The sequence below is a fragment of the Loxodonta africana genome, chromosome 7, assembly GCF_030014295.1.
Source record: "Loxodonta africana isolate mLoxAfr1 chromosome 7, mLoxAfr1.hap2, whole genome shotgun sequence".
NCBI classification, from domain to species: Eukaryota; Metazoa; Chordata; class Mammalia; order Proboscidea; family Elephantidae; genus Loxodonta; species Loxodonta africana.
The window spans coordinates 49,928,243-50,072,421 of NC_087348.1; the positions used below are offsets into that span (position 1 = coordinate 49,928,243).

Sequence of the window (144,179 nt, forward strand, 5' to 3'; positions counted from 1 at the left end):
TACTTGAAGTCCTAGCCAGGGCAATTAGGCTAGACAAAGAAATAAAGGGTATCCAGATTGGCAAGGAGGAAGTAAAGCTATCATTATTTGCAGATGACATGATCGTATACATGGAAAACCCTAAGGAATCCTCCAGAAAACTACTGAAACTAATAGAAGAGTTTGGAAGAGTCTCAGGTTATAAAATAAACATACAAAAATCACTTGGATTCCTCTACATCAACAAAAAGAACACCGAAGAGGAAATAACCAAATCAATACCATTCACAGTAGCCCCCAAGAAGATAAAATACTTAGGAATAAATCTTACCAAGGATGTAAAAGACCTATACAAAGAAAACTATAAAACTCTGCTACAAGAAATTCAAAAGGACATACTTAAGTGGAAAAACATACCCTGCTCATGGATAGGAAGACTTAACATAGTAAAAATGTCTATTCTACCAAAAGCCATCTATACATATAATGCACTTCCAATCCAAATACCAATGTCATATTTTAAGGGCATAGAGAAACAAATCACTAATTTCACATGGAAGGGAAAGAACCCCCGGATGAGCAAAGCATTACTGAAAAAGAAGAAGAAATTGGGAGGCCTCACTCTACCTGATTTCAGAACCTATTATACAGCCACAGTAGTCAAAACAGCCTGGTACTGGTATAACAACAGGCACATAGACCAATGGAACAGAATTGAGAACTCAGATATAAATCCATCCACGTATGAGCAGCTGATATTTGACAAAGGACCAGTGTCAGTCAATTGGGGAAATGATAGTCTTTTTAACAAATGGTGCTGGCATAACTGGATATCCATTTGCAAAAGAATGAAACAGGACCCATACTTCACACCATGCACAAAAACTAACTCCAAGTGGATCAAAGACCTAAACATAAAGACTAAAACAATAAAGATCATGGAAGAAAAATAGGGACAACCCTAGGAGCCCTAATACAAGGCATAAACAGAATACAAAACATTACCAAAAATGATGAAGAGAAACCAGATAACTGGGAGCTCCTAAAAATCAAACACCTATGCTCATCTAAAGACTTCACCAAAAGAGTAAAAAGACCACCTACAGACTGGGAAAGAATTTTCAGCTATGACATCTCAGACCAGTGCCTGATCTCTAAAATCTACATGATTCTGTCAAAACTCAACCACAAAAAGACAAACAACCCAATCAAGAAGTGGGCAGAGGATATGAACACACATTTCACTAAAGAAGATATTCAGGCAGCCAACAGATACATGAGAAAATGCTCCCGATCATTAGCCATTAGAGAAATGCAAATTAAAACTACGATGAGATTCCATCTCACACCAACTAGACTGGCATTAGTCCAAAAAACACAAAATAATAAATGTTGGAGAGGCTGCGGAGAGATTGGAACTCTCATACACTGCTGGTGGGATTGTAAAATGGTACAACCACTTTGGAAATCCATCTGGCGTTATCTTAAACAGTTAGAAATAGAACTACCATACAACCCAGAAATCCCACTCCTCGGAATATACCCTAGAGATACAAGAACCTTCACACAAACAGATATATGCACACCCATGTTTACTGCAGCTCTGTTTACAATAGCAAAAAGCTGGAAGCAACCAAGATGTCCGTCAACGGATGAATGGTTAAATAAATTGTGGTATATTCACACAATGGAATACTACGCATCGATAAAGAACAGTGACGAATCTCTGAAACATTTCATAACATGGAGGAACCTGGAAGGCATTATGCTGAGCGAAATGAGTCAGAGGCAAAAGGACAAACATTGTATAAGACCACTATTATAAGATCTTGAGAAATAGAAAAAACGGAGAACACATACTTTTGTGGTTACAAAGCGGGGAGGGAGGGAGGGAGGGAGAGGGTTTTATATTGATCAATCAGTAGATAAGAACTGCTTTGGGTGAAGGGAAAGACAACACTCAATACAAGGAAGGTCAGCCTAATTGGACTGGACTAAAAGCAAAGAGGTTTCTGGGATAAAATGAAAGCTTCAAAGGTCAGCGGAGCAGGGGCTGGGGGCTGGGGAACTTGGTTTGAGGGGACTTCTAAGTCAATGGGCAATATAATTCTATTATGAAAACATTCTGCATCCCACTTTGAATTGTGGCGCCTGGGGTCCTAAATGCCAACAAGCGGCCATCTAAGATACATCAATTGGTCTCAACCCACCTGGAGCAAAGGCAAAGGAAAAACACCAAGGTCACACGACAACTAAGAACTCAAGAGACAGAAAGGGCCACATGAACCAGAGACCTACATTATCCTGAGACCAGAAGAACTAGTTGGTACCCGGCCACAATCGATGTCTGCCCTGTCAGGGAGCACAACAGACAACTCCTGAGGGAGCAGGAGACCAATGGGATACAGACCCCAAATTCTCATAAAAAGACCATACGTAATGGTATGACTGCGACTAGAGGAATCCCAGAGACAATGCTCCCCAGAACTTCTGATGCCACAGGACAGGAACCATCCCCGAAGACAACTCATCAGGCATGAAAAGGACTGGTCAGTGGGGGGGAGAGAGATGCTGATGAAGAGTGAGCTAATTAAATCAGGTGGACACTGGAGAGTGTGTAGGCAACTCTTGACTGGACGGGGGATGGGAAGATAGAGAGAAAGGGAAGATGGTAAAATTGGCACAAAATGAGAGACTGAAAGGGCTGACTCAATAGGGAGAGAGCAAGTGGGAGAAGGGAGTAAGATGAATGTAAACCTACATGTGACAGACTGATTGGAATGGTAAATGTTCACTTGAAGCTTAATAAAAATTAATTAAAAAAAAATGGTTCAATTAAAAAATTACTTACAGATAATGTGGCAAACGGTCACCAATTGGTCAATCTAGGTGAAGGCTACATGTGCACACTGAATTCTTTTTTTGTAATTTGTAATAGGTTAAAAATAAGTCTAAAAACCTACATAATAATAAAAAAGGGAAGGAAATCACCAACTAGATAGTAGACAAGTGTTAACTTTGTGAAGGGAAAGACGACACACAGTACCAGAAGTTAGCAAAACTTGACCAAGGCAAAGCCATGGAAACTTCCTAGACACATTCAAACACCTTGAACGACCGAGTTACTGGGGCTGAGGGCTGGGACCACTGTCTTGGGGGACATCTAGGTGAACTGGCATAACACAGTTCATGAAGAAAACGTTCTACATTCCACTTTGGTGAGTAGCGTCTGGGGTCTTAAAAGCTCGTGAGTGGACATCTAAGATACATCTATTGGCCCCACCCCATCCAGAGCAGAGGAGAATGAAGAGAACCAAAAACACAAGGAAAATATTAGTCCAAAGGACTAACGGACCACATGAAACACAGTGTCCACCAGCCTAAACCCAGAACAACTAGATGATATCACCAACGGCTCTGATAGAGATCACAACAGAGGGTTCCAGACGGAGCGGGAAAAAAATGTAGACCAAAATTAAAATTCACAAAAAAAGACCAGACTTACTAGTCTGACAGAGACTGGAGGGACCCCCGAGACTATAGACCCCAGACACCCTGCTAACTCAGAACTGAAGCCACTCCTAAAGTTCACCTTTCAGCCCAAGATTAGACAGGGCTATAAAACCAACAATAACACATGTGAGGAATGTGTTTCTTAGTTCAATCAAGTATAGCAGACCAAATGGGTAATAGCTGCCCAAAAGCAAAGACGAGAAAGTAGGAATGGACAGGAAAACTGGATGAATGGACACAGAGAACGCAGGGTGAAAAGGGGAAGGGAGAGAGTGCTGTCCCATTGTGGGGACTGCAACCAATGTCACAAAACAATATGTGTATAAATTATTTAATGAGAAACTAATTTACACAGTAAACTTTCACTTAAAGCACAATAAAATTTTAAAACACTGGTCAGAGTAAGTGTAAAAAATTCTAAGCGATAAGAAAAAAACAGGAAACAAACTATCGTTAAGCCGATTAATTTCAAGACTGGCATTTTGGCATTCAGTATGTTTCTCAAGTTTGTGAAATGTGCAAACCACTATATTATAAACTAAATTAAAAAATATCTGGATCTAAAATAAATTACATATATATTATTAACTATTTAAAAACATATTTTTATGAGTTTTAATATATGTTTTTCTGCCTTTCCCAAGCATATTGTAATCATCTTATTTTTCTACTTAAAAGAACCATACTTCTAATTAGGTCTAAGTGTTCATTCTCAAGATAAAATGTCATTAAAATAAAAGGCTGACATAAAAATTAACTAGAAATGACCACAGACCTAAATATAAAAGCTAAAATTGTGAAACTCCTAGAAGAAAACAGTTACATTTCTGCAATTTTGAGCAAAAATTTCTTGGGACACAAAAACAAACTATAAACTATTAATAAATCAAACCATCAAAATTCAAAAATTTCACACTCCCAAACATCCCATTAAGAAAATGAAAAGACGAGTCACGGACTAGAAGAAAATATTTGTAGCATGTCTAGACAAACGACTTATATCCATCATCTCATCTAGACTACTTCAACAGCCTCCTAAATGGTCTTCTGGCTGCCATTTAGGCCCTGCAATCCACTCTCCACACAGAAGCCAGCCTGAGCTTTAAAACATACAAATTCGGTCGCATTTGCCTCCTCAAAATCCTCCCATGGCTTCCCATAGTCAAATCCATACTCCTTTCCCTGGCAAAAGGCCTGTATGGCCAGCCTTCTGAGTCCATCTTCTAGCTCCCGCCCATCACTCTCACACTGTGCTCCAGCCACACTTGTCTCCTTTCTGTGTTTTGCCCGTACTAAACACTCATTCTGACTTAAGGTCTTTGCACTTGCCATTTCCTCTGCCACTCTTCCCTCGCATGACTAGCTTTCCTGTCACAGTTCAAATGTTACCATCTCACTGAGGCATTCCAGAAACATCACTTTATCACTGTACCCTGGTTTACTTACTTCGGCCAACTTACCCTAACTGAGCTTATCTTATTTGTTTATAGTTTTTCTCCCTTACGAAAATGTAAGATCCCTAATAACCTTCTGTTTTGTCAAGTGACATACATCCAGCATATAGTGCTTGGAACACAGTGGGTGCTTCATAACTATTTGAATGCTTCACGAATACCTACAACATGCCAGACACTGTGCTCGGTAGTGGCTGAATAGTTTACGTTGCTCAAAGATTTTTTTTTTCATCCTATTGCCCCTTTGGAAACCCTGGTGGCATAGTGGTTAAGTGCTATGGCTGCTAACCAAAAGGTTGGCAGTTCAAATCCACCAGGCACTCCTTGGAAACTCTCGGGGCAGTTCTACTGTCCTACAGGGTCGCTATGAGTCAGAATCAACTCGACGGCAGTGGGTTTGGTGTCTTGGTTATTGCCCCTTTAGGGAAAAAAGCTTTATATTCCTAGATTCATTTAAATAACTGAATATTTCTCAGTGTTCTCAAGAGGCCAACTGACTTCCAAAGAAATTGAAAAAGCTAGATTTTAGGATCAAAGCTTTGGCTAAAAAAATGTTCATACTATTCTGAACTCAACATCCACCAACATGACTAAAATGAAAAACAAAAAATTGTAAAGTGTTAGTGAGGACATAAAGCTGCTGCAGCTCCCATTAATTTATACTGCTGGCCAAGTGTAAATTAATCCCTTGGGAATATTGTTTCACAGTATCTAAAGCAAAACATATGCATACCCTATGACCCAGCAATTCCATGCCCAGGTATACACCTGAAAGAAATGCATACATGATCTCCAAAACATATGGACAAAAATGTTCACAGCAGCACTATGTGTAATCCCAATTGCCAAAAAGTGAAAACTACTCAAATGTCCATCAACAAAACAGATAATTTGTGGTATATGCACACTAAGAAATACTACACAGCAATGAGAATAAACCACTACACACACTTAGATGTATCTCACAAATAAAATGTTGAACAAAAGCCAGACACAAAAGAATGCATGTAAGTTATAATTCAATTAAAGTTTACTGAAAGAGAGAGATTGAGCACATGTATTCCTCCCCTGTGTGTTCTGGCAAAGTGCTCCCAAAAAACCACTTGTCTAAAGTTAGATCCTTGAAGTGTAGGTGGTGTTTGAGGACATAGCCAAAACCGGCCTGCTACAATCACATTCTTTTGAAGTCTCAGGTTTTATGTATTTTAAAAATTCATGTGAATTCCATATTCTCCATCCATGCTTACCGAACAAAAATATCTCCTTCAAAAAATATCTGAGAAAACTTAATGGTCATAGAAGATAGGTCATTCCTATTCTGTGCAGGTACTTCTGGCACACTGCTTCACACTTCCGCTGAATGAGAACTGGTAGAAAGTACTTTAGTTGTGGTCAGATGGCAGAGTTCATACTTCAGCTGAACCATTCATTAAGGTTGTAACTTTGAGCAAGTTGCCTAGACTTTTTGAGCCTATTCCCTCATTTACATAACGAAATTAGTAATACATCACTCACAAAGCCGTTTTGAAAATTAAAAGAGATGATGTGAGTTAGGTACTCAATGTTATTAACCTTTTCCATTCCCTATCCTGTGAGCATAGCTGGGGTGGAAAAAACGTCAACAAGCTGTTTGCTGCAATATATATATTTTAATTCAAAGTGAATCAACAGTAATACACCATAAATTCTTATTTTGACACTCACCAAAAGAGTCACCTGGAAAACCCGCTTTTTGTGACAAAGTACAGAAGGCTTGGTCACATTTAAATCACTGAGAACTAGAGAGAAATACTATCGCAAACCATAATAGACATTACATCCATAAAATTTTTTCCCAGTCCTTATTGTAATATTGCACAGTGCAATTGCTACATGGCAAACTAGTGTAGCATAGAAGTAAAAGCAAAAACAAACAAACCAAAGAAAGCCACAGTCTAAAACTGTTAAACAGTTAACAAGTCAAACTCAGTAATCAAACCTATATCATTGGGTTTATTAAAACAAATCTTCCTACACCTTGCAGTGTATGATTTAACTTTTACTTAACACAAACCAAGTTTAAAATTAGTAGTAGATTTTTAAAATGAAAAAGATTTTGCTAATACAGTAGCATATTTACTTAAATACCCTGAAGGAAACACTAAATATCAGGATATTACATAAAAAATAATTTGCAAATTAAAATAGTATGCAATTATGCAACTCGGAAGTCATGCAGTGTTTTATTTAAGAAAGCATTAAAGACCAAAGAAAACTGGTAAGAATGGTTTTAAAGAAGATATTACCCAGATTCTTTTGTCAGTATGCTAAATTCAGGCTTTAGCAGGATTTTGAAATTTTTTTCTTTTAAACACATACAAAGCCCATGATTATAATCAATTAAGAACAGTGTACCTAACTGGAGTATCCCTTTATCAAACATTATTATTGTATTATGAAAATATTGACATTTACCATTTATTGTCAATTTAACAAGACTATCTCAGTCTTGGAACTTAAGTACAGACATTTCAAGGAATATATGAACGTGGCTCTGAACAAAAAGAAAACTGCACCAGTTTTATACTTGGTGCTTCTGAAACATCCGTACCAGCACTGATTTCATTTCCAAGAAGGGAGCAGATCCCAGTAATCTGCTGGATCATATAAATAAAATGAGAAGGCTGTGGAGGGCAGCAAGTTTACTTAAATAAAGTGACTCCATAAATTTGTCATCCATAAATGATCTTTTAAATTAATCAGGCTACTCCTTTTTCATGTGTCTTATATAGATATATATATTTATTTATATTTATATAAAATGCATAGAGTTGATTACTAAAAACACTGAAACTTGTGGGGAAAATTAAGTCCTTCATTTTCAGTGTGACTAAAAATGTACTGCTGGTTTTTATTTTATGATCTAATACTGTAATTTTAAAAAAATCAACATCAGGCACATTTATTTCATTGATGATTATTAAATAAAACACTGCTTATGTTAATGGAGAAAAGAAAAGTTTACCCATTATTATTAGCTTATTGTCAGCGCTATCCTGGAGCTGTACTAGTGGTATGCAATTCATTCATCAAAGAAATGCTCTAAGTCCAAAACATCTGGAGAGTTTTACACTCAAATGCTTTGTATTCTTTATTCCAGTAAATGCTGTAAAAGATTATATTCCAGATTTTTAAGGAAAAAAAGTTAAGTCAAGCCTGCAAGATACAGCTTTCTCAAGTGTCTACAATGCCAACATGAAAATAAAAAATTAAGTTACATTGATACATCCAAGTTTTTTTTTAATATGCAGTGATGAGCACAAACATTAATAGAGATAAAATACTGATGCAAATAACACACTCCAAAATAACATATGCAATTATTTTCCATCATTTACAATACAGTAGTTACAATGACACTCCAAACAGAAAAGCAAAGTAAAAAATCAAAACCCCAACTTCTATTTCATATAATTAGACTTATACAGAAATTAGAAGGCTAAATAACAACTAGTTAATCACCTAATTTCACAGCTATCTGAAGTGGCAATCGTTATATAGCAGCTTATCTATGATACATTCAAGATAAATGATACAATTTATTACTTGCCCATAAGCTAAAACACAGCCTCAGTTTAATACCTTTCCTTAAATTCCATCTCTACACTACAATATACTTGAGGTCTATGCAAAAAGTAGCTACCTTTTATATAGGAAATGGATGATTAAGTCTTTGGTGCTGTAAAAGCAACTTCATTTAAACATAACCACCACTACAATTTAAAAAAAAAAGAAAGAACGAACAGAATAGCAAGGAAAAACCCAAGACAGACTTCCTAGGGGAAAAAAAAGCATGTAATTTCTGTCCCTGACGGAATGTATTAAATAAGCAAATACCACCAACAAGCAAAACAAACACAATGTAAAAATATTAAAAAAAAAAAAAAACCTCACATGCATAAATGAAAAATTGCACACAAAGAACTCACATCTTTTCAAGCTTCAATAGTAAATATTCTGCTACTATTTATTAAATACTGCATGGTTTGCCCAAGCTAAGATGAAACCACATCATGAATCAATGAGCATTTTGCATTTCCTTTCATTATCTATTCAAAGTCATGCCTACTGCACCTCTAAACATTTTTTAAATCCAATTATACAGCAAACACTCCCAAAATAAACCTAGATTGTATTGCAGTTTCATTTAACAGTATATAAAATGCTGTGTTGTGACAGTTATCAACTATCCATTAGATACTGAATCAATTTGTCTTAAGCACTACTAACTGCTTGCTTTTCTTGAAGCTAGATCATTCTGAAAACTCAGACAGCAGAATTTAGCCATAGCAAACATGCTGCCCTCTTAATAAGGAAAAAACAGCTACTACCCAAAATCATACCACACAAAACCAAAAATGAACATTACTCTATCAAAAAAAAAAGTAAAGAGTAGGTCTGGATTTTAAGTGCTGCAGTCCTCAACATTTATAATAGGTAATAACATTAACAACCTCAAATATTTAAGGCACTATGTGTGGGAACGGTTTACAATGCAGCTGAGATTATTAGAACAACATTTAAGAGCAAAGTCTAGGCAACAGTTTGCCCATGCAAAAGACACATGCAAATGTAAAGAACGATAGCTCAGTTTCTTAGGTAAGTGACCCAACATTTATACACTAAGACAAAGAGAATACAGTTCACTTATATGCTGTAATTCTGACGTATGTGCATCTGTTGCTCTAAAGTCTGTACACAGAATGGCTTCCCAAATGTGGACGTGTCTTGCACTAGTTAGAAGGCAGTTTTATAAAAAATAGCAGGAGCAAAACTGGGCTTCTGCTCCCATAAGTCACCTGTCTAGAGTTACTACATAAGAAGATAACATGACCAAAGACAAGTTATACCAAATGTGCAAAACACATTAAAAGTGAGTTTGTTTTTTTTTTTTTTTTTAAAGCTCAAAGTTGTTTAAATTGCACCCAAGTCTACATGATTCAAAAATAATTTTCTTGTGCCATGGCTAATATTTATTAAATACCATGTTTTTATTTTTAATCAAATGGTTATATCATTGAGCTTCCTCAATATACTGTTTTGAGTTTTCACATATATGGATACTGGCTGAGTTTTGTTGGACTCAGTGGAAATCCTGTATATGCAGGTGACGCTGCAATGAAAGAATGTGGTGGGAAGATTGGTTTGTACTGAGTCTGATGAATGGTTGGGGATGGTAACAGACGGGGATTTATGCCCACTGGGACTTGGTGAACTATGCCACTGGGATGGGAGATACTATAGGTTGGATGCTGTAACATAGGTCTTGAGGTACATGGAGAGGCTAAGAGGTGGGCCACTGGTGCAGCACTACTGAGGGCAGCTGATGACGGGTATGGAAGCAGAGTAGCCTGTCCTCCAAGGTGAGTATTTCCAGCCAGATGGGCATGCACTGCTGTGTGACCGGGACTTCCATGCGAAAGAGTGAATGGATGACTCGTAACACTAGTAGGGATATAAGCTTGCTGTCTTCGATGAGCAAAGTTTCCATTCCACTCTTGATGCCCAGATCCGAAGTGCTGAACCTATCCACAAAGAGAAAATGACTGAGTAACATATTTTCTAAGTTAAAAAGGAAAGGGAAGTTACAATACAGTCTCTGTTACTACTGGTAACTTATAGCAGATCTCTCAGAAATAGCTTATGCTAAGTATAAGAAAAAGGAAAAAAAAAATCAATTTTATATATATATTAGTATTAACATTTTATATTTATTACTACATACTATCATAATATTAACATTCTACTACTGCTGCTAGTACTGTGACTAACTCCACCACAACTAAAAACGACCGTTTATGGAGCACTTATCATACAACAAGTTAAAAACCTTACATACACAGCTTTATTTAATTCTAAAACTACCCCATGATGCTGCTATTGTTCCCAATAATTGTTGCCCAGATTTGTTGCAGAGACTCGGCCAAGGTCACACAAGTGGTATTTGGCAAAATCAGGGTTTGAAGCCAGGTCTGACTCTAATACCTGTGATCTTCTGTTTCCCCAACTGAAACACAACTGCCAAGCACAGTGCTGCATAGATGAAAAGTATTCAATAAGGCTGGATGACCGCCAGCACTAAAACATAAGAAATCCAGCCTTCAATCCATTAGTGTACATGCTGCTTTAACAGGTCTAGGAGAGCAAACACACTTTAAAAAAAAAAATTTTTTAATCTAAAAATCCTAATCTTTCTGAAGAAGAATTCAAAATTCAAGGTCTACATATAATCTACTCAATTATCTTATTATTAGGCCTATTACTTTTTAGTCACTTGGGATAATGATACGGGAAAAATTTACTAACACTACTGCATAGTTTCAGAATTCTTTTTTCCCCCACGTGAAAGACAACTGATAAATGTGACTCTCAAACCTCACAAATTCACAGACATACCTGACTGAAGTTCAGAGGCTGCTGCTGGAATGCTGATATCAGTTTCTGCTGGCGACTCCCCACTGCAGAAGGCTGGTTTAATCTTCCAGGCACAGATCGTCCTTTTATTAATGGCTGGCATGCAGAATCTGGCAACAAGCAAAATACTACAGAGCTGATACTTTTTTCTTCTCTAATAAAAACTAAAATGAACTTTAAATATTTTACATGATAGTAATTTAAGAACCTTAAATTTAAAAAGAAGATAGTTCATGTTTCCAAGCACTGGATGATAAGAGATTTCTTCTGGATAACAGACATGGCAGGGTCAAAGCTGGATATCGCGAGATTACTTCTGGCAATGATGTTCTTAAATTAAGGCCTTTTAAAGAACAATCATGGAAATAAGGAGGATTCAGCTTACCTGTGTTTGCCATAAGCTCAGCATTTAATCCATTTTGCAATCCCATTGGTGGCACCACAACAGTACAAACAGCTGGTTTGGTTTTCGTGTCAGCAGAGGTTACCAGGTCTGTGTTCTGATGAGTATTAGCCACAAAACTGCTCTCTGTAAATGGACTGTCATGCCCTGACGACTCCGACGTTGGAGAGCCATCTACGGTATCACAACCACTTTCTTGCTCTTCATCTGACATACTACATCAAGAAAGTATTTTTATGAATAATATTTTTTCCAACATTAAATCTAACATTAAATAATATCCAGGCTTCGGAAAACTGATAAGGGTCTTAATCAGTTTTGTATTACACCTTTTTCCTCGACCAATAACTTTTTCAAAGAATTTCTAGACCCTCACATTAATTCTCTATTCAGATTACTAACCCTAATTCTGTCCTACTCAAGAACAGCCTTTTGGCCCTTAATTCTCTCTCCTTTCCCTTTCCACTTGGTCCTTGGTAGCAGTTCATAAAATTCCCCTTTATAAATTCTGGATAATTTCATCAAGACACTATTCCAGAAGCACTGTTTGGATAATTTAAATGAAACATACAAACACAGGAAACCCTGGTGGCGTAGCGGTTAAGTGCTACAGCTGCTACTCAAGAGGTCGGCAGTTTGAATCCGCCAGGTGCTCCTTGGAAACTCTATGGGGCAGTTCTACTCTGTCCTGTAGGGTTGCTATGAGTCAGAATCAACTTGATGGCAGTGGGTTTGGCTGGTTTGGTACAAACACATACAAGCATGTGACTTGGATATTTCAGATTAAATCCTAATTGCCTTTAGTGGCAATGCGGATTCCATTAACTACCAGTTAACTTCCTGACCCTCTCAGGCCCTGACAATCTCTCTTTCTCCTTGGGATTTCTATAGCATTTACTGTTTTAATTACTCATTTCATACTTAACAACTTGAAGTGATATGCAATCTCTTTTTATATGTATGTATCAACTTCTAAACAATATTATAAGCAACTTATAAGAACAGGGTATGTTAAGCTTCTTTATATCCTCCATGGGGCTTTGGTTGTTAAGTATTTGAGAGACTATTTTCTGACTTAAGGAAATAGAGAAGCCAAACGTATAAAATTAAGACCTAAAAATTTCAAATTATGTTGCCACTTCAAAAAAAATCAAACATACAGGCTAAAAAAATCAAATGTACTTCACTGAAATTTTTTATGACATCACTCAGTTAATTTGTAGCACATCCTGCTGGTTAGGAGCAGCTCACTGTTTTAGGCCGTGCATGTCCCTGACCACAAGGACAGCAAGGAAATAAAGATGAAACCGTGCAAATCAATCACCAATGGGAGAAATGGACACTTCACTGTCAGTGAGCCAGTCAGTACATCATTATGCAGAACATTCTTTTTTTATTTTGCTAAAGTATATATTTTAATTCCAAAATTAAGTACAATGGTAGTCTGCTGCAAAGCTGAAGCTGATAATGTGGCTTTTTCACCCTTTCGAAAACAGGTGATTTTTACAAAATCATTTATTAGACCCCCAGTTTCACCTTTACAGCTATTTTGAAACACTACAGAAAATAACTACTATTTAATTCCTAAGTTTTAAAAAAATAATCCAGTTAAATTATGTACAAAAAAGGAATCATTGTGGTAAATTGGCAGGCAACTATTAATTTAAACCACAACAAAAAGAAACCACAGGCTTTTTAGAGGGCTTCGTGTTTATCATATACTGCTGCTGAAACTCCTTTACCTGTTCGGTCTCTTGCAAGGGGACGGGCTGAACTGCCCTGAGGAGCTGGTGCTCAGAGTACTATCAGGACTACTTAACGAACACATCCGATCAATATTCAAAGTGCTCTGGCAAGCTTCACAATCTAGACTTCCTTTACATCTAACAGAAGAAAGGGGAAACACGCATCAAAAATGAAAAGACTGCACGAGTAGCTAAAATTTACATTATTCAATTAAGGATACCAAACATTTCAGAGTGATCTCCCATAGACAAAAATTTAATGCTTAAATTTTTGAAAACTGCTATAATAATCATGGTACATACTATTTAGAAAGTTCCCTCTGTCTTAAATCTGATTATCTCATTTGAAGGTCTTATGCCAAAGAACATGGACACACAAGAAATGAATCACAGAACTTTTTTTCCACCACTCCAGAGAATGCCAGCATAAACACAAGAAGCTGCACTTGGCACACTTACTCTCGGAGCGAATGTCTCTGCGATGTATCTTCCTCATCCGTGTCACTGCTGATAGTGATCACGCTCACGGCGGGACTTGGGGAATCGGCAATGATGATGGTTTGCCGCTGTTTGTCTGAACCCGACGAATCAGAGTCCTGTCTGACAGATGTTTCACAACCATTTCTTGCCTCTCCTGCTGAGTTAGGATTGTCCTGTGTTTCTATACAACTTACTTCCTCGACATCTTTCCCATTTATTATCTTTGGAGAAATAAATGCTGAATGGGGGATATTGGTATTCTGCAATGAATTACTCCTGCAACCAAAGGAATAATGTGTAATGTCTATAAATCAAAATATACGTGACATTTTTCTAAGATTTGTTATTAAATTGGACAACATGAACCTTCACTTGTTCAAAATCATGTACACAACACAATAAAATAAAAATCATGAGTTTTTGTGAGATATAAAATATAATTATCTCTAGAAACATCAATGTAGACTGCATTTACATACATTCGAATGGTCATGTTTGGGGGTAAATGTGATAGCTGATGTCTACAATTGCTACAGTATAGGTAGATAATAAATCAAAAGGGCAATAAAGACAATCTTACCAACTGAAAGCATTTACTTCCTCTCTTCCTGGCTCCCATTCCATTAGTTTTACCAAAATACCTCTGAGAAATTGAGAAGGGAGCTGGCTTAGTGTTTGGAGCAAGGCTATCAAAGAGGTCATTTTGAATACAACAGAGTGACCCTTTAGTGTACATGCAAAATTTATTTTAAAGATCAATTCTCAAAATGCAGAGCAAAGTTAAAGTAGCAGTACCAACCTGTTCTGGCACAGCTTATTTTTCTTGGTAGTGGGAGGCTGAGGCCAGACAACGTGTGCAATGCCCACACTAATTGGCTGAGGGGCAGAGAGAGTTATCTGATTGGTTAGCAGAGGTTGCGGCACCACTGAGTTATAATGATTGCTGTGTGAAATCATTTTCCTAGGGAGAAAGTTCAGAAAATTTGAGTCCTTTCTTTACCAGGATCTATTTTGCAAACTATTCACAAAAAAGTACTTTTGGCTTTTAATTTACCCCCAGTCTCCAAGCCTCTGTGAAGCAGCCACACCCTCAGAAGTTAGTGTAGTAGTAGCAGGAGCCATGGGTGTTATCTGTTGCCAGGCAGGTACCAGCATCTGCTGTGTTCTACCAGACCATGTCTGCTGCATCAAAAAAAAAAAAAAAAATTAGTAAGTGAAAACTAATTCATCTTTACTACATCTTATACTAAAAAAATACATTTATACTAAAAAATACATTAAAGTAATAATCAGCTAATAATTATACAAAGTAAAGTCAATAACCTACAAAGGATAAAATTCCCAACCGGGTCATTTTCTTTTTTTCCAACAGCACTGGCTGCTATATTCCAAATAGATCAGTACCTCTACTTATGTGTGAGCAGAATAGCACAGAGGCGAAAGTAATGGATTATTTCCAACCTGAGAAAGAACTCCTGGTCGGATCTGTAGTGGCTGCATAGCTGGGGCCTGAGTTACAAGCGGCACTGTGTTATCTACCCTTATTGAATAACTAGTGGGTTTAGCGTGCGTTGCAGGAATACCTGTGAAAATAGAAAAGACAGTTCTCAAATGAAAGAAAAAGTATTCCTCTGATTTAACTTTTGAAATTATTTTTAATGCAAAGAACTGCTAAAATTCTGATTGGGATTATAAAACCATTCCTTGTATACAATTTTCATAAAACTAACAAAGCAATCTACTAGGAAAGTGGGGTGCTTTCTGCCTACTGTGCAGCACATCATTCCAAAAAACGGCTGCAAAGCTAATCTATCTACTGTTCTGAAATGCATACCACAAAGCTGGTATTTTTCTTGAAACTCCTCATTTCCTTTTAAAGTTTGCTGCTGTAGCTTTATTTTCCTCTTCAAATAGTTCTGCCACTATGATAAAGGACACAGGAAGGTAACGCTGGCCCAACATCCTGATCACCTAGCAATGTAAATGTTCATTTTCTTATACAAACTTCTAAGTATGCTTGGTATTGTCTTCTTTAAAACTGTGATAGGATCTTTATGATAAACACCCTCGTCACCAAAGAGGAATGCGTCACAACTTCACATTTCAATGGGCATGATGGTTTACGTGATGAAAGAAAATTCAGGGAACAGAGCACTCATTTCAATCTCCAAAGGAAAAGCAAAAATCAACCTTTTCTACTTAATTTGATGATGTAACCAAGTTTTGCCCAATGTGGCTTAACCTGCTACTATTCGTAGTAGAGAGATGTTGGGACTTGAAAACAAACACGTTATCGTTTTGCTTACACACTAGAAAAATTAGAAAGCAGGATTATCAGCCATGTCAATCTCACTAATGCTAACATTTCAAGCACTTTGTGAACATTAAGCCTTAGGATACCAAATTTTTTATAATATTTTGTTGCATTTATTGGTGAAAGTTTACACAGCAAATTAGGTTCCCATTTAAAAATTTCTATACAAATTGTTCGCTGACATCGGTTATATTTTTCACAATGTGTCAACGTTCTTATTCTGCTCTAGTTGTCCCATTTCCATTAATTTAGTTTCCTTGCCTCTGCCCCACCCCCCTGTTACCTTCTTATCTTTGCTTTAGAGTAAATGTTGACTGTCTGGTCTCATACAGATGATTTTTTAAAAGAAACACAGTACTCACAGGTTATATTGTTTATTTTATGAGCCAATCTGTTAATTAGCTGGAATGTGACCTCGAGGAATAGTTTCAGTTCAAAGTTTAAAGGATATTTCAGGACGATAGTCTTGGGGGTTCTTCTAGTCTCAACTGGTCCAGTAAGTCTGGACTTTCTAAGAATCTGAGTTTTGCTCTATATTTTTCTCAGTTAGGGTCCATCTATTGTGTCCCTGATCAGAACAGTTGGTAGTGATAGCCAGGCACCATCTAGTTCTTCGGGTCTCAGGGTAGATGAGACCATGGTTCGAGTAGGCTCTTAGTCCTGTAGACTAATTTCATCTTTGAAACTACTTTGTTTGAAACTACTAGTTTCCTTCTCTCTCTTTTGCTCCAGACACACAGAGATCAATGGTTGCTCCAGATGCATAGAGATCAATAGTTGTACTTAGATGGTGATATTTAATTTTGAGATAGCAAAGCAGTACCACTCCCAACATGCAGCCTTGACCAGCAAGATTTTAGAACATACCCCAAGATCAGAAAGGCCAATGACCAGATATTTAAATTTATTACTTCGAATAAACAGATAAGTTCACTACTTCATAATTCCGGTCTATTGCAGCAGTTCCTTTCAACATGGGCTGGTAGATTATTTAAATATAATATACTCAATTTGGGATAAAAGTTATCTTGGGTATTTCTCGTTAGCAACAAGAGAAAAACACAATTATTTTTTTATTTTTCTATTAAAAAATCACCTTAATTTTCTTTCTTTTTATTGTGCTTCAGGTGAAAGTTTACAGCTCAAGTTAATTTCTCATTCAAAACTTTACATGCATAATGTTTTGTGACATTGGTTGCAATCTGCACAATGTGACGGCATGCTCCCCCTTTCCACCTCAGGTTCCTTGTGTCCATTCATCCAGTTCCTGCCCCTTCCTGCCTCTCATCCTGCTTTTAGACAGAAGCTGTCCATTTGGTCTTGTATATTTGATTAAACTAAGAGGCACCTTCTTCACTTGTGTTATTTTTGTTTTATAAGCCCGTGTAATCTTTGAAAAGTGGGCTGTAACCTTAAAATTTTTATTGCACAAATATATTTTAAGTGTTTGTCCTAATGAGAATGTTAATTTTGTTGTGCTTATTTTCTTCACAGAGCTTTTTTCCCAGGCAAGAGTGTTCTCCTAACCTCTGAGTTCCATCTAAAGAGAATTAATTTTTTTTTTAACGGGTCTTCTTAATCCCTTCCAAAAAGCATGTTTTGGTCAGCAAATTCTCTATGAATTGGAATATAAGCACACCCAGACAATAGAGATATAGTACAGCAATGGACATTCTCTTCAGAGAAAAAAGCAGCACTCACTTTGATAAAGATGAAAGGATAATGTGAATTCTCAAATCCCAACAAAAATCAAGTTGCCTTTAAATTCTCTATGTAAGCAATGCCTTAAGATGAGAAGAATTCTATTAATTTTTTATCAAATCCATCAGTTGGTTAAGATCCCAATTTTCTGTAAAGTTATTAAGGTTAGGCAAATGCTTTTGTCTGTCTTTGATTACCTGTGCTTTAGTACTTAGAGGGCAGGCCACAAAAAAGTTTATCAAGATTGTTCTAGTAAAACAACGAATTTTGCTAGAATGCATTTGACTTTAAAATAGTTTTCACCCAGAGGTGATGAATAATTTACTTTTCAGATTGCTAAATAATTTTAAATGTTTGTTTAATATATAAAACATACACTCTGATTTGTTAAATAAATGCTTGGCTGAATCTTCTGAACTTAAAAAAAGGCAGCACAGTGGTATACACAATAACATTTATATATCTACACTTATGTATCTATAATATCTAAAGTATATGAAATGCATGATCAACCTAAACATTGTACTTCCAAAATAAAATAAAATTTTAAATTGAAGGAGAATAAATATAAAATTTATTATACTTTGCTTTGTCTCACTTTTGTCCTTTTCTTCCTGTACTCCACTCATACAGCTGTTACCATAAATACAGAAAAGTCACCAACCCTTTATCAAGCACAAGCCACATAAAAAGATAAAAGACTTATCTACCTTCATTGAAATGTTTTCAGAATTATGCTCAACATGTTTTGAAATGTGTCTCCTAAATCTCTTCAGTTTTTGCTATACATAGGAGGTCGGCTCTGGGGAAAAAAAGTCACTATTCCAAATCTTGGTGGGTAACCCTCAAATTGATTTTGGTACATGGAGAGACATGTATTTATTAAGACACCTCTTAAGTATATCTGATTAAAAAACAAAAATTTTTTTTTTTTTTAACCCTCAAATTGATTTTGGTACATGGAGAGACATGTATTTATTAAGACACCTCTTAAGTATATCTGATTAAAAAACAAAAATTAGTATCAGAATTGTATGCTCAAGTATTTAGAGGTGGAATGTCATAAAGTCTACCACTTCCTTTCAAATGGTATATGTATGTGTAAATACACAGATCAACAGATAAAGGATATACAGCCAAAATGTTAACACTCGTTGAATCTAGGGTTTTTGAAAGCTATTTGGTCAATTTTTTTGTATGTTTGAAATTTTTATAATAAACAGCTGGGGAAAACCAAAGAAACACAACATCTTTAAGAGTGCTGACAATACACTGACACGGACATTTTTACCACCAGAGACCAGCCATAGGTCACTGTCACAGACCAACGCTGGATCTCCAATATCATTGACAATCAACCATCTAAGTTGTCATTTTTTACACTTCCAGTTCTCCCAATGAAAGCTTATATGAAAACGCAATATATAAACAAGGTGAAAGTAAAGCCACTCTGGCAGAAAAATAGTGGCTAAAGATTTGACCTGCTTCACATCTCCTTAGCAGCCAATAAAATCAACAAACATATTCTTGGTGCTTTATTAGGTACTGAGGGAGACAGCAAAATAAAATTTTTAAATGGTTGCTCCAATCTTTAAAGTCAAACAAAAATTTAAATTCAGAATCCAGAAATATTAGAGCTAGAAATGACCAAGGTATTATCTACTCAGTCAATTATACTTGTCTACTATTTTTTACTATGACGCAGTTAATAGCAGAAACAGACTTAGAGCCCAGGTATCCTGACTTAGCACCAACTGCCTTCATTTATATTCTATAGCATTACCACCAAGCTCAAATAGTCATTTAGGGCTCCATTTGTAATCTATCTAGTGAGATATAACTAGATGTTAAAGCCTAGCAAGGAGAAAATCCTGTGAATCACAAGTTTTGTTGTTACTGTCTTCTAGGAGACTTCCCAGTTTGAGAATGTATGGCCTCTTCAAAAGTGTTCTGCCATCTACCCTACCAAAAAAATTAATTTGCTCTTTTTATCTAAATAAGGGGCACAATCTAATTTAATCAAAAATCAAGTCATAATTTTTTTACCTAAACTCTGGCTAAAGAGGAGCCCCGGTGGCACAATGGTTAAGAGCTTAGGCTGCTAACCAAAAGGTTGACAGTTCGAAACTACCAGCCACTCCTTGAAAACCCGGTGGGGCAGTTCTATTATGTCTTACAGGGCTGCTATGAGTCAGAATCAACTAGATGGCAACAGGTTTGGTTTTTTGGTTTTAAGGGTAAAGAACAAGACTGAACATTTTGGAATTGAATTCCTTTGACCAAACTTTAAAGAACTGAGCTCCCAGTCATTTCATTTTAACGTCTAGTAATGATATACAGGGAAACCCTGGTGGCGTAGTGGTTAAGTGTACGGCTGCTACTCAATAGGTCAGCAGTTCAAATCTGCCAGGCGCGCCTTGGAAACTCTATGGGGTAGTTCTACTCTGTCCTGTAGGGTCCCTATGAGTCGGAATTGACTCGACGGCAGTGGGTTTGGTTTGGTTTTTAATGATATACAGAAAAGGTATACATACGTGAATATCTAGGGCAGTTATACCCAATAGTGGGCAACCCACAGCTTTCCAAGCTCATTAATTCCTATTACCATATTTATCATGCTAGACTCTAGAGAGAATGCAATTGCCATACGACCCAATTTGTTAATAATGATTACAGTGGCGCTCCAGTCAAGAAATGAATGTCACTGGTCTAGAAGCTTCTGAACAGCTTCAATTAAATTCAAATGTAGCACTAAATACAGCAAAAACTATATATTTCATACATAGACACCTAAATTTGTTTAAAAATAAAACACCTAAAATCAAAATATAATTTAAACAAATACCTTGAATAGCTGGGGGACAGATAATCAGTGTCTGCTGAAAAGCATCACCACAACCAAACTGAGCAGTTCCCGCCTGCAGAGGTATTCCATGGTGTACAACGGAATGAGCGGATGTGGTTAATGCCTGAAATGATCAGTGTGTATCGCATTACATAGCGCAGTCTTCTAATTGCTACACACATACATTATAAACACAATTCAAACACACATCTTAAAATCATAATCCTACAATAAAAATGGGTGCAGAAATGAGCACCAAAGCAAGCTGACCAAACTAAAATTTAGAAACTGATCCTACTGAACCAGAAAAATTGTGTTTTTTGGTAGAGCTGTGGCAGAGAAGGGCAGGTGGAAGATACTGAAGAGAAGGAAAGAGAAAATAAAAAGATGAATTTAAGTAGATTATGTTCTAATCGTTACCCTGAGGTAATGGAGATTTAATAGAATAGCCATAGTCAGATCTCACCAGCACCATACATTCTAACTGGCAACATGAAACGTCTGTATACTTCAAAAGCAGAACAAGTAATCATAAAAAAAGAGGAGTATAAATTACTAAACACTGTAAATTCTTACCTGACTTCTTAATGTGCCAATTTTAGTGAAATTTGCTGCCAGATTAGCAGCATTGCCTGAAGCAACTGGTCTTAGAAGTGTTGTTTTACTGTGATTATTTGTGTCACATGAATTTGGATGGGACTTACAAATATCCATAATATGAAAACAGGATTTTACACTGCAAAAGAAGATATGACAGGTAATCATATTATTTTAAATGCTTAGAGTAGCTTAAGATTAATGAACATTAACAAAATTTAAAAACCACTTCCAAAAGAAAAATAAATTCTATTATTTGCACTTAGTCTGCTTATTCCCAACATAGTTTCTACCAAGAAATCTTACAACAAAAGAGCTAATTTTAAAGCAAGAAAAGTATATCTTCTATCTGCAACATTTTTTGAAGACAGCAAACAATAATAAGCATTTTTTGGTCAGCAAACAATAATTTTATGCCTACCCTAAATAATTTTTCCTAAATCTCTAGAAACCTGCACCCTGAAATAAATGGTACCAAGTATGTGGTTATCCTGTTACTTTCAAAGCCCTTGTATGTGGAAACCATTAGGATATTATTAAATGTCTGGGTAGAAAACGTAGTTGGGATTTACAGAAATATGAATTTTAAGGACAATTCACAATACTAGATACTAGTTCATCCCTATGTCTTCTTTATACAGTCTTTTAAAAATATTTTTTTAAAGCGGTTTTAAGTCACTTAACATATAAACGAGAGGTCTGGGGATTAAAGAACTGACAAGATTTGCCCAAGGTAATACTGACAAGGTCTTCTGAATTTGAACATATATATATATCGACGGCACTGGGTTTTGGGATTGTTCTCTACTAACTCATAAGAAATCTCCTTCCCCATAGAGGGCCTGGACAGAGCTGGAGAAAAATGTAGAACAAAATCCTAACTCACAAAAAAAAGACCAGACTTACTGGCCTGAGAGAGAATGGAGAAACCTAGAGAGAGAGAGAGGGTCTGACAGAGAATGGAGAAACCTTGGGGTAGGGGGATGGGGGAGAAAGCGGGGGGGAGGGGGAGGGGAGAAAAGGAGAGGGGAGAGAGAGAGAGAATATGACCCCAGATACCATTTTAGCTCAGTAATGAAGTCACTCCTGAGGTTCACCCTTTAGCCAAAGATCAGACAGGCCCATAAAACAAAACAAGACCAAAGGGGCACACCAGCCCAGGGGCAAGGACTAGAAGGCAAGAGAGGACAGGAAAGCTGGTAACAGGGAACCCAAGATTATGAAGGGAAAGTGTTGACATGTCATGGGGTTGTTGCAACGTCATAAAACAATATGTGTACTAACTGTTTAATGAGAAACTAGTTTCTCTGTAAACCTTCATCTAAAGTACAATTAAATTTTTTTAAATGTAGATTTTCCTGACTCATCAAATAACATCACAAAAATAATATTGTTCCCTAATAAAATAACTTTACAGTAAAAAAAAACTCCTTCCCCTCCACACTGCAGACAGGAAAAAGGAAAGCAAGTGATATGAAGGGAAATGGAAAATACAGTTTGCAGGACTCAAAAGAGAACCGAATCTAAGGCCTATGAAAACTGAAATATGACTTGGGAGAGAAAACTGTTAACATTCCCTTTCCTTATACACATGCCTGGCTGTTAAAGAGAGAACGTAATGTAAAAACAAAACTACTCAATCTTATTTTCAGTTTAGAATTTTGGAGAAAGAACACGACTGCAATTCAGACTTGTATTCTAGTTCTACTCAGCCGCTTACTAGTCTACATGAACTTGGTCAAGTTAGCTTAACCATTTTTGACTCAGTTTACTTATATTCAATGAGGAAACTGTTTTTCTAACACACTGATTTTCTATGGGCCTAGTATTATTATTTTTCCAGAATCACTTTTAAACAATTTTAAAATAACATACTGGTTGCTATGAGGGAAATCTAGAAGATGTTTCATATTAACAAAAGGATGGTTCAGAGTCTCAGCTGGAGTAATTCTTAAATCTGCATCAATCAGCAACATTTTCTTCAACAAACTAACAAATTCTCTTCTATCAGCTTTCTCAGCCAAAAGATCACTTCCTTCCAGATCCATCACTGTGTTCACCTAAGAAATCAAAATTTCAAGTCATCAAATAAAAAACAAACCATAGAGGTAATACAAGTTAAAATTTCACAATTAAAAAAAAAATGTATCACAACAGAGGACAGAACAGAGAACAACAATTACCTTTAAACAAGAAAGAACAATTAAGCTTAAAAAATGCTCAAAATGTTTTGAGATATTCAAAGCAGGAAAAAAAAATTTTTAACTGAACAAATATCCACTCTGAGTCCTGGTGGCACACTGGTTAAAGTGCTCAGCTGCTAACCAAAAGTTCAGCAGTTTGAACCCACCAGCCACTCCACAGGAGAAAGATGTGGCAGTCTGCTTCCATAAAGATTAACAGCCTGGGAAACTCTATGGGGCAGTTCTACTCTATCCTATAGGATCACTATGAGTCAGAATTGACTCGCGGGCAGTGGGTTAAAGAAATACCCTTTTCTAATGAGACACAAGGAAAAGAAAATTGTTTGCTTGATTTTTCCTTTTAAAGAGTACTTTTTACTAATAGGATAGTACAAATTAAAAATCTGATAAAGACAAACGCAATTTCATTCCTGAAAGGTTAAAAATCTTAGAAATCAATTTCATTTGAAAAGCTTAAAAACAGCAAATGCTCATAGCCATTTAGAAAATGCTTTACATGTTCTGGCCTGGGCATCCCAGTCTACCATCTTCAGCACAGAAGACTGCCAAATCTGACTGTGGTACTCACATGCACTATATCATCCAGACTGTTGAATATGTACTTCCTGGCTTCTTTAGACTTCATTCCTGTCTCTGCCTCATGCTCTTCTAGAGTCTTATTGAATAAATCAAAAAGGGAAAATAAAACATTGTTAACCACCATTTGTAAATTTTTATTTCTTTAACCCTGGCACATTTAGTCTATTACATAATGCTGAATATTCTAAGGGAAATAGAAGTTCCAAAGAAGTAACTATCAAAAACATATTTTTTAAAAAATCAGAAGAGCTTGATTCAGGCCAAGAAAAGTATGCGTGTGTGCATGTAATAAAACTCCTGAAATAAAACTAATTGTCGAGTTAGTCACTGAGAATTTACTGATTCCCCCCAAAATCCAATAAATTAAGTACTTGGGATATGTAGTAAGTGGTCAGATTCAGTGCTTGCCTTATCCAAAAAAACCCAAAAACCTGCCTTATATAGCTTAATAATGTAGACTTGGATAGAGAAGATGAAGTATACACAACAAATGGAATTATATTCACAGAAGTTTAAGAAACATGAGTTAAAATTATGTTGCTGGGTTAGAGAATGAGCTAAGTTATCCTGGGAGGGCTTTCCTCTTAAAGAAAGAAGGGTCAAAAATGAAAATTCAAAAGAAGGAATGTAATAAAATAAAAATAATCATGGAGGTTATTATCCACGCATTTGAGGCATCTTGGAAAAGTATTTTTTCTAAATATTATATATATATTTTATGAATTACCTTTAATCTCCAACCAGAATGAGATATATCTGTTTCTCTGCAAAAAAATCTTGTGGATTTTGTACCCACATTTAACAACTGCTCTCCTGGTAAACCTTGAGTCTGAGAAATGTATCGAATCTGAAAAATAATTTATAACACAGAAGAATTTACTTTTTTCATGCAATCGACATGAACTGAACACATATATCAGCCACTAAGCTTTCGGGCAGGAATGAAAAGACAGTTTGTCTCTTCAAGAAATTCATGGTTTAGTGGGGAATATACAAGTAAACAATTATAATGCAGTGTTAAGTACCATAATAAAGGTGTGCACTATGGAAAGACAGAAGTGGTACCTATAATAATTACAGTCAGTAAAGACTCTAGAAGAGATAACGCTTAAGTTGGGTCTTAAAGAACAACTAAGTTAGTCCTGGGGAGGTGGGAAGAACCCAATCTAAACTAAAGTCAAAATATGTGTAAATATGGAAAATGGAAAATTAAGAGAGAATATCCATGCACCCAGGGACTAGAAGTACAGAAGTTCAGTATGTGAATGATGGCAAGAGATGAAATCAAACTTGAGAGCAGAAAAAGGGCTTTATCAGCAAGTTAAGAAGTTTGGTTTTTACTCCATGAGTAAATGCAAAACTGCTGGAGGAATTTAAGCACGGAATTGAAAATGGGTATTTTTTTGAGTAATACATAAGAATTATAAGGGGGTTAAGGCCAGAGAAGAAACTGAAAGGGACCTGAACTGACAGAGAGAATGGGGATAGAAAGGAAGGAACAGACTGAAGAGAGGCTTAGACGGCTGAATTATTACCGTGGGAGCCACAGAGGGGACGCGTCCATGAGTCACTGGTATACACACGGTTGTGTCAGTGGAGGAAGAACCAGAGGTGTAGATAAGCTCTTCCAAGAAGAATACAAAAGGCCTCCAGCCTCAGGGCTTCTGAACTTAACATCATTTCTGTCTGGAAGACTCTTCCCCCAGGTATCTATCTATATGGCTCTCTCTCTCATTTCCTTCAGCCCTCAGCTGAAATATCACTTTATTCACCAATAAAAAACAGCAAGCTCTCCCCTCCCCAGCACTCCCTATCTTCCTTACACTTCTCTATTTTTCTCCCCTGTACGTTTCACCATCTGATAGTCTATATATTTACTCTCTTTTTTTCTTGCTCACCTTCCATTTGAATGTGAGTCTATGAGGGAAGAGAGTTTGTTTTGTTTACTTTGCATCCCCAGCACCCATGGGAGTGCCGGTACACAGTAGGCCCTCAAATATTTGTTCCCCGATTCAATGGCTGCGAGGCACAGGGCCAGAGGCTTAGAAAACGGAGAGCTCTCTGAGGGCTAAAATAGTCCCTCCACCGCTTCTTTTTATCAAGGCTTAATTCCTCTGACCTGTATTTTAGAATCCTGGGATCTTTTTTCTTTTTTTTTAACTATGGGATTCTGCTCTATCAATTAATCCAACCTCTCCTGAATCTTCTATTTCTTCTCTTTGAGTGTTTTACCCTCAGAGTCTACAAAAATGTTCAATATCTTCAATCCTCAAAAAAAAAAGAAAAAGGAAAACAAAACCTCCCTTAACTATTTCAACTCTCTCTTTTCTCACTCAGTTAAGTGTCTTAAAGAAGCAGCCTACATTATTTTACCCCCCACGGACACCTCAACACACTATCACTATTAATTCAACTCTCAACATTCCTGTGAAATGGTACCAAGATAAGTACCTTAACTGACAAATTTAATAGTCATATATTAATCCTCATCTTACTTTGATATGTGGTTGCACATGGTAGACTGAGTATGCATTTATCTCCGCTTCCTTCTAAAAATCCCATTAAAATGACAGTGAACAAATAAAAAAGGTACTGCAAACCTATAGGGCAAATTAAAGGAGAGGAGATAATAGCAAACAAGAGATGCCGATTTCATCAAGCTGAAAAATGAATGAACAAAAGTAATGGAGAAAGGTGATTAAGAATTAAGTCTAACTGAGCAACCAAATTCCTAAATGCTAAGGAATTAGACCCCAGGTACCTCTAAGTGCTGGTGTGTGGCACCTAACTAAAAATAAGAGGACTGGTTGAAAGTATAAGGTCCTCTTAGGACTCTAGAGCTAACCCCCAGCCCCTATCACTCCATATAATCAGATAATACTCCCCCCCATTCTGACAGAAGATTGAAAGGTTAGAGATTTACTTGCTAGAAATATCAAAGGGAGGGATGATGAAGGCAGAAATGAGGTGCCCCAGTAGAAGCTGGATTACTTGAAAGCTTACATTCTAAATCATGAGAATCCCTCAGCCCTCATTATCATTCAGATTTCAGAACACTGGCAGTTAAGTTTCTGCCATACAGAATATTAAAAGATTCATTTCTAAAAAAAAGATGAACAGCCCCAAAAGAAAGACCTTACCAAGTGCTCCTAGATCACCTACATTGAAACCCATCAGTCAACAAACCCCATTCACACACACAGACTTCTTTTATGTCTCCTCTTAAATATGAATGGACAGCTAAAAGCCAAGAGACATTTAAGAAAAATCTACAACAGGACAGAGACCCAGTGGGGAAAGGGTGAATTGTTTAATAAACAGTGCTGAACAATAAAAACAATGATGAATCTGCAAAACATCTTACAACATGGATGAATTTGTGTGCCCAGCTACCACAACTGACTTCTCTGACAGGGATCACAATAGAGGGTCCTGGACAGAGCTGGAGAAAAATGTAGAACAAAATCCTAACTCACAAAAAAAGACCAGACTTAGTGGCCTGACAGAGAATGGAGAAACTCCAAGAGTATGGACCCCAGACACCCTTTTAGTTCAGTAATGAAGTCACTCCTGAGGTTCACCCTTTGGCCAAAGACCAGACAGGTCCATAAAACGAAACCAGAGTAAAGGGGCACACCAACCCAGGGTCAAGGACTAGAAGGCAGGAGGGGACAGGAAAGCTGGTAATAGGGAACCCAAGGTTGAGAAGGCAGAGTGTTGACATGTTGTGGAGCTGTTAATCAATGTCATAAAATATGTGTAGTGTTTAACGAGAAGCTAGTTTGTTCTGTAAACCTTCATCTGAAGTACAATTAAAAAAAATATTAAATAGTGCTGAGAAAACAGATACATTATATGGATAAATAAAAAAATGTATCCATACTTCACACCATTTATAAAGGTAGGTTCCAGATGGATTAGAGATCTAAATGTAAACAGTACAACTAAAAAGCTATAGAAGAAAATGTACATGAATACCTCTGTATCCTTGCAATGGGGCTGTAATGATTTAAAAAACAAACAAACAAAAAAGATTGAACAATAGGACAAAAATCAATGAACTTAATATGAAAATTTCTACTTAACCAAGAGAAGTTACCAGACAGGTAACAGAGTGGTAGAATGTATTTGCAACTTCAAAAAGGGATATTATGCCAGGGTATAATATCTAGAATATGCAAAGAAAACTTCAATATATCAAAAAGAAATGAAGACACCAATGAAAAAACAGGTAAGGAAATTAGGCAATTAGTTTGCATAAGGTCCTCTCTTGCATGTATATCTTCCTGTGTCCTTCCCTCTTCTTTCTCTTCTTTTACCTTCTCTACTTCTTCCCTTCCTCTTTCTTTCCTTCTTTGCTTCATCTCAAGGAACCCTGGTGGTACAGTGGTTAAACCTTTGGCTGCTAACGGAAAGGTTGACAGTTTAAACTCACCAGCCATTCCTAGAGGGAAAGATGTGGCAGTTTGCTTCCATAAAAGACTTATGGCCTTGGAAACACTATGGGACAGTTTCACTCTGTCCTGTAGGGTTGCTATGAGTCAGAATCGACTCGCCAGCAACTGGTTTGGTTTTTGGGTATTTGCTCTGTCTCTGATTGCCCCAAAAGCAGCTCACCCTAATTTGTTTGGTATATGCCTTGATACTACATAGCTTTGAAAAATACAATTTTGTTTGTATATCTATGCAATTTAAAACTTACATAAATGGTACTGTTCTAGAGACCCTGTTTGTTTTCCACATACAATTGTGCAACTATTTTTGCCATAAGCTAACAACTTTTTTCAATCACTGTACCCCTTTGGAATTAACTAGATTATCTCTGGGGTCTCATTCAGTATTAACATCAGTGTCTAAGACTAGAATTGCCACTAGATGGTGTCCTGTTCCAAGGTACTATGCACAACATAAATTGTAATCTGCAAAGCAAAGACACATTTCTAGCATTTGACTGATGCCTCAGTACTTCTTTAGCAGCTGAGGGATCTTGGGACTCTCCTACTAGATTGTCAACTCTTTCAGAGCTAGCAGTAGTTTGGCATCTGTATTAAGTATAAATACTTGATACAAAAAACCGTCAAGGGAGAATGAAGAAAACTAAAGATACAAAGATTAATCCAAAGGACTAACGGACCACAACTACCACAGCCTCCACAAGACTGAGTCCAATACAATTAGATGGTGGCCGGCTACTACAACTGACTTCTCTGACAGGGATTACAATAGAGGGCCCCAGACGGAGCTGGAGAAAAATGCAGAACAAAATTCTAGCTCACAAAAAAAGACCAGACTTAATGGCCTGACAGAGACTGGAGAAACCCTAGAGTATGGTCCCCAGGACACCCTTTTAGTTCTGTAATGAAGTCATTCCTGAGGTTCACCCTTCAGCCAAGAGCTTTATAAAACTGGTTTTCGGACCTCTGGATTGTAACTTTGTTTATGAAAACTTACTTCAGCGTTATATTTTGTTAATCAAATACTGGCTTGAGGTCTTGAATTTAAATTTTATATTTCGAGTTTGACCACTTTATTTTTAAAAGGTTTTCACATGTATTATATACCTGATGCCATGTATTCCTCTAAGTCTATTACCAGTCTTTATTTTTTTACCAATTTCACTAGATTATCACGACAGATCGTTACCTGGTCATACTCCAAGGCTCCTGGGTAGAGCGGCCATCCAAGAAATAATTCCGCAATCACACATCCCAATGACCACATGTCTATGGCTTCACAAAATGGCAACCCCAATATAATCTCTGGAGCTCTAGGATTAAAAAAAAAAAAAAAAGATCAGGGTGGTTTTCCTTTAAAATTTCATGATTTCATCTGACGTTCTAAGAAAGGTTAGTAAAACGACAGCAGAATCAATTTCTATTTATAGTAACTTTGCATTTTCCAGAATTCTTTGAAGTCTAGCCACAATCCTGAATTAAACTGAAGAGGGTCCTATGAGTACCACATTGCTATGATAAAGTTCCTATACCTTAATCCTCATCCCTTATAGAAAGTTTTATTAACATAACATAAAAGTAAAAAGCACAGATCTCATTGAGACTATAAACCAGCTGCATCCAACTGATTCCAACTCATGGCAACCCCATGTGTGTCAGAATAGAACTGTGCTCGATAGGGCTTTCACACACTAGAAATAGCAAACTGGAAAGGAGAACTGGCAAAGTATTAAATACAGGCATCACGGCATCAACAGAACTGAAAATCAGACATTGAGGGATAAGATCAAAACAAAAAAAGACAAACTTCAAAGACTAAAGTGGATCTAGGTCTACATATCATTTCAGAATACGACAATATTCACATAATTAGAACCTTAGCCATCAAAAATAGACAAAACCAAGCACTCTGTTCAAATAGGCAAAAAAAAAAGTATAAGTCATAATAGTAAAAAAAGCATTTTGATACTTGGAGGGCTTATTTGGAAAATGAACTCCATGAAATATATCACTCCCAGATTAATTATGTTGCTACTTCTCATGGCTCTCCGACAGGAAGAACAAAGTCCTAAATGAGCCTCCACATAAAGTTGTGTGTAATTACTGAGGAAGTCATACGTATCTCCTTGTCATCCTGGAAGAAGCCAGGATCTGGGAACTAGGGATTCTCATTACTGTTCCCAGCCCCCTCAGTGCGTGTGTGTGTGTGCGTGTGCGTGTGCGTGCATGTGTGTGTTACATGTACTATATGAATGTTTGTAAATAATATCATACATACATACACGCAGCTCTGGTGGCTCAGTGGTTCAAATCCACCAGCCACTCCTTGGAAACCTATGGCGCAGTTCTACTCTGTCCTATAGGGTCGCTATCAGTCGAAATCGACTCGATGGCAAAGGGTTAACAGGTTATACATACATACTTTCACATATAGATATAAATGTTTAAAAATATGAGTTCACACTGATATATCCAATTCCAATCGAATGTCACAGGGTCCATCTAGTTTTCTCCTTTCCCATTACCCTTAACGCATTTTCTTATTTGATCAATACTCCCATATGGAACCAATCTCCTCCAAGTCCTACCAGATAGACACCAACTTCTCAAACTGCTCAGGCTCTATCATCTCTTGCTAGACCATTCCATAACAGGTCACCACTCCCTACATTCGTCCCCTAACATAAACTCCTTTCTCAATTCTCTTGGGCTCTGATACCCTGTGCTGTCCTGCCCTCCGTATGGATGCTCCTCCTCACCCCGCACCAGGCTGCCCACATGCCCTGACATACCTTTTTCATCCTGCAGTAGATCTCCTCACTGTGTGGACCCCCACCTCAGGCTCCAAATACTCTGCACGGGGTCACTGCTGCCACAGATCATGCCCACATGAACACTCTCCTCAACCTGCTTGGGCTCCACCACTCATAGATTTGTATACTCATTGCCGTAATTTTCTGGCATGTGCCAGTAAATTGGGAAACCCTGGTTGCGTAGTGGTTAAGTGCTATGGCTGCTAACCAAAAGACTGGCAGTTCGAATCCACCAGGTGCTCCTTGGAAACTCTATGGGGCAGTTCTACCCTGTCCTTTAGGTTCGCTATGAGTCGGTCAACTCAATGGCAATGGGTTTGGTTTTTTGGTTTGCCAGTAAATTGTGTCTTAGCAAAGGGCACCTATTTCCAATTCAATCAAGAGTGCCATAAAGATGGGGCTAGTGGCACCCCTGCTAGGTTCATAAACTCTATACAAATCCATTATAAAAGTAGATCTGGAGCGGAACCCAGGGCTCTTCACTTCAACAAGCATACCAGCTGATTATGATGTAAGCAGTTCTCAGACCACAGGAGAAACTCAACATGGTGGGAAAAAAAAGTACAGAATTAGAGATCTACCCAAGATTCATGAAATGAGTGCCCACTACCCTCTTGGAAACAAGATATGTATTATATTGCTTTCTGAGCTTCTTAAACAGAATAAGCCTTTTACTAATTTCTTTAACTGGCATAGCTGATTGTAATTAACTCCTAAAGCAGTGTTTCTCACACTGGCTGCACATTACAATCACCCAGTTCTGGCCACACCCCAGACCACTTAAATCAGAAGCCCCAGAGACGGGATTTAGGCTTCGGTAGCTTTTAAAGTTCCCCCAGATGACTGCAATGTACAGCCAAAATTAAGAACCAATGCTCTAGAACCGAGTAGTTAGACTACTGGGAAGACAGTCCACACCCTCCCTATTGCTCTTCGGACCAGGATACGTTCAAAAGATAATGACACTTCTACTCCTGGCCCCATCTGTTATAATTAATACATTAAATTCAGTAGACTCTTAATCGGGAATCCTTGGGTGGTACAAATGGTTAAGTGCTCTACTACTAACTGAAAGGTTGGCAGGGTTCAAACTGCCCACCAGGAGCACTTCAGAAGCAAGGACTGGTGATTTGCTCCCAAAAGGCCACACATGGCCTTGAAAACCCTACAGAGTGCAGTTCTACTCTGCACACATGGGGTCGCCAAGTCAGAGCCAAGTCCACGGCAACTAACAAGAAGACCCGTATCAATCGACAAGCACTTGTGGAAAATAAATGAGCACCATGGGGAGGTGTTATGAGGTATGAAAGATCTTTAAAACATAGTTATATGAGGCTTTTACTCTTTTGACAAAACACCTAATCAGTAAGCATTTGTGCGGTGTACACACATGTAATATAAAGAAAACAAAAATCCTCACGACTGGACCAATAAGCAACATCATGATAAATGGAGAAAAGACGGAGGTCGTCAAGGATTTCGTTTTACTTGGATCTACAATCAACACCGATGGAAGCAGCAGTCAAGAAATTAAAAGACGCATTGTATTGGGCAAACTGGCTACAAGAGATCTTTTTAAAGTGTTACAAAGCAAAGATGTCACCTTGAGGACTAAGGCACATCTGATCCAAGCCATGGTGTTTTTAATCGCCTCATATGCATGCAAAAGCTGGACAATGAATAAGGAAGACTGAAGAAGAATTGACACCTTTGAATTGTGGTGCTGGCGAGAATACTGAATACATACCATGGATTGCCAAAAGAATGAACAAATTTGTCTTGGAAGAAGTACAACCAGAATGCTCCTCGGAAGCAAGGATGGTGAGACTGCATCTCACATACTTTGGACATGCTGTCAGGAGGGATCAGTCCCTGGAGACGGACATCACGCTTGGTAAAATAGAGGGTCAGTGAAAAAGAGGAAGGCCCTCAGTGAGATGGACTGACACAGTGGCTGCAACAATGGGCTCAAGGATAGCAACAATTGTGAGGATGATACAGGACGGGACAGTGTTTCGTTCTGCTGTACATAGGGTCGCTATGTGTCAGAACCAACTCGACAGCACCTAACAACATAACAACACACATGTATAGTAAATCCTGCAGAAGCCTGAACCTGTGTAAGGCAGAAACCTTTCAGAGGAAGAAAACTCAAATATTTTCCACTAAAACAAGCGATAGGAAAGTGGTACAACTGCACCCTGTTCAAGACAGAAAACTTGGGAGATGAGGAAAAACAAGGCAGTCCCGCCGATTTCTGGCTTTCACAGGCTTCATTGTATTATATCATCAAGTGAGAAATGGTATGGTAGAAAGAGGAAAAAAACAAAGTTATATTAAGTTATCAATCCTAGGTATTCACAATCTCATACAAAGAGGATGATCTTATCCCTCCTTTTTCACTATTGTACACCCAGGCCCTACACAGAATGTGTACTCAGTAAACATTTCTCAAATGAATCAGTCCAATGCAGCCTGGGTCACACTAAGGAAAGCATCAAAGAAAAGTCTGGGTTTAAAGCAGGCTTTGAAGAACAGAACTTTAGGCACAAACAAAGAGAAATGGGCATAAGAGTTTATAAAGGGTATATATACTAACCGATCTATGTTTTCCAATAGCTATGTTCCATAGCATAACAAACCCAGCTTAAAAAAAAAAAGAAGAAAGAAAAGAAACTCAGCTGATATGTGCCTTTTTAAGCTGGTCATCAGTTTTCTAGGGCAATCAAAAGAAAAGAATCTTTGTTACCACTTTTTAAACCAACTGCATTCTGTTTAAATCCTTGTGAAAATATATAACAGCAGTAATATCACCAAGCACTTGTATAACACTAGTGTCAGGCAATCTTCTAAGTGTTTTATAAATATTGACTCATTTAGATGCAAAACAACCCTTTTAAAAGATATAAGTAACTTGTCTAAGGTCACACACCTAGTAAGAAGTGTAGCTGGAACTCAAGCCCAGGTTTTATGGTTTCAGAATCCATGCTTTTAACTATTTACTGGTGTACCTAATAAAATAAATCATTTCCAAGATTGCTAAAACTATTGGACTTTACCCTATTGGAAGTTCTTCTGCTCAGATGCTGTGCTGGCCATTAAATGTGTTTCTTCCTTTCTCCTTAAGCCTTTGATTTTAATTTAAAACTTTTGATTTTAAGACTAACCAGGAAATGTGAAATACAAATATACTTATGCTAAGAGAACTCTAGTGGACGTTTTACTAAACCCTTTTCCTCATCTTTAAGCATTTACTCATCTTAACCATAAAAAAATCTTTCGCATTAAATATAGATATCTTCTGGATACCTCTTAAAGTAAGGCTCTTATTTTAGAAGTTCCTATGATCCTAAAGGTCACTGTAACACCTTACAGAGGCCATTAGGAAACGAGCTCAACAATGGATGTGGCCTTACTAGCCAGCAGGTGTGCTTACTCATAAATACCAATTCAACCCCATACACGAAATAAATTCTTGCAAGTTAAAGCCCTCTACTTGGCCAAAGACAGCAAAGACCTAACGTGGTTCTAAAATACAGGTGCAGATAGGGACACTCTAGCTAAATGATCACAAAGTACAACTTGATTACAGTGTTTAAAATACTTGCAAATCAAATTCTCTGCAAAAGGCAAGACTGTATATCAGGTTAGGCAAGAAGGAGGAAGGCAGGAATGGCTCTCACTTGTGTTAATGAGGGTAGACTTGAGATAAACATCTGAGAAACAGAAAGTCAAGGCAAAGACCAGTAATTCTTGGGTATTCATTTCTGGAGACGGCAAAGGTCTAAAGGTCAAAGCAGAAGTAGAAAGGGCACCCACATTTCAGCTTATTAAGGATACAAAATCCACAAAGCCTGGTAGTTCAAAACAGCATCAACAATCAGAATGCCAAGAATGAGCCGGTCTATAAACAGCAGTGCTTCCCTACTTTTTTGTCACAGCACACAGAGAAAATTGTAATATTTTACTATGTACCAGGATAAACTGGAAGGCATTAGGAAGGGGACATCTATCTGGTACTTGATTTAAAAACTATCTTTATACTAAATAAATAAAACAAAGAATTTGGGAGGATTTTTAAATAGTAAATTTGCATAAAACTTTCATATAAAATATTTTCCAAAATTTTAACGATCCACTCTGAAGCATACAACCAAAAGAAAGAAAAACGTATGTCCAGACAAAAACTTATACATGAATGCTTATAGCAACATTATTCCTAATATCAAAAAGGTGGAAACAATCCAAACATCCATCAACTGATGAATGGAGAAACAAAATGTTGTATCTATGCAATGGGATATTATTTCACAATAAAAAGGAATGAAGTATTCATATTTGCTACAAGATGGATGAACCCTGAAAGCATTACGCTAAGTGAAAGAAACCAGTCACAAAAGACCCATGTTATATGATTCCATTTATATTAAATGTTCAGAATAGATAAATTCTAGAGACAGAAAGTAGACTGGTAGTTGCTCGGGGTTGGGGGGAATACAAAAATAAAGGGAGTGATAGCAAAAGCATATGGGGCTTCTTTTTGAGGTAATGAAAATATTCTATAACTGATTGTGGAAATGGCCACACAACTCTTGTGAATATACTTTAAAAAAAAAAAAAACCCACTGCCATCAAGTTGATTCCGACCCATAGCGACCCTATAGGACAGAGTATTTTAACTGCCCCATGCAGTTGCCAAGGAGCACCTCGTGGATTCCAGCTGCCAACATTTTGGTTAGCAGCCATAGCACTTAACCACTACACCACCAGGGTTTCCTATGAATATACTAAAAACCATTAAATTGTACACCTTTTGAATTTTATAGCACGTGAATTTCAATAAGCCTGTTATTCAAAAAAATTGATGAGAAACTTTCATTCGTTTCTTGACGCTAACTTTTTACATCAGGTTTTATGCTTGAAATGATAACATTCAAGACCTGATGAAAACTTCAAATTCCTGAGTCATCCTCAAGGAGAAACTGCTTGCACAAGTAGATAATCACAAATGGCAAAAGAATATTTGTCACTTTTTCACCAACTGATGGAAACTCCTTTTTTGCCCTTTGGATAATTCAATGTCTTGGAAGCACACTTCAAGGTGTAATCGCTCTTTAAATCTAACAGCTCTAGAAAACCAAAGACACAAGGAAAATACCAGTCCAAAGGACTAATGGACCACAACTACCACAGCATCCATCAGCTTAAACCCAGAACAACTAGATGGTGCCCAGCTACCACCACTGACGCTCTGATGGGGATCACAATAGAAGGTCCCGGGCAGAGGGGGGGCTAAAAATGCAGAACAAAGTTCAAATTCACAAAAAAGACCAGACTTACTGGTCTGACAGAGACTACAGGAACGCCCAAGACAATGGCCCCAGACATCCTTTTAACTGAGAACTGGAGCCACTCCTGAAGTCCACCTTTCAGCCAAAGATTCGCTTAGGCTGATAAAACAAACATTAACACACTTGAGGAACGTGCTTCTTAATTCAATCAAGTATACAAGACCAAATGGCGATACCTGGCCAAAAGCAAAGATGAGAAGGCAGGAAGGGACAGGAAACCTGGACAAACAGACGCAGAGAATCCAGGTTGGAAAGGCAAAGGGGGAGAGCACTGGCATGTTGCAGGGATTGCAACCAATGTCACAAAACAATTTGTGTATAAATTTTTGAATGAAAAACTAATTTGCACTGTAAACTTTCACCTAGAACACAATGAAATTTTTTAAAAATCTCTTCTTTCATTGATGAATTAATGTTGAATTCTGTTTTCCTGTTTTCAACTCTGTAAATTTTTAAACAGTGGTTAAAAAAAAAAAAAGTTTTGAAATAATCACTATAAAACATTTTCAACTATCAATAATTTATAACACAGCTATAATCCTAGTATATGGCTTAAGAAACTCTGAGTTGGTTAAACTCAGAAAAGCATCAACTGTAATTTCTACAGAAATTTTTTATATTGTACAGATACAACCTTCCACTGGGGATAATCTCTGTGTGGCTTTAATTCCTTCTCAGTTTTAACAGCAGTTAATGTCCTTGGTATTGGTGGGACATCCTGATGCATCCTACTGTCTTAGGTTTACAACAGAGGTTCTCAGCCAGAATGGGTTTGCCCCCCAAAAGACATCGGCAATATCTGCATACATTTTTGGTGATTATACCTGTCTGAGGGTTAGTGAGGTAGAGGCCAGGGATGTTGCTAAACATCCGACAAAACATGGGACAGCCCCCACAACAAAGAATTATCTAGCTCAAGTGTTAACAGTACCCAGGTTGAGAAACCCTGATATATAAGCATTTCTATTGAAATTCCTCCATCCAAAAGTTTTCACTTAGTTGAAATCTGGTAACTTTCAACTTTCATATAGACGTGAATTTTTCCACATGCTTCTTCACTCATAATCTTTTTTATATCTAACTTTCCCCAGATGGTTCTTTTAAGATAATGGTATAATTTGGCTACTCTGTATCATAATAATCACTAAAATCTAACTTGATTTATTATTTATTACAGTTCAATTTACTAAGTATTCATAAGTCAGTTATAATCATTATTTATATATATTGCCACCAGACCCCTTGCAGCTAAGTCAATTCCAACACATAGTGACCCTATCAGAAAGAGTAAAACCACCCTGCAGGGCTTCAAAGGAGCAGCTGGTGGATTTGAACTGCGGACCTTTTTGGCTGGCAGCCAAGCTCTTAAACACTATGCCACCAGGGCTCCATATATTGCCACAGATATTATTTAAAACTTTCAACAATGACTAACATTATTCTTTCAAGCATTTATTAAGCACCAATCATATGCCTATTATGTTACCTCTCTCTCCGTTTTCATCCCTATCCGCTCCCTCATTCTCTCAACCAAACTAATTTCTTTCGGTTTCCAAAAGAACCCAGAATTTCTTGCATCCAAGGCCAATGACAGGAACACTTTTTTTGTTTTAGTAACAGTTTTATTGAGATATAATTACATGCCACACAACTCACTCATTTAAAGTATAAAATTCAATGGTTTTTAGTTGTACAATCATCACTACAATTAATTTTAGAACATCTTTATCACCCCAGAAAGAAACCCCATACCCATTAGCAGTCACTGCCAGTTCCTCTCAACCCCTCCTCAGCCCTGGGCAACCACCAATCTACTTTCCATCTCTCTAAATTTGTCTATTCTGGACATTTCCTATAAATGGAACCATACACTATGTGATCTTTTGTAGCCGGATTCTTTCACTTAGTATGATTTCAGGGTTCTTCCTTGTTGTACCATCTAAAGCACTTCATTCCCTCTAATGGCTGAATAATATTCCATTGTATGGATATCCCATATCTTATTTTTCATCAGTTGATAGACATTTGTTTCCACTTCGGGGCTGTTATGAGTAATCCTACTACAAACATTCATGTAATGTTTTTGTGTGAACATATGTTTTTAATTCTCTTGGGTATATATCTAGGAGTGGAACTACTGGGTCACATGGTAAGTCTATGTTTAACCTTCTGCCAAAGTGGCTGCATATTTTTTTCTTTCTTTTTTATTGTACTTCAGATGAAGGTTTACAGAAAAGACTAGCTTCTCATTAAACACTGCACATATTGTTTTGTGACACTGGTTCCCAACCTCATGACATGCCAACGCTCTCCCCTTCTTGACTGTGGGTTCCCTATTACCAGCTTTCCTGTCTCCTCCTGCCTTTCAGTCCTTGCCCATGGGCTCATGTGTCCCTTTAGTCTCGTTTTGTTTTACAGGCCTGTCTACTCTTTGGCTGAAGGGTGAACCTCAGGAGCGACTTCACTACTGAGCTAAAAGGGTGTCTGGGGCCATACTCTCAGGGATTCTCCAGTCTCTGTCAGGCCAGTAAGTCTGGTCTTTTTTTTTTGTGAGTTAGAATTTTGTTCTACATTTTTCTCCATTCGGTGGTAGTAGCCAGGCACCATATCTAATTGCGCTGGACTCAGACTGGTGAAGGCCATGGTAATTGTGAGCCATTAATTCTTTGGAATAATCTTTCCCTCGTGTCTTTGGTTTTCTTCATTCTCCCTTGCTCCCAAAGGGGTGAAACCAGCAGAGTATCTTAGATGGCTGCTCACAGGCTTTTAAGACCACAGACGTTACTCACCAAAATAGAATGTAGAACACTTTCTTTATAGACTATGTCATGCCAATTGAGCTAGATGTTCTCCAAGACCATGGTCCCCACAGCCCTCAGCCTAGTAATTCAGTCCCTCAGGGAGTTTGGACGTGTCTATGGAGCTTCCGTGACCTTGCCTTGGATAAGTTATGCTGGCTTTCCCAGTACTGTGTGCTGTCTTACCTTTAGTCAAAGTTACAAAGTGGCTGCCTCATTTTATATTCCCATTAGCAGCGTATTACGGTTCCAATTTCTCCACATTTTTGCCAACACTTGTTATTACGTCTGTTTTAGTTTTACCCATCCTAGTAGGTATAAAGTAGTATCTCATTGTGGTTTTGATTTGCATTTCCCTAATGGCTAACAATGTAGAGCATCTTTAAAAAGTGCTTATTTGGCCATTTGTATACCTTCTTTGGAGAAGTGTCTATTCATATGCTTGGCCTATTTCTTAACTGGGTTATTTGTCTTTTTATTATTGGGATGCAGAGGTTCTTTATATTCCAGATATAAGTCCCTTATTACAAATAATTCTTTCAATTCTGTGGGCTGTCTTTTAATTTTCTTGATGGTGCCTCTTAAAGCAAAAAAAAAAAAAAAAAATTTTTTTTTTTTAAATTTTGATGATTTTGAATTTATCTATTTTTTATGATGTTTGTTCTTCTGGTGTCATATCTAAGAAACCATTGCCTAATCCAAGGCCATCCAAGATTTAAAACTATGTTTTCTTATCAGAGATCTATAGTTTCAGCTCTGATCCACTTTGAGTTAATTTTTGCATATGGTATGAAGAAGGGTTCAAATTAATTCCTTTGCATGTGGAAATCCAGTTGTCCCTGAACCATTTGTTGAAAAAACTATTCTTTCCCCCACTGAAATGTCTTGGCAGTCTTGTGAAAGTCAATTGACCATAAATGTAAGAGTTCATTTCTGGACTAAATTCTATCAATTGATCTTCTTAAACTAGTATCACACACTTTCTTACTATAGCTGTTTTCATTGCCTTTCCTTCTTCTTTTGGCTAACTCCTCCAAGTTCTTTGGATTGGATCCTAAGGATTCCGCTTCCTCCAAAAAGCCAAGTCCCCCTCCAAAAAAATGGCATAAAGTGTCTGTCCTCCGATAAACAACCAAAAAAAAAGTTTGTATGGTTCAAACTTGGTTTTGTTTCCTACAGAAACTATGTGATAAATGGCTATCAGGACCCTATAACTACTCCCTAAATCTTAACTACAAAATTGTACAATCATACTACGGAACCTTACCATCACACCACTTTCACCAGAATTGTTTGCTAGGATATCTGACGCATGCAATATATAACACGGATGAGCATGTCTCTATACAAGCACAGCAACTCTTAAGAAAAGATACACACCCAAGTTTTATCTGCAATTATCTCTGAGAAATCAGGCTAGCAAGGGGGAAAAGGTTTAATTTCCATAATATTTGATTGTTTCTAAAACAAGCATGTCATACTATATTATAAAAGAATAATGTAAAAAAATTATCAGTCACCCAGGTTTTACCGGAATTTCACATTTTCTTATAATATTAATATCATCAAATAAGAGTGTAAGTCACCAATCTTTTGGCTAGTAGTCAAGTGCAATCCATTTGTGTCACCCAGAGGCATTTCATGATCAGTATTTAGTGAACTTTCTAAATTTCTATTTATTATGAAGAAGAATTTTCTAGATAAAGTATGTGAAATGATGATGTGCTGCCTCAGCAGGGAAAAAACGCTGGAGAAGTTCCTTATAGGTCTACCACTATCTTTGGTGGATACCATGAAGGAGACTTTTCTAAGCACAACAGGGGAACTTACACCGGAGAATCTCCAAGAATCGTTCCAAATCATAGCAAAACTAAGATTTATAAAAATATGGAAAAACATTAATACAACTGGAACTTTAAAAAAAGGATGACTGTTAAAGTATCGCTAGTGAGGTTATTTCCAGCAGAAAGGCACTTTTTAAACAACCAACAAAAAACTTCAACACTCTTAGAAAGCCAAGAAGATTTCAAAACAAATGAAAAACTACTTGTAGGAAATGAAAAAAATTTTGATTATGAGCTCTTTATAGTATAGGAAAACTGTTGCTATGGGATATAACGTCACATTATGATAGAATGCCTGACATCCACACAGAGTGCTTCTGTTCAATAACATGTTGAAATGTAATCAAGTAAGGCTCTTGGAATGGACACTCATTCAAATGCAGCTTGAGTCGTAGGCTAAAAATATCACAATTAAAAATATCCCGATTGCAAGGCCACTTAATCTTTTAAGTATGCTGGATAATGATCTACATCTAAGCACCAGGTAAAAAGGACAGCTGTAATAATACATATTTTCAAAGGCTACTAAAATTTAAACCTGAGGGGTAGAGAAGATAGCGAAGGTTTAATATGCCATACATTCAGTTGATATCCTAAAACCAAAAACATGAACATATCAATATCTGTATATCTATAAATGGTGAGTACTATTTTGTAAAGACAGGAGTCAGAGATTTATTTCATTTATAGGCAGCATTATTTGACTCATGTTTTATCTACAAGAACAGTTACAAGATCACTCAATTCTCAGTCTATGGAAGAGAGCAGAAAACTGCAAGAATGTTGTTATTTACATATATCGAGAGAGAAGCCAAAGGGCTGGATTAGCAGGGGAATATAAAAAGTATCTGTGGAAAATAAAGGAAAAACACGTGAGCAACTAAGCCTGAATACAGCTGTTCTTCATATGTTGGTTTATATACTACTGGATATGGAAGATTTACTGTCTGATTATCATAGCCCATATACATACATATATTATTAATACCTTACCCATTTGTATTGCATTTGTATTTTACTGCCCTCAAATATTTTATCCTGCCAGGTAACAATACAAATGCTGTTATCTCTGTTTTGTAGCTGATTAAGAGGGCAGCACACAACAATCCAGCATTTCTTAAATCTGACTGAGATATCCTTAAAATTGTCACATAGTGAGGCGAAGCCAAGACGGTGGAGTAGACAGATGCTTCCGGCGAGCACTCCTTACAAAAAAAACCCAAGAAAACAAGTGAAACAAGTATATTTATGACAAGCTAGGAACACTGAGCATCAAAGACAAGCTTAGAAAACTAACCGAGGGGTAGAGGGAGGAAGAGACAGTTCAGAAGCAGAGAGGAGTTACTAGACCCAAATTGTGGGGAGCCCTCAGGCAACATTCCTGAGCTGCGGCGGTGGGTTGGTACTAGTATTCAACCGCAGTTTCCTCAAGGAGAAGCAGCCAGCCACACAGCCTACTCACACCTCCAGAACCTGAGGAGAACAGCATTCTCGGCAAAAGCTAAGTGCTTGCGTATACTTTACCACGCCCCTCCCCGCCCCACCACCAAGCCGGCTTCAGCAGCTGAATTCCCTGGGCCTGAGATAGGCCCTGTTGAGCGCCTAGAGCCATCCTCCCACCTTGGAGAAGGAAAAAATTTGCAATTGGGGGAAAAGATAATTTGTCAGCTCCAGTGACCGGGGGACCTCAGGACAGAAGCGGCTCCTTTCCAGGCATAAAAGGTGCATGGGCTTTGAGTACCTTTCCCCTCTGCATGGCCTTGTGTGGGCCTATTTCAGGAGAATAAGCCGTTGTTGGCAGACTCCAAACGTTTCAGCTGTGGGGTGGAGAGGTGTTTGATGCTTGACATTGCTTTGCCTATTAAACAGGGTCCTCACCTACCAACATCAGGGGCCTAGGGACTGGTAGCTCCACTCACGTCACCCAGCTACCCGCAACAGGGGTCCAAGGATAACTGGTACCTCCCAGTCCTTTTTTTTTTTTTCCCCAGCCCTTACAACCAATAACACTGGGTACCCACGGTCCGTCTGCAGAACCCACCCACCTATATGCTCTAGGGATCAGGGATACACTTTCCTCAGAGACACGTTTCTCAGCCCCCTGCCATATTCAGTGTGTGACCCTCCCATGCTACAACCAGACACCAGTACCTACACCAATCACCCTGCCCCTCTAAGACTGTAGGACAGAGCCTGTACCATACACTTGATGATCAGCTACCTGGACACCTGAGCTGAATTTATACAAGAAAAGTGAATGCTGATATACCTGATAACAGCTCTAGCCATCTGGGGACAGGACGTCAGAGCTCCAAAGGAGAAAATAATTAAGCTAGCTCACTCAAGCAACCCATTTAGGCATATCAAAACACAACAAAGAAGATATGACACAGTAAGCAAACATAAAATAAACTAATACAATAACTTTTAGATGGCTCAGAGACAATAATCAATACAAGTCAGATAAAGAAACAGACCATGATCACCTCAACAAGCTCTCAAAACAAAGAATACAGGGATCTTCTACGTGAAAGTGCATTCCTGGAATTACCACAGGCAGAACACAAAAGATTAATATGCAGAACCTTTCAAAACATCAGGAAGGAAATGAGGCAATATGCAGAATGAGCCAAGGAAGACACAGATAAAGCAACTGAAGAAATTTAAAAGATTATTCAGGAATATAATGAAAAATTTAATAAGCTGGAAAAATCCATAGACAGACAGCAATCGGATATTCAGAAGATTAACAATTAAATTACAGAAGTAGATAACTCAATATAAAGTCAGAAGAGGAGAACAGAGCAAGTGGAAAGCAGAATTTCTGACTTAACATAAATCACTTGGCACTAATATATTTGAAGAAATGTCAGATAAAAGAATTTTAAAAAATGAAGAAAGCTTAAGAATCATGTGGGGCTCCATCAAGGGAAATAACCTACGAGTGATTGGAGTACCATAACAGCAAGGGGTAACAGAAGATATAGAAAGAATTGTTGAAGATTTGTTGACGGAAAACTTCCTTTATATTGTGAAAGATGAGAAGATATCTATCCAAGACGCTCATCAAACTCCATATAAGGTAAATGTTAAAAGAAAGTCACCAAGACATATTATCATCAAACTTGCCAAAACCAAAGATAAAGAGAGAATTTTAAGAGCAGCTAGGGATAAACGAAAAGTCACCTACAAAGGACGGCCAATAAGCTCAGACTACTTGGCAGAAACCATGCAGACAAGAAGGCAATGGGATGACTTATTTAAAAAACTGAAAGAAAAAAACTGCTAGCCAAGAATCCTATATCCAGCAAAACTGTCTCTTAAATATGCAAGTGAAATTAGAACATTTCCAGATAAACAGAAGTTTAGGGAATTCGTAAAAACCAAACCAAAACTGCAAAAAATACTAAAGGGAGTTCTTTGGTTAGGAAATCAATAATATCAGGCATCAACCCAAGACTAGAACACTGGGCAGAGCAATCAGAAGTGAACCCAGACAGGGAAATCAAAAAAACAAAGCAAGATATTAAAAAAAAAAAACGCTCAAAACAGGGTAACAAGTAATGTTCTTACGTAAAAGAAGACAACACTAAAACAATAAAGAGGGACTAAGAAAAGTTAAAAAAAAATTTTTTTTTTTTTTTTAAAGAAAAGTAGTCATAGATGTTCCACATGGTGAGGAAGACATGGAGATATAAAGAAATAAAATTTGGGTTTAAATTTAGAAAACCAGGTAAATAATAAGGTAACCACAAAGGAGACAAACTATCCTACACATCAAAATAAAATACAAGAAAAAAATAGACTCAGAAGAAACAAAATCAATAACAATGAATAGTAAGAAAGAACAATATATAAAGATAATCTACTCAGCATATAAAATTAAGTGAGAAAAAGAAACTGTCAACAACACACAAAAAAAGACATTAAAATTACAGCACTAAATTCATACCTATCCATAATTACACAGAATGTAAATGGACTAAATGCACCAACAAATAGACAGAGAGTGGCTGAATGGATTAAAAAACAAGATCCATCTGTATGCTGCCTATGAGAGATGCACCTTAGACTTAGAGACACAAACAAACTAAAACTCAAAGGATGGAAAAAATATATACCAAGCAAACAACAATCAAAAAAGAGCAGGAGTGGCAGTATTAATTTCTGACAAAACAGACTTTAAAGTTAAATCCATCTTAAAGGATAAGGAATGGCACTATATAATGATTAAAGGGACAATACATCAAGAAGATATAATCATATTAAATATTTATGCACCCAATGACAGGGCTGCAAGATATATAAAACAAACTATCAGCATTGAAAAGTGAGATAGACAGCTCTACAATAATAGTAGGAGACTTCAACACACCACTTTCGGTGAAGGACAGGACACCCAGTAAGAAGCTCGATAAAGACATGGAAGATCTAAATGCCACAATCAGCCAACTTGACCTTGTAGACATATACAGAACACTCCACCCAACAGCAACCAAGTATACTTTCTTTTCTAGTGCACATGGAACATTCTCTAGAATAGACCACATATTAGGTCATAAAGCAAGCCTTAGCAGAATCCAAAACACTGAAATATTACAAAGCATCTTCTCCGACCATAAGGCCATAAAAGTGGAAGTCAATAACAGAAAAGGCAGGGAAAAGAAATCAAACACTTGGAAACTGAACAATACCCTGCTCAAAAAAGACTGGATTATAGAAGACATCAAGGATGGAATAAAGAAATTCATAGAATCCAATGAGAATGAAAACACTTCCTATCAGAACCTTTGGGACACAGCGAAAGCAGTGCTCATAGGTCAACTGATATCAATAAACGCACATATCTAAAGAGAAGAAAGGGCCAAAATCAAAGAATTATCCCTACGACTTTAACAAATAGAAAGAGAGCAACAAAAGAAACCCTCAGGCACCAGAAGAAAACAAATAATAAAAATTAGAGCAGGGCTAAATGAAATAGAAAACAGAAAAATAATTGAAAGAATTAACAAGACCAAAAGCTGGTTCTTTGAAAAAAATTAACAAAATCGATAAACCACTGGCCAAAGTGACAAAAAAAAAAAAAAAAAAGGAGAGGAAGCAAATAACCCGAATAAGAAATGAGATGGGTGATATTACAACAGACCCAACTGAAATTAAAAGAATCACAACAGATTACTATGAAAAACTGTACTCTAACAAATTTGAAAACCTAGAAGAAATGGATGAATTCCTAGAAACACACTACCTATCTAAGCTAACACAAACAGAAGTAGAACAACTAAATAGACCCATAACAAAAGAAGAGATTGAAAAGGTAATCAAAAAACTCCCAACAAAAAAAAAGCCCTGGCCCAGATGGCTTCACTGCAGAGTTCTATCAAACTTTCAGAGAACAGTTAATACCACTACTACTAAAGGTATTTCAGAGCACAGAAAAGGACGGAATACTCCCAAACTTATTCTATGAAGCCACCATATACCTAATTCTAAAACCAGGTAAAGATACCACAAAAAAAGAAAATTACAGACCTATATCCCTCATGAACTTAGATATAAAAATTCTCAACAAAATTCTAGCCAAGAGAATTCAACAACATATCAAAAAAATAATTCACCACGACCAAGTGGGATTAATAGCAGGTATGCAGGGATGGGGGGATGGTTCAACACTAGAAAAACAATTAATGTAATCCATCACATAAATAAAACAAAAGACAAGAATCACATGCAATTGATGCAGAAAAGGCATTTGAGAAAGTTCAACACACATTCATGATAAAAACTCTCAGCAAAATAGGAATAGAAGGAAAATTCCTCAACATAATCAAGGGCATTTATACAAGGCCAATAGCCAACATCATTCTAAATGCAAAGAGCCTGAAAGCATTCCCCTTGAGATCGGGAACCTGACAAGGATGCCCTTTATCACTGCTCTTATTCAACCTTGTGCTGGAGGTCCTAGCCAGAGCGATTAGACTAGATAAAGACATAAAGGGCATCCAGACTGGCAAGGAAAAAGTAAAATTATTTGCAAACAGCACGATCTTATACACAGAAGACCCTAATGAATCCTCAAGTAAACTACTGAAACTAATAGAAGAGTTCAGCAGAGTATCGGAATACTAGATAAACATACAAAAATCAGGTGGATTCCTCTACGCCAATAAAAAGAACATCAAAGAGGAAATCATCAAATCAATACCATTTACAATAGCTCCCAAGAAGATAGAATACTTAGGAATAAATTTTACCAGAGATGTAATACAAAGAAAACTACAAAACACTTCTGCAAGAAAGCAAAAGAGACCTACATAAGTGGAAAAACATACCTTGCTCATGGATAGAAGACTTAACATTATAAAAATGTCTATTACCAAAAGCAATCTACAGATTTAATACAATTCCAATCCAAATTCCAACGACATTCTTTAATGAGATGGAGAAAGAAATCACCAACTTCATATGGAAGGGAAGGAGGCCTCGGATAAGTAAAGCATTACTGAAAAAGAACAAAGTGGGAGGCCTTACTTTGCCTGATTTTAGAACCTAGTATACCGCCACAGTAGTCAAAACAGCCTGGTACTGGTACAACAACAGATATATAGACCAATCGAACGGAATCGAGAGTCCAGACATAAATCCAGCCACATAGGAGCAGTTGATATTTGACAAAGGCCCCAAAACAATTAAATAGGGAAAAAACAGACTTTTAAACAAATGGTGCTGGCATAACTGGATATCCATCCAAAAAAATGGAACTAGACTCATACCTCACTCCATGCACAAAAACGAGTTCAAAATGGATCAAAGACCTAAACATAAAATCTAAAACAATAAAGATCATGGAAGAAAAAATAGGGACAATGTTAGGAGCCCTAATACATGGCATAAACAGTATAGAAAACATTACTTACAATGCAGAAGAAAAACTAGATAACTGGGAGCTCCTAAAAATCAAACACCTATGCTCATCCGAAGACTTCACCAAAAGAGTAAAAAGATTACCTACAGACTGGGAAAAAGTTTTTAGCTATGACATTTCTGATCAGTACCTGATCTCTAAAATCTACATGATACTGCAAAAACTCAACTACAAAAAGACAGATAACCCAGTCAGAAAATGCGCAAAAGAAATGAACAGACACTTCACTAAGGAAGACATTCAGGTAGCTAACAGATAAATGAGGAAATGTTCACCATCATTAGCCATTAGAGAAATGCAAATCAAAACTACAATGAGATTCCACCTCACTTCAACAAGGCTGGCATTAATCCAAAATACACACAAAAAAATTAATGTTGGAGAGGCTGTGGAGAGATTGGAACACTTATATACTGCTGGTGGGAATGTAAAATGGCACAACCACTTTGGAAATCGATTTGGCGCTTCCTTTAAAAGCTAGAAATAGAACTACCATACGATCCAGCAATCCCACACCTTGGAATATATCCTAGAGAAATAAGAGCCTTTACACAAACAGATATATGCACACCCATGTTTACTGCAGCACTGTTTACAATAGCAAAAAGATGGAAGCAACCAAGGTGCCCATCAATGGATGAATGGATAAACAAATTATGGTATATTCACACAATGGAATACTACGCATCGATAAAGAACAATGATAAATATGCGAAACATTTCCATAACAAGGAAGAATCTGGAAGCCATTATGCTGAGTGAAATTAGTCGGTTGCAAAAAAGACAAATATTGTATAAGACCACTATTACAAGAACTTGAGAAATAGTTTAAACAGAGAAGAAAATATTCTTTGATGGTTGTGGGGGGGAGAGGGTAGGAGAGTGGTATTCACTAATTAGATAGTAGATAAGAACTACTTTAGGTGACAGGAAAGACAACACACAATACAGGCAAGGTCAGCACAACTGGACTAAACCAAAAGCAAAGAAGTTTCCTGAATAAACTGAATGCTTCGAAGGCCAGCGTAGCAGGGGCCAGGGTTTGGGGACTATGTTTTCAGGGGACATCTAAGTCAATTGGCATAATAAAATCTATTAAGAAAACATTCTGCATCCCACTTTGGAGAGTGGCTTCTGGGGTCTTAAATGCTAGCAAGCGGCCATCTGAGATGCATCAATGGGTCTCAACCCACCTGGATCAAAGGACAATGAAGAACACCAAGACACAAGGTAATTACGAGCCCAAGGGATAGAAACAGCCACATAAAACAGAGACTACATCAGCCTGAGACCAGAAGAGCTAGATGGTGTGTGGCTACAACTGATGACTGCCCTGATGGGGAACACAGCTGAGAATCCCTGAGGGAGCTGGAGAGCAGTGGGATACAGACCCCCATATTCTCGTACAAAGACCAGACTTAATGGTCTGACTGAGAACTAGAAGGACCCTGGTGGTCATGGCCCCCAGACCTTCTGTTGGCCCAGGACAGGAACCATTCCCAAAGCCAACTTTTTAGACATAGAGAGTGGACTGGACAACGGGTTGGAGAGGGATGCTGGTGAGGAGTGAGCTTCTTGGATCAGGTGGACACTTGGCATCTCCTCCCTGGAAGGGAGATGAGAGGGTAGAGGGAGTTAGAAGCTGGCAAAATGGACACGAAAAGAGAGTGGAGGGAGGGAGCGGGCTGTCTCATTAGGGGGAGAACAACTGGGAGTACGTAGCAAGGTGTATATAAATTTTTGTGTTAGAGACTGACTTGATTTGTAAACTTTCACTTAAAGCGCAATAAAAATTAAAAAAAAAAATTGTCATGTAGCAGTAGAACACCAATAGAAGCTCATATTTCATATGGTGTGTTTAGACTAAAGCAGACAGCAAAACTTATTTAATCGTAATAAATTACCGTTCTAGCTTTATGATAATTATTAACAGTAACAGAAAACATTTATTAAGTGCTTGTTAGGGGTCAGATTCTGTGCTAAGTGCTTTACATTCATTATTTCATTAGAGCCTAAGAAAACCCTCTGACATAGGTACTCTATTATCCCATTTTGCAGATGAGGAAAACTGAAGCACAGAAGTAACTTTTCAAAATCTCACAGTTAGTTAACGGTGGGACTTGTAAACAAACGTACACTGCTTAAGTGAGAGTCTAAGCTCCTCAGTACCATGCAGAGAAATCATTTTTATTTTAGGAACCATCTCAAATGCATTATTTAATCATAAGACCACATGCCTATGTATCAGTGATCGGGTGGAACGTTAGGCACTGATTCATCAAACGGTCTCTTACATAACCTTATGGCACGCTGGAACACATCACTTCTTATCATGAACGGCTAGGCAAATGCATTTAGTATTTTTTTCATACTTTTTTTCCTTGTAACTTTTTAAATTTCAGACTTAGAGAAAAGTTGCAAAAACAGTACAAAGAATTCTTATGTACCCTTCAACCAGATTCCCCAAATGTTAAATTCTACCACATTTGCATTGTCCTTCTCTTATACACACACGAATACAATTTTTCTCAACTGTCTGGGAATTAAGTTTCAAACATTGTGCCCCTTTACCCCTGAATACTTCAATCAGTGTGTACTTCCTAAAAGCAATGACAGCCTCGTACATAATTACAGTACAATTGTCAAAATTAGGAAATTAATATTGAAACAATACTATTATTCAGATTTCACCAATTGTGTCCTTTATAGCAAACAATAAAAATTTCACCTTAATAATAAATCCCAGACTCATGTCTTTTTAGTTTCCTTCAATCTGGAATAGTTCCGCAGTACTTTTTTGTTTTCATGGCATTGACATTTTTGGAGAGTTCAAAACAGTTATTTTGTAGAATGTCCTTCAGTTTGTGTTTATTTAATATTTTCTCACAGGAAGATTCGGATTATTTCTTTTTGGCAAGAATATCAAAGGAATGATTCTATCTTACGACTTAATTTTTAAAAGCACATGTTAGAAAACATATTTGTACCATCCATTTTTTCCAGGAGCACTTACTGATGCTTCTCAGAACAGACTGTGATATGCTGGTACAATCAAGTAAGTATAGACTTTGGAGTCACAGAACTGAATTCAAATCTCAGCTCTGGCAGTCACTTACAAAATCTAGGCCTCAAGCAACTTATAAAGCTCATTGTTGCCTAAATTCATTCATTTGCAAGTGAGGAATATTATTTGCCTTTCTAGATTATTCTGACTATAAAACCCAGTCAAGCACATAATCAATTTCCCTTTCCCTAAAAAGCATCTGAAGTTAAGTGTACAAGAGTGATTTTCCCAAGGTCCCAAGGTCAATAAATGGTAGTGCCAAGACAAAAATTTAGGCTTAACCTGTAAACCTTGTTAAGATACAAAGAAATAAAATAAGTCTTTTATAAACAGTCCTGATATTATTTATGTATTAAGAAGAGCCTAAGGTCCTTAGGATCAGGAGCTGCCTCTCACATAGCTTATATCCAAATATAGCCCCTGGCAGAGTAATTTACAAACTTAAGCCCCTCCTCAAAGATGTACTCAATGAACACAAAATATCCACTTAGACACAATGCTCCCCACAATAATCCCATTTTAATATATCTTTTAAATACATTTCTCAGATAGCTGATCAACTACAATATGTCAACTAAATTAAGCAACTTCTGTACTTAGACCAATAGGATTTGTACAAATATGAAAATATAAAACCTCCATACATACATTTTCCTCCACATACCCAACCCTGCATAACCTCTTACCAAAATAATAATCCCAACAAATATCAGTTCTTTAAAGAACTGCCAGGAACCATGAGAAGCTTTCAGATATACTGAAGTATATTCTGCTTATTAAAAGAACATGGAAGGATGCTGGGTAGCTGGTATCAGACTAACATCCCAAATGAGAACAACTATAAAAACTGGCTAAAAACGCACACAAAATAGCTGTGTGAAGTCATCAGAAAGCAGAAAAGACAGAAAGGACTTGAAGGAACAAAATCCCAGAGCAAAGAGAAAACTTTTTAAAGTGAGTCTTACATTTACTTGAGGTAGCTGCCAATTCATAGCACGGGGCATAGAGACTGAACAGAAGCAGTGACCCAGAGCCTGCTGTTGTCCCACTGGGCTGACAAGACAAAAATTGGAGTTCAGAAACTGCCCAGGAAAAACGGTCTTGGCAAATATCCCAGGCTTTCAACTGAAACCACAAAGGGCTACATCCTAGGAACAACAGCAAACTGAAACAGACCAGCCTCACTTGGAATAATGCAATCTGCCAACTCTACCTGCCTTCCAGAATAGAATTAAATTCTCTCTGGGGGTTAAGTGCTACGGCTGCTAACCAAGAGGTCGGCAATTCGAATCCGCCAGGAGCTCCTTGGAAATTCTATGGGGCAGATTTGTTCGTTCTTTTGGCAGTCCATGGTATATTCAAAATTCTTTGCCAACACCACAATTCAAAGGCGTCAACTCTTCTTCGGTCTTCCTTATTCATTGTCCAGCTTTCACATGCATATGGTGTGACTGAAAATACCATGGCTTGGGTCAGGTACACCTTACTCTTCAGGGTGACGTCTTTGCTTTTCAACACTTTGAAGAGGTCCTTTGCAGCAGATTTGCCCAATGCAATGTGTCTTTTGATTTCTTGACTGCTGTTTCCATGGCGGTTGATTGTGCATCCAAGTAAAATGAAATCCTTGACAACTTCAATCTCTTCTCCGTTTATCATGATGTTGCTCACTGGTCCAGTTGTGAGGATTTTTGTTTTATGTTGAGGTGTAATCCATACTGAAAAAAAAAAAATCACCTGGTGGATTTGAACTGCCGACCCTTTGGTTCGCAGCCGTAGCACTTAACCACTATGCCACCAGCGTTTCCTAAAATTTACCTCCCCCCCAAAAGAAACAAAAATATTAAACTTTATCTTATGATACAAATAGTGTTTAGTGACGTGAACTCATGTCTACAACTTGCTTTAATTGCAGCAAAAAATAAAGATGGATTGATGGAAGGATAGAGGAATATATATGATAAAGCAAATGTAACAAAATGTTATGATTGTGGAATCCAGGTAGGGGACATAAGGGTGTTCACTGTATAATCCTTTCCTATCTATCTACCTGAACAGTTTGATAGTAAAATATCAGGGTGGAGGGGTTTAAAGACAGGCGAGTTTCAAAACATCCAGATTGAAGCACAGAAAAAAAGGGAAGAAAAATATTTTTGAAAAGGGCATCAGCAGAAAAACAAAAAGAAGAGTACCAGGAACATATAGGATTTTTAAAATCTAATACATATATATAGAAGCAAAAAATCAAACCCATTGGCGTCAAGCTGATTCCAACTCATAGTGACCAGGACAGGACAGAGTAGAACCATCCCCATGGGGTTTCCAAGGAGTAGCTGGTGGATATGAACTGCCAACTTAACCACTGCTCCACCAGAGGTCCTTAGACACTATCATCCCAACCCAAACCCAGTGCTGTCGAGTCGATTCCGACTCATAGCGATCCTATAGGACAGAATGGAACTGCCCCATATAGTTTCCAAGGAGTGCCTGGCAGATTCGAACTGCCGACCCTTTGGTTAGCAGCCGTTACACACTATCATACTAGCACAAATATAGACAAAATGACCCGAAAGAATGGAAAAAATCCAAAAACAGACCCACACATATAAGGTCACCTGATTTATGACAAAGTTGTCGCTGCTGTGCAGTGGAACAAAAAATGGTGCTCAGTTATCTTAACCCTTATCTCACACCATACACAAAAATCAATTCCAGTTGGATGGCAGATCTCAGTGTGAAAGGTAAAACAAAGCTTTTAAAGGAAAATATCTTAGTGACTTTGGAATGAGTGAAGATTTCTTTAACAGGACACAAATGATAATTATCATAAAAGACAAAATTGGAAAACTATATTAAAACTAAAACCCCTTGTTCACCTAAGACAGCTTTCAGAGAATGAAAAGACAAGCCAAAGAATGGAAGAAGACATATCCCAAAAGACTTCATATCCAGAATATATACACTACTCCCACAAATCAGCAAGACCAACAAGCAAACAGAAAAAGAGGCGAAAGGCACTTCACAAAACGGAACGTCCTGACAGTCAGTAAACTTTTTCAAAAATCTAAAATATCATTAATCATCAGAGAATGCAAATATGCAATACCAGATTGACAAAAAATAAAAAAGATGGAAACGAAGCATTGGTGAGGCTGTGGAACAACTGACATCTCGAATATTGCTGATATGAGTAAAACTTAGTACAGCCACGAGGGAAAACTGGCAGTATCTACTAAAGCTGACCATATGCACACTTTGTGACTCAGCAATTCCACTCTCAGGTACATACTCAAAGAAAACGCATTCACATGTTTATTTACAACACTCTTTGTAACACTAAAAAACCTGGAACCTACCCAAATACTCTATTAACACTAGACAGGTAAATCAATTATGGTATAGGTATAGACTGAAGTCTTATTTAAACCCACTGCCGTTGAGTCGATTCCGACTCATAGTGACCCTATAGGATAGAACAGAACTGCCCCATAGGGTTTCCAAGGAGCGCCTGGCGGATTTGAACTGCCGCCCTCTTGGTTAGTAGCACTTAACCACTACGCCACCAGGGTTTCCGAAGTCTTATATAGCATGCAACAATATGGATGAATTAGACAGACAGCACTAAGCAAAATGAGCCAGAAACAAGTAAGTACCTACAGTATGATTCCATTTTTATCAAGTTCAAAAACAGGCCAAATCAATCTATGATGACAGAGGTGAGGTTTACTTGTGGGATGAGAATGTTTGGGAGAGGGCTCATGGGAGATTTCTAAAGGACTGGCAACAGTTTAAATCTTTTCTATACCTCAACTTGTATATGTTTATATAGGTATGTTCACACTGTAAAAGCTCATCAAGCTGTATTCTTAATATCTGTGTACTTTACACTACATATGACACATTTTAAGGAAATAGTTTACCAAAAAAAGAGCAAATGGATGCACTAATCACTGTTCACACAAATTCTCCAATTTTTAGTAAGCTCTGCTTTGAAGAACAACAGCAGCACATATTTCAAAAGCAGGCCACCTGTCTTTCCTTTAAATATGTCACTCATTATTTTTTAATAGCTTCTATTTATAAAGCTTATATGATATCCCAAGCACTGTATTAAGTGTTATATGTGCATTAAGAAATTTGATCTTCATAACAACCTCTGAGGTAGCTATTATCATCATTATTTTACAGATGAGTAAACTGAGGCTCAGAGAGGTTAAAAACTTGCTCAACCAGCAGAGCCAGAATTATGAACCTGTGAGTGAACATAGGATGGAGATGGATGGACAGACAGGATGGATATACAGATGGGATAGATGGGATAGATGGGATGAGATAGACAGATAGACAGATTGATAAAGCCGTTGTTCAGTGCCATCAAGTCAGTTCTAACTCATAGCAACCCTATGTACAACAGAACAAAACAGTGGCTGGTTCTGCACCATCCTCAAGATTGCTGTTACGCTTGAGCCCATTGCTGCCACCATTATGTCAATCCATCTCATTGAGGGTCTTCCTCATTTTCAATGACCTTCTACTTTACCAAGTATGATGTCCTTCTGCAGGGATTGATCCCTCCTGGTAACATGACCCAAGTATGTGAGATGAAGTCTAGCCATCCTTGCTTCTAAGGAGCATTCTGGCTGCACTTCTTTCAAGACAGATTTGTTTGGTTTTTGGCAAATGATGGTATACTTAGTATTCTTCGCAAACATCATAATTGAAATGCATCAATTCTTCTTCAGTCTTCCTTATTCACTGCCCAGCTTTCGCATGCATATGAGGCAACTGAAAACACCATTGCTTGGGTCAGTAGCACCTTAGTCACCTAAGTGACATCTTTGCTTTTTAACACTTTAAAGACATATCTTGACAGGACAGGGCAATAAATGTAGACATAAGACAAACAAACAGTTCTGCAGTTGGTGGCAAATCTGTTGCACTCTGACCCAGGAATGCTGAGTCAACGCTACTCGAGATAGTTACCAGCTAAAAAGGCTACACCCAGAACCAGAATTATGAGCCTGTGAGTAACTATAGGATTTAAAATAACAAAACAAAACAAATCGGTTGCCACTGAGTCGATTCCAACTCGTAGTGCCCTGTACGACAGAGTAGAAAACTGCCCCTTAAGAGTTTTCAAGGAGCACCTGGTAGATCTGAACTGCCGACCTTTTGGTTAGCTGACATAGATCTTAACCACTATGCTACCAGGTTTTCCAAAATATAGGATGGATATACATATATATAGACAGAGAGAAATATTGAGATAGAAAGATACAGACATATATATAGATATATAAAATCAGCTACTTGACATTTAGCACTATCAGACCTAAGTATATTGTTTTGTTTTATAACTTAATTTCTACTCTTCTTTGAAAATACTTTGTATTTATGCCTCACATGAGCCACCGCAAAGTACATTTTCTTATGAGCCCTTAGAATGAATACTGTTATGTTCAAATTATAGTAGTGTTTAGAATTTTGTTACTAATTCAATGACATTCTGTCTAAAGAGGTTGTATGTTAACGAAGAGCAATTTAGAGCATATAAAATATTTAATAAATTCAAGTACACACTTCTATCATGTTACAAAGCTTCATCTCCATATTACTGAAATGTAAATTATCTCAAAGGAGCCCTGGTGGCGCTTGGTTGTTAACTGACAGGTCAGCAGTTCAAACCCACCATATGGCTATCTGCTCACATAAAGATTACAGCCTAGGAAACACTATAGAGCAGTTCTACTTTGGCTAAAAGGTCGCTGAGTCAAAATCGACTAAATGGCATACAATGACAGAGTCAAGGAATGGAAAAAGAATGGAATGCTTAAACCAAAAGACGTGAGTAGATAATAGAAAGTAAAACTCACGTAAGTTGGAAACATCCATGGAGAAACTTGAACAGCAGACTGGAGGCTAAGGAATTAAGCAAGTAGAGAAGAAACATAACTACATCTCTCTTATCTCGTCAGGCAAGTAGATTTATGATTATGGACTAAACTCATCTCAAAATCACCCAAGTAGAAAGAGAACATACAAGCACAACTGGACTAAACCAAAAGCAAGTTTCCTCAATACAACCAAATGCTTTGAAGGCCAGAATAGCAGGGATGGGAGCTTGGGGACCATGGCTTCAGGGGACATCCAGGAATCAACTGACATAACAAAATCTATTAAGAAAACATTCTGCATCCCACTTCGATAAGTGGCGTCTGGGGTCTTAAACGCTAGCAAGCAGCCATCTAAGATGCATCAATAGGTCTCAACCCACCTGGAACAAAGGAGACTGAAGAACACCAAAGACACAGGTAAATATGACCCCAAGAGACAGAAAGGGCCACATAAAACAGAGACTATATCAGCCTGAGACCGGAAGAACCAGATAGTGCCCCGCTACCACCAATCCCTGCCCCGACAGTTAACACAACAGAGAATTCCTGATGGAGCAGAAGAACAGAGGGATGCAGACCTCAAATTCTCGTAAAAAGACAGGACTTAATGGTCTGACTGAGACTACAGGGACCCTGGAGGTCTTCTTGGTCCCTGGACCTTCTGTTAGCCCAAAATTGGGACCATTCCCAAAGCCAACTCTTTAGACATGGATTGGACTGGACTATAAGACAGAAAATGACACTGGTTAGAAGTAAGCTTCTTGGCTCAAGTAGACACACGAAACTATGTGGGCAGCTCCTGACTGGAGGCAAGATGAGAAGGTAGAGAAGGACAGGAGCTGGTTGAATGGACACGGGGAACACAGGGTGGACAGGAGGAATGTGCTATCTCATTCGGGGGAGAGCAGCTAGGAGTACCTAGCAAGGTGTGTATAACTTTTTGTATGAGAGACTGACTTGATTTGTAAACTTCCGCTTAAAGCACACACACACACACACACACACACACAAAAACCAAGTAAAAGGATATTAAAATCAGAGACGTTGGAAAATTGCATGAAAATGAGCTTTCAAGAGCCCTGGAAAGTAAGAGGCAAAGTATTATTCATAAAGACATGGCCAGTCATCTACATCCTGCACTCCTTGCCAATCCCTGACACATCCTCTACTCCAATGTTAAGTTGTTGTTATTGTTGTTTTCACTTTTTTTGTGGTAAAATATACATACCATAAATTTTACCATTTTAACCATTTTTAAGTGTGTAATTCCATGACATGAAGTACATTCACTGTGCTGTATAATCATCACATCATGTCCATTCCTACTCACTCCCCCCAACCTGATCCCTCAGTTTCTGGTAACCTCCATAACACTTTCTGTCTCTATGAATTAGCGTGTTCTAGGACCCTCATATAAGTGGATTCATACAATATTTTTCCTTTTGTTTCTGGCTTATTTCACTTAGCATAATGTTTTCAAGGTTCATCCATGCAGTAGCATATATCAGAGCTTCAGGCCTTACTTACAGCTAACTAATAAATATTCCACTGTATGTATATACCACATTTTGTTTATCTATTCATCTGTTTATAAACCAAAACAAAACCCATTGCTGACAAGTCAATTCTGACTCACAGTGACCTACAGGACAGAGTAGAACTGCCCCATAGGATTTCCAAGGAGTGGCTGGTGGATTCAAACTGCTGACCTTTTAGATAGCTGCCAAGCACTTAACCACTGCACCACAAGGGCTCCTCATCTGTTGACAGACACAGGTTTTTCTACCTTTTTGCCTACTGTGAATAATGCTGCAATAAACATTAGAGTACAATTATCTGTCATATGGTTTTCCACAGTGGCTGTACCATCTTACATTCCCACCAGCAAGAGACAAGGGTTCTAATTTTTCCACATCCCCACTAACACTTGTTATATTCTGGTGGGCTTCTGTTGTTGTTTTATTTTTATAATAGCCATCCTAGCTGGTGTGAAGTGCTATCTCTCCAGTGTTAAGTTTTATTCAAGAACTAAGAAAGAAAGACGTTTAATCCCTTAATACTGAAATGCACAGATTGTTAGTGTAGGTTCTTTAAGAATGACGACATAAAAGGAATGGGCAGCATTCTCAAGTCAAGGGGTCAGGAAAAGGAGAAAAAGAAATACCATGTCTGTTGTCTATCCTCAGAGAATGTGGAACTTCAAGTATTTATGTGTTTGTACAAGTATGTGCACACTTTTGTGGTCTCTTAACCAGTCCAAAACATAGCTTTACCACTGCAGGATATACTGGACAAGGCAGAGACTACAGGTTCAAAAATGAATTAGTAATCTAGTGCAGAAGTCTAGACCAGATAGGGCAGTGAGAAAAATACGGCAAAATTCAGATGTGGGGATATTTCAGAGGTAAAATCAATAGGATTTAGTCACTTGATGATTAGAGACAGCAGGGAATGGCCAAACTGAAGAACTCAGTTTCCAACACAATACTGGGAAAATGGTGACTTTACCAATAATCTTCATCTGTAATACGGGAAGATGTGAAGACTCTGAGAGAAAGGTGAATCGTTTCAACATGCTGAGTTAGTGGCATCCAGAGATAACCAAGAAGACAGTAAGAAAGTAGGTGTTCAAAGAGAGATCAAGGCTACAGGCAGGCGTTTGAAAGTTATCATAATAAAAAATATGCCCAGGAAACCAGCAAAGTTATGAGAATATTAAGTACTATCTATTATTATATGAACTTTGTTTACTTTTAAATTCTCATCCCACACACACAAAAAGTATCTACCAGCATAACACATGACAAAGAAGACAGACATAAAACTTTTTTTAAAAAATGTATTAATGTAGAGTAGTGAGAAAATTAAAACCAAACTTTATTTTGCTCTTTGCCTACTCAATGCCAACAGTTTGAAAGACCAGGAATATTCTGGGGATGACAAGTATGGGAAGAAAAGGCCATTTTCACACATTATTGGTGAGACTATAAATTGGAATAGTACAACATTTCTGGAAGAAAATTTGGCAATACTCATCAGCAAAACATATATATCTTTTGCCCCAACAATTCTCCTCATAGAAATCTGTTACAAAAATGTGCCTATAGTGTACAAAGACATACAGGAAGTTTCACTCTGCCATTACCAAAAGCAACCTTGCAAGTGCAATGGATCGCTTTTATGTGGCCTTTCTCACCATGGTCTTGTAACTCCCACCAAATGACTCAGTAGGACCATGCTAATAAGGTACATGGAACCCTCGTGAGGGGGGATTGGTCAGTTTTCCCATCCCAATAGGCTTAAAATGAGCCATCTCAGGGACAGGAAGGACACGATTGCACCACAACCAAGGAAGACAGGCCAAGAGTGCAGCACATCCTTTGGACCTGGGATCCCTGCACTGAGAAGGTCCTGGAACCAGGAGACAGAGAGAGAGAGCTGTAACACTAAACTCGGTCAGAAGCGGTGGCAGAGAAATGGTAGCAGGAGAGACCAGCAGAAGACAGCACAGCAGGTCCAACCCACGGAGTAAGAAAGCCAAGCACCTTCAGGCAGGAGGCTAGCTGGCAGAGTAGGGTACCTCCAGACACTTGGTGGAGCTAGGTTTGCCAAGCCACAGATCTAGAGCTGAGCACCTTCAGGCTGAGGCTTACTGGAGTGGGGTGCGTTGGGGGCACTTATCAGCTGAGCTACAAGAGGTTCGTAATACTTGTCTGAGCAGGACAGAGGCCTAGGGGGCAGAGAGAGAGCTGCCTACAAGTACAGCTAAGAAGAGGCTGTCCTGATGGAAGAACTGTATCCTGAGTTTACCTTAACCCGAACTGTAACCTGTTACTTTCTTAATAAACACCACAATTGTATGATTTGTGAGTTCTGTGTGGCCACTGCAATAAGTTATCGAACCCAGCAGAGAAGTACAAAGTCCTGTGGGAAGGACAGTTGGTGTCAGAAGTGCTAAAGATGGGGGAGGTATGCCTGACCTCCACCTCATAGGAATCAGCCTTGGGCTGTTGATCTTGATTGTCCTTCTCCCTTGTGAAGTTAGAGGAGGTCAGACACCGCCCCGCGCCCTTTTTACAAACCTAAATGTGCATTAGAGAGGACTGGCTAAATAAAGTATAAAAAATATTTTATAAAATTGTAACACAAAGCCACAATATAAAAGGGGAAATAATTCCTTCTTTACTTCATACCCTTCTCTGTTATTAAAATTTTTTTCTGACAGTGAGCACCTGTTAGTTTTGTAATTTAAAAAATAGTAATTTTTAATTTAGCACACTGAGTTTCAGACAAACATATTCAAAATTCTTTGTAATTCAGTGTCTTCTCACAAAAGAAACTTTGGTTCTTTTAATGTCAAAGTTTAGCACGTATTAGATTCTCTCTCCTAAGTAACACAATCTCGACACAGCAGCTGGTGCCTAAATTATTCACTGGCCATCGAACTAGCACTATTGCGTGGCAGCACTTGCCCCATTAATAACATCCAGGGTGCTGAATTCCATTCATGGGAAAATGCGCAAGACTCAGAAACTAATTGGCACACACATTTTGAGGTGTGTGAGCCCGAGACTGCAATCTAATCCATGATGTCATTGCATTCTATTGTCATAGCACATTCATGAGGCTATATGCCCCTTTTAAAAACAAGGCTAAATACTATAAGGAAAAAACCTTTGAAATTATCTTGATAGCCTTTAAAATTAAAGGCTTTTCTTCAATAAAAATCTATCCTGAAAGTCTTTATTATGTTTATTACATTGTCATTGTTTACTACATATTTTACAGCCCAAATCTACAGAATTAATTTAACAAACTCACTTTATTTCCAAGCATTTAAAAATGCTTTTGTCCTGGGTTTGACTAGTACTATTCAGCATTTAGAGACAATGGAACCTGTGACAGCTGGAACGTGATGAGCTGTCTTGTTTTTCCAGGTCTCGCAGGTTTTCTGCCTCTGACAGGGTGCAGTCTTCCACTTTTTTTATCACTCGTTTTAGTAGAAGATATTTGAATTTTCCTTCTCTGACAGGTTTATACAGGTTCTGGCTTTCACAGGTTTTGTTGTATTACAACCTAGCACTATCACTCCTATAAGGCAAGATACTAGGAACACTGACTTTAGCCCATTAATATGCAAAGATACAAAGCAAATGGCCTCCTCAAGTGTCATCAGTGCTAAAATTAGGAATAAAATTCATAGTTTCTAATTACCTAGTTCCACCAAATTATATCATATTATTCGTATTATATTTTCTTCATATTACTGGGAGCCCTGGTAACACAGTTAAGCGCTCAGCTTCTAACCAAAAGGCCGGCAGTTCAAATCTACCAGCTGCTCCTTGGAAACCCTATGAAGCAGTTCTACTCTGTCCTATAGGGTTGCTATGAGTCAAAATCAACTTGATGGCAATGGGTTTTTCGTTTGGCCCTATTACTGAATCACATACCCGGATTTATCACATAAAAAGCAACAGGGGAAGAATTATCATAGAGGAGTTAACTGGAGGAGAAAAAAGCCTCTTTAAAATGTGGAAATTATTATATGGGAAACATTATTTCTCATTTCAGGAAGGATAGAAGGAAGGAAGAAATTGGAATGGAAGGAAATTAGAAGTTAAAAGTCCCTAGGCATGTAGGAAATCAAAGAATTTTAGAACTGAAGGGGTCTTACATAACCTGTAGAGGCCCTAATACTTAAAGAATATCTAGATTGATATCAGTGCTACTTCCAAACGAATGCAATTTACTACATGGCAAGTCAGTCATATTTCTTCTCCCTCTTCCTCTTTCTAAGGAGTTCAGCTTCTGAGGTACTTAAGAGACCTTGTTTAAAATATAGTCCCATTGCACAGAGTCCAAGGGCAATGTTCTAAGCAAAGGCACTAACGTATTTGGTTCTAACATTCAGGATTTAAAAATAAGATGTATATTTACATTTCTAAAATAAAATACATATATTGAATCTACTTGTCAATCAAGTTTGCTTATGGTTAGCTGTATAACTTATTTTATGTGTATGAGGTGTAGGGGTTAGATTTTTGGTTACTCTAGGAGAAATTTCTTGTTTTTGTTTTTAGGAGAAATTTTTTAACAATAAAAGATGGCTGAAGACAAAATGGGTTACTTTATGACAATTCTCAAACTTTTTCATCAATATAGTCTTAGAGACCACATACTAAAACCAAAAAACCAAACCTGTTGCCATCGAGTCAATTTCGTCTAATAGCAACCCTATACGACAGAGCAGAGCTGCCCCATAGGGTTTCTAAAGAGTGGCTGGTGGATTTGAACCAAGCTTTTAACCATTGTGCCACCAGGATAAATATACAAAAAAAAAAAAAAAAAAACCCTTGCCGTCCAGTCAACTCCAACTCATAGCGACTCTATAGGACAGAGTAGAACTGCCCCACTGAGTTTCCAAGCAGCAGCTGGTGGATTCAAACTGCTGACCTTCTGGTTAGCAGCAGTAGCACTTAACCACTACACCACCAGGGTAAATATAAAAAAATATAGGGAACACTAAATTCAAGACTCCAGAGAAGTGTAGAAAGCTAAAGGGGTCTTTTACATCTAATTCCAAAATACACCTGTGTTTAACATAAAAGTGTTTATATTATTTAAATTTGAGACAACAAAAAACTGACAACATTATATCAAAACTCCCATACTCTAAGTACCCCTGGATATAAGCAGAAGTCAATTTTAGAAGGGAAGACTCCTGTGATTACTGAAAAGAGTTCAAGGCAAGGCTGAACAAATTCAAGTCAAGATATTAGTAAAACAAAGTCATGCAGGGTAGATGGTTACATTAGAAAATCTCAAAAGCCCTTTCCAGCTTTAAAATTCTATGTTTCTGTTCCGGCCACTCAGTGTTTATGAAAGAAGGACATAAATAAGCACTTCCTCTTTAAGTCCTCAGTGAGTGCCTATTCCCACATGGAAAGTACACTACTGTGCTGGACATTGCACTCAAGGGGTGACTACAGGGTGGTCCGGGAAGACTACATTCAGAAGGTAACACATAAGATGAGCCCTGAAGGATGAATACCACTTTCACAGGAAGAAGACAGATGAGTTAACAGCCTTAGGCCAAAGAATAGGAATAAAAAGTGCATTGCATGTTTGGAAAATATTATAATTTTGACAACTGTACTGTAGTTATGCAAGAGAATGTTCTTATGTTTAGGAAATACACACTGAAGTATTTAGAGGCAAATGGAATTCATGTCTGAAACTTGCTCTCAAACAATGCAGGAAAAAGTATGTGTGAGAGAGTGTATGAGTACAGAGAATGATAAAATAAATGTGGTAAAATGTTAACATGTAGAACATTTGGGGAATCTGAGTGAAGGGTATAAAGGAACTCTCCGTACTATTTTTGTATATCTAAAATTGTTTCATATTTAAAAGTTGGTTTTTTTTTTTTAAGTCAGTCCCTCCTGTTACTCTGTTTCAGAATGCCTTGTTCTTTTCCATCAAAGTATTTTACTTTTCTGTTGCTCGTCTACCCATACAGGCAGGGACTACAGGTAGTCCCTGACTTATAATGGGGTTCTGTTCTGATGATTCCGTTCTAAGTAGGTTCTGAGTAAGTTGAATATCTCATTTTTGTTTTTAAAGTCCTCATTATTATTGCCTTTTATAATTAGTATCTTTATAAAGCTGATCTTTGTCTTTAGGGATTGGAAACATTACATATAAATTTACAGAGATGATGACATCATATTATGCACTGCAACACTGTATGTAGTACATATTACCAATGACAAGATGGTAAAAAGACAGTCATAAATGTGGTTCATCCTAACTCCAACATGTCATAAGTTGGGGACTACCTGTATATTTGTTCTGTTCCTCAATGTATAACCACCACCCACCATTGCACCTTAAGTTTTACAGGCACCAATGGGGTTGCTGGAAACCGTGGTGGTGTGGTGGTTAAGTGCTATGGCTGCTAACCAAAAGGTCGGCAGTTCAAATCCGCCAGGCGCTCCTTGGAAACTCTACGGGGCAGCTCTACCCTGTCCTGTAGGGTCACCATGAATCAGAATCGACTTGACGGCAATGGGTTTAATAGGGTCGCTATGAGTCGGAATTGACTGGACAGCAACAGGTTTGATTTTTTGGTTTAAACGGTATTTTGAAAGACTTAATTATTGACCATATTACAATTTTCTACTCATATCTTGTAACAGATAAAATTTTAAGAGGTCTCCATCAACTGATAAATGGATACATAAAATGTGATACATCTATACAATGGAATATTATTCAACAATACAAAGTAGTACTGATATATGCTACAACATGGATGAACCTTGAAAACACTGCTAAGTCAGTCAGTCAGTCAGAAAGGAACACATACTGTAGGATTACATTTACATGAAAAGTCCAGAATAGGCCAACTATTGAGACAGAAAGTAAACTGGTTGCTTAGGCCTGAGGGAAATGGGGAGCTGGGGTGGGGCTTCTTTCTGAGGTGATGAAAATGTTCTAAAATTTATTATGGTGATGGTTGTACAACTCTATGAATATATACTAAAATCCGTGAAAGATGTAAGGCAGAAACCTGTCAGAGAAGGAAAACTCAAGTATTTTCCACTAAAACGAGAGAGAGAAAAGTGGTAAGACTGCACTCAGTCAAAAGTGTAAAACTTGTGAGACCCAGAAAGAACAATGCAGTCCCCGTCAAGTTCCGGCTCTCACAGGTTTCACTGTACTAAAAGCCATTGAATTGTACACTTTAAAAGGATGAATTCTATGGCATACAAATTATATCTCAATAAAGCTGTCAAAAAAAAAAAAACTTTAAGAACTCTACCATGATTTTTATTTGAAGGCCTGATATATGTAGTAGAGTAACCTATATCACTTAGTTTGGACGCATTATCAGGAGGGACCAATCCCTGGAGAAGGACATCATGCTTGGTAAAGTAGAGGGTTGGTGTAAAAGAGATCCTCAACAAAATGGACTGACACCGTAGCTGCAACAGTAGGCTCAACTATATACCTACTATTGCGAGGATGGCTCAGGACTGGGCAAAGGATTGTTCTGTTACACGTGCGGTCGCTATGCGACAGAGCAGACTCGACAGCACCTGGTAACAACAATTTCTGTAGCCACAATGTATGGTGTTGAAAACCACCTCATTATAGACTCTCAGAAACTTCTGTTAAAACTAAAACCACTTAACAACCTTATATTTGTTGAATAAAGATTCCTAATCAAAAATAACAATATAGTTTATGATACACAAAAGAAATAACCAGCAATTTCAGCACAATACTTGGCGCTTTTAGGCAAGGGTGGATTGGTGAGAGAGAATGCTCTCAAGTCTAATCAATCCTGGCTCCTGCTCTCCTCCGGAGGTTCATTTAGAGGCCATTTCTATCCAGAAGCCTTCTCTGAACCCTCTGATAAGGCTAAGGGCTCTCCTCTGAGTTTCCATAGCACCTTGCATGCACCTCTGCTTTAACGTTTCCTTTTTCTCCTCCATTAAATGATGAAATCATGTATTAGTCACTTCCGTATCCCTAAAAAACCAAACCCATTGCCATTGAGTCGATTCCGCCTCACAGGAACCCTATAGGACAGAGTAGAATTGCCCCATAGGGTTTCCAAGGCTGTAATCTTTACAGCTACATCTTTCTCACGTGGAGTGGGTGGTGGGTTCCAACTGCCAACCATAAGCTTAACCACTGCTCCACCAGGGCTCCTCTGTGTCCCTAGCATTTACCAAAGTGCCAAGACAGCAAAATGGCTCAACAAAAATTTGTCAAGTTAAACCTGTAGTTTGAATTTAAACTTTCCTGACTTGTATTTGTCTGCATGTCAGACTTTAATAGAAAACTGCCTCAGTTTCCTAATTTTCAAATAGAATTCCACCACTCATTTTACCTAACTCCTCGGGATGATGTGAGAAACTAAAAACACATGTAAAAGCACTTTGGGGGGGGGGGAAGTAGTATGTATACAATGTTCTTTAATAAAGTGCCCTAAATAAAATATTGGTTATTATTTTCTGAATTTTTCTACGTACTTTAATTTGTTACAATCAATCCCTGGAAAAGGACGTCATGCTTGATAAAGTAGAGGGTCAACAAAAAAGATGACCCTCGATGAGATGGACTGACAGTAGCTGCAGCAACGGGTTCAAGCATACCTACTATTGGCAACATTTTGTTCTGTTATACAGGGGGTCACTGTGAGTTGGAGCAGACTCGATAGCACTTAACAACAATTTTGGCACAGGGGCTTTTTTATCTTTGATACTCCAAGGTCTAATATGGCACAAGGGGTGGGAATGTCCTACACAAGAACTGATAAGTCTAATTATTTACGGTAACATACCTTTCTGTCAACTATTACATGCATGTTTTTATTTCAATAGCAATTAATGCTAAACTACTCAGGAAAGTAGCAAAGAATATAACTGTGATAGGGGTTACTTTACAGTCCATTTTCCTGTCTCTATGTTTTGAAATGACTCAGAACCACAGGCTAATGTTCTATATTAAAAAAAAAAAAAAAGGCAAAAAAAAGAAAAACCCAAGAAACTCCTGACCTGAATGTTGCCACCAAACCTCATAAATACAGCACCTTCTGCTGCTAAAACCTTTTATGCATTCAAGAGCCCTACATGCTCTTGACAGAAACCATACTCAAGCAGCTGAATTTAGAACATGCTGACCTTGAGCAAATCAATGCCCTTAGCATGTACTTCTGGCTTATATCACCGGAGCAGCTAGACAGCCTCACCATCTATAGTAGTCAACAATTTCTGGCCACTGTCCCCTGTCTATTTTAAGATATCCCTACTACATTTCTGTGTGGCTCAGTTCAAAGAAACAGAGTAACAAATGAACCTGTGTTTAAACACAAATCATTTACCTTGGAATTTGGGGTAAGTGTGTTCCTACTGTGCTTAGCTCAAAAATATTTAATTTGGTAAGTTTCCACTTCCTGGCTTTCATTTAAAAAAAAAAATTTCAACAGAGTGAAAAACCAAGTATAAGACACTTTGCTTATTGCATAACCAGATTTATAAGTAACCTAGTCATAAGCCAAGCCAAAATTGGCCAGGTTCCAAACAAAATAAACACTGAAAATGGTTACCTGCCATTTTCATGCAAAATTACACTAGATATTAGAACAGTATGCAATTAAGGAGCAGACTACCATTTTACTGATCTAAATATTTACTAACCCTTAAATGTAACTGACACAGTCTGCTTTTTATTTTTTTTACCCAGGCAACATCCACTAAAATGCTAGCACTGGTCTTTGTTTATAAAAAAGAATCTCATTTTTTACTTTAAACACAGAGGCTGTATAGATTCTGAAAGGTAAATTATTTACCTGAAATTTGTATACAAACACAAACTAGAAACTTCAAATTGTATTTAGCAACTATTCACAGCTTTCTTTTTTTTAATTCCCAAAAGGCCCATGAAAAGGCCTAACTCTAGAAACTACTACTGGAAAATATTTAGCCTTTTAGACTGCTTTTTAAAGGGCTAAATAAAGCCTTTTCACTTTCACCCAAAAAATTTCGAATCTGGTGATGGATGGAACAACATGATGACCATACTGAATTGCATATGTACAGACTGCTGAAATAGCAAATGTTTTGTTACCTATATATTTACCACAGTTAAAAAAAAAAGAGAGAGATGTCAAATCAACAAAAGGAGCCTCGGTATCACAAGAGCTAAATCTGATATGCAGCATAACGCAGGACCCAAATAAAGTGAAGTCATTTACTAACAAGTGAACTAAATATAGAACCCAAATAGCTGGAGACCGGGGTTTATATAATATGCGAGCAGACTACTGAAAGCTCTTAAGACAGAATCCACGGAGTACAAAGGGAAGAAAAGAAAAATGCTTACCTTCGCATTGCTGTTAAATAAGATTATAAAATTATTTTTCCAGAAAAAAAATCACCTAAAAGCTAATCTTCTATTTTATTAAATAGAAAAAATATCTGTGGGAGAGTAGAAAGGAGCCAGTAAAAGTTGGAGGATTCTGAAATTTAAGTGCAGTATATGTGGCTATGTTTACACATAAAATACTCAGACGATCTAATTATATGAAATATTAAATAACACTTGCTACCCCGATCTATTTAGTTTGAACCATATGAAACTCTTTCTAACATTTAAAGACTTCTGTTTTATCATTAATCACCTATCATTCTTTCAGGTCTTCTATTAACAATAAAAATAGTCAGATGTCTTCTTTGGCATGGAACTTGGCACTAGAGATTTCTATTTTACTTGGGCAGATTTTATGCCTAGATTTTTCAAAATCTTTAAAACCTCAAACCTAAACATTAACCAAAGCAGTCTCTTTAACCATATATACACACACAAAATGACTTAATTAGCAGAAATTCAGCATTTATTAAATGTATCTTCTCACTTATCAACTATCTCATTATGACATTTCACATTTATGACAACAGTAAAAAAATCTATTTTGCACACTAACAATGTATGTCTGGCAACAACGAATGTTGAGGCGCGAGGCAAGAGTAACGCTAGTTGCAATGGTTAAAGTTAAGTGTCAACTTGGCTGAACAATGATGCTCAGTAGTTTGGCAGTTAAATAAAAAAAAAAACCCCAACCCATTGCCATCGAGTCAACTGCAACTCATAGCAATCCTATAGGGCAGAGCAGAACTACCCCATAGTGTTTCCATGGAGTGGCTGGTGGATTTGAACTGCCGACCTTTTGGTTGGCAGCCAAGCTCTTAATCAATGCACCACCAGGGCTCCTTGGCAGTTATGTAATGATGTAATCTGGCAGTTATATGATGACAAAGTTATCTGCCATTTTCTCGTAACACTGGTTTCACATAACAACCTGGTCTTTGGAACATTACCATGTCGGTAAGTGAGGAGAGGGTATAACTCAAAAGTAGTTGTCACCTACCTGTAGTACCGAGATTGTAGATATGTTGAACAAACAGTCTTTGATACATGACTGGCAGATCCAAAGTCTATTACTTTAACCCTGTATGGCTGCCGAATAGGATCCACCAACATAATATTCTCCGGTTTGAGGTCAGCATGAATTAAACCAAGACTTTTCAATTTTTTCAGTGCAGTGGCCACTTGTTGAAGAATCGGCCGAATTACTTTTAGTGGCAAGGGACTGAATTTATTTTGTTTCAGGAAATCGTACAAATTTTGTTCCAGCATCTCAAAGACTAAACACGTATGGTTACGGTGCTGAAAGCATTCGTAAGCACGCACAAAGTTATATTCATCAGCATTTTCAGTACTGAGTCTTGCTAATATGCTCACTTCTATTTGACCTTGACGTGCATAAGAAGGATGATTCTTCAAAATTTTGATTGCCACGATTTCATTTGTTCCTCTTTTCCAGCATTTAACTACCTGGCCAAAAGTGCCTCGACCAAGAAAATCAAGGACTTCATAAGTATTTTTCATGGAGCATAAGACTTCATGCTGTACTAACTGATAGTCACCTTCTCCAGTGGTACAATTCTGTTTTGATCCTGTGGTAGCTGTCACAACTGTCACTGGATTCCCCATGTTCGTTTGCAACATTGCAGGAAGTATGGACAATTCATCAACAATCTGCATTGCGCTGCTGTGATTATCCAACTCCTCACTCTTGCGCTTCAGTCCACATCGCTGGGGGCCTTCTAGGAAACTGAACCTGTCTCGCCAAGCCCCTATCTGAGGTGCCTCCACTTGAGCCTGCTGCGCCTGAGCTATAACCTTTGTAGCACCTGCAGCGTTTTTTAAAACAACAGCACTTGTCTTCAATGAAAAGTTGTGTCCTCGAGGTCTGTTAAATGGTATCTTTGTCTGAAAAGCACTACCCTTTGTGAGAGGATGAGAATTTCCAAAGTTTCTACCATTCACATAGGTCCGTGGATAGTTTCTTTCCTGGAATACACAACTGCTTGGCTCTACTTTGAGTTTCTTGACACTACAAAAGGCACTTGACTGGGTTTGATAAACATATGGTGGGTAGACCAAGACTTGTGAGGCCATACCTGCAAAAGAAAAAGAGAAGAAGGAAACATGAGCAAAAAATAATTTAAACACAATATAAAGCTCATGAAAGAAAACTTCCAACGGTCAAGTCCATAAACTGTAAAAATAATTAAATTCCATTAAAAGGTTTTTCCCTTTGAGAAGGTAAACACTTCCAACATCTTCATTTTAGTTATTTAGCACTTTAGCCATTTTTGTTATCACATAAAAGGTTGGGAATAAAGAGCTTAAAGGGCATTTAATAATTAATATTAACTGAGAGTAGCTTCAATGGTCAGGATAGGCTCTAGAAACCATATCAACCACTTTCTCCCCAAAAGAAATAGTTATGGATCCTTAACTGTACACATTTGGCAAAAGTAACATATTCTATCACCAAACTAAACCAGTGACATGGAGAAAACATACATATTAAATAAGCAGTTTAGTTCTTAAATTTAAAGCTCAAATTAATTGCCTCAGAAAAAAAACTATGCCTGTTTTAAAATGTCTTAAATACATGTTAGCAGGGATTTTAGATAAAAATGAAGATGCCCATATCATGAATAGCTGATCCTACATTCTACTCAATAAATATATTATTATCCTTTGGTACTAAAAGAAGTTAATGATTTTCTACCCAGTAACATTTATATTGTCTGTCTTATCGATTTGTATTTTATTATATAGATATCCCTTTGAACGCTCTCCAAATTAACAGTTGCTGTTGTTGCTGTTAATTGCCATCAAGCAGATTCCGACTGATGGCAGCCCCACGCGTACGGAGTAGAACGGCTCCATAGGGTTTCTGTGGCTGTGGCCTTTCAGAAGCAGATCACCAAGCCTGTCTTCCAAAGCACCTCTGGATAGGTTTGAACCTCCAATCTTTCGGTTAGTAGCCCAGTGCTTAACCATTTGCACCACCCAGAACTCCTAATCGTCATTAGTACACTTATATTTGAAAAATAGGCTATTAAAAACCAAACATTCTAAAGTCCCCAAAGACTCAGTGACATTCTGTTTATTTTGTTGCACTGTATCACTGCATCCAAAAGGATACAAGGCTTTGTAGGCAAAATTTCTAACACTATAGATTCACAAGCATTAAGTGCATAATGATTTTATAAATAACACTTAACTCTAATTCTGATGTAACACAGCTAAGAAAAAAGAATCTAATATTTTGTACTCGAACACCAAGATCCTACTTGATTTTCTTCCCAACAACCCTTATTTCAGTAACTTAGAATTTAAATGATACGAAATCAATCCAGCAACGGCTGACCTATGTGTGTTGTTGTTGTTGGGTACCACTGAGTCAGTTTTTAACTCATAGGGAAACCACAATGTAATGTTAAGACTGATCAATAAGGGAGGAAAACAGCTTCCCTGGAGCCCAACTCCTTGACTCTAATAAAGAGGGTTTTTTTTACTGGGTTAATCCTATCATAGGAAGCCCTGGTGGTGGAATGGCTAAGCACTCAGCTGCTAACTGAAAGGCTGGCAGTTCAATCCCACCAGCAGCTGCATGAAAGAAAGACCTAGCGATCTGCTTCTGTAAAGACTACAGTCAAGAAAACCCTAAGGTACGGCTCTGCTCTGCCACATGGGGTCACTAGGAGTCACTATGACCTATGTATAGGAACTCATCTTAAAAAAAAACAAACATGGCACTGATCAAAAAAACAGAAAATAACACATGCTGGAGAGGCTACAGGGAGACTGGAACTCTTCTGCACCTGCTGGTGGGAACGCAAAATGGTACAACCATTTTAGAAAACAATAAGCCTCCTCAAAAAGCTAGAAATAGAAATGCCACACAATCTAGCGATCCCACTCCTAGGGATATATCCAAGAGAATAAGACCCAGCACGTGAACAGTCATATGCATTCCCATGTTCACTGCAGCATTATTCACAACAGCAAAAAGATGGAAACAACCCAAGTGCACATCAACAGATGAATGGATAAACAAACTATGGTATATACACACAACGGAACACTACGCAACGATAGAGAACAATGATGAATCCGCAAAACATTTCACAACATGGATCAATCTGGAAGGCATGATGCTGAGCGAAATCAATCACAAAAGGTCAAATACTGCATGAGACCACTATTCTGAAAACATTTACACACAGACAGAAATAATCTTTGATGGTTACGAGGGAGGAGAGGTATGGGGAGGGAAAAACACTAACTTAGACAAGAGGTAAGTGGTAACTTTGGTGAAGGGTATAATAGTACACAATACCAGGGAAGTCACCACAACTTGACAAAGGCAAAGTCACAGAAGCTTCATAGACACATCCAAACTCCCTGAGGGACCGAGATACTGAGCTGAGGGCTACGGACCATGGTCTCGGGGGAAATCTAGCTCAACTGGCATAACCGAATTTATAAAGAAAAATACATCCTACTTGGGTGAGTAGCATCTGTGCCTTAAAATGTCATGAACAGCCATCTAAGATATATCTACTGGTCCCACCCAGTCTGAAGCAAAGGAGAATAAAGAAAACAAACAAACAAAAAAAAACAAGGGAAAGATTAGTCCAAAGGACTAACGGATCACAACTACCACAGCCTCCATCAGGCGGAGTCCAGCACAACTAGATGGTGCCTGGATACCACAACTGACTGATAGGGATCACAATAGAAAGTCCCAGACAGAGCAAGAGAAAAATGTAGAACAAAATTCAAACTCACAAAGATAGACCAGACTTACTAGTTTGACAGAGACCGGAGAAACCCTGATCGTATGCCCTACGGACACTCTTTTAACTAAGAACTAAAGTCACTCCTGAAGTTCATCCTTCAGCCAAAGTTTAGACAGACCCATAAAACAAACAATAACACATGTAATTCAACCACGTATACGAGACTAAATGGGCACACCAGCCCAAAAGCAAAAATAAGAAGGCAGGAAGGGACAGGAAAACTGGAAGAATGGAAATGGAGAACCTAAGGTCAAAAAAGAGGTCAGTATTGACACACAGCGGGGTTGGCAACCAATGTCACAAAGTAGTGTATTAATTGCTTAATAAAAAACTAATTTGCTCTATAAACTTTCACCTAAAGCACAATAAAACAAACACAACAACAAATCCTGAGTATCACACTAGAAAAACTGTAGTTACACAGGTATTCAATATGCCACCCAACTACTTGGTCTGTAAAGGTTAAGTCAAAACAACCACTTGATAAAATAACAATTTAAATTAATACACCATGTGTCTGACTGCACAAAATTACCTTGGAATCTCCCTCACGGTGACATCCTTATTCAAATGATCAATTGCAATGATAAGAAGATAGGTGTTTTGCATGATCTAATTAATGTCCTCCACATCTACCCTAGAACACTTAGCAAACTCCTTTAGGTTCAGATGAAGGTAATATAATACCTTCTTGCTGAAGACTCTCCTGAGACACACACTTACCACTCACCCTTCAGGCAGAATTGGGCACTCAAGGCTCTCATAGCTTATTCTTCTAATTAGCATTCATTACACTATATTAGATTGTAATTTCAGTGTATATATCTGTCTGTCCCACTAGATCTGAAACAAAGTGCCCAGGATACAGAGATGGTGTTGAATAAATGCTGGTTGGTTGAGTTAATTTCAAAATACCTCCATTCTTCACAATTAAACAATCTGTAGTATATTAAATATGCATCCTATTATTCTAACACATCACAACATCAATTATTTTAACTCAGAAACAAAAAACTGCCATCACAATATGTCAATATACTAGTAACAAAACTAATAACAGCTACCAATTACTGTGGGGCATTGGTGGCTTAGTGGTAAAATTATCGCCCTGCACACGGGAGAACTGGGTTCAATTCCTAGCCAGTGCACCTCATGAGCAGCAACTACCCATCTGCCAGTGGAGGCCTGGGTGTTGCTATGATGCTGAACAGGTTTTAGTGGTGCTTCCAGATGAAGAGGGACTAGGAAGAAAGGCCTGGCAATCTACTTCTGAACATCAGCCAAATAAACCCTATGAATCATGATGGTCCAATCTGCAACTGATCATGGGGATGGCACAGTACTGGTCAGTGTTTTGTTCTGATTGACATGGTGTCACCGTAAGTCTGGGCCAACTAGACAGCAGCTAACAACAGTAACTCCACCACCTACTCAGCACTTACGATGCACCAGTTTAATAAATGCTTTATTTATAATTTCTTATTTAATCATAGCATTATCTTCCCAATCTGCAGTTAAAAAAAAAAAACTGAAGCCCAAGGTCACATTGTTAGGGTATGCTAGAAGAATTAAGAGTTGTTGGTGTTGTTAGGTGCCATCAAGTCGGTTCCGACCCAAGGTAACCTATGTACAACAGAACGAAACACTGCCCGGTCCTGCACCATCCTCATAATTGTTATTATGCTTGGGCCCATAGTTGCAGCCACTGTGTCAAACCATCTCGTGAGGGTCTTCCTCTTTTCACTGACCCTCTACTTTACTAAAGTACGATGTCCTTCTCCGGGTTCTGGTCCCTCCTGATAACATGTTCAAAGTATGTAAGACAAAGTTTTGCCACCCTTGCTTCTAAGGAACATTCTGGCTATACTTCTTCCAAGACAAAACTGTTCGTTCTTCTGGCAGTCCATAGTATATTCAGTATTCTTTGCCAACACCACAATTCAAAGGAATCAATTCTTTGGTCTTCTTTATTTGTCCAGCTTTCACGTGCTTATGAGGTGACTGAAAACACCATGGTTTGGGTCAGGTGCACCTTAGTCCTTTAAAGTGACATCTCTTCCTTTTTTAACACTTAAAGAGGTCTTTGGCAGCACATTTGCTCAATGCAAGGCGTTGTTTGATTTCTTGACTGTTGCTTCCATGGGCGCTGATTGTGGATCCGAGTAAAATGAAATCCTTGACAACTTCAATCTTTTCTCCATTTATCATGATGTTGCTTACTCGTCCAGTGGTAAGGATTTTTATTTTCTTTATGTTCAGGTGTAATCCATACTGAAGGCTGTAGTCTTTGAACTTCATCAATAAGCACTCCAAGTCCTCTTCAATTTCAGCAAGCAAGGTTGTGTCATCTGCATATCACAGGGTGTTAATGAATCTTCCTCCAATCCTGATGCCCTATTCTTCTTCATATAGTCTAGCTTCTTGCATTATTTGCTCAGCATACAGACTGAATAAGTATGGTGAATGGATACAACCTTGCCACACACCTTTCCTGATTTTAAGCCATGCAGCATCCCCCTGTTCTGTCAGAACGACTGCCTCTTGGTCTATGCACAGGTTCCTCACGAGCCCAATTAAGTGTTCTGGAATTCCCGTTCTTCACAATGTTATCCATAATTTGTTATGATCCACACAGTCCTTTGCATAGTCAATAAACACAGGTAAACATCTTTCTGGTATTCTCTGCTTTCGGCCAGGATCCACCTGACATCTAACAATAGTATCTCTCATTCCACATCCTCTTCTGAATCTGGCTGGAATTTCTAGCAGTTCCCTGTCAATTTACTGCTGCAACTGCTTTTGAATGATCGTCAGCAAAATTTCACTTGTGTGTGATATTAACGATATTGTTTGACAATTTCTGCATTTTGTTGGATCATCTTTCTTTGGAATAGCCACAAATATGGATCTCTACCAGTCAGTTGGTCAGGCAGCCATCTTCCAACTTTCTTGGCATAAACAAGTGAGTGCTTCCAGCACTGCTGCATCTGTTTGTTAAAACATCTCAATTGTTACTCTGTTGGTTCCTGAAGCACTGTTTTTGGCCAATGCCTTCAGTGCAGCCTGGACTTCTTCCTTCAGTACCACTGATTCTTGATCATATGCTACCTCCTGAAATGGCTGAATGTCAACCAATTCTTTTTTGTACAGTGACTCTGTATTTCTTCCATCTTCTTTTGGTGCCTCCTGCATAGTTTAATATTTTCCTCAAGAATTCTTCAATATTGCAACTTGAGGTTTGAATTTTCTCTTCAGTTCTTTCACAGCTTGAGAAATGCCAAATGTGTTCTTCCCTTTTGGTTTTCTAACTCTAGATCTTTGTACAATTCATAATACTTTGTCTTCTTGCACCACACTTTGAAATCCTCTGTTCAGTTCTTTTACTTCATCATTTCTTACGTTTGCCTTAGCTACTCTACATTCAAGAGCAAGTTTCAGAATCTTTCTAACATTCATTTTGGTCTTTTCTTTCTTTTTCATCTTTTTAATGACCACTTGCTTTCTTCATGTATGATGTCCCTGATGTCATTCCACAGCTCGTCTCGTCTTTGGTCATTAGTATTCAACTTGTCAAACCTATTCTAAAGATGGTCTCTAAATTTAGGTGGAATATACTCAAGGCCATACTTTGGCTCTTGTGGACTTGCTCTAATTTTCTTCAACTTCAATTTGAACTTGCATATGAGCAACTGATGGTGTGTTGCACAGCTGGACCCTGGTCTTCTTCTGACTGATGATATTGAACTTTCCCATTGTCACTTTCTACAGAAGAAGTCTATTTGGTTCCTGTGCATTCCACCTGCTTAGGTCCACATGTATAGTAGCCGTTTATGTTACTGAAAAAAAGGTATTTGCAATGAAAAAGTCGTTGGTCTTGCAAAATTCTATCATGTGAATTCCGGCATCATTTCTATCACCAAGGCCATATTGTCCAACTACTGCTCCTTCTTTGTTTCTATGTTTCGAGTTCCAATCACCAGTAATTATCAATGCATCTTGATTGCATGTTTGATCAATTTCTGACTGCAGAAGGTGGTAAAAATCTTCAATTTCTTCATCTTTGGTATTAGCAGTTGGTCCATAAATTTGAATAATAGTCATTATTAACTGATATTCCTTGTAGGCGCATGGATATTATCCTATCACTGACAATGTTGTACTTCAGGATAGATCTTGAAATGTTCTTTTTGACAATGAAAGCAATACCATTCCTTTTCATCATTCCCAGCATTGGTAGACCATACCAAGGTCTGATTAAAAATGGTCATTACCAGTCCATTTCAGCTCATTAATGCCTAAGATATCAATGTTTGTGTGTTCCATTTCATTTTTGATGACTTCCAATTCTCCAGGATTCATATTCCATACATTCCACACTCCTAGTATGAATGTCTGCAGCTGTTTCTTCTCATTTTGAGTTATGCCACATCAGCAAATGAAGGTCCTGAAAGCTAGACTCCATCCACGTCATTAAGGTTGACTCTACTGTGAGGGAGCAGCTCTTCCACAATCGTATTTTGAGTGCCTTTCACCCTGAGGGGCTCATCTCCAGCACTATATCAGACAATGTTCCTCTACTATTCATAAGGTTTTCAGTGGCTAATTTTTTCAGGTTCTTCTTCCTAGTCTTAGTCTGGAAGCTCAGCTGAAACCTGTCCACCATGGGTGGCCATGCTAGTATTTGAAATACTGGTGGTGTAGCTTCCAACATCACAGTAACACACAAGCCACCACAGTATGATGAACTGACAGATGTGTGGGGAAGTAAATAGACTGCCCTTCAAATAAAAGGTACAAATTTATGCACCTTCTGAATCTCCTGGAGTCCCTGGGTAGTGTAAACAGTTAATGAGTTCAGCTTCCATTCGAAAGGTTGGAGGTTCACGTCCACCCAGGGGCACCTTAGAAGAAAGGCCTAACAATCTACTCTTGGAAAATCAGTCACTGAAAACCCTACGGATCACAGTTCTACTCTGATACACGCTGGGCTGCCATGAGTCAGAATCAACTCAACAGCAGCTGGTTAACAAAAGTGCAAATGGACGTATCTTCTGACCTGGAAATTCAGGCAACTCAGACATAAAAATACAAGAATATTCACTGCAGCACTGTGTAAAGCAATGATATACTGGAAATATCCAAACATCCCTCAAAAAGGCACTGGTTAAATACACCTTGATATATTCATGTAATGGACCAACTACAGTCTTTAAAAAAATGAGAATAATCTGTTTACCTTGTTATGGCTTTACTCCCAGAACAGTACTGTTATATGAAAAAAATAAGGTGTAGAAAGATGTGTCTTTTACTATAGGGGTCACTACGTGTTTAATTAAAAAAAAAAAAAAGGAGTATGTATGTATGTGTGTGTGTGTGTGTGTGTATATGCACTGAACATCTGTAGCTACATAAAGAAACTGTCTTCGAGGAGAGTAAGAAGAATACTGAGAGATGAGAAAGATTTACTTTTCCTGTACATCTTGTTTTACCATTTTAAGTTTTGTACCATATACACATATTACCTGTTCAAAATTTTTTTAATCATTTGCAGAACCTATTAAAATATGTATATTTTGTTTATTTACAGATGAAATCATGTATCTGGGATCTGCTTCAAAGTAATACAAAAGGAGAGAAAGTATATGGGATGTGAAAGAAATGAGATTTACCATAAATTGTTAATTGTTGAAGCTGGATGAAGGGTATATGGGGTTCATTTTACCATTCTGAAAGATTCTGATTCAGTAGTTCTATGGGGAGATTCAGGCATCTCTAAATGTACAGTCTCCCAAATCCATTCAGATTCCCACCAAAATCTGTGAATCAAAGACCTAATCTTGACACAAACCGTAGACAAATTCAAGTTCTACCAATTCAGGGCTTTCAAAACTGGAAAAGAAAAAAACAGGGTGAAGTCCTCGGGAGAAGAACGCATACCACTCTAGGCCAATTCATGCCATGTTAAAACAAGGTGTTGTGCAGACAACAGCTAAGATCAAGGTATCTAACTTAGAGAAATTTTAAAAAACTGCTGCAATTTCTAAATGCTGCTGTTCTTACCTTTCCTTTCCCAACATGACAAAGAAAAAGACAATGGACCCAAGGACCCCCAACTAAGGCCAGCTAAAGTAAGCTTATAAAAGGCTATTACTCATCAACCAATTCCCAACCGCTGTGCTTTGTGGGACCAATCTCAAAGGGGACTTTGGAAAATTAAACACAGATAGGAACATAACATAATATGCATAGCACATCAGAAAAAGGGGTGGTGCTAGAGATAGTTATAATAGACTACAAGGAAAGAGCTCTAAATTACTAATTAACTAACTTCACCACTGTGACTCCCTGCCATGTTGAGGTATTAAGTCTTTCCCTTCTCCTACCCTTCATCAGAAAACACACAACCTGATAATGGTATCTTATATCTGGCTTTTATAATTTTTCTAAAGTTCTATACGTATCCGCAGGAGCAGTTGAAGTCCATGGAGCCCAAAACATTGTTTCAGTACAACAGTGCTTCCTATTATTTTCCATTGCAATATACACTACGTTATACTTCCGAGCTATATTATTCATGACTTTGTAATGTGTTCTTATCAACTGGCTAAGAAATGAAGCTTTGAAATGCTATTCCCTGTAGGCTGGGGCTGTCTATAAAAATATTACTCAAGTGGACAGTGAAGGCTCCTGTTAGATCAACCATTAAGCTTCCATTCCTCAGGCTTAAAAATCTCAGGTTCTTTAACCTTGATTAATAGGCTTTATTTTTCCAATCCTCTAAAAAAAAAAAAAAATTTTTTTTTTAATAAACTTTAAGACCCATCTGAACTCTGTCCAAATTCTTCACATCCTTTTACAAGTACCATACCAGTAATGTAACCGATACTGACCACCACAGCCATGGATCTGATCATGGCTAACCACAATGAAACGTTTCCTTCTTTTTTATTACACTTAATATCAGGCCTTCTTGAAAAGGGACGGAGGGAATGGAGAGAGATGCTTTACCAACTTATATTCAATTTGTCAGCTAATATAAAAATTTGTGAGTCATTTTCTGCCAAACTCCTACACAGCCCATATGCAATTTCGATTCTTCTTTTAAAGTACTCTGACATTTCAAATAGATTTTTTTTTTAATGTTTTTGCTACTGTTGTTCTGTTTTTTGTAAAGGCAAAAGGCCTTGCCTTCTCTGCACTCAACTCTCTTCTAGTCATTTAAATCTTCCATTTTTAAATCTAATTCTTTCTTCATCAATATGGGTAGGGGCTACATTAAATCCTAGAACTTGGTGCCACCAGTATCCATAACAAGTAAACTTTCTATTCTTTCATTTGAGCTACAGATGAAGAATATTAAACATTATACCTAAGACTAAGCTCTATTAAAAAAAAAAAAGAAAGAAAAGCTCTATAGAAACCCATACATTAGCTGGACATTCCCAGTTCTCCCCAGTTTTTTCAAGCTGCCACCAAAAAATATAGAAACTTTTAAACTGTTAAAACTTACTTGAAAATAAGATACAAATATTAAAATGTGATGACTAAAAGTAAAAAGTTTTAAAGATCTACTAGAAGAAATAATTCAAAATAATAAACAAAAGCTTTCAAAAAAAGACAGAAAAACTGTAATATTTACCTAAAGAGTAACCCAGAGCACTAAAAGTTTACCTCAAAATAAACAAGGGTAAAAGACCAAAGAATTAAATTTGCAGCCAACAGTCTACAATATACGATAAATATAATAAATAATTTAAAACTTTTATTTATTAAAAAATCATCAATAATATTAAATAAAACAAAAATAATGCGACAAGCAAAATAAGTTACCTCAATGAACATTATTTAAGGAATACGTTCATTCCACTGAAAATACGTTGTTACATTAGATCAAAGTAAACCTTTGATTCTGTTAACATAAAAACAATGCACTTAAGATATCTTTTCTGAACTCACCTAGCAACTCTGTTTCCAGAATATATAAAATAAGTAGATTCAAGTGCAGTAAGACTTTGAAAAACAAACTTACTACCACTCTTAAAGGGAGACAGTCAGGAAATGAAAAACATTTAAAGTTGCTTTACCAGATAAAATGTACGAAGGCACCTTTAATCTGGCAGTTTCAGAGCTGAGTTAGAGGACTGACCTATGTGAAATCAGTAATAATATGCTATACACAGTTTGGGTGGTACAAAATTGACTAATAACGTGTTTTTAGTCAAACTACACACAGATATATTACACACTGTAAGTGCCCTTTATTATGCTGTGATCAGCACTAGAGAAAGAACTGACAAAAACTGTGAAAATCACAGTGAGCATGCTAAAAAAACAAACAAAAAGGAAAACACACTTTTCTACCTACTATCAAGTCCCAGAGGAGTCCTGGTGGTACAGTGGTTAAGCATTCGGCTGCTAACCTTACGGTTGGCGTTTCAAACCCACAACCCACTCCACGGGAGAAAGTTGTGGCAGGAGAAACGTGTGGCAGTCTACTTCCGCAAAGTTCACAGCTTTGGAAACCCTGTGGGGTAGTTCTACCCTATGCTATAGGGTCACTATGAGTCAGAATCAACTTGATGGCAACAGATTTGGTTTTGAGTTTTTTTTTTTTACCCTGTTCCTCCCCACGCATCTGTCATTTTGTCATGCTGTGGTGGCTTGCGTGTTACTGTGATGCCACCAGTATTTCAATACCAGCAGGAATACCCATGGTGAACAGGTTTCAGCTGAGCTTCGAGACTAAGAAAGACTAGGAAGAAGGACCTGGTGGTCTACTTCTGAAAAAAAATTAGCCAGCGAAAACTTGATGGACAGCAGAGGAACACTGTCTGATATACTGCCAGAAGATGAGCTCCTCAGGTTGGAAGGCACTCAAAATACGACTGGGGAAGAGCTGTCTCCTCAAAGGAGAGTCGACCTTAATGATGTAGATGGAGTCAAGCTTTCCGGACCTTCGTCTGCTGATGTGGCATGACTCCAAATGAGAAAAAACAGCTGCAAACATAAAATAATAATAGGAATGTGAAATGTACAAAGTATGAATCTAGGAAAATTGGAAATAGTCAAAAATGAAATGGAAGACATACACACTGGTATCCTTGGGGTATTAGTGAGCTGAAAGGCACTTGTTTTGACCATTTTTAGTCGGACAAACATATGGTCTACTATACCAGGAATGACAAAGAAGAATGGCACTGCATCTGCCGTCAAAAAGAACATTTCAAGATCTACCCTGAAGTACAATGCTGTCAGTGATAGGAAAATATCCACAAGGAAGACAATTATGCACCAACCACTAATGTCAAAGATGAAGAAACTGAAGATTTTTACCAACTTCTGCAGTCTTAAATTGATCAAACACGCAACATGCATTGATAATTACTGGTGATTGGAATGTGAAAGCTAGAAACAAAGAAGGATCAGTAGTTAGAAAATATGGCCTTGGTGATAAAAATGATGTTGGAGATCATATAACAGAATTTTCCAAGACCGATGACTTCTTCATTGCAAATACCTTTTTTCACCAACATAAACGGCAACTATACATGTGGACCTTACCAGATGGAATACACAGGAATCAAATTGAGTATAATCGTGGAAAGGGACAACTGAAAAGCTCAATAACATCAGTCAGAACAAGGCCAGGGGCCGACTGCAGAACAGACTATCAATTGCTCATATGCAAGTTCAAGCTGAAGCTGAAGAAGATAAAAACAAGCCCATAAGAGCTGAAGTATGACCTTGAGTATATTGCACCTGAATTTGGAGACCATCTCAAGGATAGATTTGATACACTGAACACTAATGTCCAAAGAGGACATCATACATGAAGAAAGCAAGTAGTCATTAAAAACACAGGAAAGAAAGAAAAGACCAACATGAATGGTCAGAAGAGACTCTGAAACTTGCTCTTGAATGTCGAGTAGCTAAAGCAAATGGAAGAAATGATGAAGTGAAAGAGCTGAACAGAAGATTCCAAAGGATGGCTTGAGAAGACAAAGTATTATAAGCAAATATAAGGGAAGAACACACTCAGCATGTCTCAAGCTGAAAGAACTGAAGAAATTCAAGCTTCAGGTTGCAATACTGAAGAATTCTACAGGCAAAATATTGAGAGACAAGGAAGCATCAAAAGTAGATGAAAGGAATACAGAGTCACTGTACCAAAAAGAATTGGTCAACAGTCAACCATTTCAGGAGGTATCATATGGTCGAGAATCAATGGTACTGAAGTAAGAAGTCCAAGCTGCAATGAAGACACTGGCAAAAAACAAGGCTCCAGGAATTGACGGAATAACTGAGATGTTTCAACAAACGGATGCAGCGCTGGAAACTCTCACTGGTCTATACCAAGAAATTCAGAAGACAGCTACCTAGCCAACTGGCTGGAAAAGATTCTTATTTGTGCCTATTCCAAAGAAAGGTGATCCAACAAAATGTGGAAATTATCAAACAGTATCATTAATATCACACACAAGTAAAATTTTGCTGAAGATCATTCAAAAATGTTTGCAGCAGTACATGGAACAAGGAGTATCATTGCTGATGTCTGACGGATCCTGGCTGAAAGCAGAGAATACCAGAAAGATATTTATGTGTGTTTTATTGACTACGCATACGCATTCGACTATGTGGATCAAAACAAATTATGAAGAATGGGAATTCCAGAACACTTAATTGTGCTCAGGAGGAACGTGTACTTAGATCAAGAAGCAGCCATTCAAACAGAACAAAGGGATACTGCATAGTTTAAAATCAGGAAAGGCGTGTGTGTGCCAGGAATGTATCCTTTTACCATACTTATTCAATCTGTATGCTGAGCAAATAATCCGAGAAGCTGGACTATATGAAGAAGAACAGGGCATCAGTATTGGAGGAAGACTTATTAACAATCTCCTATATGCAGATGGCACAACCCTGCTTGCTGAAAGTGAAGCGGACTTGAAGCACTTACTGATGAAGATCAGAGACTCTAGCCTTCGCTGTGGATTACACCTGAACATAAAGAAAATAAAACTCCTCACAAATGGACCAAAAGCAACATCATGAAAAACTAAGAAAAGATTGAAGTCGTCAAGGATTTCACTTTACTTAGATCCACAATCAAAGCCCATGGAAGCAGCAGTCAAGAAATCAAACAATGTATCAGATTGGGCAAATGTGCTATAAAAGACCTCTTTAAATTACTTAAAAAGAAAGACGTCACTTTAAAGGACTAAGGTGCAACTGACCCAAGCCACAGCATTTTCAATCTCTTCATATGCACATGAAAGCTGGAAAATGCATAAAGAAGACCGAAGAAGAATTGATGCCTTTGAATTATGGTGTTTATACCATTCTTCCCTGTATTTGATGCCCAGTTTAAAAGCTCTTGAAAAGAAAAATTTCCTTTTATTGCTTTGTACAATGTTGAGAAATTATCATTTAAATAGAAATGAAATTTGAATACTGATTATTAAAAGATTATCGAGTTACAAATGCCATAGACACTTTCTGGACGACTCAGCTTTATTGATGTCTTCATATGCTTTCCCACTGATTCATGAGTCTGAACAAATTTTAAAAATGGAAAAAGTGAAACCTGCTTTTTTCATCAAAGCAAAATCCTTAATGCTATGGATAAACCAAGCTGGAATAATCTACTGTTTACATGAAACTAGATTACAGACAATATTATCACCATGAAGCTGTCATGATATCTCCTTTGATTGCCTTCACCTGTCTGATCACCAGGCAGTGTTTCATTCTGTTGTACACAGGATCGCTGTGAGCTGGAACTGATTCGACAGTACCTAACAACAACAACCCTATTGCTATTTTGGTCCTTATCTGGATCTAGTCATCTTTCAAAGTCGTCTCCTTCCCTCATCCCAATTAAACCCCAAGATCTGACCTGCCCATATCAACACAGCCCTTCACATTCTGTTCTCAAAATGCTTTCCATTTTTTCCTTTGACCTACCATCTCATTTTGATTATCTTCCACCACACAGACTCCCAATATTCCTGGGATTCTTCTAGTTCCTCTCTTTCTAGTAAAACAATAGATTCAAAATTAACTCTTCTCTTATGTAACATGAAAAGTATGTTTTAATATTATTTTAATTATATGTCTATCACACCTATCCCTGACAACAGATGTTTAGCCTACTTCTCAGATACAAGTTTGAAGTTCAAAGATTCAGTTATTTGAGGGATAAGAAAATAAAGTTTAAGTTCCTTCATTAGTACTCCATTTGAGACCAAAAAAAAAAAAAAATGAACATGTATCAGTGTTTTTTTCTGACAACATCAAAGAAATATACCATATTTTATGGTATAAATGGAAGAAGAGCTAACTTAATCCAATGGTAAACCATTTTGTAAATTGTTTTTTGTCAATTCAAATTTTTGTATTCTATTTTCAAGTAACCAAGTTAGTTTACCCAAAACTGAATCCTTTTTGCATATTTTTTCCTTTAACATGCACAAATACAAAGTTAAAACAATTTGTAACTACATATTGTATGGACAGAATTCACCACCACTCCTCTGTCAGTTTGTCATATTGTGGTAGCTTGTGTATTGCCGTGATGCTGAAAGCTATGCCACCGATATTTCAAATACCAGTAGGGTCATTCATGATGGACAGGTTTTAGCAGGCTTCTAGGCTAAGACAGACTAGGAAGAAAGGCCTGGCAATCCACTTCCAAAAATTAGCCAACGAAAACCTTATGGGTCATAACAGAACACTGTCTGATAAACAGTGCCGGAGGATGAGCCCTCTAGGTTGGAAAGCACTACAAAATAGCCACAACAATGGACTCAAACATACCAATGATCATGAAGATGGTGCAGCACCGGGCAACACTTCCTTCTGTTACACATAAGGTCACCAAGGGCCAAGCTGACTCAACGGCAACAACAACATGGACTAAGCAGATAACTATAGGTTTCATTTTGGTATGTTTATCTACCTCACTCTATCCCACTCAAAAAAGAGAAATCTTCACTGCTTTCCAAAAAAAAAAGTGAGACTCCAGTGAGTGATTTCCCAAATTCTAATCATATAACCACCACCTGTGGATTTACCATAAAAAATTTATAATGCTATATTTGTTCCTCATTATATTTCCACAGCTTCACACCCACATGCTCTAATTATTCTACAAATGAAGCATTAGAATTTCCTTTAAGAGAACAAATACAAAAGAAGGAAAGAAAAAAAAAACTTCACCAATTACAGATATTTTCACCTCGCCATTCTAAAGGAGATTAAAGGGGAAAAGTGCCTCACATCATACATACACACACACACACACACACACACACACACACACCCCGTGATCAGCCTACATAGAAGATTTATATTTTTATCCCTTTTAGTTTAAAATTAATGCTACACTTTCAACGAATTACCAACCTCTGAAGAAAATGTTTTCTTTAAACAAGATGCAAAAAGCACAAACTATAAGAGAAAAAGACTGACAAATCTGACTTTATTATATTTAAAACTGTCACACATCAAAAGAGAGCAGAAATAAAGATAAGCCACAGATATGAAAAAGATATTTGCAATGCATATAACTGTCTTAGTCAGCTAGTGCTGCTATAACAGAAATACCACACGTGGGTAGCTTTAGCAAACAGAATTTTATTTTCTCACAGTTCAGAATGCTAGAAGTCTAAATTCAGGGTGTCAGCTCTAGGAAAATGCTTTCTTTCTCTGTGGACTCTGGAGGAAGGTCTCTTCAGCTTTGTTTCCTGGTTCCTTAGAGATCTCCACACGGCTTAGCATCTATCTGACCCTGTATCTGCTTCTCTTGCTTGCTTAATCTCTTTTATATTTCAGAAGAGATTGACTCAAAACACACCCTATACTAATCCTGCCCCATTAACATAATAAAGACAAAAATGGGATTATAACCACAGGCATAGAAGTTAGGATTTACAACACATATTTTGGGGGGACACAATCAATCCATAATACTGACAAAATATCTTAAAAAGGTCATACTGAGCTTGGCAAAGCTCAATAGAAAAATGGGCAAAAGATATAAACAGGCAACACTCAGAAAAGAAAACCCATGCCCAAAGACATATAAAAAGATTCTCAGCTTCACAGTAAGAAGGAAAATACAAATTAAAAACAGAGTTAAGATTATGAAAACATTCTGCATTCTGGGGTCTTAAACACTAGCAAGCAGCCATCTAAGATGCATCAATTGGTCTCAACCCACCTGGTGGAAGGAAGAATGAAGAACACCAAAGACACAAGGTAATTATGAGCCCAAGAGACAGAAAGGACCACATAAACCAGGACTACATCAGCCTGAGACCAGAAGAGCTAGATGGTGCCCGGCCACAACCCATGACTGCCCTGACAGGAAACACAACAAAGAACCCCTGAGGGAGCGGGAGAGCGATGGTATGCAGACCCCTAATTCTTGTAAAAAAAAAAAAAAAAACAGACTTAATGGTCAGACTGAGACTAGGAGGACCCCAGAGGTCATGGTCCCCAGACCGCCTGTTAGCCCAAGACAGGAACCATTTCTAAAGCCAACTCTTCAGACAGGGATTGGACTGGACTATGGGATGGCAAATGATACTGGTGAAAAACGAGCTTCTTGGATCAAGTAGACGCATGAGGCTATGTTGACATCTCCTGCCTGGAGGGGAGATGAGAGGGCAGAGGGGGCCAGAAGCTGGCCATACAGACACGAGAAGAGGGAGGGAGTATGCTGTCTCACTGGGGTGAGAGCAATTAGGAGTGTAAAGCAGGGTATATGTAAGTTTTTGCATGAGAGACTGGCTTGATCTGTAAACTTTCACTTAAGGCACAATAAAAATCAATTAAAAAAAAAAGTAAGATGTCATTTTACAGCCATCAGACTGGCAAAATGAAGTAGGACAATACCAAGTGTTGAAGAGGTAGAAGAGTAACAAGAACTCATATACTAAGGTAAGAAATATGCCACTTTGGAAGGCAAAGCTGAAAATGGGCATGCTCTATAATCCAGCAATTCTTCTTCCAGACATATACCCTGCCTAAAGGAACTCTCACACTTAAGTACCTTGAAACATGTAAAACAATGTTCACTGTAGCACTGTAGTGACAAATTTTTTAGATAATCTAACTGTCAAAAAAGGAATAAAGAGTATATTACTCATACATTACAATGTACACACCATGTTAAGCGTAGCTTATATACAATTATCATATATTTATGTACCATGAAAAAGGAAGTAATTATAAGTGTAACATCACTAATTTTAAGACGCATCCCAATTTCAGGATGTTAAAATGTGAAAAAAAAGTGCACGTTGGAATTGACAAAGTGCAGCAAAATGAATACACTGGAGCCACATGTACCAATGTGGATAAATCTGAAAACAAAAATGTGAAAAACAAACTGCAGAAAAACATGCATCATTTGTAAAGTTAACAGCAGACAAAACTGAACAGTGCTTTTAGATATATTAAACCAAAAAAACCAAGCCCGTTGCAGTCAAGTCGATTCCGGCTCATAGCAACCCCACGGGACAGAGGAGAGCTGCCCCATGGAGTTTACAGTGAGCACCTGCTGGATTTGAACTGCCACCTTCTTGGTTAGCAGCCATTGCTCTTAACCACTATGCCATCAGGGTTTCCAGATATATTAAGTATGTGGTAAAAGTATAAAAACATGCACAGAAATGATAAATATGCCAGAAAAAAGGCGGGGGAGGGGCTGAGGGGGGACTTCAACTATCTGTTCTATTTTGAAAGATGGATGGCAGTTGCAGAGGAAATTATTCTGGTACTCTCCATACTTTCATAGCCTGAATTTATATTAATTTTTAAATTAAGGGAAAAAAATCCATCACAGAATACAAATAACCTCTTTAAATTTTTTAAGTTAGAAAAATTAACCATTTTAAGTTTATTTCATTAGTATATCTAACCAGTCATAATCTATGTCATCTATTTTCTTTCAGTTCAAATTAAGTGAAGATATTTAGGAACAGAAAGATCCAATGATGAATAAAACATGTTTTTTCCATCAATGAACTCCTTCTAGTAAGAGGGAAACACATGTACACACATGACATCACTGATGAGGGCAGTCACATAACGATGTACAAGGCACACTGGTAGCAAAGAAAAAGGGCTTTAAGAGAGATAACCTATGAACTAAGTTTTGATGAATAATAGAAAGGAGTGCTGTGTGCAGGTAAGATTACATTCCATGTAGTGAAAAGAAACTGCATATGTAATGGCAGAAACTACCTGAAAAACATAAAGTATTAGTTTTATTTGGCTAGAGCAGGAGCCCTCAGATTACAAGAAGCCAAATCTGGCCCAGCCTGTTTTTTAAGGCCCACAAGCTAAGAATGGTTTTTACATTTTTTAAAGCGTTTTTTAAAACAAACAAACAAAAACAAGGAATATGTGATAGAGGCCATATGTGGCCTACAAAGCCAAAGTATTTACTATTAAGCCCTGCACAGAAAATGTTTGCCAATATCTGGGCTATTACATACCTGCCAGTGGAGAGGGCAGCTGCAGAAAAAAAAAGATGATCCTTGAGAAGAAAGACAACCTTAGAAATAAAAGAGAACAGCTCATGAAGATCTTTGTCGTCCATGCTACGGAAGCTGCAGGTAATAGGGTACAACTGAAGGGCTTTAAACAGAAAAGCAATATAACTGTATTTGTTTCAGAAAGATCGCTGCGTCAAAGATGTAAAGGATACAGGAAAGGAAATGGAGGCTACAGTTAGAAGACTACTGTAATAATTTAGATAACAGATGACCGAGGGCCTGAGGAAAGGCAGTGTTAAGGGAATAAAATTAAGAGTACTGAACGGCTCCATGGGAGAAAGATCTGCTTCTGTAAAGATTACAGCCAAGAAAACCTCACAGAGCAGTTCTACTCTATCACATGGGATCACTATGAGTCAAAATTGGCTCGATGGTACCTAACAACATCTGATTATAAACAGACAGACAGGTAGACATAGATAAATAGATAAGAGGAAGAACCACAGAACTTGGTGAGGAGTGAAAAAAAGGGAGGAATTGATACAACTATGTTCCTGGCTTGAAGAACTGATAGACAAATGATAATAGGAAATACCAGAAAAAAAGTAGAGAGGAAAAACTGAATTCAATTTTAAACACATTTGAGTTTGAGGTGCCTTGTGACTCAGTCTGAGTTCCATGAGTCGTAGAACCTTAGGGATAGAACTTCACGCAGGTGGTATACTTGGGAAGTGATCCCGGGGGCAGGAGTGAGAAAAACGGGGAATGTAAGTCAGGAAAAGAGGGAAAACCAATTAATAAATGTAAAGGAAATGATGGAATTTAAAATTCACCATTTGGCAACCATCATAATAATAACTGATTCAGATAATAATAAAGGGTCAAAGTTTGAGTAACAGAATATAACTGTTGGGAGACAACTCTCCAAGAGTCTCTCATGCTTCTGCCCCTCTTGCATGCTGGGGCACTGACTACACCTTTGTTTTAGACTCTCTTTTCGAGGATATTTGTATCGTGAACAGCCTTGCAAAGTACCTAGTGTCTCTCTCTTGAGCAAAAGGCAGGTTGTTTATTGTGCAGGATAACATCCAAGATAATGTCTCCCACCGAGGAAAAGGTCAGAAAGGGTGACTGCACATTATAAAAGATTCGAGTTTCCTAAACTCAGGGTTCCTCTCTTGTAATGCAACTTCTTTTGTACAGGCATTACCTGGCCCTGTTCGCATCATCCTGCGGGGACTGAGTCAAGGAACCAGTACAAATATTGACACACTGGATTCTGCTATTGCCAGGAGTAATAAAGTCCATTATCTCTGGCCCAGGAATGTCATATCTTCTGCCAGCACCCATGGCTAACTTGTTAGCTTACAAGACCTTTCACAGTTCTTGAAAATTACACGGTTTCGTGGTACATCCCCACAAGATACACATTTAATTAAAAAGGAGAAACCTGGCAAATGTCACTTTAACCAAGTGATCTAAATTAAAATCACTAGTAATGGGATATACTGACATCATGTTCCTCCTGATACAACGCACCAAGAAGAACACAACACCTCTCTGTGACATATATAACTGAACATGAGAGAACAAACCAATCCAAGCTACAAGCCGTTCTACGAAATAACTGGCAGTATTCTTCAAAATACTTCGTACATTCCAGGTTCCCCTTATTAATGGATGTTTGTAGCTGTTTCTTCTCATTTTGAGTTGTGCCAAAATAAGGAGTTGTGCCAAAAGTACGAAGTGTGATTCTAGGAAAACTGGAAATCGTCAAAAATGAAACAGAGTGCATAAACATCGATATCCTGGGCATTAGTGAGCTGAAATGGACTGGTATTGGCCATTTTGAATCAGACAATCATATGGTCTGCTATGCAGGGAATGACAACTTGAAGAGGAATGGCATTGCATTCATTATCAAAAAGGGCATTTCAAGGTCTATCCTGAAGTTCAACATGTCAGTGATAGGATAATATCCATACACCTACAAGAAAGACCAGTTAATACGACTATTATTTAAATTTACAGACCAACCACTAAGGCCAAAGGTGAAGAAATTAAAGATTTTTACCAGCTTCTACAGTCTAAAATTGATTGAACATGTAGTCAGGATGCATTTGATAATTGCTGGTGATTGGAATGAGAAATCTGGAAATGAAGAAGGATCAGTAGTTGGAAAATATGGCTTTGGTGACAGAAATGATGCAGGAGATCCTACAACAGAATTTTGCAAGACCAACCACTTCTTCATTGCAAATACCTTTTTTTCACCAACATAAACAGCAAATATACACATGGACCTCACCAGATGGAATATACAGGAATCGAATAGACTACATCTGTGGAAAGAGGCGATGGAAAAGCTCAATATCATCAGTCAGAACAAGGCGAGGGGCTGACTGAGGAACAGATTATGAACTGCTCATATGCAAGTTTAAGTTGAAACTGAAGAAAATTAAAATAAGTTCAAGAGAGCCAAAGTACGACCTTAAGTATATCCCAACTGAATTTAGAGGCCATCTCAAGAACAGATTTGATGCGATGAACACTAATGACCAAGAAGACCAGACAAGTTCTGGAATGACATCAAGGACATCATACATGAAGAAAGCAAGTGGCCATCAAAAAGACAGGAAAGAAAGGATCAAAGCAGATCTCAGAAGAGACTCTAAAATTTGCTCTTGAATGTTGAGTAGTTAAAGCAAATGGAAGAAATGAAGTAAAAGAGCTAAGCAGAAGATTTCAAAGGGCAGCTTGGGAAGACAAAGTATTATAATGACATGTGCAAAGAGATGGTGGTAGAAAACCAAAAGGGAAGAACATGCTCGGCATTTCTCAAGCTGAAAGAACTGAAGAAAAACTTTAAACCTCGAGTTGCAATAGTGAAGAATTCTGTGGGGAAAATATTGAACGACACAGGAAGCATCAAAAGAAGACGGAAGGAATACACAGGATCACTATACCTAAAAGAACTGGTTGATATTCAGCCATTTCAGGAAGTAGCATATCATCAGGAACCAATGCTACCGACAGAAGTCCAAGCTGCACTGAAGGCACTGGCGAAAAACAAAGTTCCAGGAATTGACAGGATATCAACTGAGATGTTTCAACAAACAGATGCAGTCAGAAGTCCTCATCCGTCTATGCCAAGAAATTTGGAAGACAGCTACCTGCCCAATCGACTGGAAGAGATCCACATTTATGCCTATTCCCAAGAAAGGTGATCCAACTGAATGCAGAAACTATCAAACAATATCATTAACATTACACGCAAGTAAAATTTTGTTGAAGAGCATTCAAAAGTGGCTGCAGCAGTTATGTCAACAGGGAACTGCCAGAAATTCAAGCTGGATTCTGAAGAGGACGTGGAACCAGGGATATCATTGCGCTGTCAGATGCATCATGGCTGAAAGCAGAGAATACTAGAAAGGTGTTTACCTGTGTTTTACTGGCTATGCCAAGGTATATCAATAATTTGTTATAATCAACTATATGGATATGGATAGTAACAAATTATTGCGAAGAACGGGAATTCGAGAACACTTAATTGTGCTCATGAAGAACCTATACAAAGATCAAGAGGCAGTCGTTTGAACAGAACAAGCAGATATCGCATGATTTAAAGTCAGGAAAGGTGTGCATCCGGGTTGTATACTTTCACCATACCTATTCAATCTGTATGCTGAGCAAATAATCTGAGAAGCTGGACTCTCTGAAGATGAACAGGACATCAAGACTGAAGGAAGACTCATTAACAACCTGCGTTATGTAGATGATACAATCTTGCTTGCTGAAAGTGAAGAGGACTTGAATCACTTATTGATGAAGATCAGAGACTACAGCCTTCAGTATGGATTATACCTGAACATAGAAAAAACAAAACTCCTCACAACTGGAACAATAAGCAACATCATCATAAACAGAGAAAAGATCGAAGGTGTCAAGGATTTCATTTTACTTAGATCCACAACCAACACCCAAGGATGTAGCAGTCAAGAAATCAGAAGATGCACTGCATTAGGCAAATCTGCTCAAAAGACCTCTTCAAAGTGTTGAAAAGTAAAGATGTCACCTTGAAGATGAAGGTACGCCTGACCCAAGCCATAGTGTTTTCAATCGCCTCATACGCATGTGAAAGCTGGGCAATGAATAAGGAAGACTGAAGAAGAGTTGATACCTTCAAATTGTGGTGTTGGCGAAGAATACTGAATATACTACGGACTGCCAAAACAATGAACAAATCTGTCTTGGAAGAAGTACAATGACAATGCTCCCTAGAAACAAGGATGGCGAGACTACGTCTCACATAGTTTGGACATGTTATTGGGAGCGATCAGTCCCTGGAGAAGGACATCATGCTAAGTAGAGGGTCAGTGAAAAACAGGAAGGCCCTCAAGGAGATGGATTGACACAGTTGCTGCAACAATGGACTCAAGCATAACAAGGATTGTGAGGGTGGCGCAGGACTGGGCAGTATTTTGTTCTGTTGTACATAAGGTCGCTATGAGTCGGCACTGACTCAACGGCACCTAACAACAACAACACTCTTCAAAATGTCCACGTTAAGAAACAACACAAAGACTGAGGAACTTTTCAGATTACAGAAAACTAAAGGGAACTGAACAGTCTTTGCTTTTAGGAAACAATTCGGCGTAAAGGGGTATCATGCCTGCAACTTACTCTCAAAAACTTCAAGGAAAAAAAGTAATAAAGAAAGCTATAGAGAGAAAAGGAAAAAGCAAATGGGATAAAACGTTAACATTTGAAGAATCTAGCTGAAAGGCATGCAGGAATTCATTGTACTATTGTAATTTTTTACAGGTCTGAATTTTTGTCAAATGACAAGTTAAAGGGACAAAAAGAATATATGAGTAATGGGTATAAAACAATGTCTTTCTAGCCCAAGGATGCTCTTCCATGGTCACTCATTTCTGAATCAACTGTTGAATATCTCAGCCATGGCCCAGAGTACCTAACTAACATCTATAACCGTCAGGCACACAATGAGTGCCAGTGTTAATAAAAAAAAGTATTCCTAAGGAACAAGGGAAATTTTTTTCATTTAAAAGTATTAGTTTATTCACAATAGCTTCTGAAAGTACCGGTCACTGTAATTTCTTCAGTCACTAGAGATTAAAAAGTTGAATTTCATGCAGATCAAAACTACAGTGAGATACCATCTCACTCCAACAAGGCTGGCATTAATCCAAAAAATACAAAATAATAAATGTTGGAGAGGTTGTGGAGAGACTGGAACATTTATACACTGCTGGTGGGAATGTAAAATGGTACAACCACTTTGGAAAGTGATTTGGCACTTCTTTAGAAAGCTAGAAATAGAACTACCATATGATCCAGCAATCCCACTCCTTGGAATATATCCTAGAGAAATAAGAGCCTTCACGAGAACAGATATATGCACACCCATGTTCACTGCAGCACTGTTTACTATAGCAAAAAGATGGAAGCAACTAGGGTGCTCATCAACAGATGAATGGATAAATAAATTATGGTATATTCACACAATGGGATACTACGCATCGATAAAGAACAATGATGAGTTCAAGAAACATTTCATAATATGGAGGAATATGGAAGGCATTATGCTGGGTGAAATTAGTCAGCTGCAAAAGTACAAATATTGCACGAGACCACTATTATAAGAACTCAAGAAATAGTTTAAACAGAGAAGAAAATATTCTTTGATGGTTAAGAGAGTGGGGTGGGAGGGAGGGAGAGGGGGATTCACTAATTAGATAGTAGACGAAAACTATTTTAGGTGAAGGGAAAGACAACACACAATACAGGAGAGGTCAGCACAACTGGACTAAGCCAAAAGCAAAGAAGTTTCCTGAATATGACCTAACGTTTCCAAGGGCAGAGCAGCAGGGACAGGGGTCTGGGGACCATGGTTTCAGGGGATATCTAGGTCAACTGGCGTAACAAAATGTATTAAGAAAACATTCTGCATCCCATTTTGATGAGTGGCATCTGGGGTCTTAAATGCTAGCAAGCAGTCATTTAAGATGCATCAACTGGTCTCAACCCACCTAGAGCAAAGGAGAATGAAGAACACCAAAGACACAAGGTAAATATGAGCCCAAGAGACAGAAAGGGCCACATAAATCAGAGACTACATCAGCCTGAGACAGGGAGAACTAGATGGTGCCCTGCTAACCCACTGCTACTTACTACCAATCACTGCTTTGACAGGGAACACAACAGAGAATCCCTGACACAACAGAAGAGCAGTGGGATGCAGACCTCAAATTCTCATAAGACCACACTTATGGTCTGACTGAGACTAGAGGGACCCAGGAGGTCATGGTTAGCCCAAGATTGGAACCATTCCCAAAGCCAACTCTTTAGACAGGGATTGGACTGGACTATAAGATGGAAAATGATACTGGTGAGGAGTGAGCTTCCTGGCTCAGGCAGACACATGAGACTATGTGGGCAGCTCCTGTCTGGAGGTGAGATGAGAAGGCAGAGGAGGACAGGAGCTGGTTGAATGGACACGGGGAATACAGGGTGGAGAGGAGGAATGTCCTGTCTCATTAGGGGGAGAGCAGCTGGGAGTACATAGCAAGGTGTATATAAGTTTTTGTACGAGAGACTGACTTGATTTGTAAACTTACACTTAAAGCACAAGGAAAGAAAAGGCTGAATTTCATTATGTGATCCAATAATTTTTTTGACAATAAAAAGGACTCTTCATTCTTGAAAAGACTGAGAACCATAGTACTAGTGTATATAACGCTCTATAGACAAAAAAATGAAACTACATAGCCAGTAATATTCAGACAATAAAATGAGGGTTTTTGGGGGGGCTTTTTTCAGTCACACTTTTTGTTTCACTGCTCAATTACTTTGTTTAAAGGCATATTTATAAAAGACAAAATAACATGTCTTCTTGGAAATAAAAGGCAGGATACGTTAGAAAATAAAATTTTAGTAAAAACAGTGAGTGAGTTTAACTCCACTGGCCAATTAAGTTCCAGTATTTTAAATATCTTTCTCATTGACGGTTTCTTTTACCAGCATTCTACCCAGAAAAACCACTTACACTAAAGCATTTCATGTAAGAAATAAATGACTTTACATAAATAAACCATCACATATTGTAACACTTCATAAACTAAACCTGCCGTCTGAGGTGCCTACAAAAACATTTGAATATACTGAAGTCTTGGATATTTTCCAGCAGTACTGTGAACAAAGCATCTAGAGAATGTGTTGACTATCACACAAATCAGCATGCTAAATAACAAGCTTCATCTGACTTAGCAGAATGTTCCAACTTTTGGAACAGAAAATGACCTGTTGGACATTTCAAACCTGCTAGAAATCACCCTGCCAACTGTACAAATCTTTACTTTAGAAAGGCTAGAAAAGAGTTAACTCAGAACAGCATGTAAGAACTACTCTTAGGAAAGTCTATAATTTTCTACATTTTTTTACAACTGTATAAAATAAAAAACCAGAAATGGAAATACTGACAGATAGGTTAACTAAAGATAAAAAAAAAAAAAAAGTTCATCTCTCTCCTCCTTGGAGTAAATTCTAAGATTAACAATTCAAATCTAGTTTATAAAATTTAAGTACAAAAGAAAATTTCTGATTTCAGTTCTTCATACAATGACCAATACCAACAATGGACTATCAGAAAAAGTAAACTATTTTATAAGTTTGGGTTATAGACAACTCTCTTAATAGCAAGGCAAATGCCTTACTTTCCTACTTTTTACAGAAAAACCTGTCCTAAAAGAACTACCATGAAACTTCTATTTCTTATAGAAATTCAGGCAAAGATAAATACCAAAGGCCAAGGTCAAATGATCCTTACCAGAAGACCTCCTAAACTGATCAACCTCTAAAACAACTCAGATCAACAGATGAAGCTGAATCTTAGATTAGTAAGTTAATCAAATACCCACTACTGACACAGCAATATAAAGAAAGAAGAAATTTCTGCTGGTAAATTAAGACTTTTTACAAGAGAAAATGAGTCAATATTTTAAATGAACATCTTTAGAATCAACAGTCAAGTTCCACAAAACTTTTCAAATATATGGGCTACCCTAAACAACCCTAAGACTCCCATTTTATATTTCCAATAGTACAACATGCTACATTCACACCTGAAAGAGATCACTCCAGTGTAATGTATACCACAAGAGTTAAAATTCTAAAAACCAGTGAAATGGTAACAAGTCCACACACACGCACACACACACACGCACAAACAGTAGACAGTTCTACATCTGGAGGAGCAGTAAAGACAAAAATCTACAGCTGTATAAACTTGGTTATAGTGCTTTAGTTTTGAGAAATCTTTACATAAGTCATCTTAAAGCTTGAAAAAATAAACTATAACAAGAAAAGTCAACTATTTCTACTTTCCAAATTCTGTGAAGATCCAAGATGGTCCTAATGTGATCTCCACTGCTGAATTCAAAGTCAGTTTGTTTTTTTAACAAAATGCTCTCTTCTCTACTCAATACATTAGTTGTAAGACATGCCACTTCATATAAACATCCTTTTTCAGTAATGAAGTAATTTTAAAAGCCTTTCTAATGTAGAAATACTCCTTTTTTTTTTTCCAAAGGTTAACTATCATATGCATCTGCTCAACTGAGGATGGCCATTCACAGTGGTCTCAGGAAACTAGGCTTCAGGAAAATCTGACCTATGGTATCAAGTCAGAAAGAATGGGAAAAACAGAAATGAGACTGTGTTAAGAAAAATAAAGATCTGTTCTTATTCTCATGACAAACTTGAGGATGGGGACAAGGCAGGGATTTTCAACAGGTTTTCCTCAGGAAAGCCAGAACAAGCTGAGGAACAATTTAAGTCACAGACCTAAAGAGAAAAACAAGCAGCTTCTCCAAACGGCACCCTCAAAGAAAGGGCACTGGATTCTTTGAAATCTATTAGGGCTCTAACTACCTCTAATTATTAACTTTTTTAAGGAACACACTGATGGCTTGTTTGCGATAAGCTGTGCACTAAAGCTATGCAGATTTACATGGACCTAACAAGGGTCACAACATAAAGATTTCTTTCTTCCATTGCCAGCCCCACAGAAAAACTGAGAATTTTTTTACACTAGTGTGAAAAGTCACACTGTTAGTACCTGATACTATAAAATTATATGTATCAGAATTATAACAATAAGAAAAATCTATTTCTTCAGGTTTACCTGGCTGATAGGATAAAAAAAATGCCATCAACATACAAAAAGAGAAAAAGATAATCGAGAAAGTAATTCAGTTTAAAATTGCATAAGTAACTAATAACTATAACATCTCCAGGTTAAGTTAAGGCTATCTATGGGTCCCATGGAAGAGAATAAAGAAAAATACGGTAAATCATTTGATTGAAAATGGCTGCAATGTAGTTACAGTTTACTGATGAGGAATTTATTCTCAGACGGTAACTGAAATTTTTTTATTAACCAAAATTGAGCTCATGTCATTTTTCAGGTATTTGTAAAAAAAAAAAAAAAAAGCCTAGATAGAACCTCAAGTCTGAAAATAATGATTACATATTAATTATACATAATGAAAATACCAAAATAGCCATTTTATAAAATATTTACTATGTTAACACTTCAAATGTTACTTATTCATAGCAACCTTGCAAACTGAGTAAAAATTACCACTAAGCCAGTACCATTACCTGGAATCAGACTGATAGAAAAGGTATACTAGCCTAATATGTGAAATTTAATATATTTTGCCATAAAAACATGAAAAGACACACACTGTTCACTCCAAGAACAGATGGAATTACACCAGAGCAACCATTTTTAAATTATTCGATTACTGTAAAATTACAAAACATTTAGGTAAAAAAGGTATTACTTTCCAGTCATTTTAATGTAGATTTTATTATAAACTCACAGTCATAATATAACTTGATATGCCCATTTATTCTCTTATAGATTATCTTAGCTATTATTTTGACTTTAAAAAAAAAACTGTTGCCATGAAGTCAATCTTGGCTCATGGCAACCCCAAGTGTTACAGAGTAGAACTGAGGTCCATAGGGTTTTTTTTTTTGGACTATAATCTTTTCAGAAGCAGATTGCCAGAGCTCTTTTCTGTGGAGCTGACAGGTGAGTTCAAACCACCAACCTTTTGATTAGTAATCAAGTGCAAACCATTTGCTGCCACTCAGGACCTGAATAGCAGCACAATATTCCACCATATGTGCATATCATAATGTACTTAACTACTATCCCCCTTAAAGAGCCCTGGTAGCGTAAACGGTTAAGCACTCAGCTGCTAACAGAAAGGCTGGCAGGTAAGCTCCACAGAAGGAAGACCTGGCAATCTGCTTCTGTAGATTATAAACAAGAAAACCCTGTGGGGCAGTTCTACTCTCTTACATGGGGTCGCTGAGTCACAATCAACTGGATGGCACCCAACAACAGCATGGTGTTTTCCCCTGGCTGAACCACCTTTTTTTCTAGGTTTTTTTCACTACTCACATAAAGTTAGGGTAAACATTTTCATATAAATCACTTTTTGTACGTTCTTAATTTTCTTAGTATGGATTTACAGAAAGGTGACTTGATAAAAAAAATACATACTGTCAAATTCTGCTTTGCAAAACACAGGTGTATTGTGTTTTTGTTTTTGGTGCTGTTGTTGTTAGTTTTTAATGCCACCCACCAGAAACAAATAGTTTAAGATTTAAAGTTTCAAACATAAACAAACTGAAACAGAAATAAAAATTCTGGTGAGCATACTAGACAGGAAATACAGATGTGGAAATCAGATAATTCAGTTTGAGGTAGCTGTGGGGGGTGAAATACGGAGAGTTTCAATGGGCAGTTCAAAACCCGGTAGAGTGCTCAGAATTGATCAGTGTAAATTACGGAATGGAGGCGATCCTCTGGAGGAGTGTATAAACGAAGAATAAAAGAGAACTACAACAGGAAGAGGTAGGAAAAGTTACTGAATGAGATTCACAAGCAAAAAGAGAAGAATGTGTCCCAGACACCCCTCTAGAGCAAGGTCGCCAGCCATGTCAAAGGCTGCAAGGAAATAAGAAATGCTAAAGACCATAGTCAGGCCACTGGAGTTAGCACCTAGGAAGGAACTGGGGAGATGAGTAAGAGTAATTTCACTACAGCAGCGTGTGCAGAGCCATACTGCCAAGAGCTAAGAATTAAATAGAAATCTAAGTGGAAGGTAAAGTATGCATTTTAAAAGTTTGGATGAAAAGACAGACAGGGCCATAGGCTGCAGAAGGCACAGTTAAGAGATGCCTACTTAAACTCCCAGAGGTGGAATCCCTGAGTGCGGAAAAAGAGCGAAGGAAAAAAAGGGAACTTGAAGCTACAGAACAGGCTCAAGATGCTGAAAAATACAATACAGAATGAAATTCACAATAGAAAATATGTGATAATCTTGTAGAGGAGAAATGCTTCGTTCCTTGAGAAAGGAGCAAAAACACGAAGAGGTGGTGGGTGGTGGGGGTACTGTTAACTGCTGTCAAGTCGATTCCAGCTCTTGGTGATTCCATGTATGTCAGAACCATGCTTCACAGGGTTTTCAAGGCTGTGACCTTTCAGAAGCAATCGCCAGGCCTGTCTTCTGAGGTTCCTCTGGGTGAGTTTGAACCGCCAACAAATCGGCTACTAGTTGAGCACATAATGGTCCACCTACCCAAGGACTCCAAGTTCAGAAACGGAGGGTTGGAAATCTGGAGGAAGTTCATGTCTATAGGCCCCCATCTCAGCCGCTAGAAGTAAAGGACGCGGAAGTAGAGAAGAGTTATGAGAAGACAAATGTATACATGACACATTCACAAGCACTTGGTCAGGCACAACAAGCTATTCAATAAAAATGCTATCCTTTGGTTAAGATATATATGTAGAGTATAGCATGCCTAGATTTCAATATTTTTATAATAATAATACTATATTTGATTCTATAAAGTCTGTTAGGCATTTTGGGCGATATAAAAACCCTGACCTGAGGGAACAGTTCAGATGTTATATTTTTAAACATAACCTTTCCCCATAATGTACCATAACTGACTTCTGAAAGTTATGATTGAAGTATTTCATTTTCTTCCAATCAAATTAATGGGAAATAATTTCAAACTGGAGATAACCTTCCAACGTGAGGTACTTTAAAGGGATATTACAAATTACAGAGTAGGCTCTACAAATACTTTCAGAAATGCCACATTAGGCTTAGACAGGGCAACTGACAAGGCAAACACTCCAACTATTTTCTACTCAGAGCTACTGGCAAACCAATTATTTTATAGTCCCAAAAATCCGAGGTTAGTTTCCATATAGAATTCAATTTTAAATACACATGTATAAAATACCAAAAGGTTACCAAATTATAAATGTCATTAAGAATATGGTATTATGTACAATTATAATAGGAAAAATGCAATATAATACTCATCCTTTGGCATATCTTTGCTTTTAAGGACAAGTAAAATATACTTTCGATTTATGTAAATACACAAATGATATTCTTTCTGAATGGTGGTTTCAAATAAATTATGGCTAGCAATTTCAAAATTCAAAACCTATAAAAAGTACTTTAAAATATGATTCTATCCAAAAAAAGTGGGATTCTTCTAGCTATACCGCGTTTTCGCCTTCTATTTTCTTTGCACAGGTTGGCAAAGAATTAGGGATTTGGAGGGCTCTGCATTCTAAATTTAGGAGAAAGGGAATATAGCTAGAAATGGCAAATCTAACAGAATTTCCTCAGGCAATGCTAGAACTGTGCGTGTCCAGAAGGAAAAAACATGAGAACATCAGAACTGGATTACTAACCGTATTTGAGAAACAAGGCCTTCCCTTGATATAAATTAAATTAACTCATAATCTATAGCATATAGTATGTCTCTATAAGATGATTACAGACTATTAAACTAGTCTTGATGTCATCACAAAAACAAAATCCACACGTATTTTTAAAGAATTTTTTTGGCTTTAAACACTACAAGGACAGCAGTGAGTATTTACACAACTAACAAAATGAAACAGTCTTAAGAAGTTTGAATGTGCTAAATTTAAATCATTATTTTTAGTAGATAATGTTTTCCTAGTCAGGTGAACCCAATGCTGGAGAGTCGATTCCCACTTGTAGCGACCCTATAGCACAGAGTAGAACTGCCCCATAGGGTTTCCAAGGAGCACCTGGTGGATTCAAACTGCCAACCTTTTGGTTAGCAGCCATAGCTCTTAACCACTACTCCACCAGTGTTTCCCAAGTCAGGTATACCTATACAAATATAAAATTCACAATACTTAGCTAATTTCAGACCATGTCTTATCTTCCTCATTTATAGCACAGAACCTTGCACTTAGTGGACACTTAAATATCTACTAGAAATAATAGTTTTCATACAAATATTTTATCATTGCATTATCCACTATAATAAGATTTCATTTATTTGTGAACAGAGGCTGTGATCCAATGACAACAAAATATATATAGTATACTAAACAGAGACTAAAAATACAATATTTTTGGACCCAATACTAATCTTATTTAACTTTAAATTAAAATACAAAACTACAATTACTACACTGCGGAGATACTTGTACTGTCTCCACTGAAGCTGTCTGATTACAAGTTGGCCCCAAATGTATTTGTTTTATTCTAAGAATGCAGTGAAGCAAAGCATCACAGCTACAGGCCATATAGCAGCATAACCTGTAATTCCATTGTGACTTTGTCACCATACCCTATTTAATCTCAACAGAAGTTGTAATCAGTTACATATTTAAAGCCCTCAGATGTGCTGATCACTTTGGAAAAAACGCCTCTAGAAAGTCAGGTTCAATTTTCAATATGTTATCACTCTATCTAACTTATTAACTATTTAAAACTGTAGCATTATATACCTAAAGTCATACAGTTTACCAAACCTACAAGCCTCTTTTTGTATTATTAAACAGATAACACACACTTGAAATTTACACAAACAAAATTTTTAGGCTTTTAAGTAACAGGGATAGGAAACATCTTGTAAGCAAGTTATTTCCACAAATTTTTCAAAGCTTACCATTTTCTTTAGAAAACTGAAAAATATTTTGTATAATTTACAAATAATATACAACAAAGTGGGGGAAGTTAAAGAATTTGAAGTTAACATAAGTGTTCTCAGCAAGTCAAACATTTTTTTAAATTTTTTTCTAAAATGGAATTACTGGCTAGACAAATACAGACAAGTTTTATATTTTCTATCAAGCCTTAAAGACAATTTTTTTGGTAGGTCATATGTAATCAAACATGGCTATAAAATTTAAAAAGGGGGGGCTCGTATTCCATTCATCTATTTATCTCAATATGTATCAAAACATAAACAATTCTTTTCCATTAGAAAAAAGTGTTCTAACATAAACAATTATGCAAAATAAAAAGGAATTATTTCTGACCAGCCCTGCCAAGCATTCATTTCCATGTAACCAAGAGTAAAGAATCAGTCTCTTACAACTTAGATTCTTATCTAAAGAAAAAAAGTACAACTCGAAGAAACAAAATTCCACATTTCCTTTTATTACGCTCTATAAATTAAATCCTCACTTCTTTTAAGTGTAATCTTTTTGTTTAAACAAAAAAAAAGACAAATTTAGCAACAAAGAAAATGCAATGTAAAACTGTATCTAAAAATCTAATCTTTTAAACAAGACATGTAAAATCAACTATATGACAGGTATTCAAGAAGTCTGGGTTTTAATTCACATAGTTTGAAAAACTTAAATTCATGTTACGGTCCCTTAGTTTTATTTTTAAGGATCCCCAAAAACTAAAAAAAAAAAAAAACTATTAATCAAACTCATGTTAATAGCAATGATAATTTCTATGCTCTTCATTTCAGGTTAGGCCTGTAATTTGTAAGACATTTTCAAAGAATCACACAGGTATCTCCCCTAAATTCTACATTTCAGATTGAAGAAGACACAAAGAGGGAGGCAATAGAAAAGCAAAAAAAAGAGAGAGATTTAAAAGCTAAAGAACGATATGTTGTTATTTCACAAGACTGATCATTTATCAGGTGTCACTGGCTTATTCTTAATCTTTCCCCCACGCCACCACAATTTTTTACTGACTTTACAAGTGAACTCTGGTCTCTAGCAATGTGAGCACTGAAATCAAAACAGGTTTCTTAGTCTACGAAATCCAAGTGAACCAAACTCTTACCCTACTGCTGCCCCATCTCTCCTACCTTACCAACTCTACTATCTTCCCTCCACTTAGTTTCCCACAGGAAGGAAAAATTCACATTCTTTTAGAAAATTAAGAAAGTGTTTGGTTCAAGTAAACAAAATACATTCAAGATCAAAAACAATGTCCTTGGTTTGTTTCATTTCAAAGACTTTGTGTTGGAAAAAGAAAGGTTTCTAAAGTATTGACTTGGCATTAACTACTAAATACAAAAGACAAAGGAAATCTGCTTAATGAGTTAGCTATCCCCAAACCAGGCCAGAACCACAAATAAAACCAGCTGCCATCCAGTCGATTCCAACTCATGATGACTCCGTGTGTGTCAGAGTAGAACTGTGCTCCCTGGGGTTTTCAATGACTAATTTTTCAGAAGTAGGCTGCCAGGTCTTTCTCCCAAGGTGCCTTTGGGTAGACTCAAACCTTCAACCTTTCAGTTAGCAGGTGAGCGTATTAACCATTTGCACCAGCCAGGGACTCCTAGACCACAAATGCCACCCCCAAAATATACTATTTTCAATGCCCCTCCAATTATTTTAATTTCCATATAAGTAGTAAGAGCAGATGTTCCAGGTTCCTGGCATAACAGTCGTGTGTTTCAGAATCAAGGCAGGGCTGCCTCTGTGTAATGAAATATAGCCCAGGTATCAACTGACAGGAACAGCCTGATCTGCTAAAAAGCTCAATGTCTAATTCGACAAACACTTATGTAAAATGTATAACAAACATCCTCCAAATATCTATTCTACCTTGGTCCTAACAGTGACTAAGATCCAAAAGGAAAACTATGACAAAGTTACAGAGCACCACACTAATATCAAGCTTTTTCTTTTTGTTTTTCCCAAAACCAATCTTAATTATACCAAGTCAACCAAGAAAAATGGATTATACTTCCTTAAGTCAGCCACATAAAGTTCCCTGCTACTTCTGTAAAAATCTCCACTGATTCAAAACTTCCAACTGCAAATATATATCCCCATTCAGCTTACATTAAGTCCTTAAAGGTTCTAGGCAAGATGCATTTTTGAAGCAGCTGGGTCCAGAACCCATAAGGAGATTTAAAATAATTCCTTCAGACTTCATTTGTATCAGATACAAAGGGAAAGCCCATAAAGGGCTTTCCACAGAGAGAAGTAATACTACATCCCAGTTACAGGGGGAGGGAGGAAGCTTTCAAAAAAATAAATACACTGACATACTCCTCCATTTTAACAAAGCCCTAGTAGTTTGTCTTTAGAAGTAACTTCTAAGTTAAACATACCACATTGGACATCTCAACTTCAGACATTAGGAAATTAGGACAGTTGCAATCCAGAAATTTTACAACAGAATATTTATTTTGAAAGCAACAATATAATCATATAGCAGTTAAGAGACAGTTAACAGTTAAGAGACTGCAATAACAACTTCTGGAAGGGGGTATTTTAAGTATGGAAATTTTTCAAAGTTCCTTCAGAAAACCCTTAAATCTAAACATTGCCACACCATTTTTTCATCTCCAAACTCAAACGTGACGCTGCAATGCAAACTACGTTTTTATACCTTTGACTCCGCCGTCACTAATTAAATTCTTGTCTACCATACACTCGTGCTTGGTGAACTGTTGCAACAAGAACAGAATATTAAGAAAATTAACTCCTCTTACCTGAAAAAATAAAGTTAACTTTAAAAGTTAACAGTCATTCTAAAATTGAAATGGAAAATAACAAGGAAACAAGTATTCCACTCAATGGATGTGAATCAGGTTTGGAAAATGGTATTCCAGCATTCTAAAATGTACATTTTCCCCCTTTCTCCTTTCCACATGCTTTCAGTGTTCATTTACCAAACCTTTAAATCAAAAAGTTCATTTGACAGCTGCTGCTTTTGAAAGTGGCAAGAAAAAGGCTTCCGACACCTTGCATTAGCATAAATGTCTACGTGCCCATGCCGTTCTTGCCACACCAACCTACCTCTGTAATTTGTACTCTACTTTATGGTACCCCATGACAGAACATCCAAAAAATTAAAATAGTATGATCTAAAGCTTCTTTTCAAGCGTGTTTACAAGAATTATCTCATAGAAACCATCCATTTTAATGTGACTCTAAAACCCCATGCCCAGAAGCCAATGACTGGTTTATAAGGAAGAAAATGACTAGTTCAATGGAAAAAGTATTATGACAATAAGCTAAGACTGGCTCATCATGTTATGATCTGCTTGCCTAATATGCATATTTAGCTACTGGAGTCAGCAATGTCCAAATATAAATGTGAAACATTTAATGGCCAGTTCTGTTCTAGATTTCAAGCTCATCTGACCTTTCTTAAACATAGTTTTAATCTAAGGTTCTTCACAAGTATTTAGGAAATATAGTCCCTAGAGTAAAAAAACGGATAAGAAGCAAACTGAAATCTTATTCAATTTTCCAATAAGTAAAAAGATAAAATATCCCAAAAAACCTCAAATATTTTAGCACAATTCTACCTTCAAATTAAAAACAATTAAGTTGCAAAAACAAAAGACAAGAACAAACCTCAAAGAGGTTGAGCATTATATTTCATAAATACGAGTTCGCTACACTTTATGAATGCAGCCATAACTATCCCAAGAAATACCCTCTTGATTTAAAAGTAAAGAACTTTATTTGGTTGGTTACATTTGAATTACTTTTAATAGCATGAAAACATAAGGTAATCAATAAAACCATAAGACTTTTTTTTAAAAGGTCAGTCGTATTTTGTTTACTTAAAATACTAAGCTTAATCACGACCTATCAAAACCTTATCTTTGCTCATTGTATAAAATTAGCACTGCACTTGCAAACATAAGCAGGATCTAGACTTATCAAACATATGGTGAGATATGTCTAACGTTAGGAAAATTAACTCCGACAATGTAGAATACAAATATTTTAACTGGGAAAAAACAAAATCCATGGGTCCTGCTCAAAAGTTTTCATCAAAATCTGATCAAAATGAGGACCTCTCAATAAAATTCAAAGCACCCAGCAATTAAACCTTTGAAATAAACTGAAATTGTTTGAATATAAATACTTCCACTTCAGAAGCTACACCTACCAAGCAAATACCTAAAATAGGAAGAAGGGGGGAAAAATGAGCCAAACAATCAGAAGGCGGTACGCACAAGCACAGACTGGTTTGCCAGCTAACTTCATCAACCCTGTATCAGAGAGACACCAAAATAAAATTGACAACAGAACCAACCATAAGCTTCCCCTGTATGTAAAAAAAACTTTGCTGTTGCTAATAAGAGTTCCTTATCATCAGAAACAGCAAGCTGACAGGTGGAAAAATAAATTCCCTAACAGGGCAGCAAGAGGTTGTGAAAACACGGTTCGGCAACTGAACGTGCAGTGTCTACTCAGTAAGGTCCAAGATAATTTATGGACACACCCTTCAGCACAATTCCTCAAGCAAAGACTGGGAAACAACAGGCTTCGCCGAGAGCCACATACCATTTTAAAACAGCCGTCTCCCTCCTGACAGGAAAACAGACATACTCTCATCGAAGCCTTTCTGCGAGTTCTCCCTGTACGGCGAGGGGAAGCGGGCGGCCGCCACCGTAGCGAGAGAAGCCGGCAACAGCCCCGCCGCGCGGCCGCCACGCCTTCCTCCCGCCGCGGCGAGGGGACGCGGAGCCGCGGATCACATTTCTCCTGCCCAACAATCACACGCACTCACGTCCCCGGAGTTGACACCCTCCAAACCCGCCGCTCTGCGACGCTGGTGACGGGGCCCCAAAGCTGGGGACGCGGCGATCGGCTGGGGCGCTCAAGTTGCGCGTGTGCGTGCGTGTGTGTTTGTTCCCCTTAATCAAAGAAAAGAGGTATCCGTAGTTACGGCCTAGGGCTGGGCTGGGGGAAGAGAGGCCCCCTGTGGGACCAAACAAAACTTCGGTTGCTGGGAACAGCCGTTGCGCAACCCTGGCAGAGGGAGGCCGGGGCCGCCTGGCCCGGCCCAAGCGTGGTTTCCCGGAGGCTGCGACACCGCGCGCAGGAACCACGCGCGGCCCCCGCGCCTGGCAGCCTCTGGCCTGGCGCGAACCCAGCCGCTGGGGAGCCGCCCGAACCGGGCCACACGGCGGGGGTTGGGAGGAAACTGGGAGCACGCAAGTGCTGGGGATGCTGCGGGGGACGCGGGACGCGCAGCGGGGGCTGGCCGCTCGGGGGAGGTCGGGCCCGGCCGGGGTCTCAACGATGATGGGCCCGATGGTCACCGGCCGCAGGCTTCGCGGACTGAGCTGGTCCCCCGCCCCAGGGTGGGGGCTCCCCTCGCCCTACTCCCTTACCTTCCTAGAGGCCCGAGCTTTCCCCTCTTCGGGCGGCCGCAACCCTGAGCATGTCCGGGGTGGGGCGCGGGGCCGTGCCGGGGACAGGGAGCCAGGCGCTTCAGCAGGCGGCACCACCCAGCCCGGGCTCAGCCCCTCTCCGCGGCCGCTGCCATCTTGTCCTGGCGGCTAAGAGGAAACGGCGAAACACCCTCCCCCGACCGCTGCTACTGCTGCTGCTCTGGCTGCTGAGCGCCGGGCCCGTCTCCCTCATCTTCCTTCCCAAGGATTTGGGGTGGGGACGGCTCGGATGGGGCGAGGACTGGTGAGAGGCCGCCCGGCCAGCCTCCGGCGGCTGGGGCCTACGGACGGCTCAGGGAGCGGGGCCCGCGGCAGTTGGGGCCCATTCCTGATGCCCCTCTCGGGAGAGGAGAGGAAAGAAGACAACCGGGAGAGGTGGCGACGGCGGGGCCCGCGGCTCGGCCTCCTCAGGTCGCCGCGTTGCCGGCAGTCGTCACCGAGGCAGCTGCCGCGGGCCGCCCCTGTCTTGGGCCCCTCCTCCGCGCCCGCCGGTCTCAGCCGCCGCCGCCTCCGCAGCGCCACCGCCCGCCCGGCCGCGCTGCGCGCGGACCCGGGGCAGCCCTGCTCGGCTCTGGCCGAGGCGCCTCCGCGAAGCCCCTCCCCGGTCCCGCCCGACCGCCCGCGCGCAGCCACGCCCTTGTAGCTCCCAGCCAGCGGCTTGGCCAGTAGCGGGTCGGACAGGCAGCTCCTTCACGGTAGCCCTCCCGCAAAAGAAGCATCCATCAGCGCCCGGTCTGTAGTTCTGAACCTCACTCTGGGCCCACCCAGCCAAAAATACATACTAAAAAAAAAAAAAAAAAAGGTCCTAAGTCCCAAAGAAAGAATTGAAATGCGGAAGCAGGATTTTACAGGCCTTTCGAGATCCCATAATCATAATACTCCCTTTTCACCCCTCTAGGATCTGTGTCTGGTTGGGTTGGTTGGATCTTAAGATCCAAAAATAAAGGGAAAGGCTTCATCAAGTGACCAATCCTTTCCCGCTCCCCCATCCCAGATTCAAGGGGAATTATAAAATCAGATTCAAGAACGGAAAAATGGCCCTCTTGAAAATTTCCAAGAGCATCTCTAGGGTCCAAAAACCCATCATTATGAATTAAGTTCACCCACCTCTGCACTGATGATTCTCCATCAAGTTAGTCCCACCCGAGACTAGTTTCCTTCCTCCTGGAGACTAAAAAGCAACAGAATGGCTCAACTCAAACCACGTAATCATAGAACCATAGAATTTTACAGATGGAAGAATCTTAGAGATCTTTGATTCAAACTCCTAATTTTAACTTAGGACAGGAGTTCAAAGAATTGTAAAGTGACCAAGGTTATATACGGCAAAGCATCGGTCTCCACTCCCTCTTGCCTTGCTCTTTTCCCTAGGAAACAACTGACCATATAAGTAGCTATCATTCTGAGTTTTTTTTTTGTTTTGTTTTTTTAATACTCGTTTCCTTTGTTTCTTTTTGTCCGGAATTAATGTTTAACCACTTGGGAACAGAACACCTTTCTCTAGAGAATCTAAGCGTCCTTTCTTTTTCCCTTCGTAATCTTCACAGGGAGGATTGCAATTACGACATATGTGTTTGTCCCCAGACATTTTTTATTGCAGTAACCGGGGCAGGGCAAAGGGAACAGCAGAATTGCTGCATACAATGCGACACTCCTGCTGCTTTTTAAACGAGAAAAGTATTTTGGATTGTGCCTTTAAAAGAGAAAAGGGGAGGATTCCCTGAGGCCCTTGGAAATAACATTTCTGAATGACAGTTGTTTTCTTCAAGTAAGGGAGGATAACCAATTGAAAAGTCTTCCAAAACAAAACAAAACAAAACAGTGTCTTTCAGAGATAGTAACATATTAAGCATTCCTTTTTACTTAGTATTTAGTTGCTTGTTATTAAAAAAAAAAGTTAAAAGAACCAAAAAAGGATAAAATCATTACTCAAAGGAGAAAGTTACAATAATAAAAAAAATTTATCAGAGAAACAAGCAAAATGTTACATAGAACGTCAAATTTTCAGAATTCTTGCAAACATTTCTCTAGGCTATCTCTAACAAGAGACTTCCATTCTCCATATTTGTGGCTTTGCTACATCTATGAAGAAGCAGAAAAGAGGAAAAAGGATTTTTTTTTTCTCCTTTCTACCCAGCTATATAATCTGAGGGGCCCAGGGAGAAAAGCAAGACCCCTTGTTCAAAATGGGGTCGCCTGTGAGGTGAGGTGGAATCAACTCAAAGGCAACTGTTTTTTTTTTGTTGTTAAAAATTTCAAGATGGTGACAGCAGAGCATTAAACCCAGTGCAGGGCCCTTCTAAGCACTGGGCCCTGTGCAGCTACAGAGGTTGCATATCCACGAAGCGGGCCCTGGTAATACATATTTGCTAAATGACGGAATGAATGAAAAGGGAGATCTGGAAGATGGGTAGGAATTAGCCCAAACAAAGAGCATTTGAGGCAGGAGAAAAGTACATGCAAAAACCATGTAGAAAAAAAGGCAATACTGGGTAGAAGTTTTGAGGAACTGAAAGTTTAGTCATAATAAGAGAATAAATGGAAGCAGATGAGGATGGAGGGAGAGGCAAAGGCCAGATTGGGGTTTGAGACTTTATCCTAAAAGCAAAGGACATTACTGAAGGGTTTAAGAAGAGCATAGCATAATCAAAGCAGCCATTGGCTTTGGGGGTAGAAATCATTTATTTTTGTCTTTCAACTTTTCAGTATTTTTCAAATTTTCTTTCCAATGACTTCCTATCTCATTCAGAGTAAAAGCTAAAAGTTTTACAATGAACTAAAATGGTCTCAAGACCTTACATAAAACAGGCCCACATGTAGCTCATCTACTTTTTGCCCCCTTACTCCAGCCACACTATTTCTCAAAGACATCAGTCTCTCCTTCCTCAGGTACCTAGAATTCCCTCTGCCTGGAACACTCCCCAAGCATTGACCCACCTCCTTTTCAGGTCTTTACTCAAATGGCGCTTTCTTAGTGAACTCTTCCTCAGCAATACCCACCTACACATATGCACAAACTCCATCTCTCTCTCCTTACATTACTTTTCTCCTTAGTGCTTACCACTAAGATACTCTGTCTGGTATGTACTTCTTTCTCCCCCTCACTAGAAAGTAAGCTCCCTGAGGGCAAAATATTTGTCAGTTTTTGTGGGCTTCTTTATCCTCAGAGTGCTAGAACAGGGTCTGGCATATAAAAGGAACTCAAAAAAAATTGTAAAATGAAAGAGTGAATTTTCTATGTAAGCGGTATGAAGCCCTCCACAAACTCAGATTGCAAACACAGTCACAATTATTTGAGATCACACAGACATAGGTTCAAGACATCTCTCTCTCTTAGATCTTTCCTCTATCTCCCTGAAAAGAATTACTCCATCCAAAGAAGGCCAATCTTCTCTGCAGTTACCTTGTGTTCTTTGCTGCCATTATTCCTCACTATAGGGTGGCGATGAGTCAGAATCGACTCCATGGTAATGGATTTAGTTTTGGGTATTTTGGCACCACATAAAAAAATAAAGCCAAACCCATTGCCATCAAGTTGATTCTGACTCATAGTGACCCTATAGGACAGAGTAGAGCTGCCCCATGGAGTTTCCAAGGAGCGCCTGGTGGATTCAAACTGCCAACCTCTTGGTTAGCAGTCATAACCACCACTCCACCAGGGGTTCCTGGTACCACATACAGTTGTCAATATAAAGAAATGGACTTACACCTTAGCAGACGATGCTGACACTTCTGCACAAAGCATGGCAGTTTCAGGAAAAATCTTGGGACTTTGTCACAGAGCCTGAGTCATCAGCACACCCTCACCTTTCTCAAGGCAGCTCTTTTTTCTCTCTCTCTTTCCAGACCCTAGGTCTCCTTTCCTGTCATCAGGCCTTGGCTGAGACCTTTCTAAATCCGTTGCCATCAAGTCAATTCTGACTCACAGCGACCCTATAGGACAGAGTAGAACTGCCCCGTATGGTTTCCAAGGACCAGTTGGTGAATTTGAACTGCTAGCCTTTTGGTTAGCAGCCATAGCTCTTAACCACTGTGCCACCATGGTTCCTGAGACCTTTCTAGTCAACCAAAAAAAAAAAACCCTCTCTGGCCTGATCCAACCCATGGCGATTTCAAATGCCTCATATGCATGTGAAAACTGGACAATGAATAAGGAAGACTGAAGAATCAACACCTTCGAATTGTGGTGTCGGCGAAGAATATTAAATATACCATGGACTGCCAAAAGAATGAACAAATCTGTCTGGGAAGAAGTGCGGCCAGAATGCTCCTTGGAAGCAAGGATGGAAGACTATGTCTCACATACTTTGGACATGGTATCAGAAGAGATCAGTCCCTGGAGAAGGACATGATGCTTGATAAGGTATAGGGCCAGCAAAAAAGAGGAAGACCCTCAAGGAGATGGATTGACATAGTGGCTGCAACAATAGGCTCAAGCATAACAGCGATTGTGAGGATGGTGCAGGACGGGGCAGCGTTTCCTTCTGTTGTACATAGGGTCGCTATGAGTCAGAACTGACTCGAAGGCATCTAACAACAACAACTTTAAATCTCAAGGAGCAGAGTTTCACCAGGGAGCTTTGCTTCCTCCCTCCCAGGAGGCTCTGGATTCTTTATGCAAATTATTTTAGAGATCAGCTTTGTTTGCCTGGGCCTCAGGAAGGAGCAGCTGAAATGGAAAAAAGGTTCAACAGTGTCCCAATTTTACCTAAATTTGTATAACTGAAAAGCACACTCAAGTAGCCCTTCGAAGCTCAAAGATCTGTTTCTCTTCCTTAAAAAAAAAAAAAAAAAACTCTTGCTACTATTTTAATACGGATCTAAATAATCTCATCTTAATCTGGAAGTTAGGTTCTCTAGTCAGAATAAAGCAAAAATCTCATATAGTAAAATAAATCCTTGAAAATTACTTAAATTGCCCATAAAATACAGTACACACTCTTTTCTGTCTATAACCTCATAAAATAACATGTATATATAAATGATATACTACTTTTGTTGTGAAGGAGCCCTGGTGGCAGCAGTGGTTAAAGGGGTCGACTGCTAACCGAAAGGTTGCCAGTTGACAACCACCAGCAGCTCTGCAGGAGAAAGATGAAGCAGGGAGAGAGATGGCGCAGTCTGCCTCCGCAGAGATTTTACAGCCTCAGAAACACCGTGGGATCGGTATGAGTCGGGATGGACTCCACCGCAGTGGGTTTGTCGGATTACTTTTGTTGTTGCTAGGTACCATCGTTAGTCATAAATTAACTTTTTTTTATGTATTTCACCTCTTGGTGCATTTCAGAAATTTTATGAAGATTGGCTTTTCCAGTTCGTCACCTTTTTTAAAATTGTTGCTGTTGTTGTTCGGTGCTGTCAAATCGATTTTCAACTTGTAGAGATCCCATGTGACAGAGCAGAACAGCCCTGTAGGGTTTTCTAGGCTGTAATCTTTACAGGAGCAGATCCTCAGGTCTGTTCGCCCCCAAGGAGTGACTGGATGGTTTTAAGCTGCCGACCTTTTGGTTAGCAGCTGAGTGCTTAACCATTGTACCACCAGGGCACCTTTTCCTAAGACTTAGTAATTGACCCTCATTGAGATGGACTGACACACTGGCTACAACAATGAGCTCATTCATAACAATTGTGAGGATGGCACAGGACAGACTCAAAGGCACCTAACCACAACAGCAACAACAACAACAAAAAGCCTAGTAATGACTCTTCGTCAAAGTTTTTCTAAAGCTTTTCATTAATTTTTCAATTTCTTCCTCTAGGATAGTGAAGACAGTAACAGCCTACTCATCTGACACCCGTTTGATTGACTTCATTGCCCATGGACATCAGTGCATTGAGTGGAATGGCTTGCTAGTGCCCACACTGTTTACATTGTTTTCTCCAGAGCTTCTGTAGTTGAAGTCTCAAAAGTTAAATATATTTATGATGCAATATAAAGGACTAGCATGATTTTTACATCAGAAAAAAAAAACTTTAAATTAAGGAAATACAAAATAAGCAAGTCAATCTTGGTTTGACCTTGATATTTATTCTTATAACCCTTTGACTATCATTTCACCTACTAAAAATGCCACCATTTCTTAGTTTGGCAGTTGAGGCCCATTACTGTTGGACGCCATACTCCCTTTTTAGCTGTTTTTCCTATATCCCCTATGATCCCACCAAAGCGTTCTTTTCCTTTTCTTCAGCTATAACATTTATTCCTCCATGGTCATGCCTTTTCTGTCATCGATATTCCCCTCCCTATATTTTCTATCCTTCCTTCTAATCCTACCCTTCCTTCTCAACCCAGGTTAAATGTTCACTTCTCCAAAAAGCTTTGGCTAAGTATTTCACTCCAAAGTGATATTCATTCATCCCACAAATATTTTTGAGTTCCTACCATATGCCAAGCACTATTCTGAACGTTTTCACTTAATAATTCAAGGAGGTAGGTGCTATTACTATCTCATTTTACAGTGAGAAAATTGAGACACAGAGAGATTAAGTACTTTTCCGAAAGTTACAAAGTAAATGATGGAGCTAGGTTTAAGCATCTATCGCAAACCACAGATTTTTCACTAAATGCATTGTTGAAAATGATGTTTTTTATAAAATATGTAGTCATAAAGCAAACTAAAACTCCCCTTGGGAAGAGTTAAGACTGATGATTATGCTCCCGAGGTCTCAGCATCAAATCATGGACATGAGAAACAATAAGATATAAAAGGAAAGAATTATAATCCTCTAAATGGAACATTGACTCGATGGCAGTGGGTTAGTGGGTGGGTTAGTGGAACATATATGAAGAAGAACATGGCATTAGGATTGCAGGAAGACGTATTAACTACCTTCGATATGCAGATGACCCAACCTTGCTTGCCAAAAGTGAAGAGGACTTGAAGAACTTACTGATGAAGATCAAAGACCGCAGCCTTCAGTATGGATTACGCCTCAATATAAAGAAAACAAAAATCCTCACAAATGGGCCAATAAGCAACATCATGATAAACAGGGAAAAGATTGAAGTTGTCAAGGATTTCACTTTACTTGGATCCACAATCAACAGCCACGGAAGCAGCAGTCAAGAAATCAAACAACATATTACACGGGACAAATCTGCTGCAAAAGACTTCTTTAAAATCTTAAAAAATAAAGGTGTCACTTTGATGACTTAGATACACCTGACCCAAACCACAGCATTTCCCATTGCATCATATGCATGTGAAAGCTGGACAATGAAAAAGGAAGGCCAGAGAAAAATTGACTCATTTGAATTATGGTGTTGATGAAGAATACTGAATACACCATAGGCTACCAGAAGAAAAAACAAACCTGTCTTGGTGGAAGTACAGCCAGAATACTCTTTAGAAGCAAGGATGGTAAGTCTTCATCTCACTCACTTAAGGCATGTTATCAGGAGGGACCAATCCCTGGAGAAGGACATCATCCTTGGTAAAGCAGAGGATCAGTGAAAAAGAGGAAGAACCTAAATGGGATGGGCTAACACAGCAGCTGCAACAATGGGCTCAAACATAGCAATGATTGTAAGGGTGGTGCAGTGTTTAGTTCTGTAATACATGGAGTAGGTCACTATAACTTAGAGCCAACTAGACGGCTCCTAACAACAAAGTGGTATATGGAGAAGAGCGTCCGAGTTTCTCTGGTCCCAGCTTCTCCTTTTACAAATGAGGAAACAGAGGCTGAGTTAAGTGAGAACAGAAGTTGAGATGGGTAATGTAATTTATCCAAGACTACATAGGTCCAGCCTCTTGCCTCAGTCATTGCATCCAGTAAGTTGAAACGACTGTGTTCCCTAATAGGGGATCCTGATTTATTCCTAGCTTCCCTCTCTTCATACCTGAGCTAGTTAAGCAGCCCCCGGCCCTCCATATTCAATATGGACTACCTGACTCCAGATCTTTATTACCCATTCCTTCTTTCTCCTGTGCCATAGTGAAATGTATCAGGAAGTTCGCAAGGATCATCCAGAAGGTGAACTCACCTAATAAAAGCTCAGGCATACACAACCACAACTCTAACTACAACGGAAAACCCTGCTGGCTAACATAAATTCCTTTGAAAGTTCAGGGACTTAAGGAAAAATACTTTGGGTAAGGGATATCCTCACATCACATCACAGCCTATTCTGCCCATGTGTCAGTTCAGCCCTTCCGAAAAAAAAAAAAAAAAAACCCGCTGCCATTGAGTCAATTCTGACTCATAGTGGCCCTACAGGACAGAGTAGGACTGCCCCACAGCGTTTCCAAGGAGCACCTGGTGGATTCAGACTGCCGACCTTTTGGTTAGCAGCCATAGCACTTAACCACTACACCACCAGGGATTCCTCAGCCCTTTCAGAAGACAGCAAATAGGGGAGCTGTTCCCAGTGATCTACGGTGGGTGAGGCAGGGGAATAACTTGAGAGAAGGTTTAGCTGTGCCTTTCAGACTTTGAAAACAGACAACCTAAGTGGGCTTTGATTAAGTCGATAAAGTTGTGCATTTGAATTTGTGCCCTCCTTTCTTCCTACCTACTAGTGATGCCCCTTACATTACATTTCCCCCACATGCTCTGGTCTTCTTCCTCCATTCTTCAGAGACATTCCCTTCAAAATGCTTCAGATTGTGTTCTGGCTGCTCAACCTGTTCTCCTGTGACACTCCTACTCCCACCTAGACTGCAGAGGTTCTTACCATTAAAATTACTTCTTCTTTCTTTGCTCAAAATACTCACTCCGTAAGTTCAAGTTTAATTCTTTGGAAAAGAATGCTGTTTAAAATACACTTTTATTTTATTTCATGTTTTAAAATAGCCAAAGCAGCCACTAGCCCAGACAAAGCCTTTGCTGGAATTCAAAAAAGTCACTCCTTCTCATGATCCTTTGCTTCCATCTGTCGGAAAATGGTCTTAATATACCAGCCATGTTAAAGCAACACCCTTTTCTGCCATATGTCAGTTCAGTGTCATAATAAACATACAAATCAGCGATGTCTGCCATGTGAATCATGCCTCCCCCCATGCAGTAATTCTGCTGATATAGTTGCTTGGCTGCTAACTGAAAATTTGGAAGTTCAAGTTCACTCAGAGGCACCTCAGAAGAAAGGCCTGGCTATCTACTTCTGAATAATCAGCCTTCGAGAACCCTGTGGAGCACATTTCTGCTCGGACACACATGGGGTCACCATGAGTCTGTGTCAACTCAGAAGCAACTGGTTTTGTTTTGTTGTTTTTTTCTCTTGTGCTTGAAGTGGTGGAAAGAGACTGGACTAGGAGTCCGGGAGACTCCTTAGTTAATTATGTGACTCTGGACACATTTTATAGCCTCCTAAGCCTTTTTCCTTCTCTTTGAATTTAATATAATAATATCTACTTTGTAAAGAAACTGAAGATTAAATGAGATCGTATACACAAACCTGATATAAGGGCCAGTGTAAAGTTGGTTGAATCTAAATGTTAAGCAATGTCTAATTAGTAAAATTTTAGGCTACTGGAGAAGATATTTATAGTCTCATTGCTCAGTGTATGTGCCTTTTGAGAGCAACCGTAGACATGGGGGAGGGAAGGGGAAGGTTTGAGCAACAAAAGGAAACGTTCGCCTTCCCCTTAAGATTTCTCTTTGCTTCTGCCTCCTTTTTCTACTGAAAGGAGGAATCAGTCACTCTCAAGCTTAGTCTTCTTTTCTCACCTTTACTGTTTGGTCTTATGTCTGCATCATGCTTTTTAGTTTTTGTTTCATTTTGAGAGGAAGCAGTTTTCCCTAAGAGAAGAGAATTGTCTTACTTTAAATGAAGAATTCCACAATCTATCCTGGGAGTGTCCCCCAACTGGAAAATTTAGAATCCCAAATATCTAGGTTCCTCTCAGTCAATAATCAAATATCAGCAGAAATTTCCACTCAGACCAAGTTCACACTTTTCCTATTCCCAGCTGACACTTAAAATGCCTGATTACCTTCAATAAATATAACTATAGTTATTTATGTGATCTGCTTACTACTCATGTGTTTAAATTACTATGTAGCACAATGACAGTGTGTGTTATTAAATATGGATCAGATTAATGCTTTGTGCATCTTGTTTATTTCTTGCACACAGAACCCTCTTCAAGTATTCCTAGTCTTCATAAATTTTTTTTTTTTTATGTAGCACAGATGCTTGCTCACACTTTAAAATAACAGAGAACACATTATCCCTAAGATTGTTATTGGGATTAGTGCAGCAATATATTTTCTTTTCTAGTGGAAAAAATGTATATTATTTCTAGAAAGAAAAACTGTGAAACACAAAAAAAGGATCATTAAAATGGCATATGATATTATGGCAGAAACAAATGTGAAAGCAAAAAATAAAAATGACGTATTTTCCTACTTGGAGTACAATTAGTTCACATTGCAGTAAAATTAAATGAAATGTGCAACAAAACCAAAACAAGCATTCTTTTTTAATTAGCATACTGGGAATTGCAGTGTAAAGGTCATTTTTGGCCTACAATTAGGCAGAATTGCATTCAATGTGAGGAAGACCGTTCTTTTCAATACAATCAGTAGAATATTTCAAAATTGTGCAAAGGAAAAATCTAATTTGTTTATATGTAGATTATTTGAAATATAAAATATATAGTAAGCTAAAGTAATGACATATGGTTGCAGTTCAATAGAATTGATATACTAGGAAAATAATATTTCATACATAAATCACCTAGATTCAGAAATAAAGAACACTTCATTTGCTTGGCAATTATAAATTCTGAGGCTGAAGTTAGATTTATCCAAATATCTGAAAAACCAAAATAAATTTGTTTTATAAAACCTGGAAAAGGATAAATACTCTTAAAATTATTTCTGTGTTTGCAAATGTGTTGTTTCTTGCCCCGGAAACATTTAAAATAAGAACGTAAAAACCCTACAGTTTTATGCTCATCGTAAAAATATACTTCTGTTATAGAAAAAAAAAGTTTTCCATGGACTACTCTAGTGTCATTGGAAAAAACTTAAAATCTACAGTTCATATTTATGAGTATAATATTCTCTTGTATGTCTCTGGTATTAACCTCAACCAATTCAGAGATTCCTGTTACATTTTGTGCTAAGGGATTTTATAAGTTGGCAATCACAAATTAGAGAATATAGAGGCATTTTGAAATCTCCCTAGTTTGAGCTGGTAACTGCTGTAGCACCCAGATCATCTTTTTCTTAATGTCTCTGTGCCTTGATTTCCTCATCTATAAATGCAGACAATGGACTAATAGGTACCTCACAGAACTGTTCTGAGGATTAAATGAGTTAATAACTATAAAGCCTTGGAACACAAAGACACAGAATAAATATTGACTGTCATTATGATCATTAATATTTTTGCTTCTGTTCTTGGCCTCTATAGTTCATTGTCCACACAGCAGCCAAAGTGATTTTTTAAAGATATAACCCAATATATACATCCTTCCATTCAACATTGTTATGGATTGAATTGTGTTCCCCAAGAAGATAAGTTCAAGTCCTCAACCCTGGGTACCTATGAGCAATGACTTTGTTTGGAAATAGGGTCTTTAAAGATGTTATCAGTTAACATGACATCATGTTGGGTTAGAATGATCCAATTTGAGTGCTGTCCTTATAAAAGAGAGCAGACACAGAGATCAGCAAAAGAAGGGCAGCCATGTAGAGATGCATCTACGGGCCAAGGAATGCCTGGGGCCACCAGATGCTGGAAGAGACAAGAAATCTTCCCCTGAAAATTTCAGAGGAAGCATGCCCTGGGTGGTATGTTGATTTGGACTTCTAGTCCCCAGAACTGTGAGACAATAAATTTCTGTTCTTATAAGCCACCTAGTTTGTGGTACTTTGTTATGGCAGCCCTAGAAAGCAAATACAACATACATCTATTGACCACTGGGCTAGTTTTAAAAATATGTCCACACAATACTCAATACATGGAAGGTCAGCTCAACTGGACTGGACCAAAAGCAAAGAAGTTTCCAGGATAAACTGAATGCTTCAAAGGTCAGCGGAGCAAGGGCGGGGGTTTGGGGACTATGGGTTAAGGGGACTTCTAAGTCAATTGGCAAAATAATTCTATTATGAAAACATTCCGCATCCTACTTTGAAATGTGGCGTCTGGGGTCTTAAATGCTAACAAGCAGCCATCTAAGATGCATCAATTGATCTCAACCCACCTGGATCAAAGGAGAATGAAGAACACCAAGGTCACACGATAACTAAGAGCCCAAGAGACAGAAAGGGCCACAGGAACCAGAGACTTACATCATCCTGAGACCAGAAGAACTAGATGGTGCCCAGCCACAACCGATGACTGCCCTGACAGGGAGTACAACAGAGAACCCCTGAGGGAGCAGGAGATCAGTGGGATGCAGACCCCAAATTCTCATAAAAAGACCAGATCTAATGGTCTGACTGAGACTAGAGGAATCCCGGCAGTCATGGTCCCCAAACCTTCTGTTGGCCCAGGACAGGAACCATTCCCGAAGACAACTCATCAGACATGGAAGGGACGGGACAACGGATTGGAGAGAGATGCTGATGAAGAGTGAGGTACTTGTATCAGGTGGACACTTGAGGCTGTGTTAGCATCTCCCATCTGGAGGGGAGATAAGAGGGTAGAGAGGGTTGGAAGCTGGCAAAATTATCACGAAAGGAGAGACTGGATGGGCTGACTCATTAGGGGGAGAGTAAGTGGGAACATGAAGTAAGGTGTATATAAGCTTATATGTGACAGACTGACTTGATTTGTAAATGTTCACTTAAAGCTCAATAAAACTTATTAAAAAAAAAATACGTCCACAAATTCTTTGATACACTTCCCTTCAAGAGATGGATTCTAATTCCCCATCCTTTCAGTGAGGGCTGGACTTAATTAGTTTCTAACAAATAGAATTAAGCAGAAACAATGGTGTGCAACTTCAGACACTAGGTCATAAAAAGGCACTGCAACTTTCACCTTGCTGTCTCTCTCCCTCTCTATTATTGCTTACCAACTGCTATGTTGGAGCAGCCCTAGGGAGAAACCCATGCAGCAAAGAACTGAGGCCTCTGGCCTGTAGCCACATGATTAAGCTTAGACACAGATTCTCCAATCCCAGTCAAGCCCTCAAATGGCTGCAGCACTTGCTGATATCTTGAGTGTAACCTCATTAAGACCCTGAACAGAACCACTCAAGTAAGCCACTTCCAAATTCCTGATTCATAGAAATGTGACATAATAATGTTTGGTGTTTTAAGCCACTAAGTTTTGGGGTAATGTGTTCCATGGCCACAGATTACTAATAAAATCAGCCACTGTGTGCTATGAGTCAGAATCTACTCGACAGCAATGGGTTTGGTTTGTTTTGGTTGGTGTGCTAGACAATGCTTTAAGCACTGGGGATACAATGATGAACAGACAAAATCCATGCTTTCATGTGGTGCTTACATTCTGAAGGGACTAACAGAACATAAATGAAAAATTAAGTCAGGTAGTGATAAATAATCTGAAGAAAATCAAAGCAAGAAAATGATATAGTGGGCCCCTGGGGATTGGAGGAGAGACATTGTTGTGGATTGAATTGTGTCCCCTGAAAATGTATGTAGTAAATCCTAACCTCTATGCCTGTGGTTATAACACATTTGGGAATGGGTTGTCTTTGTTAAGTTAATAAGACAGGAAAAGTGTAGGGTGTGTCTTAAATCAATCTCTTTTGAGATAGGAAAGAGATTAAACAAGCAAGCTAGAAGAAGAGAGTGGGGGAAGAGAGATACCAAGACACACAAAGATTGCCCAGGAGCAGAATCTCAAAGAGGCGAGGACCTTTCTCCAGAGCCAACAGAGAGACAAACCCTTTCCCAAGAGTCAGCACCCTGAATACAGACTTCTAGCCTCCTAAACTGTGAGAAAATAACTTTCTGTTTGTTAAAGCCATCCATTTATGGTATTTATGTTATAGCAGCACTAGATAACTAAGACAGACATGATGGCGGTGATGGGGGTGAAGCATTTTTGTGTAGGATGTACAGGGAGATTGCTTTAAGCAGAGACCTGAGTGATATGAAGAAGGGAGGCATCTCATTTGGAGCAATAGTTTCTTTCAGGCAGATGAAGTATAATTTGTAAAGACCCAGAGGGAGAAAAGAGCTTGACATACTCCAGGCACAGCCGGAAGGCCAGTGTGGCTGGAGAGGAGGGACCAGAGAGAGAGAGAGAGGTGTAAGGTAAAGGGAGACCATATCATTTCCTCTCTAAACCCACCAAAAGCCAACCATTGAAATGGGAATAACCTGTGCTCCTTCCAGTGGCCTATAAAACCTACCTGTCTAACTTCATCCCCTACCATGCTACCCCTCAGTTACTGCATCCTGGTCACACTGGCCTTCCACTAGTGTTTATCACCTTCCAAAACTATCTTGTTCATGTGCTTATAGACTTGTTTATTTTGTCTCTTCTTACCGTATGTTTATTCCATCAGAGAAGGAGGCTCTCATAAAAAATGGATTGAATGAATGAAAGGAGTGTCTTGGTTTAAGAAATTGGGAACAAAATTGCAACCTGACATATCTAGTAAAGGGCTCATAATAACTCGCACAACAGAGCAAATCAACTTCCACAAGAGGCTGGGTGAGCGCAGAGCTGTAGCTAACTCGAACTCTGGCAGTTTGGGTGGACACTAATCTGGACTCATCCTGAATGTTCCACCCACCCAGTCACACACTCACTCACTCATAGGCTTATGGGACTCCAAAAATAATGTGTTTGCCTCTAGGCAGATACATTTTTTTCCCTGTAGTCCAAAATAAAGATAGTAATGCACGTATCAACCAAATTATTACAGTATTCTTTTTCTTAAAAGGATATGTGATGTATTTTAAAATATCAGCATAGTATATTTATTAAAAGCTTTCAGACAGAGAAAGACTCAAATCCTATCATTTGCTTCCTTGGCTAAGCTACTTAATCACTTTTTTTTTTTTTTGTACTTTTTAGGAAGGTTTACAGAACAAACTAGTTTCTCATTAAACAGTTACTTAACCACATTAAGCTTTAGATTCTTCATCTGTAAATATGGAGATAATACCTACCTCAAGAATTGTAAAAGTTCAATTAGATGCCAGGAAATAAGGAAGTTCTCAAAAACAAAGCAAAACAAGACAAACAACAAAAACCCCTAAACTCGTGGAGATCTGTCAAAGGGACACACAAGCTAACTGAAAGAGCTCTTCAAGCTGGGATAATCTGAGCAAAAAAAAATAGTATTAGACTATAATCCAAAGTATAAAATATCTGTGAGTTCATACTGATATAAATGATTTAATAAATAGGGAGAAAGAGAAAACCTACTGTGCAGAAAAATTCCATAATTTATGTAGATACTCCTACTCATTAAGTGGGGACTCAGATAGTGACTTCCTTTCAAAGAGTAAGGGAAAAAAAAAAAGAGAACAAGTTTACAGTGGAGAATCCTAACAACACAAACTCATCCAGATTATCAAGGTCAACATCGATAGTGATATATCATGTTGATATTGTTGTACCTGTGATATATGATGACAATGGCACTTTACCTCTGTGGTTTTTTTCTCTCCAAAACCCATAGCACCAGTCTAATCGTGAGAAAAACATCAAATTCTAAGAGAAGGACATCCTACAAAATACTTGACCGGTATACCTCAAAACTTTGCAGGTTATCAAAAAGAAGGAAACCTGAGAAATGCTACAGCCTAGAAGAGCCTAAAGCAACACAATAACTGCATGTAATGTGGTGTCTTGGATGGGATCCTGGAACAGAAAAAGACATTAAGTAAAAACCAAGGAAATCTGAATAAACTATACATTCTAGTTAGTAATAATATATCAGTAATGATTCATTAATTGTGGCAAATGTACTGTTGTTAGGTGTGCTCAGTTGGTCCCGACTCGTAGCAATCCTATGTACAACAGAACGAAACATGGCCCAGTCCCACACCATCCTCACAATCCTTATGCTTGAGCCCATTGTTGCAGCCACTGTGTCAATCCATCTTGTTGAAGGTCTTCCTCTTTTCACTGGCCCTCTGCTTTACCAAGCATCATGTCCTTCTCCAGGGACTGATCTCTTCTGATAACATGTTCAAAGTATGTGAGACATAGTCTTCCATCCTTGCTTCCAAGGAGCATTTTGGCTGTGCTTCTTCCAAGACAGATTTGTTCTTCCCACTGCCGTCTAGTCCATTCTGACTCCCAGCGACTCTATAGGACAGAGTAGAACTGCCCTGTAGGGTTTCCAAGGAGCACCTGGTGGATTCGAACTGCTGACCTTTTGGTTAGCAGCCATAGCTCTTAACCACTACGCCACCAGGGTTTCCATTCCTTTGGCAGTCCATGGTACATTCAACATTCTTCGCCAACGTCACAATTCAAAGGTGTCAGTGCTTCAGTCTTCCTTATTCATCGTCCAGCTTTTGCATGCATACGAGGTGGCTGAAAACAGCAAGACTTGGGTCAAGGGCACCTTAGTTTTCAAGGTGACATATTTGCTTTTTAATGCTTTAAAGGGGACTTTTTCAGCAGAAAATGTACCATACTAATGTAAAATCTTAATAATATGGGAAACTGGATATGGGGTATTTGGGAACTCTCTGTACTATCTTCTCAATTTTTCTGTAAATCTAAGGGTGTTCTAAAAAAAATTAGAAAATATATGTAAAACCCTCAGCACAGTGCCTACTATTCATCATGGATACTGTAGTTTATCTAATCTTAGGCCTCATTGATAGCAAGATAATTATTATTTTATGTGTTACCAAGAAAGAAAAATTGCTGTCAATTAAACTATGACATGATTCCTTAAGGATAGTCCTATGTGGTGTATGAATTGGTCGCGCTACCCTCTCATTGCTTTGAAATTGTCTTTCAGCAATTTTGAGTAACCTAGTACTTTCTCCAGCCTTCAGTTACATTGCTTAGCTTATGACAGGCAATCAATCCTCTTACACAAATCTCAGTAATAAACTGAAACATGGCTTCATCATTTATGAGTATCTTATTTTCTTTAATCTCATAAAGCATTGATCATTCCTTCGAGGGGAAAAGTGGAATTACAGTCATTCCCAAATGAGAGGTATTTGCTTTGCTAAATATCAAAGTTAGGCCTGGCTGCTTTGTGTCTGTACATTTTTGCATAAACAACAGTTTTTTTGTTTTAATTTTTTAAAAAAAAAACCATAGTGCCATCTTTTTCCAAACATTTAAGTAGCAATTAAGCTCAACACTTGGAGTATCAACAACGTATGTAACTCAGTTAAAGTGATGGCACTTTGAACAGTTAATGACCAAGTTCACATAAGGTTACATACAGTTATGATCAGGTCACAAAAAAAAAAAAGAGAATAGAAGTCCTAAAATGTCATAGATTATAAAATGTAAATGGCATCGTAATTTCAGAACTATTAAATGTGGGGAAAAACATGTCTTAGAGGTTTGGACAAGTAACTTGGTACAGCCATGCAATGGAATATTATACTACAGGATTAAAAAGATAGATCGATTTTTACTTATACAGAAAGACATATATGTTCTTTAAAACTGGAAGCTATAGAATACTATTTTATTATAAAATAAAAGTAATAAATGTTAATGCTTATAGGTACTCAAATTTTTTTGATATATATAACTAATGTTTAACAGTAGTTATTAATGGAAAGTAGAATTATATTACACTTTTACTTTCTGTTTTGTTTGGATTTATAAAAATAAATATGTTTTGCTGACATAATCAATAAAATATACATATACATTCAGGAAAAAAGGAATCTTATGGTAAACCTTTGAATAAAGTTGATTATCCACTGGCAAAATGTCTTCATTTAAAAAATGTTTTTAAGCAAAGAATGTTAATTATACCAGAAACAGTGGTAGGTGCTTTCCCATAAATTCTCTTAACTAAGAACAATAAATGCTCATTAATCACTTATCACAGATAGTATAAAGACAATTCCTGTATAAAGTAGAATTTTGAGCTATATCTCTAGTCCTAAAATTTTTAGTACAGTTATGATAAAAATAATGATAAGCAAAAAGACCAGACTTAATTAATGGTCAGACCAGGACCTGAAGGACCCTGGAGGCCATGAACCCCAGGCCTTCTGTTACCCCAAGACAGGAACCATTCCCAAAGCCAACTCTTCAGACAGAGATTGGTCTGGAATATGGGATGGAAAATGATACTGGTTAAGAACAAGCTTCTTGGATCAAGTAGATACATGAGGCTATGTTGGCATCTCCTGCCTGGAGGGGAGATGACAGGGCAGAGGGGGCCAGACGCTGGTGGAATGGACACGAGGGGAGAAAGTGGAGGGAAGAACTGTGCTATCTCATTAGAGGGAGAGCAATTAGAAGTGTATAACAAGGTGTATGTAAATTTTTATATGTGAGACTGACCTGATTTGTAAACTTTCACTTAAAGCACAATGAAAATTAATTTAAAAAAATAAAAATAAGCAAATATTAAGTATCTAAGATTATACTAATGCATAACCCATCCTAAACACTGTTGTAGGAAATACTATGCTGCTATAAAAAATATACTAATTAATGAGTCTTAATTCATGGATTAAAAAAATACTATCCTTTTTTTTTTATTAAGGGGAGTAAGTTAATCAATGACCAAAGAGAGGAAATATGCTTAGGAGAACCAGGTATGTTCACTTTAGTTCACTCTCTCTCTCGTCACTATGTTAAAGAATGAGCTGACTTTAATACAGATTCTCTACAAAAATTGTCATCACGTTGCATATACATACTCACATCACACAGACATAGGCATCCATGTGCATGCTCGCACATACAGCCAGATCATTCGCATTGTTACACCAGCACTCATCTAGAGCTGATATAATTCCAAATTATGTGGGCGCCAATCTAAGCAAATTAGGAAGTGCTGCTTTTCCTGCGTTTGCGAAACAAATACAGCATTTTTTAAACACAGCCCGACACTGTTTCATCTTTTGAAATGAGGAAACAGATGACAAGCTTAAGGAAATCCTAGACCATGTATTTATAAATTCCAAAGAGATCACAGTTGTTGTTCTTCTCTTTAGAACAAGCCTTTTCTGCATGTGAGTACATGAGCACACGCAGGAAATTTGATAAAAATTCCAACAAATTAGTGACAGTCTAGAAAATCTCTTGGGAGTTATGTTCCTTTCAAGTAGATGAACATCTTTCTAAATGTTAGTGTTCTTTCAAGAGTTCTCCAAAACTGTCATCATAGGAAGACGGTATCATTTAGTAATGTTACATTTTTCCTATTCCTTTCTTATAGAGTAGCTGTGAGTCAGAGTTGACAATTTTGTTTTGGTATTGGGTTCTTGTAGGAATAGGAAAATATTCTGAAAAATAAAAGTAATTCGTAAACACTGAGTATAGCAGCTAAAAAAAATTTTATTCCAAGTCATGGGATCAAAATAAACTAGCTTTGTAGATATTATTTAGCTTGCTAAAGCAAAAGTTTGCTTCAAGATTTTGCAGATCACAACTACTATCATGCCAACAAAATATCTACAGTTCAGTATGGTTAAACTCCTTATCATATGTTACACAATAGTTCTATTTGCTCCTGAAACACTAGGTTGTATTACAGCTTGGCTTCTGACTCTGGTGATTATGTTACAAAAGGCCCAACTTTGCTTATGTTTCACTTTGTTCCTGTGTTTTCAAGTTCTTAGTGTAACAAGCTGTTAAGACTGGCATTCAAGAAAAATACAAATCATTGAAAATAATTAAGTATGAAGTAAAAGAGCAATTTGCTCATGTAGTGAAAAAATATAAAAAGGATTATTTCATCAGACCATCACTGCCAAAATTTTCATATGTCCTTATAGATAATAATTAACTGTACTACAAAAGAAAATACATTAAATTAGGAAGCTCAACTGATAATCCTATACTAATGTCTACATGATTCTCTATATCCTTCATGTAGTGTACATTCATAATAAGAAATTGAAAACTTAATATAGAGAGAATCCAACTCACTTTTATCATTCATTTCTTTTTAACACAAACTTTTTAAAATAAAGGACTCACACATAAAAGGCTAATTTCCGTTTTATAGATATGCAATTCCTACAAAAAAAAATTCAATTCCATACAAAAACAGATAATGCTCACACATTTGTGAAATGATATATATATAAGTATAGTCCTTGCACAATTGTTTGTAATAGCAAAAGGTTAGAAACAAACCAGAGTCTATTAACAGGAAGATGGCTGAATAAATTATGACATATTTATACAATGGAATACTGTGCAGCCAAAAAAAATTAAGAAATAGCTCTCTATATACTAACATAGAATAAGCGCCAATAAGTGAAAGAAGTAAGGTCCAAAATAATGTGAATAGTATGCTCCCACTAGTGTGGAGGGTGAGAATATACACACATATCTGCAAATACATAGAATATTTCTGTGAAATAATATACAAAAAACTAATAACTATGCTTCCCCCAGGAAATAATCTGGGTAAGTAGGTAGCAGAGTCCCTGGGCAGCGCAATGGTTAACATGCTCAGCTGATAACTGGAAGGCTGGAAGTTTGACTTCATCCAGAGGTGCTTTAGAAGAAAGGCCCCGTGATCTACTTCCAAAAAATCAGCGCTTGAAAACCCTACGGAGCACAGTTATTCTCTGACACATTTGGGCTTGGAGGTGACGCCATGGCAACTGTTTTTTTAAGTAGGGAGCAGGGGGGAAAGGGAGACTTCCTTTTCATTATGTATTTTTTTCCATCTTTTGAAGCAATTGCTAAAAAGAATGCACTTTGGCTTTCCCAAATATTGTAGGATTGTGACATTGATTTGATGATGCTGGAGGAGACTTCCAGCTACAATTTCCACTCAAATGACAATCCCACAGAGTTACAAAGATGGGACACGTCAGCTGCTGACCGCTTGGCAATCAACCAGGTAAGTCTCAAGTTGTTCCTGTTAGGTGCCATGGAGTCGGTTCCCACTCATAACAGCCCTGTGTACAACAGAACAAAACAGTGCCCGGCCCTACACCATCCTCATGATCATTGTTATGCCTGAGCCCATTGTTACAGTCACTGTGTCAATCCGTCTTATTGAGGGGCTTCCTCTTTTTCAATGACCATCTACCTAGCATGATATGCTTCTCCAGGAACTGGTCCCTCCTGACAACATGTCCAAAGTATGTGAGATGAAGTCTCACCATCCTCATTTCTAAGGAGCATTCTGGCTGTACTTCTTCCAAGACAGATTTGTTCATTCTTCTGACAGTCCATGATACATTCACTATTATTCAGGAACACCATAATTCAAAGGCATCAACTCTTCTTTGGGCTTCCTTATTCATTGTCCAAATTTCACATGCATATGAGGCAACTGAAAACACTATGGCTTGGATCAGGTTCGCCTTAGTCCTTAAAGTGACATCTTTGCTTTTCAACACTTTAAAGGGGTCTTTTGCAGTAGATTTGCCCAACGCAATGAACACATCATTTTATTTCTTGACTGCTGCTTCCATGGGTGTTGATTGTGGATCCCAGTAAAATGAAATCCTTGACAATTTCAATCTTTTCTCCGTTTATCATGATGTTGCTTATTGGTCCAGTTGCGAGGATTTTTGTTTTCTTTATGTTGAGGTGTAACCCATACTGAAGGCAGTAGTCTTTGATCTACATCAGTAGGTGCTTCAAGTTTCAAATCTCAAGAACCTGGTTAATTCTATGTCACCTTTTTTTGTGACATTGATTGCCAACAATGCAATATGTCAACATTCTCCCCTTCTCCACCCCATGTTCCCTATTTCTATTTGTACAGTTTTCCCGTCCTTTCCTGCCTTCATGTCTTTGCTTTTAGGCTGCTGTGCCCATTAGTCTCCTATACATGACTGAACTATGAAGCAAGTCCCTCATATTTGTTATTATTGGCCCTATAGACCACCTGTCTAATCTTTGGTGAAGGGTAAGACAGTACATAATAGTGGGGAAGTCAGCACAATTTGACCAAGACAAAGTAATAGAGGCTTCAGAGACACACCCAAACTCCCACAGAGATTGAGTTACTGGGCTGAGGGCTGGGGACCATGGTCTCAGGGGACATCTAGCTCAAGTGGTATAACACAGTTTGTAAGGAAAATGTTCTCCACCCTAATTTGGTGAGTAGCGTCTGAGGTCTTAAAAGCTTATAAGCCACCTTCTAAGACATGTCTACTGCTCCCACCTCGTCTGGAGCAAGGGAGAAAGAAGAAAACCAAAGACACAACAGAAAGATCACTCCAAAGGACTAACGGAACTCAACTACCACAGCCTGAATCCAGCACAACTAGATGGTGCCCGGCTACCATCACTGACGGCTCTGACAGAGATCACAATAGAGGGTCCCAGAAAGAGCTGGAGAAAAGTATAGAACAAAATTCTAACTCACAAAAGAGACCAAACTTACTGGTCTGATGGAGACTGGAGAAACCTCAAGAGTACGGCCCTCAGACACCGTTTTAACTCAGTACTGAAGTCACTCCTGAGGTTCACCTTTCAGCCAAAAATTAGGCAGGCCTATTAAACAAACAATAATACATGTTGCTCAACCATGTATATGAGACTAAATGGGCACACCAGCCCAGGGGCAAGGACGAGAAGGCAGGAGGGGACAGGAAAGCTGGACAAATGGAAATGGGGAACCCAAGGTGGAGAAGAGGAGAGTGTTGACATTTCACAGGGTTAGTAACAATTGTCACAAAACAGTATGTGTATTAATTGTTCAGTGAGAAACTAATTTGCTCTGTAAACCGTTACCTAAAGCACAATAAAATAAAATAAATACTTACCTTCTATCCCACCCCATCCGTCTGTCACTTTGTTGTACCATGGGGGCTTGCATGTTGGTGTGATACTGGAAGCTATGCCGCCAGTATTCAAATGCCAGTGAAAGCCTTATGGATGGCAATGGAACATTGTCTGATATAGTGCCAGAAGATGAGCCTGTCATGTTGGAAGGTACTCAAAATATGACTAGGGAAGACCTGCCTCCTCAAAGTAGAGCCAACCTTAATGATGTGGATGGAGTCAAGCTTTCAGTGCCTTCATTTGATGATGTGGCACAATTCAAAATGAGAAGAAACGGTTGTAAACATCCATTAATAATCAGAACGTGGAATGTACCAAGTATGAATTTAGAAAGATTGGAAATGGTCAAAAATAAAATGGAATGCATAAATTTATAGTGAGCTGAAATGGACTGGTGTTGGCCATTTTGAATCAGCCATTCATATGCTCTAATATGCCTGGGATGACAAATTGAAGAGGAATAGCATCATGTTTGTCATCAAAAAGAACATTTCAAGATCTCTCCTGAAGTACAATGCTGTCAGTGATAGGATAATATCCATATGCCTACAAGGAAGACCAGTTAATATGACTATTATGCAAATTTACACTCCAACCACTAAAGCCAAAGATGAAGAAACTGAGGATTTTTACCAACTGCTGCAGTCTGAAATTGATCAAACCTGCAATCAAGATGAATTTATAATAAACGGGGTCTGGAATGAGAAAGTTGGAAACAAAGAAGAACGATTGGTACTTGGAAAATATGGCCTGGGTGACAGAAATGATGCTGAAGACTGCATGATAGAATTTTGCAAGACCAGCTACTTCTTCATTGCAGATATATACACATGGACCTCACCAGATGGAATACACAGGAATTAAACTGACTACACTTATGAAAAGAGTCAGAACAAGGCTAAGGGCCAACTGTGCAAAAGGCTATCAATTGTTCATATGCAAGTTGAAGTTGAAGAAAATTAGAACAATTCCACAAGAGCCAAAGTATGACCTTGAGCATATCCCACCTGAATTTAGAGACCATCTCAAGAGTAGATTTGATACATCGAACACTAATGAGCAAAGACCAGGTGAGTTGTGGAGTGACATTAGGAACATCATATGTGAAGAAAGCAAGAGGTCATTAAAAAGACAGGAAAGAAAGCAAAGACCAAAATAGAGGTCAGAAGAGATTCTGAAACTTGCTCTTGAACATCAAGTAGCTAAAGCGAAAGAAAGAAATGATGAAGTAAATGAGTTGAACAGAAAATTTCAAAAGGCAGCTTGAGAAGACAAAGTAAAGTATTATAATGAAATGTACAAAGACCTGGAGTTAGAAAACCAAAAGAGAAGAAGAACACTTGGTGTTTCTCAAGCTGAAAGCACTGATGAAAAAATTCAAGCCTTGAGTTGCTATAGTGAAGGATTCTATGGGGAAAATATTAAATAACACAGGAAGCATCAAAAGAAGATGGAAGAAATACACAGAGTCACTGTATGAAAAAGAATTGGTTGACATTCAGTCATTTCAGGAGGTAGCATATAATCCAAAACCTATCGTACTGAAGGAAGATGTTCAAGCTGCACTGAAAGCACTGGTGAAAAACAAGGCTCCAGGAATTGACAGAATACCAATTGAGATGTTTCAACACACAGATGCAGCACTAGAAGTGCCAAGAAATTTGGAAGACAGCTACCTGGCCAACTGACTGGAAGAGATCTGTATTTGTACGTTCCAAAGAAAGGTGACCCAACAGAATGGGGAAATTATCGAACAATATCATTAATATCACACACAAGTAAAATTTTTCTGAAGATTATTCAAAAGCAGCTGCAGCAGTACATCAACAGGGAACTGTCAGAAGTTCAAACGAGATTCAGAAGAGGTTGTGGAATGAAGGATATCACTGTTGATGTCAGATGGATCCTGGCTGAAAGTAGAGAATACCATAAATATATTTACCTGTCTTTTATTGACTGCGCAAAGGCATTGGACTGCGTGGATCATAACAAATTATGGGTAACATTGCAAAGAATGAGGATTCCAGAACACTTAATTGTTGTCATAAGGAACCCGTGCTTAGACCAAGAGGCAGCCTTTCGAACAGAATAATGGATACTGCGTGCCTTAAAGTCAGAAAAGGTATATGTCAGGGTTGTATTTTTTCACCATACTTATTCAATCTGTATGCTGAGCAAATAATCAGAGAAGCTGGACTATATGAAGAAGAACGGGGCACAAGGATTGGTGGAAGACTCATTAACAACATGCGTTACACAGGTGACACAACCTTGCTTGCTGAAAGTAGAGAGGATTTGAAGCACCTAGTGATGACAATCAAAGACTACTGCCTTCAATTATGCTGAGTGAAATCAGTCAGCTGCAAAAGGACAAATATTGTATGAGACCACTATTATAAGAACTCCAGAAATAGTTTAGACAGAGAAGAGAATATTCTTTGATGGTTACGAGAGGCGGGAGGGAAGGAGGGAGGGAGAGGAGTTCTCACTAATTAAATAGTAGATAAGAACTATTTCAGGTGAAGGGAAAGACAACACACAATACAGGAGAGGTCAGCACAACTAGACTAAACCAAAAGCAAAGGAGTTTCCTGAATAAACTGAATGCTTTGAAGGTCAGCATAGCAGGGGCGGGGGTTTGGGGACCATGGTTTCAGGGGACATCAAAGTCAATTGGCATAATAAAGCCTATTAAGAGAACATTCTGCATCTCACTTTGGAGACTGGCGTCTGGGGTCTTAAACACTAGCAAGCGGCCATCTAAGATGCATCAAAGGGTTTCAACCCACCTGGAGCAAAGGAGAATGAAGAATACCAAAGACACAGGGTAATTATGAGTTCAAGAGGCAGAAAGGGCCACATGAACCAGAGATTACATCAGCCTGAGACCAGAAGAACTAGATGGTGCCTGGCTACAACTGATGACTGCCCTAATGGGGAACACAACAAAGAACCCCTGAGGGAGCCGGACAGCAGTGGGAGGCAGACCCTAAATTCTCATAAAAAGACCAGACTTAATGATCTGACTGAGACTAGAATGATCCCAGAGGTCATGTTCCCCCAGGCCTTCTGTTAGTTAAGGCAGGAACCATTCCTAAAGGTAATTCCTCAGACAGGGATTGGACTAGACTATGCGATAGACAATGATACTGGTGAAGAATGAGCTTCTTGGATCAAGTAGACACATGAGACTATGTTGGCATCTACTGTCTGAAGGGGAGATGAGAGGGTAGAGAGGGTCAGAAGCTGACCAAATGGACACAAAAAGAGAGAGTGGAGGGAAGGAGTGTGCTGTCTTCTTAGGGGAAGAGCAATTAGGAGAATATAGCAAGGTGTTTATAAATTTTTGTATGAGAGTCCGACTTGATTTGTAAACTTTCACTTAAAGCACAATAAAAATTAAAAAAAAAAAAAAGACTACTGCCTTCAATATGGATTACAATTCAACATAAAGAAAACAAAAATCCTCACAACTGGACCAATAAGCAACATCATGATAAATGGAGAAAAAATTGAAGTTGTCAAGGATTTCATTTTACTTGGATCCATAATCGATGCCCATGGAAGCAGCAGAAATCAAATGACGTATTACATTGGGCAAATCTGCTGCAGAAGATTTCCTTAAAGTGTTAAAAAGCAAAGATGTCACTTTAAGGACTAAGGTGCACCTGACCCAAGCCAAGGTGCTTTCAATCACCTCATGCATGGTGTTACCTCTCACATGCATGTGAAAGCTGGACAATGAATAAGGAAGACTGAAGAAGAATTGATGCCTTTGAATTATGGTATTATTGAAGAATGCTGACTATACCATGGACTGCCAGAAGAAAAATAAATCCGTCTTGGAAGAAGTACAACCAGAATGCTCCTTAGAAGTGAGGATGGTGAGATTTCATCTTGCATACTTTGAACATGTTATCAGGAGGGACTAGTCCCTGGAGAAGGACATCATGCTTGGTCATTGAAAAAGAGGAAGACCCTCAATGAGATGGACTAACACAGTAGCTGCAACAGCGGGCTCAGTCATAACAAGGATTGTGAGAATGGCGCAGCAGGACTGGGCGGTATTTTGTTCTGTTGTACATAGGGTCACTATGAGTTGAAACTGACTTGATGGCACCTAACAACAACCCCACCCCAAGGAACGCATTGCTGTTGAGTCATCTCCTGCTCATAGTGACTCTATAGGACAGAGTAGAACTGCCCCATAGGGTTTCCAAGAAACAGCTGGTAGATTTGGACTGCTGACCTTTTGGTTAACAGCTGAGCTCTTAACCACTGTGCAACCAGGGTTCCTAAGGAAGGGATAGAGGAATGTGTTCCTTGGGGTGGGATAGAAGTTTAAATCTGTAGATTAAAAGAGAAGGTTTTCTAATTTTTTAAATTGTCAAACCCATTTTCTAGTCTGTTATATGCACAATTATTTTTCTTTTTTTTTAATTTTTATTGTGCTTTAAGTGAAAGTTTACAAATCAAGTCAGCCTCTTACACAAAAACTTATATACACCTTGCCACATACTCCCAGTTGCTCTTCCCCTCATGAAACAGCCCGCTTCCTCCCTCCACTCTCTTTTAGTGTCCATTTCGCCAGCTTCTAATTCCCTCTACCCTTTCATCCCCCCTTCAGGCAGTAGATGCCGACAGAGTCTCAAGTGTCCACCTGATCCAAGAAGCTCACTCCTCATCAGCATTCCTCTCCAACCCATTGTCCAGTCCAATACCTGTCTGAAGAGTTGGCTTTGGGAATGGTTCCTGTCCTGGGCCAACAGAAGGTCTGGGGGCCGTGACCACCGGGGTCCTTCCAGTCTCAGTCAGACAATTAAGTCTGGTCTTTTTACGAGAACCTGGACTCTGCATCCCATTGCTCTCCTGCTGCCTCAGGGGTTCTCTGTTGTGTTCTCTGTCAGGGCAGTCTTCGGTTGTAGCCGGGCACCATTTAGTTCTTCTGGTCTCAGGCTGATGTAGTCTGTGTTTTATCTGGCCCTTTCTGTCTCTTGGGCTCGTAATTACCTTGTGTCCTTGGTTGTTCTTCATTCTTCTTCGATGCAGGTGGGTCGAGACCAATTGATGCATCTTAGATGGCTGCCTGCTAGCGTTTAAGACCCCAGACGCCAGTCTCCAAAGTGAGATGCAGAATGTTATCTTAATAGATTTTATTATGCCAATTGACTTAGATGTCCCCTGAAACCATGGTCCCCAAACCCCTGCCCCTGCTATGCTGGCCTTTGTAATTTGTTTTTCTATATGCATTTATTTCATAAGTCTATCTATACTTTTATTTACTTATTATAAAGTCAGTCAGTAAGAATGGGATCACTTTGATTAACATAAAAAAAGTCAAGAGTTATGTATTGTATGTTATGTATGACTATTTTCTTATGTCCACTCCTGCCCTTCAATTTTCCACCATTTTGTCATCTACTGTGATTTTACCATGTGTTATAAATCCTACCACTATGATGTTAATAAGATGGATTAGCGACAGTTATGTTGATGAGATCTACAAGATTAGATTGTGTCTTAAGCCAATCTCTTTTGAGATACAAAAAAGAGAAGTAAGCAGAGAGACGTGGGGGCCTCACACCACCAAGAAAGAAGCACCGGGAGCACAGTGTGTCCCTTGGACCCAGGGTCCCTATGCTGAGAATCTCCTCAACTGGGGAAGGTTAATGACAAAGACCTTTCTCCAGACCCAATTGAGAGAGAAAGCCTTCCTCTGGAGTTGGTGCCCTGAACTTGGACTTCTAGCCTACTAGACTGAGAGAATAAACTTCTCTTTGCTAAAACTATCCATCTGTGGTATTTCTGTTACAACAGCACTTAGGTGACTAAGTCACTCCTCATCACAGAAACATGTATTTGCAAGAAATAATTTTTTTGCCTTGGAACTCTGGGTTGCTCTTTAATTAAACCAATTCATAAATGATAAAACTTATAATAACATTTGTTTCAAAATTTCATCACTAATAACTAATAACATCTAACAATTGCTTTATCTTATATAAGTCTGACTAGCAACGCTCAAAACTTAAACTAAGCATGGAATATATCTATAATAAGGTATTATCACGACATGACAAATGTTGCTCTGCATTACAAAATAATTTTTTTCCAAAGTAAATGAAAAACCAGAATCAGAGTCAGAAAGCATGAGAAAGATCATCTGGATCAAAGGATAGCATATTGATTTACAATTCACATATTTTTTATAAAAGACAAATTGCCAATTTAGCAAAATAATGTTCATGTCCTATAGGGTTGCTATGAGTCGGAATCGACTCGACGGCAACAGGCTTCGTTTTCAGGTTTTGGTATTAGTCAAGGAGGGAAGGGATCCTAGTGGTGCAGTGTTTAAGCGCTTGGCTGCTACCTGAAAGGTCAATGGTTTGGACCCACCAGCTGTCGCGAGGGAGAAAGATGTCGCAGCCTGCATCCACAAAGATTACAGCCTTGGAAACTCTATGGGGAAGTTTTACTGTGTCATGTAGGGTTGCTATGATTCAGAATCGACTCCACAGCAAAAAGTTTGTTTTTTTATTAGTCAAGGACAGAAGAAATCTGACTCAGATGGAATTCAATTTTCTTCATCATGTTTGACATGTGTAACCCTAATGCACGTTTTGGCACCCATGAAGCTGCACTGCTCAGATATTCTTTCAAGAGAGAACTTGTTGTAGAGCAGTGAGCTAACCACCTCCAGCTGTAGCACCTTTGAGATCCATCACAGCATTCAAACTAATGGCACAGTTTCCCCAGGCAGCTCTCGGCCAATGATTGAGCATGGCTTGGGGACTCAGGCCTGGCCATTTCTGCCCATCAGAGAACTCGTCTATGGGCAAGATTTGCGTTAGAGCTACCTTGTACTTCTAATTCTATCTTGGTGTCTGCTTCCCAGAAGACATGATATGCGTGACATAATACAGATGACATACATATTTTTAAAATACACTCATTGTCTTTATTTTTTGGGAGCCCTGGTGGCACAGTGGTTAAGAGTTATGGCTACTAACCAAAAGGTCAGCAGTTCAAATCCACCAGCCGCTCCTTGGAAACTATGGAGCAGCTCTACTCTGTCTTACAGGATCAAAGTCTTAGTCATCTAGCGCTGCTATAACAGAGATACCACAAGTGGATGGCTTTAACAAAGAGAAATTTATTTCAAAGAGAAATTTATTTCCTCACAGTAAAGTAGGCTAAAAGTCCACATTAAGGGCATCAGCTCCAGGGGAAGGCTTTCTGTCTCTGCCGGCCTTCTCATCAATCTTCCCCCGGACTAGGAGCTTCTCTGCACAGGGACCCCAGGTCTAAAGAACACACTCTGCTCCCGACACTGCTTTCTTGGTGGTATAAGGTCCCTGCTCTCTGCTCGCTTCCCTTTCCCTCTTGTTTCTTGAGAGATAAAAGGTGGCGCAGGCCACACCCCAGGGAAACTCCCTTTACACTGGATCAGGGATGTGACCTTAGTAAGGATATTAAAATCCCACCCTAAACCTCTTTAACACAAAATTACAATCACAAAATGGAGGATGACTGCACAATACTGGCAATTGTGGCCCAGGCAAATTGATACACACATTTTGGGGGGACATAATTCAATCCATGACAGTCGCTATGTGTTGGAATCAACTCGAGGGCAACAGTTTTTTTATCTTTATATTTTAATTCACTCATATAAAATACACAATCTTCACTCATTTCTCTTTCTCTCTCCCACCCCGCCCTTTCAAATAATGTAACTTATACAGCCACAGTGATATGTTTGTTGCTTGTTTGCCGTTTAATTTATTGAAAGGATGCTACCTATAAGTATTTGCAATCTGAAGAATCATTTCCCAAATAATCCATCCCATTTTAGCATTAGCCTGTAGTCTTTTCGTGGCAAAAGATACATAAAACATTATACCATTTTTCATCAAAAAGTGATAAAGCCAAGACATCTAATTAGCAAAAAGCTTTCTATTTGAGACAACAGCCCAATTTGTTGAAACAAGTGCTTACTATAAATTTTAAATATTTATTACTATTTATAAAAACGGTGAAGAAATTTGCAAAGAGGGCTTTTTTGTGTGTGAATTTCACGTTCTAAAACTGTCAAATACTTGAGATTTAATTCAAAAGCAGAATGTGAATATCACCATTAATTAAACCAAATTAGTAAACTTTTATCAGGAATGCTCACCAAGCATCCACTAAAAATAGCAATTTCCAGCTCGTATCAGAAACTGCAAAGTTTCAGATACGGACGCATCCCTGTGAGATCTCTCTGACTGCCATATTCATTATAACTAAAGAACACATCTCCAAGAGAAATGGCTTCAGAGAACTTTAAAAACATGAGAAAGGAAAAGTGACATCATCCTTTCAGTTATACCCTACCCAAAACGAGAGGTAAGTTTTATCTGAGTTTGTTTTCCTGGCTGTTGACAATAGGTTTGCTGCAACAGAGGTGTCAGATTGCTTCTCTCTGTGTCAACATCAAATTCAAATTTGAGAAGTCACTCTGCCATCAGAACATGTTGTGCAAATCAGGGCTTTGAACCGGTTTGTTGTGTTTCAAACACCTGCTGAGAATTTGCATTTCTAACAAGTTCTCAGTTGATGCTGATACTGCTAGGTAGGGACCAATTCTGAGACCTGCTAGTAGAGCAGTAGGCCTCAAATTTTAGTATACATAAGAATCACCTGGGGATCTTGTTAAAATGTAGATTCTGATTTAGTATATCTGGGGTGGAAATATAAATTCTCAGCAGGGGTTCGAACCAGAATGAACCAGTTTGAAGCCCTGGTGCAAATTAACATTAGATTTCTAAGCCGTGAATATATTTCAACAGATGTAAATTTTGCCTGTTGTTGTTGAGTTCTGATTCATAGCAACCGTATGTACAACAGAACCAAACACTGCCAGGTCCTGTGCCATCCTCACGATCATTGCCATGTTTGAGCCCATTGTTGCAGCCACTGTGTCAGTCCACCTCATTGAAGGTCTTCCTCTTTTTTGCTGACCCTCTACTTTACCAAGCATGATGCCCTTCTCCAGGGACTGGTCCCTCCTGACAACATAACATGTCCAAAGTATGTGAGACAAAGTCTCGCCATCCTCATTTCTAAGGAGTATTTTTTTTTTAAACCACTTAGAAATAAGAGTTTATTAATGTATTTATTTTTAAAACTTTTCTCCTATGTAATATACATTTCTATTAACTGGAATCATGCTGTGGATACAATTTAGTGTTTTGATTTTTCCCCAAGCATTTGTTCTGGTGACTGTGGGCTTCTTTGGCTGCTTTTTCCATTTGTTCGAGTTGTAGGGTTAAGCTACTGATTTTGACCCTTTCTTCTTTGATTTGTGCATTTATTGCTATGAAGTCTCCTCTAAGCATTGCTTTTTCTGTGTCCCACAGGATTTGATATGTTGTGTTTACATTCTCATTTGATTTGAGGAATTTTTTTTTATTTCAATTTTTAATTTCTTCTGTTACCCAGTGGTTTTTCAGCCAGGTGTTACTCAGTTTCCATGTATTTGATGTTTTCCCCCTGTTCTTCCTATTATTGATGTTTAGGTTTATAGTGTTGTGGATCAGAGAAGATACTTTATAATATCTCAATAGTTGTGAATTTATTGAGGCTTGCTTTGTGGCCTGAAATATGATCTATTTTAGAGAAGGATTCATGTACATTGGAGAAAAATGTATACTGTGCTGCTGTTGGGTGGAATGTTCTGTATATGTCTGTGATGTCAAGTTGGTTAACTGTGTTATTTATGCCTACTATATCTTTGTTTAGTTTCTTTCTATTCTGTCCTTCAGCAAAAGTGGTGAGTTAAAATCTCCAACTATTATTGTAGAACGGTCAATTTCTCTTATCAATGCTGTTAGAGTTTGTTTTATGTATCTTGGAGGTCTGTCCTTGTATTTAAAGTCTATTTTATCAGAGATTAATATTGCTAATCCTGCTCTTTTTTTTGTTACTGTTTGCATGATTTTTTTTTTCAATTTTATTGTGCTTTAGGTGAAAGTTTACAGCACAAATTGGTTTCTCAATCAAAAATTTATACACAGATAGTTTTGTGACATTGGTGACAATCCCTGCAATATGTCAGTACTCTCCCACTTTTCCTTTACACCCTAGCTTCCCTGTTTCCATTTGTCCCATGTTCCTGTCTTTTCCTGCCTTCTCATCTTTGCCGTTGAGCAGGTGTTGCCCATTTGGTCTTGTATATTTGATTGAACTAAGAAGCATGTTCCTGATGTGTGGTGCTGTTTCTTTTACAGATCTGTCTAATCTTTGGCTGAAGGGTGGACTTAGGGAGTGGCTTCAATTTTGAGTTAGCAGGGTGCCTGAGGGCCATAGTCTCAGGGGTTCCCCAGTCTCTGTCAGACCAGTAAGTCTGGTCTTTTTTTGTGAATTTAAATTTTGTTCTACATTTTTCTCCTGCTCTGTCCAGGACCCTCTATTGTGATCCCTGTCACAGTGGTTGGTGATGGTAGCCGGGCACCATCTAGTTGTTCTGGGCTCAGTCTGGTGGAGGCTGTGTTTTATGTGGTCCATTAGTCCTTCGAACTAATATTTTCATTGTGTCTTTGGCTTTCTTCATTCTCCTCTGCTCCAGATGGGATGGGATCAAAAAGTATATCTTCTCCCCAGGTCCTTCTTCCCAGCCTGTAGTCTGGAATCTCTGCTGAAACCTGTCGACCATGGGTGAGCCTTCTGGCATTTGAAATACCAGTGCCATAGCTTCCAGCATCATAGCAACATGTAAGCCATCACAGTACGACAAACTGACAGAGAAGTGGTGGAAATTTTGCCTAGGCTGTATTTTTTTGCATCTCATTATAGTTGCTTTGTAGAAGTGATCGTTAACTCCTATCAGGCATTGGGGTAAAACAATTTATCAGAGTTGAGAATTGGAAGAGTTCTTCAAGGACAACATAGCGTTGTTGGTTTTTAATGTTTCCAATACTCCTAGCAATAAGGAGCCCTGGTGGCACAACGGTTAAAGAGCTCGATGCTAACCAAGAGGATGGTTTGAACCTGTTTTTATGGAGAGATCTTATAATCTGCTCCTGTAAAGATTACAGCCTAGGAAACCTTATGCAGCAGTTGTACTATGAGTTGGAATCAACTCAACAGTACGCAACAGCAATGAGCAATAGTCTTT

At 38.3% G+C, this 144,179-nt stretch overlaps 1 protein-coding gene across 8 annotated transcripts; it reads right to left on the reverse strand.

The window, feature by feature from the left end:
- Nucleotides 1–6,575: 6,575 nt before the first annotated feature.
- On the reverse strand, nucleotides 6,576–110,657 carry HIPK3 (homeodomain interacting protein kinase 3). Of its 8 annotated transcripts, none has more exons than XM_010592142.3 (17): nucleotides 110,155–110,657; nucleotides 70,348–71,443; nucleotides 29,911–30,034; nucleotides 24,995–25,114; nucleotides 24,257–24,343; nucleotides 23,360–23,544; nucleotides 21,464–21,623; nucleotides 20,888–21,011; nucleotides 15,489–15,610; nucleotides 15,082–15,209; nucleotides 14,827–14,988; nucleotides 14,608–14,670; nucleotides 14,007–14,303; nucleotides 13,545–13,685; nucleotides 11,785–12,017; nucleotides 11,382–11,509; nucleotides 6,576–10,510 (listed from the first exon to the last, which is right to left on the reverse strand). In XM_010592142.3, exons 2-17 carry the CDS (start codon nucleotides 71,439–71,441, stop codon nucleotides 10,034–10,036), a joined length of 3,645 nt encoding a protein of 1,214 aa, XP_010590444.1. In that variant the 5' UTR covers nucleotides 71,442–71,443; nucleotides 110,155–110,657; the 3' UTR covers nucleotides 6,576–10,033. The 8 variants fall into 8 exon arrangements, with proteins under 8 accessions (XP_010590444.1, XP_064144382.1, XP_023406514.1 ...); XM_064288312.1 differs by lacking the exon at nucleotides 110,155–110,657 and adding an exon at nucleotides 109,548–109,841; XM_023550746.2 differs by lacking the exon at nucleotides 110,155–110,657 and adding an exon at nucleotides 109,322–109,447.
- Nucleotides 110,658–144,179: the final 33,522 nt, after the last annotated feature.

Excerpts from the sequence above, each read along its gene's own strand:
- HIPK3 (XM_010592142.3), bottom strand. The coding sequence starts at position 71,441 with ATGGCCTCACAAGTCTTGGTCTACCCACCATATGTTTATCAAACCCAG. Across the intron at positions 13,686-14,006 it reads CAGAGACATTCGCTCCGAGA|ATGTAAAGGAAGTCTAGATT; the intron begins GTAAGTGTGCCA and ends TTCTTCTGTTAG. Across the intron at positions 12,018-13,544 it reads CCTTGCAAGAGACCGAACAG|TATGTCAGATGAAGAGCAAG; the intron begins GTAAAGGAGTTT and ends TTCTTGATGTAG.